Raw genomic sequence first — 144,179 nt, forward strand, 5'->3', positions numbered from 1 at the left:
GCGAGCAGGCCAGAGGTGGATGAACGCAGTGCCCTTGTTTGGGTGTAGGGCCTGATCAGAGCCTGGAGGTACTGAGGTGCCGTTCCCCTCACAGCTCCGTAGGCAAGCACCATGGTCTTGTAGCGGATGCGAGCTTCAACTGGAAGCCAGTGGAGAGAGCGGAGGAGCGGGGTGACGTGAGAGAACTTGGGAAGGTTGAACACCAGACGGGCTGCGACGTTCTGGATGAGTTGTAGGGGTTTAATGGCACAGGCAGGGAGCCCAGCCAACAGCGAGTTGCAGTAATCCAGACAGGAGATGACAAGTGCCTGGATTAGGACCTGCGCCGCTTCCTGTGTGAGGCAGGGTCGTACTCTGCGGATGATGTAGAGCATGAACCTACAGGAACGGGCCACCGCCTTGATGTTAGTTGAGAACGACAGGGTGTTGTCCAGGATCACGCCAAGGTTCTTAGCGCTCTGGGAGGAGGACACAGTGGAGTTGTCAACCGTGATGGCGAGATCATGGAATGGGCAGTCCTTCCCCGGGAGGAAGAGCAGCTCCGTCTTGCCGAGGTTCAGCTTGAGGTGGTGATCCGTCATCCACACTGATATGTCTGCCAGACATGCAGAGATGCGGTTCGCCACCTGGTCATCAGAAGGGGGAAAGGAGAAGATTAATTGTGTGTCATCTGCATAGCAATGATAGGAGAGACCATGTGAGGTTATGACAGAGCCAAGTGACTTGGTGTATAGCGAGAATAGGAGAGGGCCTAGAACAGAGCCCTGGGGGACACCAGTGATGAGAGCGTGTGGTGAGGAGACAGATTCTCGCCACGCCACCTGGTAGGAGCGACCTGTCAGGTAGGACGCAATCCAAGCGTGGGACGCGCCGGAGATGCCCAACTCGGAGAGGGTGGAGAGGAGGATCTGATGGTTCACAGTATCGAAGGCAGCCGATAGGTCTAGAAGGATGAGAGCAGAGGAGAGAGAGTTAGCTTTAGCAGTGCGGAGTGCCTCCGTGATATAGAGAAGAGCAGTCTCAGTTGAATGACTAGTCTTGAAACCTGACTGATTTGGATCAAGAAGGTCATTCTGAGAGAGATAGCGGGAGAGCTGGCCAAGGACGGCACGTTCAAGAGTTTTGGAGAGAAAAGAAAGAAGGGATACTGGTCTGTAGTTGTTGACATCGGAGGGATCGAGTGTAGGTTTTTTCAGAAGGGGTGCAACTCTCGCTCTCTTGAGGACGGAAGGGACGTAGCCAGCGGTCAGGGATGAGTTGATGAGCGAGGTGAGGTAAGGGAGAAGGTCTCCGGAAATGGTCTGGAGAAGAGAGGAGGGGATAGGGTCAAGCGGGCAGGTTGTTGGGCGGCCGGCCGTCACAAGACGCAAGATTTCATCTGGAGAGAGAGGGGAGAAAGAGGTCAGAGCACAGGGTAGGGCAGTGTGAGCAGAACCAGCGGTGTCGTTTGACTTAGCAAACGAGGATCGGATGTTGTCGACCTTCTTTTCAAAATTTTTGACGAAGTCATCTGCAGAGAGGGAGGAGGGGGGGGATTCAGGAGGGAGGAGAAGGTGGCAAAGAGCTTCCTAGGGTTAGAGGCAGATGCTTGGAATGTAGAGTGGTAGAAAGTGGCTTTACCAGCAGAGACAGAGGAGGAAAATGTAGAGAGGAGGGAGTGAAAGGATGCCAGGTCCGCAGGGAGGCGAGTTTTCCTCCATTTCCGCTCGGCTGCCCGGAGCCCTGTTCTGTGAGCTCGCAATGAGTCGTCGAGCCACGGAGCGGGAGGGGAGGACCGAGCCGGCCTGGAGGATAGGGGACATAGAGAGTCAAAGGATGCAGAAAGGGAGGAGAGGAGGGTTGAGGAGGCAGAATCAGGAGATAGGTTGGAGAAGGTTTGAGCAGAGGGAAGAGATGATAGAATGGAAGAGGAGAGAGTAGCGGGGGAGAGAGAGCGAAGGTTGGGACGGCGCGATACCATCCGAGTAGGGGCAGTGTGGGAAGTGTTGGATGAGAGCGAGAGGGAAAAGGATACAAGGTAGTGGTCGGAGACTTGGAGGGGAGTTGCAATGAGGTTAGTGGAAGAACAGCATCTAGTAAAGATGAGGTCGAGCGTATTGCCTGCCTTGTGAGTAGGGGGGAAGGTGAGAGGGTGAGGTCAAAAGAGGAGAGGAGTGGAAAGAAGGAGGCAGAGAGGAATGAGTCAAAGGTAGACGTGGGGAGGTTAAAGTCACTCAGAACTGTGAGAGGTGAGCCGTCCTCAGGAAAGGAGCTTATCAAGGCATCAAGCTCATTGATGAACTCTCCGAGGGAACCTGGAGGGCGATAAATGATAAGGATGTTAAGCTTGAAAGGGCTGGTAACTGTGACAGCATGGAATTCAAAGGAGGCAATAGACAGATGGGTAAGGGGAGAAAGAGAGAATGACCACTTGGGAGAGATGAGGATCCCGGTGCCACCACCCCGCTGACCAGAAGCTCTCTTTTCTCCTCTCCTGCGCTGTCGGAGTCTCCCGCCTGTTTAGCACAGCCAGAGCCTTTCTCCTCTCCTGCGCTGCCGGAGTCTCCAGTCTGCCCAACGCCGCCAGTGCTCCCAGTCGGCCCAACGCCGCCAGTGCTCCCAGTCGGCCCAGCGCGGCCAGTGCTCCCAGTCTGCCCAGCGCGGCCAGTGCTCCCAGTCTGCCCAGCGCCGCCAGTGCTCCCAGTCTGCCCAGCGCCGCCAGTGCTCCCAGTCTGCCCAGCGCCGCCAGTGCTCCCAGTCTGCCCAGCGCCGCCAGTCTGCCCAGCGCCGCCAGTGCCGCCAGTCAGCCCAGCGCTGCCCGACAACCAGTCTCTTCCAGATCTGCCCGACAACCAGTCTCTTCCAGATCTGCTCGACAACCAGTCTCTTCCAGATCTGCCAGCCAGTATTTCCCGGAGCCTACTACCTGCCTGAGCTTCATCTCAGTACTGGGCTTCCTCTCAGTACTGGGCTTCCTCTCAGTACTGGGCTTCCCCTCAGTCCCGGGCTTCCCCTCAGTACCGGGCTTCCCCTCAGTCCCGGGCTGCTTCGGTCCCGAGCTGCCCCTCTGTCCCGAGCTGCCCCTCTGTCCCGGGCTGCCACTCTGTCCCGAGCTGCCCCTCTGTCCTGAGATGCCCCTCTGTCCTGAGATGCCCCTCTGTCCTGAGATGCCCCTCTGTCCTGAGATGCCCCTCTGTCCTTAGCTGCCCCTCTGTCCCGAGCTGCCCCTCTGTCCCGGGCTGCCCCTCTGTCCTGAGATGCCCCTTTGTCCTGAGATGCCCCTCTGTCCCGAGCTGCTCCTCAGTTATGTGGGGATCTGGGTGAGGACTATTAGGCCATGGTCGGCGGCGAAGGTGGATTATCCCAGGACGCGAAAGGGGAGGAAATAGGACATTAATGGAGTGGGGTCCACGTCCCGAGCCAGAACCGCCACCATGGACAGACGCCCACCCTGACCCTCCCTATGCTCTTGAGGTGCGTCCGGGAGTCCGCACCTTAGGGGGGGGGGGGGGTTCTGTCACGCCTTGGTCATTGTATTTTGTGTTTTTGTTATATGTTTGGGTAGGCCAGGGTGTGACATGGGTTTATATGTTGTATTCGTATTGGGGCTTGGCTGCCTGAGGCGATTCTCAATCAGAGTCAGGTGCTTGTTGTTGTCTCTGATTGGGAACCGTACTTAGGCAGCCTGACTTTCGCTTTGTATTTTGTGGGTGTTTGTTCCTGTCTCTGTGTAGTGTTCACCAGATAGGCTGTAATAGGTTTCACGTTCCGTTTGTTGTTTTTGTATTTATGAGTTTTTTCATGTATCGTTCCGTTTTCCTTCATTAAAGTCTTGAGTAACCACTACGCTGCATTTCGGTCCGACTCTCTTCCTTCAATAGACGAACGCCGTTACAGTTCTATCTGAAGTATCACTACTCTGTTCTATCTGAAGTATCACTACTCTGTTCTATCTGAAGTATTACTACTCTGTTGTATCTGAAATATCACTACTCTGTTCTATCTGAAGTATCACTACTCTGTTCTATCTGAAGTATCACTACTCTGTTCTATCTGAAGTATCACTACTCTGTTCTATCTGAAGTATCACTACTCTATCTGAAGTATCATTACTCTGTTCTATCTGAAGTACCACTACTCTGTTCTATCTGAAGTATCACTACTCTATCTGAAGTATCATTACTCTGTTCTATCTAGTGTCACTACTCTGTTCTATCTGAAGTATCACTACTCTGTTCTATCTGAAATATCACTACTCTGTTCTATCTGAAATATCACTACTGTGTTCTAACACAACAGCCATCCTGTTAGTACAAGTATATTTCAGTGAATTAGAATTGAGCTGAGCTTGACACCTCATCTTCTACTGCCTGACTGTGTAGTGTGTTCACCAAAAGCTGATGATGAATTGTAAATAAGTTGTTAAATCAATATTTGGTCATGTCCTTTTAATGGTTCATTAGAGATCTGAGTACTTAGAAATGACTGAGTGGTGGAGTTGGTGATGATACGCTTCCTCCAACCAAAAACAAATCATCTGTAGACACACCCCAGAGCTTGAACAACTGTAGGACATCTATAAGAATGCGTCCCAAATGGCACTCTGTTCCCTATATAGTGCACTACTTCTGACCAGAGCCCTAGGAGGTAGGGTGCTATTTGGGATTGATCCTACAACTTTGTGGTCCAGTGGTGAGTCCTGGCTGTGAAGCAGACTGTGTCCATAAAAAGACTAACACAAACTTTCTTCCCTCTTCTCCAATAACAGGCAATGAAACATGACAAGTAGTAAACCACAACTGAAGTTATATAACACTGAAGTTCAAACAAGTTAATGTCACCAGGTTTAAAGGTTTATTTGAACATCTTTGTACATATGCAGAACATACATAAAATTTGATGTCATACAATATATTATAAACCAGGTAAAATCATAAAAACCAGCATAAACAGATGGACAGCGCATCATCCATTAGTCATTAAAAGGCCCACTCCTTCATTTGAAAAAGAACTAAACGGCAGCCCCGTCACTTGGTTTGCTATAGAAGCTGAGGGATAGGGCTGGAGAAATGTAACCACTCAAACATGTCTGTGGCATAAATGGCTGTAAATATCACAGACTGGCCCTTTAAAGATTTATGAAACAATCTAAGATTCTGTAGAATGTTGATGAGTCTGTCCATTCATCACAGTTTAGATAAGAGTTTACTGTAATCAATATGTGCCCAAATGGCACCCTATACCCTACACCATACACGAGGACTCTGTTCACTATACACTGAATGTACAAAACATTCCTTATATTGAGTTGCCCGTCACCCTTTCGCTTTCAGAACAGCCTCAATTCGTCAGGCCATGGACTCTACAGGGTGTTGAAAGCGTTCCACAGGGATGCTGGCCCACGTCGATCCCAATGCTTCCAACAGTTGTGTCAAGTTGGCTGGATGTCCTTTGGGTGATGGACAATTCTTGATACACACGGGAAAATGTTAAGTGTGAAAAACCCAGCAGCATTGCAGTTCGTGACACAAGCCGGTGCCCTGGCACCTACTACCAAACCCCTTTCATAGGCACTTAAATCTTTTGTCTTGCCCGTTCATCCTCTGAATAGCAGACATACACAATCCATGTCTCAATTGTCTCAAGGCTTAAACATCTTTCTTTAACCTTCCCTTCATCTACACTGATTGAAGTGGATTTAACAGGTGACATCAATCAGGGATCACAGCTTTCACCTGGAGTCTTATTGTTATGTACACTCATTGTATAGGGAATAGGGAACAATTTTGGGCTGTATGCTACTTATCAGGAATATCGATAGTTACCTAGGGATTATTATAATTAATACATTACACAATGTCAATTACAGTAAAGGTAATCCTACCTCTGACAAACAGACAAACAGAACAATGGTAACACCTAAAGTTTGATCAGTCCCCTCCTTAGATACAGAATCAACTATCCCAGCATCATCAAGGTACTTCCTTGAGTGTAGTAGTTTAAAAGCAGGCACCTGGTGCCTCACGGTATCAGTAGGAACAGGAAGAGTACCTGTTCAGGTGGACCAGGACGACTCGTTAGAAGAACCATCATGGCACTCCAATGGGTGAAGCCGTGGATCGCTCTGCTCTTCGGACTATCTGCTGCACATTCTGAGACTGGTAAGAAAAGATATGACGAAATACAATTTATTCTCACTTTAGATTAAGTCATGTAGCCTAGTTGAGGAACTAAAGAGGAGCTGGGTTACAAACAAAATAACACTTGTTCCCTGTCTATTTCCAGTTATGATTCCAGACATGACTTCCATTGGGAGTCTATATGATTCCAAACTGCAAATCGTATCAGGTAATTTGTGTTGTTGAATATATGTCACCAAATACTCAAATATCTATATTCTACTCTACTGTTATATTATGCATCTTATATTCAGACATGAATGGTGCAACTATACTGTACATTTCCCCCCATGCAGCAGGAGTGAGTCCCACTCATAACGGGCAGGTCTGCAGCACATGGGGTAACTACCACTACAAAACCTACGATGGAGACCTCTTCCAGCTGCCCTACACCTGTAACTACGTGCTGTCGTCATTGTGTAAGAGCAGCAGCGGCTACGAGGCCTTTAACATTCAGCTGCAGCGCGGGGAGGTAGATGGGCTGCCCACCATCACCAAGGTATTCCTTTGTGATCAGTCCTTTGATTGTTGTACATTTCACTATTGATTAATTGTTTTTAAATTGCAGTATTGATTAATAGTTTGTATTGCTCTATGATCTTAATGTAAGGTGACCTTGAGGGTCCTGAAAGGCGTCTGTCAAATAAAACTACTATTATTATTACGAAGGTTTCTTTGAAGCTGGATGGAACCTTCGTGGAGCTGGCCAACGGTAACGTCAGCGTCAACGGATTACAGTGAGTTCCCAGTCTAGTCAACAATGGATCTCAGATGTGGAAAACCATTGGCTCTCAGATGTGTAAAATACATAGTAATACAGGAAGTATATGATACGGGGGTTTGTAATCACTTAACTACATCCAATGGGATTCATTTTATTCAGAGATCAATCTTTTTTTAGTTCAGTTTAAAAAAAGATTGGAACAAATTTTATTTTCACTTCACCTGCATTCAGTTGCTACTTTTGTGCAAAGACTTGAGGTAAAATACATAAGTTAAAAAAAATGCATCATCATTAATCTCATCTTGAGATAAATCTTTTGCAGTTTTAACATAATCTACATGATGTCAGTTTCAACGGGCAACAGTGAGTTCATCAGTGATCTAAAAGCATTCAGAGGTCAAACTCTTATTCTGAAGTTCAGTTGATGTGCATTTACAGATGAAAGTTACCAAGCTGAAATGCCATTTGATGAAATCCTATACAGACATTATTAACTGGTACAGTCTCAACAGGGGAGGAAGAAAAATACAAAGAAAATACTGTAAAGGACCATTTTGACCCTTGTTGGAATACAGACTCTCCTCTCTGATGAACACTATTGTTTTGTCCCTCTAGGGTCACCATACCGTTTGGTCAGTTTAACGTCTTCATTGAGAGGACCGTTTCCTATGTGAAGATCACAGCTAAGCTGGGGTTAGTCATCATGTGGAATGAAGATGATTCCCTCTGGGTATGTGTTTAGTTTGCTTACTCATTCCATATGTCTTCTGTTACACTACAGTGATATGTGGTTGTTTCACCTACTTTGGCTCAATACACTGATTGTAAATCACCCTGGGGAAATAGGGGAACTGTTGGGATAAGAGAGGGACAGTGTTAGGGGAACTGTTGGGATAAGAGTGGGAACATCAGTGTTAGGGGAACTGTTGGGATAAGAGTGGGAACATCAGTGTTAGGGGAACTGTTGGGATAAGAGTGGGAACATCAGTGTTTGGGGAACTGTTGGGATAAGAGTGGGAACATCAGTGTTAGGGGAACTGTTGGGATAAGAGTGGGAACAGAGTGTTAGGGGAACTGTTGGGATAAGAGTGGGAACATCAGTGTTAGGGGAACTGTTGGGATAAGAGTGGGAACTGTTGGGATAAGAGTGGGAACTGTTGGGATAAGAGTGGGAACATCAGTCTTAGGGGAACTGTTGGGATAAGAGAGGGAACATCAGTGTTAGGGGAACTGTTGGGATAAGAGAGGGAACATCAGTGTTAGGGGAACTGTTGGGATGAGAGTGGGAACAGTTTAATCAGTTCACATTGGTTTTGTAGGTGGAGCTGGACTCAAAGTTCCAGAGTGTGGTTAGATCAGAAGACACAATATTGTCTCAATACATATTGACATTGTAGAGAGTAAATACTGTATGTATCATCATTCCCCTTCGTGTGTACATAAATAATCCCAGTTTACTCAAATATCATAATCTCAGACTGAAACTAACTTGCAAAGCAGACAAACCAGTTTTCAGGCAACTCACATTCAATTTAATGACGAAAACATAATAAATATGATGTTTAATTTAATTAAAACATTTTAAATGCATGCGAGAAAATAGAAAACAACATGGTGAGAGTTTAAAAGCTTTAAACAACATGGTGAGAGTTTAAAAGGTTTTTACAACACGATGAGAGTTTAAAAGGTTTTAAAGGGAAGAGTGCATGTGCAGGAGAGGTAAAAAACAGAGGGAATTGTAAGACACCTCCCCTGTCAGATGTTTATAGAACACAAACCAACAAAAAATAGAATCCTGATTATTAAAACAGAGAAACAATTGTTTTGTGTTAACCTCCCACTCCTTGTACACAGTGACATGTACTGGACATAGGTATATCAAATCAAATTATATTGGTGTGTGAAATGTACATATATATGAACTGCTGAAGGCAGCTAGCTTGCAATGCATTAACCCTCAGTCATCTTCCATTGGTTTTATAGGTGGAGCTGGACTCAAAGTTCCAGAATCAGACATGTGGGCTGTGTGGAGACTTCAACGGAGTCCAGAACGAGTTCAATAGGAATGGTAAACAAAATCACCAAATGTCTTAGAGGGGCGGATTACGCTCCTGTTCTGTTTATGAATGTGTGGGTTCAATCTATGGGTTAGGAAGGGGTTATAAAGTATTTTTTAGGTACCATTTTAAGAAAGGGTTACCAAAAACACAAAACACATGATGACAGAGACTGTTTGTAAGGGGAAATAAACAGGTTAGATAAAACTATGTTTCTTTTCCCACAGATGATGATCTGAAGATAATCGACTATGCTGATATTTGGAAGATGAATGGCCCAACAGAAACCTGTACAGAAATCCCTGTTCACACTGAGCAGTGTGAAGACCAGGTATTTACAAGTCTAGAGTTGAGCTGTATTTTTTTTATATATTTTTTTATTTCACCTCTTTTAACCAGGAAGGCTAGTTGAGAACAAGTTCTCATTTGCAACTGCGACCAACAAGTAATCTAACTAACAATTCCAAAACTACAGTATTATACACAGTGTAAGGGGATATAGAATATGTACATAAATATATATGAATGAGTGATGGTACAGAGCGGCATAGGCAAGATACAGTAGATGGTATCGAGTACAGTATATACATATGAGATGAGTATGTAAACAAAGTGGCATAGTTAAAGTGGCTAGTGATACATGTATTACATAAAGATGCAGTAGATGATATAGAGTACGGTATATACGTATACATATGAGATTAATAATGTAGGGTATGTAAACATTATATTAGGTAACATTGTTTAAAGTGGCTAGTGATATATTTTACATCATTTCCCATCAATTCCCATTATTAAAGTGGCTGGAGTTGAGTCAGTGTGTTGGCAGCAGCCACTCAATGTTAGTGGTGGCTGTTTAACAGTCTGATGGCCTTGAGATAGAAGCTGTTTTGTAAATGACATCGCCGAAGTCAAGGATTGGTAGGATAGTCAGTTTTACGAAGGTATGTTTGGCAGAATGAGTAAATGATGCTTTGTTGCGAAATAGGAAGCCGATTCTAGATTTAATTTTGAATTGGAGATGCTTAATGTGAGTCTGGAAGGAGAGTTTAGAGTCTAGCGAGACACCTAGGTATTTGTAGTCGTCCACATATTCTAAGTCAAAACCGTCCAGAGTAGTGATGCTGGACGGGCGGGGAGGTGCGGGCAGCGATCAGTTGAAGAGCATGCATTTAGTTTTACTTGCATTTAATAGCAGTTGGAGGCCAAGGAAGGAGAGTTGTATGGCATTGAAGCTCATCTGGAGTTTAGTTAACACAGTGTCCAAAGAAGGGCCAGAAGTATACAGAATGGTGTCGTCTGTGTAGAGGTGGATCAGAGAATCAAACCGTCTGTTGCCTCTAGTAATTCTTCTTCTTCTTCATCCTTTCAGACCAAACTTTGTGAACAGCTTCTCACCAGTCTTGCCTTCAGTAGCTGTAAGGACCTGATTGCCACAGACTCCTTCATCAAGGCCTGTGCAGAAGACATGTGTCACTGTGGCAACAGCAGCAGCAGTGTCACCTGCGCCTGTCCCACCATGTCAGAGTACTCCCGCCAGTGTGCTCACGCAGGGGGGAAACCCCAGGAGTGGAAGACCGACCAGTTCTGCTGTAAGGGAACATTATTTGCATTACACATCCTTTTAGTTTTGATACTGGATTGTTTGTTTGTATTGCTCTGTTGGTAGTTTGGATGCGGGTAAAAGAAAACTCAGTTATATTGTAACTCAAAGTAAACACTTTTGATATGCAATAATGCTTCCTTAGGTAATCTATAGTCTTCTTCTTCGACATGCTTGTATTTACATTTATGTGACTGAAAACTGAGGAGCAAATCCCAATTTTCACTTCCAATGATGTCAATAGAAGATGTGAAAATGTGAAGTAATGAAGCCTCAGAAACAGATTTGTGACTCTGGTTATTTGTGTTGAGCAGTGGAGACGTGTCCTGTAAGCATGCAGTACCAGGAGTGTGGTAGTCCCTGCACTGATACCTGCTCCAACCCAATGAGGAACCAGCATTGTGAGGAACACTGCACCGACGGATGCTTCTGCCCTGCTGGTACATGCACTCATTACTGAATACAACATCATATATCAGCTATGTAACTATTTTAAAGTAGCTGAGTACAACATCATATATCAGCTATGTAACTATTTTAAAGTAGCTGAGTACAACATCATATATCAGCTATGTAACTATTTTAAAGTAGCTGAGTACAACATCATATATCAGCTAAGTAACTATTTTAAAGTAGCTGAATACAACATCATATATCAGCTATGTAACTATTTTAAAGTAGCTGAGTACAACATCATATATCAGCTATGTAACTATTTTAAAGTAGCTGAGTACAACATCATATATCAGCTATGTAACTATTTTAAAGTAGCTGAATACAACCGATGATGCCCTGATGCAGAGGTGCACCACAGGTCCCAGAGTGGTGGGGAAAATTGTTTTTCCCGGGGCCCGGAGCTTTTCCTAATCTGGTAACCTAACCCAGGTATACATCACAACCCTATAGGATCTGAATGTGATTAATTAGTAGTTGTGAAAAGGTATTTTATGGGCAATGATGGGAGTGGGACCAGATTTACATATTTAGCAGATGCTCTTATCCAGAGCGATTTACAGGAACAGTTAGGGTAAGTGCCTTGCTCAAAGGCACACTGACAGAATTTTCACCTAGTCAGGCCAGGGATTCAAACCATTGACCTTTCAGTTACTAGCCCAATGCTCTTAACCAATAGGCTACCTGCCGCCTAGGTATACAGATATATATTTTCTAAACAGGTCACAGGGTTTAAAAGAAATTCTGGAAAATCTCCTTGCTATTTAAACCAGGAAGACTGTATTAAAACTCATATCAGTTATGTGGCTATTTAAACCAGGAAGACATAGATTGGAAGAGTAGCCTTATTGTGGGATTGGAAGAGTAGCCTTATTGTGGGATTGGAAGAGTAGCCTTATTGTGGGACTGGAAGAGTAGCCTTATTGTGGGATTGGAAGAGTAGCCTTATTGTGGGACTGGAAGAGTAGCCTTATTGTGGGACTGGAAGAGTAGCCTTATTGTGGGACTGGAAGAGTAGCCTTATTGTGGGACTGGAAGAGTAGCCTTATTGTGGGACTGGAAGAGTAGCCTTATTGTGGGACTGGAAGAGTAGCCTTATTGTGGGACTGGAGATTTCATTATTTGATCAAAGTTCTGCAACAGATGTACCGTAGTAATGAAGATACTGATCTACATGGATCAATGTATTTTATGAGATAAGGAAGGACTAAATTCATTAATTGAATGTCATTCATGGGATCAGGTGACTAAATATATTTAATGTCATTATGGAACCAGGTGACTAAATGTAATGTATTGAATGTCATTATGGAACCAGGTGACTAAATGTTTTGAATGTCTTTCTCATAGGAACCGTGTTTGATGACATCACTCAGACTGGCTGTGTAGCTGTGAACCAGTGCTCTTGTCTCCACAACGGACAATCTTACCAGCCTGGACAATCATTCTCAAGAACATGCCACAAATGGTAAGAGCTGCATTGCGTTTATATTCACTGAATTGTTGTGTGTGTTGATCCGGGTGTGATGAGTCGGATGTGTTGAGGCTAAACTGACTGTCTCTCTCCGTTAGTACCTGTATCCAAGGCCTGTGGAGCCGGATGTGTTGAGGCTAAACTGACTGTCTCTCTCCGTTAGTACCTGTATCCAAGGCTAGTGGAGTCAGATGTGTTGAGGCTAAACTGACTGTCTCTCTCCGTTAGTACCTGTATCCAAGGCCTGTGGAGTCAGATGTGTTGAGGCTAAACTGACTGTCTCTCTCCATTAGTACCTGTATCCAAGGCCTGTGGAGTCAGATGTGTTGAGGCTAAACTGACTGTCTCTCTCCATTAGTACCTGTATCCAAGGCTAGTGGAGTCGGATGTGTTGAGGCTAAACTGACTGTCTCTCTCCGTTAGTACCTGTATCCAAGACTAGTGGAGTCAGATGTGTTGAGGCTAAACTGACTGTCTCTCTCCGTTAGTACCTGTATCCAAGGCCAGTGGAGTTGTATGGATCTAGATTGCCCTGCTACCTGCTCCATAGTGGGAGGTTCCCACATCACCACCTACGATGGGAATGCCTACACCTTCCATGGAGACTGCTCATATGTCCTGTCCAAGGTAGGGATCTAACCTACTGTATGGAGACTGCTCATATGTCCTGTCCAAGGGAGGGATCTAACCTACTGTATGGAGTGATATTAGTGCCAACAGAAAATATTGAATAAAAATGTGATTTCTTCATACAAATTCAAAGTGATTCAATTCAGATTCCATGTCAGGTGGCACTAATATGACTCCATGCTGACACATACTGTATGTTTAGTAGATTTAACTCCTAACTCGCTAGCGAACATATACTGGCCCACGAACCGGCCACATCCGGCATAGATTGCTGCCGACAGCTGGCAGCCACTTGCATTGGAAGTGTTTATACATACCATTAGCATCACTATCCATATTAATCTCATAAATACTTTTCAATCAAGTTGAACCATAATATGCAGTGCCTTCAAAAGGTATTCACACCCAATAATGGCTGTGATAGGAGAAAACTGAGGATGGATTAACAACATTGTAGTTACTCCACAATACTAACCTAATTGACAAGTGAAAAGAAGGAATCCTGTACAGAAGAAAAACATTCCAAAACACACATCCTGTTTGCAACAAGGCACTAAAGTCATACTGCAAAAAATGTTGCAAGGCAATTCACTTTTTGTCATCAATAGAAAGTGTTATGTTTGGGGAAAATACAATACAACACATTACTGAGTACCACTCTTCATATTTTCAAGCATAGTGGTGACTGCACCATGTTATGCCTGCATCATGTTATGGGTATGCTTGTAATCGTTAAGGACTGGGGAGTTGTTCAGTATAAAAGATAAATGGAATGGAGTTAAGCACAGGAACAATCCTAGAGGAAAACCGGGTTCAGTCTGCTTTCCACCAGACACTGGGAGACAAATTCACCATTCAGCTGGATGATGACCTAAAACACAAGGCCAAGTATACACTGGAGTTGCTTACCAAGATGACATTGAATGTTCCTGAGTGGCCTAATTACAGTTTTGACTAAATCGGTTTTAAAATCTATGGCAAGACTTGAAAATGGCTGTCTATCAATGATCAACATCCAACTTGACAGAGCTTGAAGAATGTACAAAAAATAAATAATTGCAAATATTGTACAATCCAGGTGTGCAAAGCTCTTTGCAACTTACCCAGAAACACTCACAGCTGTAATCGCTGCCAAAGTTGATTCTAAATCAAATCAAATCAAATCAAATTTTATTTGTCACATACACATGGTTAGCAGATGTTAATGCGAGTGTAGCGAAATGCTTGTGCTTCTAGTTCCGACAATGCAGTGATAACCAACAAGTAATCTAACTAACAATTCCAAAAAAAACTACTGTATTATACACAGTGTAAGGGGATAAGGAACATGTACATAAGGATATATGAATGAGTGATGGTACAGAGCAGCATACAGTAGATGGTATCGAGTACAGTATATACATATGAGATGAGTGTGTAGACAAAGTAAACAAAGTGGCATAGTTAAAGTGGCTAGTGATACATGTGTTACATAAGGATGCAGTCGATGTTGTAGAGTACAGTATATACATATGCATATGAGATGAATAATGTAGGGTAAGTAACATTATATAAGGTAGCATTGTTTAAAGTGGCTAGTGATATATATATATATATATATTTACATCATTTCCATCAATTCCCATTATTAAAATGGCTGGAGTTGGGTCAGTGTCAATGACAGTGTGTTGGCAGCAGCCACTCAATGTTAGTGGTGGCTATTTAACAGTCTGATGGCCTTGAGATAGAAGCTGTTTTTCAGTCTCTCGGTCCCAGCTTTGATGCACCTGTACTGACCTCGCCTTCTGGATGATAGCGGGGTGAACAGGCAGTGGTTCGGGTGGTTGATGTCCTTGATGATCTTTATGGCCTTCCTGTAACAACGGGTGGTGTAGGTGTCCTGGAGGGCAGGTAGTTTGCCCCGGTGATGCGTTGTGCAGTCCTCACTACCCTCTGGAGAGCCTTACGGTTGAGGGCAGAGCAGTTGCCGTACCAGGCGGTGATACAGCCCGCCAGGATGCTCTCGATTGTGCATCTGTAGAAGTTTGTGAGTGCTTTTGGTGACAAGCCGAATTTTTTCAGCCTCCTGAGGTTGAATAGGCGCTGCTGCGCCTTCTTCACGACGCTGTCAGTGTGAGTGGACCAATTCAGTTTGTCTGTGATGTGTATGCCGAGGAACTTAAAACTAGCTACCCTCTCCACTACTGTTCCATCGATGTGGATAGGGGGTGTTCCCTCTGCTGTTTCCTGAAGTCCACAATCATCTCCTTAGTTTTGTTGACGTTGAGTGTGAGGTTATTTTCCTGACACCACACTCCAAGGGCCCTCACCTCCTCCCTGTAGGCCGTCTCGTCGTTGTTGGTAATCAAGCCTACCACTGTTGTGTCGTCCGCAAACTTGATGATTGAGTTGGAGGCGTGCGTGGCCACGCAGTCGTGGGTGAACAGGGAGTACAGGAGAGGGCTCAGAACGCACCCTTGTGGGGCCCCGTGTTGAGGATCAGCGGGGAGGAGATGTTGTTGCCTACCCTCACCACCTGGGGGCGGCCCGTCAGGAAGTCCAGTACCCAGTTGCACAGGGCGGGGTCGAGACCCAGGGTCTCGAGCTTGATGACGAGCTTGGAGGGTACTATGGTGTTGAATACCGAGCTGTAGTCGATGAACAGCATTCTCACATAGGTATTCCTCTTGTCCAGGTGGGTTAGGGCAGTGTGCAGTGTGGTTGAGATTGCATCGTCTGTGGACCTATTTGGGCGGTAAGCAAATTGGAGTGGGTCTAGGGTGTCAGGTAGGGTGGAGGTGATATGGTCCTTGACTAGTCTCTCAAAGCACTTCATGATGACGGAAGTGAGTGCTACGGGGCGGTAGTCGTTTAGCTCAGTTACCTTAGCTTTCTTGGGAACAGGAACAATGGTGGCCCTCTTGAAGCATGTGGGAACAGCAGACTGGTATAGGGATTGATTGAATATGTCCGTAAACACACCGGCCAGCTGGTCTGCGCATGCTCGGAGGGCGCGGCTGGGGATGCCGTCTGGGCCTGCAGCCTTGCGAGGGTTAACACGTTTAAATGTCTTACTCACCTCGGCTGCAGTGAAGGAGAGACTGCATGTTTCCGTTGCAGGCCGTGTCAGTGGCACTGTATTGTCCTCAAAGCGGGCAAAAAGTTATTTAGTCTGCCTGGGAGCAAGACATCCTGGTCCGTGACTGGGCTGGATTTCATCTTGTAGTCCGTGATTGACTGTAGACCCTGCCACATGCCTCTTGTGTCTGAGCCATTGAATTGAGATTCCACTTTGTCTCTGTACTGACGCTTAGCTTGTTTGATAGCCTTACGGAGGGAATAGCTGCACTGTTTGTATTCAGTCATGTTGCCAGACACCTTGCCCTGATTAAAAGCAGTGGTTCGCGCTTTCAGTTTCACGCGAATGCTGCCATCAATCCACGGTTTCTGGTTAGGGAATGTTTTTATCGTTGCTATGGGAACGACATCTTCGACGCACGTTCTAATGAACTCGCACACCGAATCAGCGTATTCGTCAATATTCCCATCTGACGCAATACGAAACATGTCCCAGTCCACGTGATGGAAGCAGTCTTGGAGTGTAGAGTCAGCTTGTTCTGACCAGCGTTGGACAGACCTCAGCGTGGGAGCCTCTTGTTTTAATTTCTGTCTGTAGGCAGGGATCAGCAAAATGGAGTCGTGGTCAGCTTTTCCGAAAGGGGGGCGGGGCAGGGCCTTATATGCGTCGCGGAAGTTAGAGTAACAATGATCCAAGGTTTTACCACCCCTGGTTGCGCAATCGATATGCTGATAAAATTTAGGGAGTCTTGTTTTCAGATTGGCTTTGTTAAAATCCCCAGCTACAATGAATGCAGCCTCAGGGGTGTGAATACTAATGTAAATAAGATATTTCTGTATATCATTTTCAATATATTAGCAAACATTTCTAAAAACATGTTTTCACGTTGTCATTATTGCGTGAAAAAAAAACATATTTAATCCATTTTAAATTCAGGCTGTAACACAGCAACATGTGGAATAAGTCAAGGGGAGTGAATACTTCCTGAAGGAAATGTAATTCCCTAGGACAAAAAATAGGCAAGAAGTAAGTAGTGTGTTACAAAAAATGTGTTCCCTTAACCTTACTGTCATACCTAAACTTTACTATCATACAATAACCTGTCTAGGACGCCGTTCCGCTAGTGGAACCCCTCGCCGACAGCCAATGAAATTGCAGGGCGCCAAATTCAATCAACAGAAATCTCATAATTAAATTTTCTCAAACATACAAGTATTAGACACCATTTTAAAGATAACAGTTTCGTTAATACGACCACAGTGTCCGATTTCAATAAAGCTTGTCGGCGAAAGCAGAATATATCATTATGTTAGGTCAGCAACTAGTCGCAGAAAGTATACAGCGATTTTCCAAACAAAGAGAGGAGTCACAAAAAGCAGAAATAGAAATAAAATGAATAACTGACCTTTGATATTCTTCATCAGATGACACTCCCGGGACAACATGTTACACAATACATCTATGTTTTGTTCGATCAAGTTCATATTTATATCCAAAAACCTCAGTTTACATTTGGCTTTGCCTCCAAAACATCCCGTGAATTTGCACAGAGCCACATCAATTTACAGAAATACTCATAATAAACTTTGATAAAAGATACAAGTGTTATTCACAGATTTAAATATATACTTCTCCTTAATGCAACCACTGTAACAGATTTCAAACCATGCAATAATCTGAGTACGGCGCTCAGAGACCAACACAACCCAAGAAGATATCCACCATGTTGGAGTCAACATAAGTCAGAAATAGCATTATAAATATTCACTTACCTTTGATGATCTTCATCAGAATGCACTCCAAGGAAGCCCAGTTCCACAATAAATGTTTGATTTGTTCCATAAAGTCCATCATTTATGTCCAAATAACTCCTTTTGGTTCACGCGTTCAGTACACAATCTAAATTCACGAGGCGCGGGCAGGTCCAGGCAAAAGTTCAGAAGAAAAGTCATATTACAGTCCGTAGAAACATGTCAAACGAAGTATAGAATCAATCTTTAGGATGTTTTTAACATAAATCATGTTCCAACCGGAGAAATCCTTTGTCTTCAGAAAAGCAATGGAACAGAGCTCGCTCTCACTTGAACGTGCATGGTCAACGCATGTTCAGCTCATGGCACTCTGGGAGAGACCTTACTCAAACCCCTCTCATTCAGCACCACTTCACAGCTGAAGCATCATATAAGGTTCTAATGTCTGTTGACATCTAGTGGAAGCCTTAGGAAGTGCAACATGACCAATATTCCACTGTGTCTTCAATAGGAAATGAGTTGAAACATGACCAACCTCAGATTTCCCACTTCCTGGTTGGATTTTTCTCAGGTTTTTGCCTGCCATATGAGTTCTGTTATACACACAGACATCATTCAAACAGTTTTAGAAACTTCAGAGTGTTTCCTATCAGAATCGACTAATAATATGCATATATTATCAACTGGGACTGAGTGGCAGGCAGTTTACTCTGGGTACGCTTTTCATCCAAACGTGAAAATGCTGCCCCCTATCCATAAAAAGATAACTTAACTGTCATACCTTGTACCAATTGTCCCCAGCAAACCAACGAGACTGCTTTCACAGTCCTGGGTGACATAGTGAAATGTGGGAAGACGGACATTGAGACCTGCCTAAGATCTGTAACCCTGGTGACTCCAGAGTCCACGGTAAGTTAGCCAGTCAGTGACTCGTATCACCACTTCAGGGTTGGAGTAAATTACATTTCATTTCCAGTCAATTCAGGCAGTCCACTGAATTCCAATTCCAATGCTCTTCATTGTTTTTCAGTGAGGAACATTTGGAATTAGAATTAGGTTTTCTTTCTGAATTGACTGGAATTGACTCCAACCCTGTTCCACACTCCTTATCACCAGGGGAGTTGCTTTAACTCAAGTTGTAATTTGTCACTTGCAGATGATCGTCATCGATGCCAGTGGAAGGGTCTTTGTCAACAAGATGTTTTCTCAGATGCCGCTTTTCATGGGTGAGTGACTGATTGATGGCTGCTTGAGAAAAGGGATACAGAGATGTGATATCTGTCTATTTTTGTAGTCATTGATCAGTATAAACGTATGTTTGAAACCCTTCCCATGCGGTACATTCTGTACCAGAAGTTGTCTCTTTCTTTCATCTTTCTTTCCTTGTCTAGCAGCATGTAACACCATAAGCATCCCACAATAGGGAAGTGGGAGCTAAAAGTTCATGGTAAACCAGATTGTAACTAGAACTTGTGTATATTTTCCACAGCTGATGTAAGGGTCTTTCAGCCCTCTACGTTCTACATCGTTGTGCATACCTCTTATGGGCTCCGTCTAGAGGTCCAACTAACACCTATAATGCAGGTCTACATCGTAGCTAGCAGTTCACAAAAAGAAAAAACCCAGGGTATGTTTCTCTCTGCTCTTTTAAAGTCTTTGTGAAAAGATAAGCGATTTTGGGTTGTTGAGAAGCGCTATATAAATCTCATGCATTATTATTATAAAAGATGATTGGTTATCAAACTACTGTTAATGTAACATGTGTCATTATACCACTTGTTTGAGGGGTTCGGTCAAACCTCACCTGAAACAATTATTCATAAACTAATGATACTTGATGCATTGCATCTTCAGTCAATGTTAGTTCAAACCAGCTGTTATAATGTTTTGTACCTCTTATCCAGGTCTTTGTGGAGACTTTAACGGTGTCCAAGCTGACGACTTCAGAACCATCAATGGACTCGTGGAAGGAACCGCTGTGACGTTCGCCAACACTTGGAAGACCAAAGCAAGCTGTCCTGATGTGGCACAGAACTTTGAGATCCCATGCAGTCTGAGTGTAGAGAACGGTACTCCTTCAACCTCTTTAAAAACACTAACATATGTCTAATGCAGTGGTTCTCAAACTAGGGGTCACGACCCCATGTGGGGTCACTTTCTATGAAAATGGGGTCACGGAAGAATTTCCAAAATACCAAATAATATATATACAAATTTGTTTACATCCCTGTTAGTTAGCATTTAGTCTTTGCCAAGATAATCCATCCACCTGACAGGTGTGGCAGATCAAGAAGCTGATTAAACAGCATGACAATTACACAGGTGCACCATGTGCTAGGGTAAAAAAAAAAGGCCACTCTAAAATGTGAGGTTTTTGTCACACAACTCAATGCCACAGATGTCTTACGTTTTGACGGTGCATGCAATTGGCATGCTGACTGCAGGATCCACCAGATCTGTAGCCAGATAATTCAATGTTCATTTCTCTACCATAAGCCGCCTTCAACGTCATTTTAGAGAATTTGGCAGTACATCCATCCGGCCTCACAACCACAGCTGATATTGTGAACAAAATGCCCCATGGTGGAGGTGGGGTTATGGTACGGGGCTGGCATAAGCTACAGACAATGAACACTCTTGCATTTTATCAATGGCAATTTGAATACACAGAGATACCGTGACAAGATCCTGAGGCCTATTGTCATGCCATTCATACACCGCCATCACCTCATGTTTCAACATGATAATGCACGGCCCCATGTCGCAAGGATCTGTACACAATTCCGGGACGTTGAAATTGTCCCAGTTATTCCATGGCCGCACTTGACCTTTGCATTTGAATCATTCCCACGTTGAACGGCTAGTTCCACTACGGAATGAAACCACACACTATTGCAGAGACTTTGATATTACCGGCCTGCAATCGATGTGAGGGGATAGAGGCACATGTTAAACAAAGAATTTATGCTATTTCTCGCAATCAAGAGGAAACTATGACTGAACGACTCACAAACTCCCCAGTTTATGCTCTCCAAATGGACATTAGTTGTGGAGGCCAAGATGCCCCATGCATTGAATTTTGTTCTCTATACATATCGGGGGGATGCTATTCATGAGAACATATTGTTCTGTCTCACGATTTCTGAGCATGACATGGCACAGGGGACAAAAACAGATTCCATGTGATTGAAAGGTGGACTCTTGCACAAATGGTGCAAATCTATTGTGGGACAGCGGGCAGGCCTCTTCACTAAATGGGGCTGTGGGCCAATAAGGTTTGGGAATCCCTGGTCTAATGAAACAATACCCAAATGCGCTTCAGCCCAGCTTGAACAAAAAAGGGAGTTCAGGTGTTCGACAGGTGTTCGACTGAGGGACTTAATAATACCAAAACTATTCCTTACTAGTAGTAGAAAAAGGATCACTCTGTGCATAGATCTGAGTTTATTTTCCAGCTAACCATTTAAACTCTTTCATTATGTTTCGGCGTAGAGAGCCTTTATCAGAGCCTTTGAATACTTTTTGGAGATTACATTTACATATGTCTACTGAGATGCACAGTAAAGCCTAGATTAAAACTCTTTGTACTTTGTGAAATGTTGCTAATATCTCATATGTTTTACAGAGAGATATGCCAAGCACTGGTGCTCAATGCTGTCAGATAGTAAAGGAATATTTTCCCAATGCCACACTGAGATCAACCCAAATTACTACAAGGAAGTAAGTATGATGATTTTAACTTCTCAAATGCTCTTTAATTGCAGAGTTATCCCAAAGCTCTATGAATACATTTATTTTTAAACGATCATTTAAGACGTTCTATATCAAAATTATCTATTTATCTAATCAGATTTTTGTAGTACTATTGTCCTGTGCTCGTGTGTGATTTCAGAAAACAGTAGTTTTAACACATCTCATAACTGAACGTTCTTCTTCTACTGTTTCTTCTTCTCTCCCTGTAGATCTGTGTATTTGACAGTTGTAACTGTGAGAGGAGTGAGGAGTGCATGTGTGCTGCGGTCTCCTCATACGTCCATGCATGTGCTGCTGCAGGCGTCCTGCTCAGTGGATGGAGAAACACCACCTGTGGTAAGATAAACATCAGAGATACTGAATGTATTTATTTATTAATTAATGAAGGGTTCCCCTCCTATTAACCCACGTTGTCCAGGGTTTACCCTCCTATTAACCCACGTTGTCCAGGGTTTACCCTCCTATTTACCCACGGTGTCCAGGGTTTACCCTCCTATTAACCCACAGTGTCCAGGGTCAACCCTCCTATTAACCCACGGTGTTCAGGGTTTGCCCTCCTATTAACCCACAGTGTCCAGGGTTTACCCTCCTATTAACCCACAGTGTCCAGTGTTTCCCCTCCAATAACCCACGGTGTCCAGGGTTTACCCTCATATTTACCCACGGTGTCCAGGGTTTGCCCTCCTATTAACCCACAGTGTCCAGGGTTTGCCCTCCTATTAACCCACAGTGTCCAGGGTTTGCCCTCCTATTTACCCACAGTGTCCAGAGTTTGCCCTCCTATTTACCCACGGTGTCCAGGGTTTACCCTCCTATTAACCCACGTTGTCCAGGGTTTACCCTCCTATTTACCCACGGTGTCCAGGGTTTACCCTCCTATTAACCCACAGTGTCCAGGGTCAACCCTCCTATTAACCCACAGTGTTCAGGGTTTGCCCTCCTATTAACCCACAGTGTCCAGGGTTTACCCTCCTATTAACCCACAGTGTCCAGTGTTTCCCCTCCAATAACCCACGGTGTCCAGTGTTTCCCCTCCATTAACCCACGGTGTCCAGGATTTACCCTCCTATTTACCCACGGTGTCCAGGGTTTGCCCTCCTAGTAACCCACGGTGTCCAGGGTTTACCCTCCTATGTACCCATAGTGTCCAGGGTTTACCCTCCTATTTACCCACGGTGTCCAGGGTTTGCCCTCCTATTTACCCACGGTGTCCAGGGTTTACCCTCCTGTTAACCCACGGTGTCCAGGGTTTGCCCTCCTATTAACCCACGGTGTCCAGGGTTTACCCTCCTATTTACCCATGCTGTTCAGGGTTTACCCTCATTTTAACCCACAGTGTCCAGGATGTACCTTCTTATTTAAAACAAAATACTCCAAAACATGTAATTAAATGTTTAATCACCATACGGTTTTCCACAGGGAAATACTCCTCCAGCTGCCCTGACACGATGGTCTATGACTACACCATGACCAGCTGTGACCGCACCTGTCGTTCACTGAGCCAGACAGACTTCACCTGCCAGGTACATAGATTTACATGGACATCTAATTTCTATTGTATGTGTTTGCTATTATTATTATTGTTCATTTTATTAATGTCTTGTTGTTGTTGTTGTCTTGTTGTTGTGGATGTTGTTGTTGCTGCAGACATGCCCAAAGTAATTTCCCCTCATGGATAAAACACTTTTAATTGAATTGAACAGTTAGACCATGTGTCTGTGGACGGCTGTGGCTGTGCCGAGGGAACCTACCTGAACGACCAGGGAGAGTGTGTCCCTGCCTCTCGCTGCTCCTGCTACAATGGAGGCACAGTAGTACCCCTGGAGAGGTCACCAGGATCTATGGGGCTACATGGTGAGGACTTGGTTGGCATGTGAAAGAAAATCTCTGAAAATCTGATGGTCTTCTCTTTTGTGGCTCTATTATCTATCTAATATTTAGAAATCGACTGTCTTCTTATGAAGTCTTGGTTTGCTTCAAGAGGCAAGCTAAACCATTCTTAACTCCCTCCTCTTGTACCCACCTTAACCACCCAGCTCTTGCAGACAAGGGAAATTAAGCTGTACTGGAGAACAACAACATTTATGTGAGTACTCTGAAATTCAGAACACATCGTTATTTGCCAAATATAGCAAATCACTTCACAACCAAGACTCTGTAGTTTAGTCCCTACTAATCTATAAAGCCTACTTTTGTTCCCTACAGCCTGTGAAGAACCAATGGGTTTCTTCAACTGTTCTAGTGCAGGGCCCGGAGCCAAGGGCTCAGAGTGCCAGAAGAGCTGTCAAACACTAGACAGTCACTGTGTAAGTCTACAATGGGACATGTCTTACAACACGTTAATAAAAACATGCCTTACAACACGTTAATAAAACACGCCTTAAAACACGTTAATAAAAACATGTCTTATAACACGTTAATAAACACATGCCTTACAACACGTTAATAAAAACATGCCTTACAACACGTTAATAAAAACATGCCTTACCACACGTTAATAAAAACATGTCTTACAACACGTTAATAAAAACATGTCTTACAACACGTTAATAAAAACATGCCTTACAACACGTTAATAAAAACATGCCTTACAACACGTTAATAAAAACATGCTTTACAACACGTTAATAAAAACATGCCTTACAACAAGTTAATAAAACATGCCTGACAACACATTAATAAAAACATGCCTTACAACACGTTAATAAAAACATGCCTGACAACACATTAATAAAAACAAGTCTTACAACACGTTAATAAAACATGCCTTACAACACGTTAATAAAAACATGCCTTACAACAAGTTAATAAAACATGCCTGACAACACATTAATAAAAACATGCCTTACAACACATTAATAAAAACATGTCTTACAACACGTTAATAAAAACAAGTCTTACAACACGTTAATAAAAACATGCCTTACAACACGTTAATAAAAACATGCTTTACAACACGTTAATAAAAACATGCCTTACAACAAGTTAATAAAACATGCCTTACAACACGTTAATAAAAACATGCCTTACAACACGTTAATAAAAACATGTCTTACAACACGTTAATAAAAACATGCCTTACAACACGTTAATAAAAACATGCCTTACAACACATTAATAAACACATGCCTTACAACACGTTAATAAACACATGTCTTACAACACGTTAATAAAAACATGCCTTACAACACGTTAATAAACACATGTCTTACAACACGTTAATAAAAACATGCCTTACAACACGTTAATAAAAACATGTCTTACAACACGTTAATAAAAACATGTCTTACAACACGTTAATAAAAACATGCCTTACAACACGTTAATAAAAACATGCCTTACAACACATTAATAAACACATGCCTTACAACATGTTAATAAACACATGTCTTACAACACGTTAATAAAAACATGCCTTACAACACGTTAATAAACACATGTCTTACAACACGTTAATAAAAACATGCCTTACAACACGTTAATAAAAACATGTCTTACAACAAGTTAATAAAACATTCCTGACAACACATTAATAAAAACATGCCTTACAACACATTAATAAAAACATGTCTTACAACACGTTAATAAAAACAAGTCTTACAACACGTTAATAAAAACATGCCTTACAACACGTTAATAAAAACATGCTTTACAACACGTTAATAAAAACATGCCTTACAACAAGTTAATAAAACATGCCTGACAACACATTAATAAAAACATGCCTTACAACACGTTAATAAAAACATGCCTGACAACACATTAATAAAAACAAGTCTTACAACACGTTAATAAAACATGCCTTACAACACGTTAATAAAAACATGCCTTACAACAAGTTAATAAAACATGCCTGACAACACATTAATAAAAACATGCCTTACAACACATTAATAAAAACATGTCTTACAACACGTTAATAAAAACAAGTCTTACAACACGTTAATAAAAACATGCCTTACAACACGTTAATAAAAACATGCTTTACAACACGTTAATAAAAACATGCCTTACAACAAGTTAATAAAACATGCCTTACAACACGTTAATAAAAACATGCCTTACAACACGTTAATAAAAACATGTCTTACAACACGTTAATAAAAACATGCCTTACAACACGTTAATAAAAACATGCCTTACAACACATTAATAAACACATGCCTTACAACACGTTAATAAACACATGTCTTACAACACGTTAATAAAAACATGCCTTACAACACGTTAATAAACACATGTCTTACAACACGTTAATAAAAACATGCCTTACAACACGTTAATAAAAACATGTCTTACAACACGTTAATAAAAACATGTCTTACAACACGTTAATAAAAACATGCCTTACAACACGTTAATAAAAACATGCCTTACAACACATTAATAAACACATGCCTTACAACATGTTAATAAACACATGTCTTACAACACGTTAATAAAAACATGCCTTACAACACGTTAATAAACACATGTCTTACAACACGTTAATAAAAACATGCCTTACAACACGTTAATAAAAACATGTCTTACAACACGTTAATAAAAACATGTCTTACAACACGTTAATAAAAACATGCCTTACAACACGTTAATAAAAACATGTCTTACAACACGTTAATAAAAACATGTCTTACAACACGTTAATGAAACATGCCTTACAACACATTAATAAAAACATGTCTTACAACACGTTAATAAAAACATGTCTTACAACACGTTAATAAAAACATGTCTTACGACACGTTAATAAAACATGCCTTACAACACGTTAATAAAACATGCCTTACAACACGTTAATAAAAACATGCCTTACAACACATTAATAAAAACATGCCTTACAACACGTTAATAAAAACATGCCTTACAACACGTTAATAAAAACATGTCTTACAACACGTTAATAAAAACATGCCTTACAACACGTTAATAAAAACATGCCTTACAACAAGTTAATAAAACATGCCTGACAACACATTAATAAAAACATGCCTTATGACACATTAATAAAAACATGTCTTACAACACGTTAATAAAAACAAGTCTTACAACACGTTAATAAAAACATGCCTTACAACACGTTAATAAAAACATGCTTTACAACACGTTAATAAAAACATGCCTTACAACAAGTTAATAAAACATGCCTGACAACACATTAATAAGAACATGCCTTACAACACGTTAATAAAAACATGCCTGACAACACATTAATAAAAACAAGTCTTACAACACGTTAATAAAACATGCCTTACAAAACGTTAATAAAAACATGCCTAACAACAAGTTAATAAAACATGCCTGACAACACATTAATAAAAACATGCCTTACAACACATTAATAAAAACATGTCTTACAACACGTTAATAAAAACAAGTCTTACAACACGTTAATAAAAACATGCCTTACAACACGATAATAAAAACATGCTTTACAACACGTTAATAAAAACATGCCTTACAACAAGTTAATAAAACATGCCTGACAACACATTAATAAGAACATGCCTTACAACACGTTAATAAAAACATGCCTGACAACACATTAATAAAAACAAGTCTTACAACACGTTAATAAAACATGCCTTACAACACGTTAATAAAAACATGCCTTACAGCAAGTTAATAAAACATGCCTGACAACACATTAATAAAAACATGCCTTACAACACATTAATAAAAACATGTCTTACAACACGTTAATAAAAACAAGTCTTACAACACGTTAATAAAAACATGCCTTACAACACGTTAATAAAAACATGCTTTACAACACGTTAATAAAAACATGCCTGACAACACATTAATAAAACATGCCTTACAACACGTTAATAAAAACATGCCTTACAACACGTTAATAAAAACATGTCTTACAACACGTTAATAAAAACATGCCTTACAACACGTTAATAAAAACATGCCTTACAACACATTAATAAACACATGCCTTACAACATGTTAATAAACACATGTCTTACAACACGTTAATAAAAACATGCCTTACAACACGTTAATAAACACATGTCTTACAACACGTTAATAAAAACATGCCTTACAACACGTTAATAAAAACATGTCTTACAACACGTTAATAAAAACATGTCTTACAACACGTTAATAAAAACATGCCTTACAACACGTTAATAAAAACATGCCTTACAACACATTAATAAACACATGCCTTACAACATGTTAATAAACACATGTCTTACAACACGTTAATAAAAACATGCCTTACAACACGTTAATAAACACATGTCTTACAACACGTTAATAAAAACATGCCTTACAACACGTTAATAAAAACATGTCTTACAACACGTTAATAAAAACATGTCTTACAACACGTTAATAAAAACATGCCTTACAACACGTTAATAAAAACATGTCTTACAACACGTTAATAAAAACATGTCTTACAACACGTTAATAAAACATGCCTTACAACACGTTAATAAAAACATGTCTTACAACACGTTAATGAAACATGCCTTACAACACATTAATAAAAACATGTCTTACGACACGTTAATAAAACATGCCTTACAACACGTTAATAAAAACATGTCTTACAACACGTTAATAAAAACATGTCTTACAACACGTTAATAAAACATGCCTTACAACACGTTAATAAAAACATGTCTTACAACACGTTAATAAAAACATTCCTTACAACACGTTAATAAAACATGCCTTACAACACGTTAATAAAAATATGTCTTACAACACGTTAATAAAAACATGTCTTACAACACGTTAATAAAAACATGTCTTACAACACGTTAATAAAACATGCCTTACAACACGTTAATAAAAACATGTCTTACAACACGTTAATAAAAACATGCTTTACAACACGTTAATAAAAACATGCCTTACAACAAGTTAATAAAACATGCCTGACAACACATTAATAAGAACATGCCTTACAACACGTTAATAAAAACATGCCTTACAACACGTTAATAAAAACATGCCTTACCACACGTTAATAAAAACATGTCTTACAACACGTTAATAAAAACATGTCTTACAACACGTTAATAAAAACATGCCTTACAACACGTTAATAAAAACATGCCTTACAACACGTTAATAAAAACATGCTTTACAACACGTTAATAAAAACATGCCTTACAACAAGTTAATAAAACATGCCTGACAACACATTAATAAAAACATGCCTTACAACACGTTAATAAAAACATGCCTGACAACACATTAATAAAAACAAGTCTTACAACACGTTAATAAAACATGCCTTACAACACGTTAATAAAAACATGCCTTACAACAAGTTAATAAAACATGCCTGACAACACATTAATAAAAACATGCCTTACAACACATTAATAAAAACATGTCTTACAACACGTTAATAAAAACAAGTCTTACAACACGTTAATAAAAACATGCCTTACAACACGTTAATAAAAACATGCTTTACAACACGTTAATAAAAACATGCCTTACAACAAGTTAATAAAACATGCCTTACAACACGTTAATAAAAACATGCCTTACAACACGTTAATAAAAACATGTCTTACAACACGTTAATAAAAACATGCCTTACAACACGTTAATAAAAACATGCCTTACAACACATTAATAAACACATGCCTTACAACACGTTAATAAACACATGTCTTACAACACGTTAATAAAAACATGCCTTACAACACGTTAATAAACACATGTCTTACAACACGTTAATAAAAACATGCCTTACAACACGTTAATAAAAACATGTCTTACAACACGTTAATAAAAACATGTCTTACAACACGTTAATAAAAACATGCCTTACAACACGTTAATAAAAACATGCCTTACAACACATTAATAAACACATGCCTTACAACATGTTAATAAACACATGTCTTACAACACGTTAATAAAAACATGCCTTACAACACGTTAATAAACACATGTCTTACAACACGTTAATAAAAACATGCCTTACAACACGTTAATAAAAACATGTCTTACAACAAGTTAATAAAACATTCCTGACAACACATTAATAAACATGCCTTACAACACATTAATAAAAACATGTCTTACAACACGTTAATAAAAACAAGTCTTACAACACGTTAATAAAAACATGCCTTACAACACGTTAATAAAAACATGCTTTACAACACGTTAATAAAAACATGCCTTACAACAAGTTAATAAAACATGCCTGACAACACATTAATAAAAACATGCCTTACAACACGTTAATAAAAACATGCCTGACAACACATTAATAAAAACAAGTCTTACAACACGTTAATAAAACATGCCTTACAACACGTTAATAAAAACATGCCTTACAACAAGTTAATAAAACATGCCTGACAACACATTAATAAAAACATGCCTTACAACACATTAATAAAAACATGTCTTACAACACGTTAATAAAAACAAGTCTTACAACACGTTAATAAAAACATGCCTTACAACACGTTAATAAAAACATGCTTTACAACACGTTAATAAAAACATGCCTTACAACAAGTTAATAAAACATGCCTTACAACACGTTAATAAAAACATGCCTTACAACACGTTAATAAAAACATGTCTTACAACACGTTAATAAAAACATGCCTTACAACACGTTAATAAAAACATGCCTTACAACACATTAATAAACACATGCCTTACAACACGTTAATAAACACATGTCTTACAACACGTTAATAAAAACATGCCTTACAACACGTTAATAAACACATGTCTTACAACACGTTAATAAAAACATGCCTTACAACACGTTAATAAAAACATGTCTTACAACACGTTAATAAAAACATGTCTTACAACACGTTAATAAAAACATGCCTTACAACACGTTAATAAAAACATGCCTTACAACACATTAATAAACACATGCCTTACAACATGTTAATAAACACATGTCTTACAACACGTTAATAAAAACATGCCTTACAACACGTTAATAAACACATGTCTTACAACACGTTAATAAAAACATGCCTTACAACACGTTAATAAAAACATGTCTTACAACACGTTAATAAAAACATGTCTTACAACACGTTAATAAAAACATGCCTTACAACACGTTAATAAAAACATGTCTTACAACACGTTAATAAAAACATGTCTTACAACACGTTTGAAACATACAAACATTAATAAAAACATGTCTTACAACACGTTAATAAAAACATGTCTTACAACACGTTAATAAAAACATGTCTTACAACACGTTAATAAAACATGCCTTACAACACGTTAATAAAACATGCCTTACAACACGTTAATAAAAACATGCCTTACAACACATTAATAAAAACATGCCTTACAACACGTTAATAAAAACATGCCTTACAACACGTTAATAAAAACATGCCTTACAACACGTTAATAAAAACATGCCTTACAACACGTTAATAAAAACATGTCTTACAACACGTTAATAAAACATGCCTGACAACACATTAATAAAAACATGCCTTACAACACATTAATAAAAACATGTCTTACAACACGTTAATAAAAACAAGTCTTACAACACGTTAATAAAAACATGCCTTACAACACGTTAATAAAAACATGCTTTACAACACGTTAATAAAAACATGCCTTACAACAAGTTAATAAAACATGCCTGACAACACATTAATAAGAACATGCCTTACAACACGTTAATAAAAACATGCCTGACAACACATTAATAAAAACAAGTCTTACAACACGTTAATAAAACATGCCTTACAAAACGTTAATAAAAACATGCCTAACAACAAGTTAATAAAACATGCCTGACAACACATTAATAAAAACATGCCTTACAACACATTAATAAAAACATGTCTTACAACACGTTAATAAAAACAAGTCTTACAACACGTTAATAAAAACATGCCTTACAACACGATAATAAAAACATGCTTTACAACACGTTAATAAAAACATGCCTTACAACAAGTTAATAAAACATGCCTGACAACACATTAATAAGAACATGCCTTACAACACGTTAATAAAAACATGCCTGACAACACATTAATAAAAACAAGTCTTACAACACGTTAATAAAACATGCCTTACAACACGTTAATAAAAACATGCCTTACAGCAAGTTAATAAAACATGCCTGACAACACATTAATAAAAACATGCCTTACAACACATTAATAAAAACATGTCTTACAACACGTTAATAAAAACAAGTCTTACAACACGTTAATAAAAACATGCCTTACAACACGTTAATAAAAACATGCTTTACAACACGTTAATAAAAACATGCCTGACAACACATTAATAAAACATGCCTTACAACACGTTAATAAAAACATGCCTTACAACACGTTAATAAAAACATGTCTTACAACACGTTAATAAAAACATGCCTTACAACACGTTAATAAAAACATGCCTTACAACACATTAATAAACACATGCCTTACAACATGTTAATAAACACATGTCTTACAACACGTTAATAAAAACATGCCTTACAACACGTTAATAAACACATGTCTTACAACACGTTAATAAAAACATGCCTTACAACACGTTAATAAAAACATGTCTTACAACACGTTAATAAAAACATGTCTTACAACACGTTAATAAAAACATGCCTTACAACACGTTAATAAAAACATGCCTTACAACACATTAATAAACACATGCCTTACAACATGTTAATAAACACATGTCTTACAACACGTTAATAAAAACATGCCTTACAACACGTTAATAAACACATGTCTTACAACACGTTAATAAAAACATGCCTTACAACACGTTAATAAAAACATGTCTTACAACACGTTAATAAAAACATGTCTTACAACACGTTAATAAAAACATGCCTTACAACACGTTAATAAAAACATGTCTTACAACACGTTAATAAAAACATGTCTTACAACACGTTAATAAAACATGCCTTACAACACGTTAATAAAAACATGTCTTACAACACGTTAATGAAACATGCCTTACAACACATTAATAAAAACATGTCTTACGACACGTTAATAAAACATGCCTTACAACACGTTAATAAAAACATGTCTTACAACACGTTAATAAAAACATGTCTTACAACACGTTAATAAAACATGCCTTACAACACGTTAATAAAAACATGTCTTACAACACGTTAATAAAAACATTCCTTACAACACGTTAATAAAACATGCCTTACAACACGTTAATAAAAATATGTCTTACAACACGTTAATAAAAACATGTCTTACAACACGTTAATAAAAACATGTCTTACAACACGTTAATAAAACATGCCTTACAACACGTTAATAAAAACATGTCTTACAACACGTTAATAAAAACATGCTTTACAACACGTTAATAAAAACATGCCTTACAACAAGTTAATAAAACATGCCTGACAACACATTAATAAGAACATGCCTTACAACACGTTAATAAAAACATGCCTGACAACACATTAATAAAAACAAGTCTTACAACACGTTAATAAAACATGCCTTACAAAACGTTAATAAAAACATGCCTAACAACAAGTTAATAAAACATGCCTGACAACACATTAATAAAAACATGCCTTACAACACATTAATAAAAACATGTCTTACAACACGTTAATAAAAACAAGTCTTACAACACGTTAATAAAAACATGCCTTACAACACGATAATAAAAACATGCTTTACAACACGTTAATAAAAACATGCCTTACAACAAGTTAATAAAACATGCCTGACAACACATTAATAAGAACATGCCTTACAACACGTTAATAAAAACATGCCTGACAACACATTAATAAAAACAAGTCTTACAACACGTTAATAAAACATGCCTTACAACACGTTAATAAAAACATGCCTTACAGCAAGTTAATAAAACATGCCTGACAACACATTAATAAAAACATGCCTTACAACACATTAATAAAAACATGTCTTACAACACGTTAATAAAAACAAGTCTTACAACACGTTAATAAAAACATGCCTTACAACACGTTAATAAAAACATGCTTTACAACACGTTAATAAAAACATGCCTGACAACACATTAATAAAACATGCCTTACAACACGTTAATAAAAACATGCCTTACAACACGTTAATAAAAACATGTCTTACAACACGTTAATAAAAACATGCCTTACAACACGTTAATAAAAACATGCCTTACAACACATTAATAAACACATGCCTTACAACATGTTAATAAACACATGTCTTACAACACGTTAATAAAAACATGCCTTACAACACGTTAATAAACACATGTCTTACAACACGTTAATAAAAACATGCCTTACAACACGTTAATAAAAACATGTCTTACAACACGTTAATAAAAACATGTCTTACAACACGTTAATAAAAACATGCCTTACAACACGTTAATAAAAACATGCCTTACAACACATTAATAAACACATGCCTTACAACATGTTAATAAACACATGTCTTACAACACGTTAATAAAAACATGCCTTACAACACGTTAATAAACACATGTCTTACAACACGTTAATAAAAACATGCCTTACAACACGTTAATAAAAACATGTCTTACAACACGTTAATAAAAACATGTCTTACAACACGTTAATAAAAACATGCCTTACAACACGTTAATAAAAACATGTCTTACAACACGTTAATAAAAACATGTCTTACAACACGTTAATAAAACATGCCTTACAACACGTTAATAAAAACATGTCTTACAACACGTTAATGAAACATACCTTACAACACATTAATAAAAACATGTCTTACGACACGTTAATAAAACATGCCTTACAACACGTTAATAAAAACATGTCTTACAACACGTTAATAAAAACATGTCTTACAACACGTTAATAAAACATGCCTTACAACACGTTAATAAAAACATGTCTTACAACACGTTAATAAAAACATTCCTTACAACACGTTAATAAAACATGCCTTACAACACGTTAATAAAAATATGTCTTACAACACGTTAATAAAAACATGTCTTACAACACGTTAATAAAAACATGTCTTACACGTTAATAAAACATGCCTTACAACACGTTAATAAAAACATGTCTTACAACACGTTAATAAAAACATGCCTTACAACACGTTAATAAAAACATGTCTTACAACACGTTAATAAAAACATGTCTTACAACAAGTTAATAAAACATGCCTGACAACACATTAATAAGAACATGCCTTACAACACGTTAATAAAAACATGCCTGACAACACATTAATAAAAACAAGTCTTACAACACGTTAATAAAACATGCCTTACAACACGTTAATAAAAACATGCCTTACAGCAAGTTAATAAAACATGCCTGACAACACATTAATAAAAACATGCCTTACAACACATTAATAAAAACATGTCTTACAACACGTTAATAAAAACAAGTCTTACAACACGTTAATAAAAACATGCCTTACAACACGTTAATAAAAACATGCTTTACAACACGTTAATAAAAACATGCCTTACAACAAGTTAATAAAACATGCCTTACAACACGTTAATAAAAACATGCCTTACAACACGTTAATAAAAACATGTCTTACAACACGTTAATAAAAACATGCCTTACAACACATTAATAAACACATGCCTTACAACATGTTAATAAACACATGTCTTACAACACGTTAATAAAAAATGCCTTACAACACGTTAATAAAACATGTCTTACAACACGTTAATAAAAACATGCCTTACAACACGTTAATAAAAACATGTCTTACAACACGTTAATAAAAACATGTCTTACAACACGTTAATAAAAACATGCCTTACAACACGTTAATAAAAACATGCCTTACAACACGTTAATAAAAACATGCGTTAATAAAACATTACAACACATTAATAAAAACATGCCTTACAACACATTAATAAAAACATGTCTTACAACACGTTAATAAAAACAAGTCTTACAACACGTTAATAAAAACATGCCTTACAACACGTTAATAAAAACATGCTTTACAACACGTTAATAAAAACATGCCTTACAACAAGTTAATAAAACATGCCTTACAACACGTTAATAAAAACATGCCTTACAACACGTTAATAAAAACATGTCTTACAACACGTTAATAAAAACATGCCTTACAACACATTAATAAACACATGCCTTACAACATGTTAATAAACACATGTCTTACAACACGTTAATAAAAAAATGCCTTACAACACGTTAATAAACACATGTCTTACAACACGTTAATAAAAACATGCCTTACAACACGTTAATAAAAACATGTCTTACAACACGTTAATAAAAACATGTCTTACAACACGTTAATAAAAACATGCCTTACAACACGTTAATAAAAACATGCCTTACAACACGTTAATAAAAACATGTCTTACAACACGTTAATAAAACATGCCTTACAACACGTTAATAAAAACATGTCTTACAACACGTTAATAAAAACATTCCTTACAACACGTTAATAAAACATGCCTTACAACACGTTAATAAAAATATGTCTTACAACGTTAATAAAAACATGTCTTACAACACGTTAATAAAAACATGTCTTACAACACGTTAATAAAACATGCCTTACAACACGTTAATAAAAACATGTCTTACAACACGTTAATAAAAACATGTCTTACAACACGTTAATAAAACATGCCTTACAACACGTTAATAAAAACATGCCTTACAACACGTTAATAAAAACATGCCTGACAACACATTAATAAAAACAAGTCTTACAACACGTTAATAAAACATGCCTTACAACACGTTAATAAAAACATGCCTTACAGCAAGTTAATAAAACATGCCTGACAACACATTAATAAAAACATGCCTTACAACACATTAATAAAAACATGTCTTACAACACGTTAATAAAAACAAGTCTTACAACACGTTAATAAAAACATGCCTTACAACACGTTAATAAAAACATGCTTTACAACACGTTAATAAAAACATGCCTTACAACAAGTTAATAAAACATGCCTTACAACACGTTAATAAAAACATGTCTTACAACACGTTAATAAAAACATGTCTTACAACAAGTTAATAAAACATGCCTGACAACACATTAATAAGAACATGCCTTACAACACGTTAATAAAAACATGCCTGACAACACATTAATAAAAACAAGTCTTACAACACGTTAATAAAACATGCCTTACAACACGTTAATAAAAACATGCCTTACAGCAAGTTAATAAAACATGCCTGACAACACATTAATAAAAACATGCCTTACAACACATTAATAAAAACATGTCTTACAACACGTTAATAAAAACAAGTCTTACAACACGTTAATAAAAACATGCCTTACAACACGTTAATAAAAACATGCTTTACAACACGTTAATAAAAACATGCCTTACAACAAGTTAATAAAACATGCCTTACAACACGTTAATAAAAACATGCCTTACAACACGTTAATAAAAACATGTCTTACAACACGTTAATAAAAACATGCCTTACAACACGTTAATAAAAACATGCCTTACAACACATTAATAAACACATGCCTTACAACATGTTAATAAACACATGTCTTACAACACGTTAATAAAAAATGCCTTACAACACGTTAATAAACACATGTCTTACAACACGTTAATAAAAACATGCCTTACAACACGTTAATAAAAACATGTCTTACAACACGTTAATAAAAACATGTCTTACAACACGTTAATAAAAACATGCCTTACAACACGTTAATAAAAACATGCCTTACAACACGTTAATAAAAACATGTCTTACAACACGTTAATAAAACATGCCTTACAACACGTTAATAAAAACATGTCTTACAACACGTTAATAAAAACATTCCTTACAACACGTTAATAAAACATGCCTTACAACACGTTAATAAAAATATGTCTTACAACACGTTAATAAAAACATGTCTTACAACACGTTAATAAAAACATGTCTTACAACACGTTAATAAAACATGCCTTACAACACGTTAATAAAAACATGTCTTACAACACGTTAATAAAAACATGTCTTACAACACGTTAATAAAACATGCCTTACAACACGTTAATAAAAACATGCCTTACAACACGTTAATAAAAACATGCCTGACAACACATTAATAAAAACAAGTCTTACAACACGTTAATAAAACATGCCTTACAACACGTTAATAAAAACATGCCTTACAGCAAGTTAATAAAACATGCCTGACAACACATTAATAAAAACATGCCTTACAACACATTAATAAAAACATGTCTTACAACACGTTAATAAAAACAAGTCTTACAACACGTTAATAAAAACATGCCTTACAACACGTTAATAAAAACATGCTTTACAACACGTTAATAAAAACATGCCTTACAACAAGTTAATAAAACATGCCTTACAACACGTTAATAAAAACATGCCTTACAACACGTTAATAAAAACATGTCTTACAACACGTTAATAAAAACATGCCTTACAACACGTTAATAAAAACATGCCTTACAACACATTAATAAACACATGCCTTACAACATGTTAATAAACACATGTCTTACAACACGTTAATAAAAAATGCCTTACAACACGTTAATAAACACATGTCTTACAACACGTTAATAAAAACATGCCTTACAACACGTTAATAAAAACATGTCTTACAACACGTTAATAAAAACATGTCTTACAACACGTTAATAAAAACATGCCTTACAACACGTTAATAAAAACATGCCTTACAACACGTTAATAAAAACATGTCTTACAACACGTTAATAAAACATGCCTTACAACACGTTAATAAAAACATGTCTTACAACACGTTAATAAAAACATGTCTTACAACACGTTAATAAAAACATGTCTTACAACACGTTAATAAAAACATGCCTTACAACACGTTAATAAAAACATGTCTTACAACACGTTAATAAAAACATGCCTTACAACACGTTAATAAAAACATGTCTTACAACACGTTAATAAAAACATGTCTTACAACACGTTAATAAACACATGTATTACAACACGTTAATAAAAACATGCCTTACAACACGTTAATAAAAACATGTCTTACAACACGTTAATAAAAACATGTCTTACAACACGTTAATAAAAACATGTCTTACAACACGTTAATAAAAACATGCCTTACAACACGTTAATAAACACATGTCTTACAACACGTTAATAAAAACATGCCTTACAACACGTTAATAAAAACATGTCTTACAACACGTTAATAAAAACATGTCTTACAACACGTTAATAAAAACATGCCTTACAACACGTTAATAAAAACATGCCTTACAACACATTAATAAACACATGCCTTACAACATGTTAATAAACACATGTCTTACAACACGTTAATAAAAACATGCCTTACAACACGTTAATAAACACATGTCTTACAACACGTTAATAAAAACATGCCTTACAACACGTTAATAAAAACATGCCTTACAACACGTTAATAAAAACATGTCTTACAACACGTTAATAAAAACATGTCTTACAACACGTTAATAAAACATGCCTTACAACACGTTAATAAAAACATGTCTTACAACACGTTAATGAAACATGCCTTACAACACATTAATAAAAACATGTCTTACAACACGTTAATAAAAACATGTCTTACAACACGTTAATAAAAACATGTCTTACGACACGTTAATAAAACATGCCTTACAACACGTTAATAAAAACATGTCTTACAACACGTTAATAAAAACATGTCTTACAACACGTTAATAAAACATGCCTTACAACACGTTAATAAAAACATGTCTTACAACACGTTAATAAAAACATTCCTTACAACACGTTAATAAAACATGCCTTACAACACGTTAATAAAAATATGTCTTACAACACGTTAATAAAAACATGTCTTACAACACGTTAATAAAAACATGTCTTACAACACGTTAATAAAAACATGTCTTACAACACGTTAATAAAAACATGTCTTACAACACGTTAATAAAAACATGTCTTACAACACGTTAATAAAAACATGTCTTACAACACGTTAATAAAAACATGTCTTACAACACGTTAATAAAAACATATATTGCAACACATTTTAATAAAAAGGACAATGTTATGTTAACACAGTGACAGATTAATCAAAGGATTTCTTACCTTGGACAAAGCTAGGCCCAGGATCCAAACGATATCCTCCGATGAGATTGACTTTTTATAGGGTTTCTGTTTGAGCAGACTGTAATGTTTATTGAGAACCTGATCTCCATGAACATCAAGGAGATCATCTTTAAAAGTCATCCTTGTGTCTTTTCAAACACTTGATCAATTGATCCATTTGACAAATAATGTCCCCATCTTATATCCTGGAGGGTGGAGGGACAAACAGGCACATAATGTCCGCATCTTATACCCTGGAGGGTGGAGGGACAAACAGGCACATAATGTCCACATCTTATACCCTGGAGGGTGGAGGGACATTCAGGCACATAATGTCCACATCTTATATTCTGGAGGGTGGAGGGACAAACAGGCACATAATGTCCACATCTTATACCCTGGTGGGAGGAGGGACATTCAGGCACATAAAGTCCAAGTTAAATTCATGTCAGTCCTTCCCTGATTCATTGTGTTATAGATCAGTGCAGAGTGTGTGTCAGGCTGTGTATGTCCTGATGGTCTGCTGTCTGATGGAAATGGAGGATGCATCAAGGAAGACCTATGTCCCTGTTCTCACAATGGAGTCTACTACCAACCTGGACATGTGCTCAAAGTAGACTGCAATACCTGGTAAAATCAACTTCTATCCCTCTTCTTCTTCTTCTTCCTTGGATATGTCAAATCCTTCCCTCTAAAATCTTCCCCTGTGATTATGTTTGCATCATTGTAGCACTTGCGAAGGCAGAAAATGGCAGTGTACCGATAAGCAGTGTGATGGGATGTGTGCCATATATGGAGATGGGCATTTCATCACTTTTGATGAGAAAAGGTTCACTTTCAATGGAGATTGTGAATACATACTTACTCAGGTAGGGCAATAATCATTTGCATTCATGAATTTCTTTGTATTTTTATTAAATCCCCTACTTTATGTATGATGCATATATTTTCTCATTATGATTAAGATGAGGTAATGATAATAACTAAGAGGTTTTCTGATTGTGAATTTGAAAACATCCTGCAGGACTACTGCAGCAACAATCCAAAAGGTACCTTTAGAGTGATCACAGAGAACATTCCCTGTGGAACCACCGGCACCACCTGTTCCAAGGCCATCAAGCTCTTCTTGGGGGTAGGAACTACTGTTCATAAACGGCTTCAGACATGCATTAAAGGTACGATAGACAAGTCTGGACATTTGACTCAATGTCGACACCGGTGGCTGTGAGTGTAATTGCATGCTGAACTCTGGATGCACTTACCTCGTCGCCTCCATGTGTTTTGTTAGCACACTAGATTGACAAGGCTGTCTGACGGAGTGTCTGCTTACAATTATTGTCTGTCAGATTTGATAGCAGCACAAAAATCTGCCAGCAGCATACATCCCTGCATACCACTGTTGGCTTGCTTCTGAAGCTAAGCAGGGTTGGTCCTGGTCAGTTCCTGGATAGGAGACTAAATGCTGCTGGAAGTGGTGATGGAGGGCCAGTAGGAGGCACTCTTCCCTCTGGTCTAAAAAAGAAATCCCAATCCCAATGGACACTGCCCTGTGTAGGGTGCTGTCTTTCGGATGGGACGTTAAACGGGTGTCCTGACTCTCTGAGGTCATTAAAGATCCCATGGAATTTATCGTAAGAGTAGGGGTGTTAACCCTGGTGTCCTGGCTAAATTCCCAATCTGGCCCTCATTCCATCACGGTCACCTAATAATCCCCAGTTTACAATTGGCTCATTCATTCCCCTCCTCTCCCCTGTAACTATTCCCCAGGTTGTTGATGCAAATGAGAACGTGTTCTCAGTCAACTTACATTGTAAAATAACAGTTAAATAAAATGTAAATAAAAAATCACCCCTATGTATTTGGGTTAGGGTTAGCTATGTATTAGCTTTAGGGTTAGTTATGTATTTTGGTTAAGATTAGCTATGTATTAGCGTTAGGATTAGCTATGTATTTGGGTTAGGTTTAGCTATGTATTAGGGTTAGGTTTAGATATGTATTTGGGTTAGTGTTTGCTATGTATTTGGGTTAGGTTTAGCTATGTATTAGGGTTAGGTTTAGATATGTATTAGGGTTAGGTTTAGCTATGTATTAGCGTTAGGATTAGCTATGTATTTGGGTTAGGTTTAGCTATGTATTAGGGTTAGGTTTAGATATGTATTTGGGTTAGTGTTTGCTATGTATTTGGGTTAGGTTTAGCTATGTATTAGGGTTAGGTTTAGATATGTATTAGGGTTAGGTTTAGCTATGTATTAGCGTTAGGATTAGCTATGTATTTGGGTTAGGTTTAGCTATGTATTAGCGTTAGGATTAGCTATGTATTTGGGTTAGTGTTAGCTATGTATTTGTGTTAGTGTTAGATATGTATTTGGGTTAGTGTTAGCTATGTATTTGGGTTAGTGTTAGCTATGGATTTGGGTTACTGTTAGCTATGTATTTGGGTTAGTGTTAGCTATGTATTTGGGTTAGTGTTAGCTATGTATTTGGGTTAGTGTTAGCTATGTATTTGGGTTAGTGTTAGCTATGGATTTGGGTTAGTGTTAGCTATGTATTTGGGTTAGTGTTAGCTATGTATTTGGGTTAGTGTTAGCTATGTATTTGGGTTAGTGTTAGCTATGTATTTGGGTTAGTGTTAGCTATGGATTTGGGTTAGTGTTAGCTATGTATTTGGGTTAGTGTTAGCTATGGATTTGGGTTAGGGTTAGCTATGTATTTGGGTTAGTGTTAGCTATGTATTTGGGTTAGTGTTAGCTATGTATTTGGGTTAGTGTTAGCTATGTATTTGGGTTAGTGTTAGCTATGGATTTGGGTTAGTGTTAGCTATGTATTTGGGTTAGTGTTAGCTATGGATTTGGGTTAGGGTTAGCTATGTATTTGGGTTAGTGTTAGCTATGTATTTGGGTTAGTGTTAGCTATGGATTTGGGTTAGTGTTAGCTATGGATTTGGGTTAGGGTTAGCTATGTATTTGGGTTAGTGTTAGCTATGTATTTGGGTTAGTGTTAGCTATGTATTTGGGTTAGTGTTAGCTATGGATTTGGGTTAGGGTTAGCTATGTATTTGGGTTAGTGTTAGCTATGTATTTGGGTTAGTGTTAGCTATGTATTTGGGTTAGTGTTAGCTATGTATTTGGGTTAGTGTTAGCTATGTATTTGGGTTAGGGTTCTCTATGTATTTGGTTTAGCTATGCATTTGGGTTAGTGTTAGCTATGTATTTGGTTTAGCTATGTATTTTGGTTAGTGTTAGACATGGATTTGGGTTAGGGTTAGCTATGTATTAGGGTTACGGGGCGGCAGGGTAGCCTCGTGGTTAGAGCGTTGGACTAGTAACTGGAAGGTTGCAAGTTCAAACCCCCGAGCTGACAAATCTATCGTTCTGCCCCTGAACAGGCAGTTAACCCACTGTTCCTAGGCCGTCATTGTAAATAAGAATTTGTTCTTAACTGACTTGCCTAGTTAAATAAAGGTAAAATAAAAAATAAAAAAATAAAAATTTATTAGGGTTAGTGTTAGCTATGTATTTGGGTTAGGTTAGTTATGTATTAGGGTTCGGATTAGCTATTTATTAGGGTTAGTGTTAGCTATGTATTTGTACAGTAGAATTTCAAATCATGTTTTATCTGTGTACAAACTGGATTGTGTAAAACCCAACACCACCACAGTGTAACCCTGGGTAGTGTAAAACCCAGCACCACCACAGTGTAAAACCCAGCACCACCACAGTGTAAAACCCTGGATAGTGTAAAACCCAGCACCACCACAGTGTTACCCTGGGTAGTGTAAAACCCAGCACCACCACAGTGTAAAACCCAGCACCACCACAGTGTTACCCTGGGTAGTGTAAAACCCAGCACCACCACAGTGTAAAACCCAGCACCACCACAGTGTTACCTTGGGTAGTGTTCAATCCAGCACCACTACAGTGTAAAACCCAGCACCACCACATTGTTACCCTGGGTAGTGTTCAATCCAGCACCACCACAGTGTAAAACCCAGCACCACCACAGTGTTACCCTGGGTAGTGTTCAATCCAGCACCACCACAGTGTAAAACCCAGCACCACCACAGTGTAAACCTCTCTGCTAGTATTACATAAGCAATGAACACTTTCTGTTTCTGTCTTTCAGAGCAATGAGATCATACTTGCAGATGAATCTGTAAAAGTGATCAAACAAGAGAACGTGGTTGACGTACCATACCAGGTCCACTCTATCGGTCTCTATGTTGTTGTTGAGGCTGAAAATGGCCTGATCCTCATGTGGGACAAGAAGAATAGCCTGTTCATCAAACTCAGCTCTACCTTCCAGGTGAGTGACTAGAATAGGACATTTTGAACCAGTGATGGCACTGTGTCTTTGTTTAGCAATTGCATTGGCTTACAAAACAATGTGATGTTTTATTATCTACTTCAAGTTATTATTTTTAAATGTTTAATTTCCTTCCAGGGCCAAGTGTGTGGTCTGTGTGGTAACTATGATGGTAATGGAAAGAACGACTTCACGTCCAGAAACCAGGAAGTGGTTGTTGAAGCTCTGGAGTTTGGGAACAGCTGGAAAGTGTCACCCAGTTGCCCCAACGCTGATGTCATAAAAAATCCATGCACTTTAAGATCATACAGGCAGTCCTGGTCTCTGAAACGCTGCAGCATCATCACCAGTAACGTTTTCTCAGCCTGCCACTCACAGGTACAGTACACAGCAGATACTATTCAATGTAGATTCAATCCCAAAGTTGTTAGGAAGTCGACGTAGTTGATATAAACGAAGATAAAAAGAAACACATATACAGTAAATACTTCAATAGAGAGTACAGTAAATACTTCAATAGAGAGTACAGTAAATACTTCAATAGAGAGTACAGTAAATACTTCAATAGAGAGTACAGCAGATACTTCAATAGAGAGTACAGTAAATACTTCAATAGAGAGTACAGCAGATACTTCAATAGAGAGTACAGTAAATACTTCAATAGAGAGTACAGTAAATACTTCAATAGAGAGTACAGTAAATACTTCAATAGAGACTATTCATCATGTCAGGTAGTCCTGGGGCACGGTCCTAGGGCTCAGGTCCTCCGAGAGAGAGAAAGAAAGAGAGAATTAGAGAGAGCATATGTGGGGTGGCCCGTCCTCTTCTGGCTGTGCCGGGTGGAGATTATAACAGAACATGGCCAAGATGTTCAAATGTTCATAAATGACCAGCATGGTCGAATAATAGTAAGGCAGAACAGTTGAAACTGGAGCAGCAGCATGGCCAGGTGGACTGGGGACAGCAAGGAGTCATCATGTCAGGTAGTCCTGGGGCATGGTCCTAGGGCTCAGGTCCTCCGAGAGAGAGAAAGAAAGAAGGAGAGAATTAGAGAACGCACACTTAGATTCACACAGGACACCGAATAGGACAGGAGAAGTACTCCAGATATAACAAACTGACCCTAGCCCCCCAACACAAACTACTGCAGCATAAATACTGGAGGCTGAGACAGGAGGGGACAGGAGACACTGTGGCCCCATCCGAGGACACCCCCGGACAGGGCCAAACAGGAAGGATATAAACCCACCCACTTTGCCAAAGCACAGCCCCCACACCACTAGAGGGATATCTTCAACCACCAACATTCAATAGACAGTACAGCAGATACATTCAATGGACAGTACAGCAGATACATTCAATGGACAGTACAGCAGATACATTCAATGGACAGTACAGCAGATACATTCAATAGACAGTACAGCAGATACATTCAATAGAGACTACAGCAGATACATTCAATAGACAGTACAGCAGATACATTAAGTCGGCAGGTTAAAACAAGCTGTCTGTACAAAGGATATGACTTGTGTATCTTGGCTTCATTGGTATTTACATTTGGTGAAAATTGTAATTTTCTGTTAAAAGTCTACACCGTTGGGGGGGGGGGTTACATATGGAATTGTTTTAAAATAGTAATAGATATTTCATTTTGAATTGTAGGACCCCTTTATGTTTAAAAAATATATATTTCGAAAGAAAACATTTAAAATATGGAATTTGGCCTTTACTACTACAGACCTTAACAACACATTCATAAATGGCAAAAAGACAGTCAAAAATAAATCATAAGGAATAAGATGTTGAAGTGTCTGTCGTATATCTAGGAGATTTAAGAAAGCTCAGGAATAAAAAAAAATTGGGGGGGGGGAATTTTTTAACCCATTTACATTTACATTTAAGTCATTTAGCAGACGCTCTTATCCAGAGCGACTTACCCCTTATTTTTAGTTAGTTTTAGTTACCACAAAAACAACCTCCATACTTCCATTCGTTTGTGTGGCTTACCATCACCATCTTGTTCACAGGAGTCTCCCCTTTCCATAGAGTCGTTTCTTTGGCATCATTAAAACTGAAGACTTATTTATCAAATATCTCTCTGTAATTATTATTACGCGATTAAACTGATTAATCATGTAACTGTAATTAACTAGGAAGTCGGGGCACCAAGGAAAATATTCAGATTACAAAGTTATAATTTTCCTAATATAACTTTCAGATATTTTTATATCTGATCAGTCTTCAAATTAATTAATTATTCTTTACCTCATGTTAGTCTCATTCCAAACATTGTAAATTGTTGGTTATCTGCAGGAACCCAGTCTTCTCTATGAGTCATCATTACACCAATTGTCTTAAATAATTTATTTACAAACTAAGTAATTCACAGAAATGCACAAACAAACAGTAGATATGGTTACAAGGAAACGACAGTGTAATGTGCCCTAGTGGGCTAAACCGGCATCGCGGCTTGGTGGACAAAAGGGAAGTGGGGGTCGACTGAGATGAGACACTACAAGGTTGATAATTATAACAATTGAAATGCTAATCCTTTGCACCTGAACTCTCACTCATTCAGGAATGATTGCAATCAATATATATATATATTTACGCTCAGTATGTTGTCAGGATCTCTGTTGAAAAGTTTGTTTCTGTGGAGAGTTTGTCCGCCCTCTCTCTCGCTCTGCAGTGGTTAGAAAGGATAGTTCAGAGTAACATTCATTCGTTATAGATTAGATGTGTCGGCAGTTGTCGGTCTTCGTATTCAATGATACCGAATTCCTAGCTGCAGACTAGTAATTAGTATCAAAGAGTTGTTCTTATTCTGTCAGTATCGATAGTCTTAGAGTTTCAACAACCATTACAACCTTAGCTTATACTCTGGAAAAATATTTCCAATAAAATTGGTTTGTCAATAATCGTGTGAATGTCCACACAGTCACCATAATAGACAACAACAAAAGTAGTACTAAACAGATAACAAAAACATGAAGTCGACCATCCAACCCAATAAATATCATCGTCAATAGTTAATCTGTAGTCTCTTCAACAAGCTGAGCAATGCATGAATAAATAAATTATGGCTTAATGCATCTTCCTAAAAGGTGGACCCCACGCCATTCCATGATGCCTGTGTGAGGGACTCGTGTGCCTGTGACACTGGGGGAGACTGCGAATGTTTCTGTACAGCTGTAGCAGCCTACGCCCAGGCCTGTAACGAGGCAGGGGCTTGTATCAAGTGGAGAACACCAGATATCTGCCGTGAGTCATTTGCTTTGAGTGGGACAATTGATTGATGGATAGGTGGGATTGTTTAGCTATCAGGACAAAATACACATTTATGATTTCAATGTGTAACTTTTCAATCAATCCTCTTTTAGAACCCTGGTTCAGTTAAAATGTGACATGTTTTTATTTCACCAGCTCTGTTCTGTGATTTCTACAACCCTATTGGTGAGTGTGAGTGGCATTATAATCCGTGTGGATACCCCTGTATGAAGACCTGCAAGAATCCCTCAGGAACATGCTCCAGTCAGATCCCTGCACTGGAAGGTAACTAAGAGCCCTTCATAACAGCTTGGCCGTTTGATTTGGACAATTTACATTCCAAGTTGTTAAACAAATGTACAGTATAAAATATGTAATAACTCCTCCCTTGTTCATCTATACTGAAAACTAAATACCAATATTGAAATATCATATCCATTACAGCTTTGGTGTTAGAACTAGATACCATGAGGATGATCTAATCTGTGCAGGTGTCCTGGATTAAATTGACTGTTTATATCTTAAAGGTTGCTATCCAAAATGTCCTTTGGCCCAGCCTTATTTGGAAGAAAGTACCATGAAGTGTGTCAGTAAGAAGGACTGTGGTTGCTACGATGGAGATGGAACTCATTACAACGAGGGAGAGGTTATACCTTCCAAGGAGAACTGTCATACATGGTATGTTTTCAGATCAACATTTTGATAAATACATAGATACTGTATTTACATTACATAGGATTTAATACAGTTGGTATAAGCCTTAATGTAACCTGTATCTCTGGTCAGATAAGGCAAGGTCAATAGTCCACCTACTATTTAATTGATTATGATTTTCAAAGATTGTGATTTGACCTGTTAATACCTTATTGTGATTTTACCTGTTAATATCTTATTGTGATTTGACCTGTTAATACTTATTGTGAATATAACATGTAACATTGTTTTGTACTTCATAATAAATAGCTCTTCATATTTTATTTGACTTTGAAAGGTACTGTAACCTCCCTCTTTCTTTTTCAAGTCGTTGCTCATCAACTGAGGTCAGATGCAGCTATGTGGTCCAAGGTAAGGAAAACCACTACAGACTGAAACATCAGCCTACATTATTACCAAGAAGTAACATGACAAGATGATTACATGATAATAACTGAAACATTAGCCTACATTATTACCAAGAAGTAACATGACAAGATGATTACATGATAATAAATGAAACATTAGCCTACATTATTACCAAGAAGTAACATGACAAGATGATTACATGATAATAACTGAAACATTAGCCTACATTATTACCAAGAAGTAACATGACAAGATGATTACATGATAATAACTGAAACATTAGCCTACATTATTACCAAGAAGTAACATGACAAGATGATTACATGATAATAACTGAAACATCAGCCTACATTATTACCAAGAAGTAACATGACAAGATGATTACATGATAATAACTGAAACATTAGCCTACATTATTACCAAGAAGTAACATGACAAGATGATTACATGATAATAAATGAAACATCAGCCTACATTATTACCAAGAAGTAACATGACAAGATGATTACATGATAATAAATGAAACATTAGCCTACATTATTACCAAGAAGTAACATGACAAGATGATTACATGATAATAAATGAAACATTAGCCTACATTATTACCAAGAAGTAACATGACAAGATGATTACATGATAATAACTGAAACATTAGCCTACATTATTACCAAGAAGTAACATGACAAGATGATTACATGATAATAACTGAAACATAAGCCTACATTATTACCAAGAAGTAACATGACAAGATGATTACATGATAATAACTGATGATTACATGATAATAACTGAAACATTAGCCTACATTATTACCAAGAAGTAACATGACAAGATGATTACATGATAATAAATGAAACATTAGCCTACATTATTACCAAGAAGTAACATGACAAGATGATTACATGATAATAACTGAAACATTAGCCTACATTATTACCAAGAAGTAACATGACAAGATGATTACATGATAATAACTGAAACATTAGCCTACATTATTACCAAGAAGTAACATGACAAGATGATTACATGATAATAACTGAAACATAAGCCTACATTATTACCAAGAAGTAACATGACAAGATGATTACATGATAATAAATGAAACATTAGCCTACATTATTACCAAGAAGTAACATGACAAGATGATTACATGATAATAACTGAAACATTAGCCTACATTATTACCAAGAAGTAACATGACAAGATGATTACATAATAATAACTGAAACATTAGCCTACATTATTACCAAGAAGTAACATGACAAGATGATTACATGATAATAACTGAAACATTAGCCTACATTATTACCAAGAAGTAACATGACAAGATGATTACATAATAATAACTGAAACATTAGCCTACATTATTACCAAGAAGTAACATGACAAGATGATTACATGATAATAAATGAAACATTAGCCTACATTATTACCAAGAAGTAACATGACAAGATGATTACATGATAATAACTGAAACATAAGCCTACATTATTACCAAGAAGTAACATGACAAGATGATTACATGATAATAAATGAAACATTAGCCTACATTATTACCAAGAAGTAACATGACAAGATGATTACATGATAATAACTGAAACATTAGCCTACATTATTACCAAGAAGTAACATGACAAGATGATTACATAATAATAACTGAAACATTAGCCTACATTATTACCAAGAAGTAACATGACAAGATGATTACATGATAATAACTGAAACATTAGCCTACATTATTACCAAGAAGTAACATGACAAGATGATTACATGATAATAACTGAAACATTAGCCCTACATTATTACCAAGAAGTAACATGACAAGATGATTACATAATAATAACTGAAACATTAGCCTACATTATTACCAAGAAGTAACATGACAAGATGATTACATGATAATAACTGAAACATTAGCCTACATTATTACCAAGAAGTAACATGACAAGATGATTACATGATAATAACTGAAACATTAGCCTACATTATTACCAAGAAGTAACATGACAAGATGATTACATGATAATAACTGAAACATTAGCCTACATTATTACCAAGAAGTAACATGACAAGATGATTACATAATAATAACTGAAACATTAGCCTACATTATTACCAAGAAGTAACATGACAAGATGATTACATGATAATAACTGAAACATTAGCCTACATTATTACCAAGAAGTAACATGACAAGATGATTACATGATAATAACTGAAACATTAGCCTACATTATTACCAAGAAGTAACATGACAAGATGATTACATAATAATAACTGAAACATTAGCCTACATATTACCAAGAAGTAACATGACAAGATGATTACATAATAATAACTGAAACATTAGCCTACATTATTACCAAGAAGTAACATGACAAGATGATTACATGATAATAACTGAAACATTAGCCTACATTATTACCAAGAAGTAACATGACAAGATGATTACATGATAATAACTGAAACATCAGCCTACATTATTACCAAGAAGTAACATGACAAGATGATTACATAATAATAACTGAAACATTAGCCTACATTATTATCAAGATCATAACATGACAAGATGATTACATGATAATAACTGAAACATAAGCCTACATTATTATCAAGAAGGTAACATGACAAGGTGATTACATGATAATAACTTGTGTTCCTTGTGATGATCCTATTGCAGCTTGTTATTGTTTCTACAACGGCAGAACATACCCTTATGGAGCGACCATATATCACACATCTGACGGTGACGGGACCTGTATTACTGCCACCTGCAAAGAGAATGGAACAATTGTCCGGATTATGAACCCCTGTCCCAGCACCCCAACTCCAACAACTACACCAAGTGTTACAACAACACAGATATCCACTCAAGCACCGACCACATTTGTTTTCTCAACTCCTGCCACTACCCCAACAACAACAACAACCCCTACCGCTACCCCCACAACAACCCTTACCACTACCCCTACAGCAACCCCTACCACCTCCACAAGCCCTTCCACTACGCCCTCAACAACCCCTATTTCACCAACAACCACTTCACCCACTACTACTCCACACTGCCTGACCAAGACTGTCTGTGAATGGTCAGACTGGATTAGCAAATACTATCCCTCTGTTGGGCCAGAAGGAGGAGATTTTGAAACCATAGAAAATATAAGGAAATCTGGAATTAATATTTGTAGCAAACCTAAGGAAGTAGAATGCAGAGCCAAAGACAACATCTATGTTCCTTTGGCCGAACTAGGTCAAAATGTTGAATGCAATCCCTCAGTTGGACTGATATGCCGTTACAACTCCAGGGCACCTACTACCTCTACACACAAGGATCAAGGCATCCCACCAATATGCAAGGCAACCAATATGCTACAACTACGAGATCAGAGTCAGATGTTGTGTTGATGTTTGTAGCAATGAGACAACTACCACCTTAGAAAGGCCCACAACAACCATTACAACATCAACAACTACCCCAACAACAACAACAACAGAAAGTCCAATACCAACAACTACCCCTACAAAAATAACACCAACAGAAAGTCCAACATCAACAACAACAACTTTGTCAACAAAATATTCCACAACAAGTAAAACAACAGAGGAAATTACAACTGGTCCAGAACCAACAACAACCACAACAACTATTACTCTGACAACAACCCCTTCTACTACCCCCACAACAACCCCGACATCACCAACACCCACTTCACCCACTCCTACTCCACACTGCCTGACCAAGACTGTCTGTGAATGGTCAGACTGGATTAGCAAATACTATCCCTCTGTTGGGCCAGAAGGAGGAGATTTTGAAACCATAGAAAATATAAGGAAATCTGGTATTGATATTTGTAGCAAACCGAAGGATGTAGAATGCAGAGCCAAAGACAACATCTTTGTTCCTTTGGCCGAACTTGGTCAAAATGTTGAATGCAATCCCTCAGTTGGACTGATATGCCACAACAAGGATCAAGGCATCCCACCAATATGCTACAACTATGAGATCAGAGTCAGATGTTGTGTTGATGTTTGTAGCAATGAGACAACTACCACCCCAGAAAGGCCCACAACAACCATTACAATACCAACAACTACCCCAACAACAACAACAACAACAGAAAGTACAACAACAACAACTACCCCAACAACAAGAACAACAACAGAAAGTCAAACAACAACAGAACGTCCAACAACAACAACAGAAATTCCAACAACCACAACTAAGTCAACAACTCCATCCATAACAACAATAGTAACAGAGGAAGTTACAACTGGTCCAGAATCAACAGCACCTACCACCACAACAACAACAACATCTAAGACAACAACATATTCCACAACAAGTGAAACAACAGAGGAAATTACAACTGGTCCAGAATCAACAACTCCCACAACAACCACTCCACCAATAACAACAACAACAACAACAACCACCACAGAAAACCCATCAACCACAGCAACAACTAAGTCAACGACTTCATCCATAACAACAATAGTAACAGAGGAAGTTACAACTGGTCCAGGATCAACAGCACCTACTACCTCTACCACAACAACAACAACCACCACAGAAAGTCCATCAACCACAACTACCCCAACAACAAGAACAATAACAGAAAGTCAAACAACAACAGAACGTCCAACAACAACAACAGAAAGTCCAACATCAACAACAACAACTATGTCAACAAAATATACCACAACAAGTGAAACAACAAAGGAAATTACAACTGGTCCAGAACCAACAACAACCACAACAACCACTACACCACCACCAACAACAACCACAACAACCATTACTCTGACAACAACCCCTTCCACTACGCCCTCAACAACCCCTACTTCACCAACACCCACTTCACCCACTACTACTCCACACTGCCTGACCAAGACTGTCTGTGAATGGTCAGACTGGATTAGTAAATACTATCCCTCTGTTGGACCAGAAGGAGGAGATTTTGAAACCATAGAAAATATAAGGAAATCTGGAATTAATATTTGTAGCAAACCTAAGGAAGTAGAATGCAGAGCCAAAGACAACATCTATGTTCCTTTGGCCGAACTAGGTCAAAATGTTGAATGCAATCCCTCAGTTGGACTGATATGCCGCAACAAGGATCAAGGCATCCCACCAATATGCTACAACTACGAGATCAGAGTCAGATGTTGTGTTGATGTTTGTAGCAATGAGACAACTACCACCTTAGAAAGGCCCACAACAACCATTACAAGATCAACAACTACCCCAACAACAAGAACAACAACAGAAAGTCAAACAACAACTACCCCAACAACAACAGAAAGTCAAACAACAACAGAACGTCCAATAACAACAACAGAAAGTCCAACAACCACAACTAAGTCAACAACTCCATCCATAACAACAATAGTAACAGAGGAAGTTATAACTGGTCGAGAATCAACAACACCTACCACCACCACCACAACAACAACAACAACAGAAAGTCAAACAACAACTACCACAGAAAGTCCATCAACCACAACAACATCAAAGACAACAATATATTCCACAACAAGTGAAACAACAGAGGGAATTACAACTGGTCCAGAATCAACAACTCCCACAACAACCACTCAACCTACAACAACAACCACCACAGAAAGTCCATCAACCACAACTACCCCAACAACAAGAACAACAGAAAGTCAAACAACAACAGAACGTCCAACAACAACAACAGAAAGTCCAACAACAACAAGTATGTCAACAAAATATACCACAACAAGTGAAACAACAAAGGAAATTACAACTGGTCCAGAACCAACAACAACCACAACAACCACTACACCACCACCAACAACAACCACAACAACCATTACTCTGACAACAACCCCTTCAACTGCGCCCTCAACAACCCCTACTTCACCAACACCCACTTCACCCACTACTACTCCACACTGCCTGACCAAGACTGTCTGTGAATGGTCAGACTGGATTAGTAAATACTATCCCTCTGTTGGACCAGAAGGAGGAGATTTTGAAACCATAGAAAATATAAGGAAATCTGGAATTAATATTTGTAGCAAACCTAAGGAAGTAGAATGCAGAGCCAAAGACAACATCTATGTTCCTTTGGCCGAACTAGGTCAAAATGTTGAATGCAATCCCTCAGTTGGACTGATATGCCGCAACAAGGATCAAGGCATCCCACCAATATGCTACAACTACGAGATCAGAGTCAGATGTTGTGTTGATGTTTGTAGCAATGAGACAACTACCACCTTAGAAAGGCCCACAACAACCATTACAACATCAACAACTACCCCAACAACAAGAACAACAACAGAAAGTCCAACAACAACAACTACCCCAACAACAACAACAACAACAGAAAGTCAAACAACAACAACAACAACAGAAAGTCCAACAACAACAAGAACAACAGAAAGTCCAACAACAACAACTACCCCAACAACAAGAACAACAACAGAAAGTCCAATACCAACAACTACCCCAACAACAACAACAACAACAGAAAGTCAAACAACAACAACAACAACAGAAAGTCCAACAACAACAACAACAACAGAAAGTCCAACAACAACAACTACCCCAACAACAAGAACAACAACAGAAAGTCAAACAACAACAGAACGTCCAACAACAACAACAGAAATTCCAACAACCACAACTAAGTCAACGACTCCATCCATAACAACAATAGTAACAGAGGAAGTTACAACTGGTCCAGAATCAACAACACCTACCACCACCACCACAACAACAACAACAACCACCACAGAAAGTCCATCAACCACAACAACATCTAAGACAACAACATATTCCACAACAAGTGAAACAACAGAGGAAGTTACAACTGGTCCAGAATCAACAACTACCCCAACAACAACAACAACAGAAAGTCAAACAACAACAGAACGTCCAACAACAACAACAGAAATTCCAACAACCACAACTAAGTCAACAACTCCATCCATAACAACAATAGTAACAGAGGAAGTTACAACTGGTCCAGAATCAACAACACCTACCACCACCACCACAACAACAACAACCACCACAGAAAGTCCATCAACCACAACAACATCTAAGACAACAACATATTCCACAACAAGTGAAACAACAGAGGAAGTTACAACTGGTCCAGAATCAACAACTACCCCAACAACAACAACAACAGAAAGTCAAACAACAACAGAACGTCCAACAACAACAACAGAACGTCCAACAACAACAACAGAAATTCCAACAACCACAACTAAGTCAACAACTCCATCAATAACAACAATAGTAACAGAGGAAGTTACAACTGGTCCAGAATCAACAACACCTACCACCACCACAGAAAGTCCATCAACCACCACAGAAAGTCCATCAACCACAACAACATCTAAGACAACAACATATTCCACAACAAGTGAAACATCAGAGGAAGTTACAACTGGTCCAGAATCAACAACTACCCCAACAACAAGAACAACAACAGAAAGTCCAACAACTACAACTAAGTCAACAACTCCATCCATAACAACAATAGTAACAGAGGAAGTTACAACTGGTCCAGAATCAACAACACCTACCACCACCACCACAACAACAACAACAACCACCACAGAAAGTCCATCAACCACAACAACATCTAAGACAACAACATATTCCACAACAAGTGAAACAACAGAGGAAGTTACAACTGGTCCAGAATCAACAACTACCCCAACAACAACAACAACAGAAAGTCAAACAACAACAGAACGTCCAACAACAACAACAGAACGTCCAACAACAACAACAGAAATTCCAACAACCACAACTAAGTCAACAACTCCATCCATAACAACAATAGTAACAGAGGAAGTTACAACTGGTCCAGAATCAACAACACCTACCACCACCACCACAGAAAGTCCATCAACCACCACAGAAAGTCCATCAACCACAACAACATCTAAGACAACAACATATTCCACAACAAGTGAATCAACAGAGGAAGTTACAACTGGTCCAGAATCAACAACTACCCCAACAAAAACAACAACAGAAAGTCAAACAACAACAGAACGTCCAACAACAACAACAGAAATTCCAACAACCACAACTAAGTCAACAACTCCATCCATAACAACAATAGTAACAGAGGAAGTTACAACTGGTCCAGAATCAACAACACCTACCACCACCACCACAACAACAACAAAAACAACCACAGAAAGTCCATCAACCACAACAACATCTAAGACAACAACATATTCCACAACAAGTGAAACAACAGAGGAAGTTACAACTGGTCCAGAATCAACAACTACCCCAACAACAACAACAACAGAAAGTCAAACAACAACAGAACGTCCAACAACAACAATAACAGAACGTCCAACAACAACAACAGAAATTCCAACAACCACAACTAAGTCAACAACTCCATCCATAACAACAATAGTAACAGAGGAAGTTACAACTGGTCCAGAATCAACAACTACCCCAACAACAAGAACAACAACAGAAAGTCCAACAACCACAACTAAGGCAACAACTCCATCCATAACAACAATAGTAACAGAGGAAGTTACAACTGGTCCAGAATCAACAACACCTACCACCACCACCACAACAACAACAACAACCACCACAGAAAGTCCATCAACCACAACAACATCTAAGACAACAACATATTCCACAACAAGTGAATCAACAGAGGAAGTTACAACTGGTCCAGAATCAACAACTACCCCAACAACAACAACAACAGAAAGTCAAACAACAACAGAACGTCCAACAACAACAACAGAACGTCCAACAACAACAACAGAAATTCCAACAACCACAACTAAGTCAACAACTCCATCCATAACAACAATAGTAACAGAGGAAGTTACAACTGGTCCAGAATCAACAACACCTACCACCACCACCACAACACCACCACCACAACATCTAAACAACAACAACCACAAGTGAATCACAGAAAGTCCATCAACCACAACAACATCAATTCCACAACAAGTGAAACAACAATAGTAACAGAAAGTTACAACTGGTCCAGAATCAACAACACCTACCACCACCACCACAACAACAACAACAACAACCACCACAGAAAGTCCATCAACCACAACAACATCTAAGACAACAACATATTCCACAACAAGTGAATCAACAGAGGAAGTTACAACTGGTCCAGAATCAACAACTACCCCAACAACAACAACAACAACAGAAAGTCAAACAACAACAGAACGTCCAACAACAACAACAGAACGTCCAACAACAACAACAGAAATTCCAACAACCACAACTAAGTCAACAACTCCATCCATAACAACAATAGTAACAGAGGAAGTTACAACTGGTCCAGAATCAACAACACCTACCACCACCACCACAACAACAACAAAAACAACTACAGAAAGTCCATCAACCACAACAACATCTAAGACAACAACATATTCCACAACAAGTGAAACAACAGAGGAAGTTACAACTGGTCCAGAATCAACAACTACCCCAACAACAACAACAACAGAAAGTCAAACAACAACAGAACGTCCAACAACAACAACAGAACGTCCAACAACAACAACAGAAATTCCAACAACCACAACTAAGTCAACAACTCCATCCATAACAACAATAGTAACAGAGGAAGTTACAACTGGTCCAGAATCAACAACTACCCCAACAACAAGAACAACAACAGAAAGTCCAACAACCACAACTAAGTCAACAACTCCATCCATAACAACAATAGTAACAGAGGAAGTTACAACTGGTCCAGAATCAACAACACCTACCACCACCACCACAACAACAACAACAACCACCACAGAAAGTCCATCAACCACAACAACATCTAAGACAACAACATATTCCACAACAAGTGAATCAACAGAGGAAGTTACAACTGGTCCAGAATCAACAACTACCCCAACAACAACAACAACAGAAAGTCAAACAACAACAGAACGTCCAACAACAACAACAGAACGTCCAACAACAACAACAGAAATTCCAACAACCACAACTAAGTCAACAACTCCATCCATAACAACAATAGTAACAGAGGAAGTTACAACTGGTCCAGAATCAACAACACCTACCACCACCACCACAACAACAACAACAACAACCACCACAGAAAGTCCATCAACCACAACAACATCTAAGACAACAACATATTCCACAACAAGTGAATCAACAGAGGAAGTTACAACTGGTCCAGAATCAACAACTACCCCAACAACAACAACAACAGAAAGTCAAACAACAACAGAACGTCCAACAACAACAACAGAACGTCCAACAACAACAACAGAAATTCCAACAACAACAACTAAGTCAACAACTCCATCCATAACAACAATAGTAACAGAGGAAGTTACAACTGGTCCAGAATCAACAACACCTACCACCACCACCACAACAACAACAACAACAACCACCACAGAAAGTCCATCAACCACAACAACATCTAAGACAACAACATATTCCACAACAAGTGAATCAACAGAGGAAGTTACAACTGGTCCAGAATCAACAACTACCCCAACAACAACAACAACAACAGAAAGTCAAACAACAACAGAACGTCCAACAACAACAACAGAACGTCCAACAACAACAACAGAAATTCCAACAACCACAACTAAGTCAACAACTCCATCCATAACAACAATAGTAACAGAGGAAGTTACAACTGGTCCAGAATCAACAACACCTACCACCACCACAGAAAGTCCATCAACCACCACAGAAAGTCCATCAACCACAACAACATCTAAGACAACAACATATTCCACAACAAGTGAAACATCAGAGGAAGTTACAACTGGTCCAGAATCAACAACTACCCCAACAACAAGAACAACAACAGAAAGTCCAACAACCACAACTAAGTCAACAACTCCATCCATAACAACAATAGTAACAGAGGAAGTTACAACTGGTCCAGAATCAACAACACCTACTACCACCACAACAACAACAACAACAACAGAAAGTCAAACAACAACTACCACAGAAAGTCCATCAACCACAACAACATCTAAGACAACAATATATTCCACAACAAGTGAAACAACAGAGGAAATTACAACTGGTCCAGAATCAACAACTACCCCAACAACAACCCCCACTACTACCCAAATAACAACCCCTACCATTACCCCAACAACAACCCCTACCATTACCCCAACAACAACCCCTACCATTACCCCAACTACTACCACAACAACAACTCAGACGAGGACTACCTCTGAGGTTATAACAACAGCCACCACCAAAGCATCTACCACAACAACAGACTTCACTGTAGTCACAAATCCACCATACACAAAACCAACAGAAAAGCAAATCTCAAACTTGACAAGACAGACAGAAGAAACTACTATATCAAACCCAACCACAACCCCTACCATTACCCCAACAACAACCCCTACAATTACCCCAACAACAACTCATATCACAACCCCTACTACTCCCCCTACCATTACCCCAACAACAACCCCTATCATTACCCCAACGACAGCCCATACCACGACCACAAGCCCTACCACGTTATGTTTTTGCACGTACAAAAATCTACATTTCCCGGCTGGTAAGTGATACGTTTCCTTCATTAAAATTATCAATTCTGACTACATATTGCATTCATACACTTCATTTAATATCTATTCATTACTAATATTATGTTTATGTTTAGGTTCCTTGATATATAATGAGACTGATGGGGCAGGCTGGTGTTTCACATCCTACTGTAACTCAAGTTGTGTTGTTGAGAAACAAGCCAGACCATGTCCCTCTACGACCCCGGCTACAGTCAGCACTGTCTCAGCTACAGTCAGCACTGTCTCAACTACAGTCAGCACTGTCGCAACAACAACAGAAGCTACACATTCTACAACATCTACATTGTCCCCGACTACACCTTACAAGGGCTGTGAATATGTCATTCCACCAAGAAAGGTAATGAAATAAAATAAACAGAATTATTGTGTTTCTTAGTTCATAGTGCTGTGTCGTTCATAGTGTTGTGTACTTCATAGTGTTGTCTAGTTCATAGTGTTGTGTAGTTCATAGTGCTGTGTAGTTCATAGTGTTGTGTACTTCACAGTGTTGTGTAGTTCATAGTGTTGTGTAGTTTGTTGTGTAGTTCATACTGTTGTGTAGCTCATACTGTTGTGTAGCTCATAGTGTTGTGTAGCTCATAATGTTGTGTAGCTCATAGTGTTGTGCAGTTCATAGTGTTGTGTAGTTCATAGTGCTGTGTACTTCATAGTGTTGTGTAGTTCATAGGGTTGTGTAGCTCATAGTGTTGTGTAGTTCATAGTGTTGTGTAGTTCATTGTGTAGTTTATAGTGTTGTGTAGTTCATAGTGTTGTGTAGCTCATAGTGTTGTGTAGTTCATAGTGTTGTGTAGTTCATTGTGTAGTTTATAGTGTTGTGTAGTTCATAGTGTTGTGTAGTTCATAGTGTTGTGTAGTTCATAGTGTTGTGTAGTTCATAGTGCTGTGTACTTCATAGTGTTGTGTAGTTCATAGGGTTGTGTACCTCATAGTGTTGTGTAGTTCATAGTGTTGTGTAGCTCATAGTGTTGTGTAGTTCATAGTGTTGTGTAGTTCATTGTGTAGTTTATAGTGTTGTGTAGTTCATAGTGTTGTGTAGTTCATAGTGTTGTGTAGTTCATAGTGTTGTGTAGTTCATAGTGCTGTGTACTTCATAGTGTTGTGTAGTTCATAGGGTTGTGTAGCTCATAGTGTTGTGTAGTTCATAGTGTTGTGTACTTCATAGTGTTTTCTAGTTCATAGTGTTGTGTACTTCATAGTGTTGTGTAGTTCATAGTGTTGTGTAGCTCATAGTGTTGTGTAGTTCATAGTGTTGTGTAGCTCATAGTGTTGTCTAGTTCATAGTGTTGTCTAGTTCATAGTGTTGTGTAGCTCATAGTGTTGTGTAGTTCATAGTGTTGTGTAGTTCATAGTGTTGTGTAGTTCGTAGTGCTCTGTAGTTCATAGTGTTGTGTAGTTTATAGTGTTGTGTAGTTCATAGTGTTGTGTAGTTCATAGTTTTGTGTAGTTCATAGTGTTGTGTAGTTCATTGTGTAGTTTATAGTGTTGTGTAGCTCATAGTGTTGTGTAGTTCATAGTGCTGTGTAGTTTATAGTGTTTTGTAGTACGTAGTGTGTTTACTTTCAGGACTAAAACATACATTTTCAACTTTAGGATGGTGAGACTTGGAAGACAGACAACTGCACTACTCAGACTTGCCACAGGGGTGTAATTACCACCACGCCTGTGGACTGTAAGTCTGTAGAAAAGCCTGTGTGTGAAAATGGATACCCACCAGTGAAAGTCTATGAAGAATCAGGTTGCTGCTATCACTACGAATGTGAATGTAAGTTCAAAACGTAATGTTTTTAATTATCTTCTGTTCTCACCTTCTAAAAATACGTATTACTCCAAGTGTACTTGTTTTAAAGACGTCCTCCAGTGATTTTTTAACATTTCCTGTTGGAAAGTGATATCCCAAGTATAAAACTTCAAGGAGTTGGTCTGATCCCGTGGCGCAACTTTGGTTTTAGAATTGGGGGAGGGGGGGGTATAATCATTATCATTATTATTTGTCTCCAGTTACCTTCCTTACAGGTCAAAAGAAAACCAGCATAGGACAGCATAATGACTGACATTTCATGATTGACAAGTCCTTTGGACCACTCAGAGGCGTCTGCATGGTCCTAAAGCGCAGCGTTGCCTGTTTCGTATCACATTACAATGATTAAACTGGGGGGGAACAAAAATGAAATTTCAGAAAGTGGGGAGACATGCCCCGTCCACCCCCGTCCCCAGTGAAAGTTGCACCCTTGGTCTGATCTGATAGTTACATTGTGATGTTATCAGCTGGTGCCATTTCATGAGGATACCTCGACCAGCTGTTGTGTTCAGCAAATCAGGTGTTAAATGAGGTGAAAAGGAGACTGGAGTAGGACTTTAAACTCTTGTATTGATGAGAGATCTATCTATTTGTTACCTTCTTCTGTTCTATCTCTCAGGTATATGCTATGGATGGGGAGACCCTCATTACGTCACATTTGATGGCCAATATTACAGTTTCCAGGAAAACTGCACCTACGTTTTGATTAAAGAAATAGTTCCTCGACAGAACTTCAGTGTCATCATCGACAACTATAACTGCGATCCGTCTGGACATGCGACCTGCCCTCAGTCTCTGATTGTCAATTACAAGTCCTATAAAATCGTTCTTACTCCGAAGAGATTAAACGTGACAACAAATATGGTAATTATAATTGTGCTATTGTAAACATTTATACACTTTAAAAAGTGCACTTTGAGATAGAAATGATTTGATACAGACATTATTTGATACAGGCATTCTGTGATACAGACATTATTTCATATAGACATTCTTTGATACAGACATTCTTTGAGATAGACATTCTCATACCACTTTAAGACTTAAAATATTCTAGCTTCATATTTTGAAATCTATTATTTACTTATTTACTTTTTGTAACGTGGGGGTATTGATTAATAGGGATATCTGATATTGCCCACTACGACAAATGTAATTTGCAGTACTACACTACAGTAGTTACAAATAGTTATTTAGCAACATTACATATTGGTTAACCACTTTGATGATGCCATCACATTAACTCAAAACCATCATCAAGGTATCTGAAACATTCCCATGACATTTCAAAGAATTTCATTATATTGACAAATTATTAACAGACAACCAACTCTCCTTGTGACTTAATTTAGTTCAGGAAACCGTTCATATCTTATCTACATTATTGTAATGTTATTCTGTTCTCTATTCTCATTCGTAATGTAATGTTTTCCTAATCATTCACAAGGTTTACATCAATGGAAATCAGATCTTCCCAACCTTTTCTAATGAAGACCTCATGATCACCAGCACTGGGGTAGAGTTACTGTTGAAAATCCCTGCCATTAAAGCAACAGTGATGTTTAAGTCCCTTATGTTCAGTGTAACCCTGCCAGACTCCCTATTCCACAACAACACAGAGGGGCAGTGTGGTAAGTATTTAGGCTTTACTGCATCCCAAATGGCACACTGTTCCAAATGTAGTGCAATCCTTTTAACCAGGGGGGATAGGGTCCCATTGTAGTGCACTCCGTTTAACCAGGGGGAATATGGTCCCATTGTAGTGCACTCCTTTTAACCAACTTTTAACCAGGGGGAATAGGGTCCCATTGTAGTGCACTCCTTTTAACCAGGGGGAATAGGGTCCAATTGTAGTTCACTCCTTTTAACCAGGGGGAATATGGTCCCATTGTAGTGCACTCCTTTTAACCAGGGGGAATAGGGTCCCATTGTAGTACACCTCTTTTAACCAGGGGGAATAGGGTCCCATTGTAGTGCACTCCTTTTAACCAGGGGGAATAGGGTCCCATTGTAGTGCACTCCTTTTAACCAGGGGGAATAGGGTCCCATTGTAGTACACTCCTTTTAACCAGGGGGAATAGGGTCCCATTGTAGTGCACTCCTTTTAACCAGGGGGAATAGGGTCCCATTGTAGTACACTCCTTTTAACCAGGGGGAATAGGGTCCCATTGTAGTGCACTCCTTTTAACCAGGGGGAATAGGGTCCCATTGTAGTACACTTCTTTTAACCAGGGGGAATAGGGTCCCATTGTAGTGCACTCCTTTTAACCAGGGGGAATAGGGTCCCATTGTAGTGCACTCCTTTTAACCAGGGGGAATAGGGTCCCATTGTAGTACACTCCTTTTAACCAGGGGGAATAGGGTCCCATTGTAGTGCACTCCTTTTAACCAGGGGGAATAGGGTCCCATTGTAGTACACTCCTTTTAACCAGGGGGAATAGGGTCCCATTGTAGTGCACTCCTTTTAACCAGGGGGAATAGGGTCCCATTGTAGTGCACTCCTTTTAACCAGGGAGAATAGGGTCCCATTTGGGATGCATCCATTGTGTAGACCAAAAACACTTTAAGTATGAATCAGATGAACAGCTTGTAGTACTCTGTGAGTAAACTGAACATTTGTTGCAATGATTTAATGTTATTTTGTTGCGTGTTTTTGCATTTCCATGGCATTAAAGTTCACTGTACAGTTACAATGATAGAAAAACCAATTAAAAGATACTGTAGGTAGGCTTAAAGTTAGGAGCAGCTGTTTCTGACATAAAATAACTTGTGTTTTCTCTCATTCCCATATTTATTGTACCTTTATAAAGGTACCTGTGACAATATCAGGAAAAACGATTGCAGATTACCGAATGGAAAGATTGACCCATCATGTCCTGGGATGGCTCATGAATGGAAGATTCCTGATGTTAAAAAACCCTACTGTGAACGGCAACCCGTTATCCTACCTACCCCCACGCCTCTAACCTGCCCGTCAAGAAAGACATCAATTTGTGACATCATACTTAGCCCGTAAGACGTGTAACCTTGTAATAACACAAAGAGACAGCTATATTACAAAGACAAGGGAATCTGATTGAGGTTGCTATGACACTGTTTACATACAAGTCTGTAAACTCTCCAGTAAAGGCAAGGGTTGTTGTTCCAAAACTTAGAACCAAACTTAACTTACAGACTGTTTATGCCGTCTAAAATATGTCATATTCATAGGAACTTCATAGATGCTTCACAAATAATGAAGCGTGTTAGGCATACAGTAATCAATATTTGTAAGTGATCTGTTGTGACATGTTAAATGCCCCATTTGGGTTAGGCCGATATAATAACTTAAATGGGTTCTTTATTTTGGAAGGGTCTTTAAGCAATGCCATGATGTTATCCCACAACAACCCTTCTTCGAGGCCTGTAAGTTTGATGTCTGCAACATGCCAAATATCTCAATCGGCTGCTCCAGCCTGGAAACCTACGCTGTGAGGTGTGCAGCAGCTGGAGTCTGTATCGACTGGAGGAAATCAACTAATGGAACATGTGGTAGGGAAGGACTTTCATATCCAATAAGACCTGTGTCCCCAATGGGATCCTATTCCCTACATAGTGCACTGCTTTTGACCAGGCTCCGGCCATAAGTAGTGATCTAAGTAGGGAATAGTTTCCAATTTCGAATGCAGGATAGATGTTAATACGATTTTAAATAATTCTAATAACTTTACGATTTACATTAATTATTTGTATTTTGACAACCTGCATTTACAAATTGTGTACATGCTGTTTTGTCTTTCATTCCATCTTGACCATGATATAGATCTGACATGCCCTAAGACCAAAGTGTATAAGGCATGTGGCTCTACTATCCAGCCAACATGCAATTCAAGGTATCCATCTCATTCCCATCTCATCTCATTCTCAATCTCATCTCATTCCCATCTAATCTGATACTCATTACATTCTCATTCCCATCTCATTCCATCTCATCTCATTCCCATCTTATCTCATTCCCATTTCATTCCCATCTCATTCCCATCTTGTTCTCATCTCATGACCATCTCATCTCATTCCCATCTCACTCTCAACTCATTTCAATCTCATTCCCATCTCATTCCCATCTCATTTCATTCTCATCTCATTCTCATTTCATTCTCAACTCATTCCCATCTTATCTCATTCTCATTTCATTCTCAACTCATTTCAATCTCATTCTCATCTCATTCTCATCTCATTCTCATCTCATTCTCATTCTCATTCTCATTCTCATCTCATTCTCATCTCATCTGATTCTCATCTCATTCTCATCTCCTCTCATTCTCATCTCATTCTCATCTCATTCTCATCTCATCTGATTCTCATTACATCCTAATTCCCATCTCCTGTCATTGCCAACACATTTCATTCCCATCTCATTCCCATTCTCATCTCATTCCCATCTCATCTCATTCCAATCTCATCTCATTCTCATCTAATTTCCATCTCATTCTCATTCCCATTTCATTCCCATCTTGTCTCATCATTCCCATCTCATTATCTTATACCTCTACCTAATGGACATGCATTCTTAAAGGTTTCCATTCTATACCAAGGTTTCTAGTCTGTAAAAAAATGTTTTTTCTTGTCTTAGATACAATGACAAATATGTGCATCCATGTCAAGGAGCACAAATGAGCCGTGACGTTGTATGTGACTCATTCATGGAGGGCTGTTTCTGCCCTGAGGGTACCATCTTGTTCAACACATTCTCTGACACCTGTGTTCGTGACTGTGGTAAGGATGTGTCAGTTTGAGGAATACATTGTTTAATTGTGTCTCAAAGTACCACCATTTATGACCTAACATCTTATTTTCCCTTCAAGGATGCACAGGACCTGATGGAAAACCCAAACAGGTAATAATGTGGATGTATACCACAATGAATCTGTCAGAAGAAATGGTTCAACTGCTCACTTCACATGATGGCCCACAAAAAGGTTCTGTAAAGAACCCCCATTATTTTAATCAGTTTACTAGTTTCATTGGGGATTGTAAGTTGTCCAGCCCTGAAGAGGCTGGAGCCCTAATGTTATTATCAATCAATCAAATGTATTTGATAAAGCCCTTTTTTCATCAGCAGCAGCAACAAAGCCTTTACACATACCCAGCCTAAAACTCAAAGAGCAAGCAATGCAGAGGCAGAAAGACAGTGGCTAGGAAAAACTCCCTAGAAGGCAGAAACCTAGGAATAAACCAAGAGAGGAACCAAGCTCTGACGGGTGGGTGGCCAGTCCTCGTCTTAATAAATTTGAAGTCTCTGCTAACAGTGTTTACTTTTTGTCCCAACAGTTTGGTGAGACTTGGTACAGTAACTGCCAGAAGTGCACGTGTAATGCTGACACAATGAGTGTCCAGTGTGAACCAGTGAAATGTCCGCCCCAAGAAATTGTTACCTGTAAGAAGTACGGTGAGGTGTTGGTCAACGAGACGGTGGACTGCTGTCAGAAAAATACATGTGGTGAGTAGAGACAGGATAGAGAGGCACCTTAACGTGCTACCAGGTAACTCGGGTACAAGTCTGCTTGTGCTAAATGTTTGGCATATGACAAGGAGTGGAATGTTAGCACCAAACAGCTCTTCATTCTAGCTACTTCATAAAGCCTTCATAAGCACTACATAAATGTGTTACAAAGCATCTATAACGTGCTTTATAAAGGGTTCATAAATGTGCCATAACTCTTTGACATAATCACGGGACTGTGATTAGTATCTCTTGTCCCTGAGCTGGAGGACCAATGGTTTCTTACCTCTCTTTCCGCTGGAGGTTCTGCATGTTGATTCCAACCTTAAAAGTAACAACAAAGAAAACTCATAGAAGACCATGTTAATGGACCCTATCAATGGACCCTGTTATTGGACCCTGTTATTGGACCCTGTCATTGGACCATGTCATTGGACCATGTTATTGGACCATGTCATTGGACCCTGTCATTGGACCCTGTCATTGGACCCTGTCATTGGACCATGTCATTGGACCATGTTATTGGACCATGTCATTGGACCCTGTCATTGGACCCTGTCATTGGACCCTGTCATTGAACCATGTCATTGGACCATGTCAGTGGACCATGTTATTGGACCATGTCATTGGACCCTGTTATTGGACCCTGTTATTGGACCCTGTCATTGGACCATGTCATTGGACCATGTTATTGGACCATGTCATTGGACCCTGTCATTGGACCCTGTCATTGGACCCTGTCATTGAACCATGTTATTGGACCATGTTATTGGACCATGTCATTGGACCCTGTTATTGGACCCTGTCATTGGACCATGTCATTGGACCATGTTATTGGACCATGTCATTGGACCCTGTCATTGGACCCTGTCATTGGACCCTGTCATTGAACCATGTCATTGGACCATGTCAGTGGACCATGTTATTGGACCATGTCATTGGACCCTGTTATTGGACCCTGTTATTGGACCCTGTCATTGGACCATGTCATTGGACCATGTTATTGGACCATGTCATTGGACCCTGTCATTGGACCCTGTCATTGGACCCTGTCATTGAACCATGTCATTGGACCATGTCAGTGGACCATGTCATTGGACCATGTTATTGGACCATGTCATTGGACCCTGTCATTGGACCCTGTCATTGGACCCTGTCATTGAACCATGTCATTGGACCATGTTATTGGACCATGTCATTGGACCCTGTCATTGGACCCTGTCATTGGACCATGTCATTGGACCATGTCAGTGGACCATCATTCACCAGGATGAATTTAAAAACTTTGAACAAGTGATAAAACAGTGACTTCATGATTTCTATTCCAGGTGAATGATGGAAAGGCAGGTGTCGTAACTCACTGATGGTAACAAACAGGTGTATCATGGTAACATTAGGTGTCTTTAATGGTGCTTCAACCTGGTGCAGCTAATGGTAACATTAGGTGCCCAGGATGGTAAATGGTGCAGGTGTCATTATCATGAACATGGTGCAGGTGTCATGATGGTAACATGGTGCAACTGACATGATGGTAACATGGTGCAGGTGTCATGATGGTAACATGGTGCAGGTGTCATGATGGTAACATGGTGCAGGTGTCATGATGGTAACATGGTGCAGGTGTCATGATGGTAACATGGTGCAGGTGTCATGATGGTAACATGGTGCAGGTGTCATGATGGTAACATGGTGCAGGTGTCATGATGGTAACATGGAGCAGGTGTCATGATGGTAACATGGTGCAGGTGTCATGATGGTAACATGGTGCAGGAATTGTGACTAACTTAACCGTTCAACAACTGTTATGTCTCAACCATTGTCTGACCCTTTTATTGTGTGTTCTTTCAGTTCCCAAACCTGTTTGTGTCCACAACAATACTGAATACACGGTGAGAAGTGACACTTCTTTGATATCACTCAGAGCCGTATGACAATAAATCATTTGTACATTTTGTATAAAATAAACCTAAATATTGATGTTCCAATTATAGATTGCCCCTTTAAGTAATCCTGAGAGCCACTGTGGCCCCAGGCTGAATTGTTGCTTCAGTGCATGACACTAACTCTCATTCTCCAGCTTGGTGAAAATGTTCCCAACGGCACCTGTGAGGAGTGCAAGTGCGGTCCTAAAAAGGATCCAGTCTCCAAGCTATATGTTGTTGAGTGTGCCCAAATCAACTGTTACACCACCTGCCCAACGGTACTGTACTCGGGATAATTTGCGAACTCGGTTTAACAGAAGTGAACCATTTTACATGGTTGGCTATACAGTATAATATTCCAGGTTTATAGGAAAGAAATCCCCTAATGATGTCACCATGTTGATTCTCCTCCAGGGTTATGAGTATGAAGTCGTACCTGAGAAATGTTGTGGAACGTGTGTACAGAAGGACTGTGTTGTCGGTCTCCCAGATACCACGTCTCACATCATTCAGGTGACATTGATGAGATAATGCACCCAAATTAGATGATTTTTAATATCAGATATCTTTGTGAAATGTCAAAGGGACGAATGACATCAATAATGAGAACATATAATTGCTTAGAAATCCTCATACATAATAATATAATAATAATATATGCCATTTAGCAGACGCTTTTATCCAAAGCGACTTACAGTCATGTGTGCATACATTCTACGTATGGGTGGTCCCGGGGATCGAACCCACTACCCTGGCGTTACAAGCGCCATGCTCTACCAACTGAGCTACAGAAGGACCACACATGTTAAAGGTGTAAATGCTTAAGAATGTAATGTTTGTTTACATTTTCAAATAATGATGTAGATATTTCTCAAAAGTTTATAAATAATTGATCAACTCTTATTCATTTCAGTTTTTATAACGTACAGTATTAAATTACCAACATTTATTTTCTTGCTACTTGACAGCTTGGGGAGTTTTGGTCGCCCCCTAGTGACCGCTGTGTGAAGTATGAATGCACGAAGACAAACAACCAGCTCATCGTTGTGGAATCCAAATTTAAATGCCCAGTGTTCCGTCCAGAGGACTGTGTCCCTGTAAGTAGATGAGGAAACTGGTTGAATGTGTTTGTTTGAAGTAAAGTAACTATTCCTAAATATACTGCTTGCTTCATTTGATAGTAACTTGGAGGTTAAATTGAATTTACACCTGAGTAACATATTCATAGATGATCATAGTTTTCCATTATAACATCTATACTGTGTTCTCTAGCTCATTAGACTGTAACTAGTCATATCCAAATTGAGCTGTACACTATTCTTTTTTCACAGGGAACTGAGAAAACTGATGCAAATGGATGTTGCACAACCTGTAAGTTAAAACAATATAATGATTCATTTCTAAATATTCATGATTTGTGTTCTATTTTTCGTTTATATGTCAGATCTACGAGTCAAACATGTGAACCTGAACTCTTATGAACCTGACCACTTATGAACCTGACCACTTATGAACCTAACCTCTTATGAACATAACCTTTTATGAACCTAACCTCTTATGAACCTGACCACTTATGAACATAACCTCTTATGAACATAACCTCTTATGAACATAACCTCTTATGAGCCTGACCACTTATGAACATAACCTCTTATGAACCTGACCACTTATGAACTTAACCTCTTATGAAAATAACCTCTTTTGAATATAACCTCTTTTGAATATAACCTCTTATGAATATAAATCCTCTTATGAACATAACCTCTTATGAGCCTGACCTCTTATGACGCAATAAATCAACGTTGAGTTACTGTAGATGAAAGTGAATTCAGATGTGATGTACTGTTTCAAGTTGCTCATCTTTAGTCCATCTTTACATAGGAAGGGGGAAACTCATCACTTTAAAATGTCCTCCTTAACTCTGTCTACCTCCACAGGCACTTTAATCAGTCACTGTGATGTGAAGAACACCACCACCTACCTTGAGGTGAATAACTGCAGGTCCTCTGTGCCGGTGGAAATCTCAGCCTGCGGGGGATCCTGTGGAACATCTTCTATGTGAGTACAAACTCTAAATAAGAACACAAACACACGCCAAAAAGCACACAGAAACAAACGCAACATGCATTTGGGTTTTGCAGAAATGTGTACGGGGGGAATTGGATTGAAGGGTGAGAATTCAATGGGAGTTGACCTATAGCAGAATAAATGTGGTACTGTTTCTAACAGTGTTGTTTGTGTGTCCTGTTTGCTAGGTACTCTGCAGAGAAAAACACCCTGATGCACTCCTGCTCCTGCTGTCAAGAGATGTCTACCAGTGAGAGGAAGGTGGAGATGGTCTGCCCTGGTGGGAAGAAGATCATGCAGTCCTACATTTACATTGATAAGTGTGGCTGCCATGACTCTGAGTGTGACAAGAAGAACCACTTAGATTAGGCCTTGACGAATGAAGTCTTTTGAAGTGTTCTTATTTACCTGCATGGAATATTCAATAGTTTTATCTAAAGGGAACCAATAGGGTCTGTCTCATTATCATATAGGCTACTTTCATGAACTGCATGTCCTTTCTCTCTACCTACACTATCATAGACATAATGCAAACCTATTAAACTGATGACGAAGCATGAAGTCATTATCTTTCTTGTTTTATTTCATATTGTCAAGTGTGTCATTGTGTGACTAGTGTCGTGGAGAATCGTTACAAACTATAACACTTACAAGAACTTGTGAATTCAATATAGGCTTTTAATACAAACATATCAGAAGCCTAGATGGTCCGCGGAACACACACTTTCCCAGAGCATTGGCTCTGTATTTATACACACAGCATATGAGTCCATTCCATACCTTAAGGGAACATTTTGACATTTGCCGTATGGTTAGTGAGAAAGTCCATATTGCAAATGTACGGTCCCTTACTAGACGTCCAAAAAAGTTTCTAAAATTTGCGGACGGCGTCGGGCTAATCATCCAAAAGGGACTCATTAATGATATGTTAACACAAGATATAATAGAACATTCCTCCTCTCCCTGGGCTGCTCCTGTTGCCCTCATCCCAAAAAAGACTGGTGGTCTTAGATTTTGTGTGGACTATATGTTATGCAGGTGAATGAGGACCCAAAAGCAACTTGGCGAAAACAGAGTCTTTAATCCAGTAAAGTAAATCTACAATCATAAAGCATAATTCCACTCGTAATGACGAGAACAGACTGGAGACTCGATCATGAACTGCAGGTTGCCTCGGGAAGGCACTTGAACGTAGCAGACTCAGACACCTGCTCACCACGCAGCATCTGAGGGAAACACGACACGGCGATAGACAGACACAGCACGGTGAACAATAGACAATGATCCGACAGGGCAGAAACGGAAAACAAGGGGAGAAATAGGGACTCTAATCAGGGGGAAAGATAGGGAACAGGTGTGGGAAGACTAAATGATTGATTAGGGGAATAGGAACAGCTGGGAGCAGGAACGGAGCGATAGAGAGAAGAGAGAGAGGGAGGAAGAGAGAAAGAGGGGAACGAACCTAAAAAGACCAGCAGGGGGAAAACGAACAGAGGGAAAAGCAAAATGACAAGACAAAATAAGACAAAACATGACAGTACCCCCCCACTCACCGAGCGCCTCCTGGCGCTCTCGAGGAGGAACACTGGCGGCAACGGAGGAAATCATAGATCACAAACGGTCCAGCACGTCCCGAGAAAGAACCCAACTCCTCTCCTCAGGACCGTAACGAAAAACGATAAAAAGGGAAACTAGGGTACTACTCTAAAAAAAAACTCGGGTAGAGAACTGAAAGCTTTAGAGCAAACAGGACCAAACAGGCCAGGAGAGTAACAACTAGGGACAGACTGAGACACAGCAAGGGCAGGAACAAGAACAGGAGAGATGCGATGGTAGGGAACAGACTGAAACCCAGCAAGACCAGGAGCAGAAGCAGAAAAAAAATAACCAGACTTCTTCTGCGCGCAGTCTGAACACGCAGCCACGAAACGGCGCGTGTCACGCTCCTGAGTAGGCCACCAAAACCGCTGGCGAATAGAAGCAAGCGTACCCCGAACGCCGGGATGGCCAGCTAACTTGGCAGAGTGAGCCCACTGAAGAACAGCCAGACGAGTAGAAACAGGAACGAAAAGAAGGTTACTAGGACAAGCGCGCGGCGACGCAGTGTGCGTGAGTGCTTGCTTAACCTGTCTCTCAATTCCCCAGACAGTCAACCCGACAACACGCCCAACAGGAAGGATCCCCTCGGGATGGGTAGAAGCCACAGAAGAACTAAAGAGACGGGATAAAGCATGAGGCTTGGTGTTCTTAGTACCCGGGCAATAAGAAATAACGAACTCGAAACGAGCGAAAAACAACGCCCAACGAGCATGACGCGCATTCAGTCGTTTGGCATAACGGATGTACTCAAGGTTCTTTTGGTCAGTCCAAACGACAAAAGGAACGGTCGCCCCCTCCAACCACTGTCGCCATTTGCCTAGGGCTAAACGGATGGCGAGCAGTTCGCGGTTAGCCACATCATAGTTACGTTCCGACGGTGACAGGCGATGAGAAAAATACGCACAAGGGTGGACCCCATCGTCAGTATCGGAGCGCTGGGACAGAATGGCTCCCACGCCCACCCCCGACGCGTCAACCTCAACAATAAACTGTTTAGTGACGTCAGGTGCAACAAGGATAGAAGCAGATGCAAAACGCTTCTTGAAGAGATCAGAACAACAATCATACGACCGGTGAGGAGGAAGGGAGTTGGTTCTGGACCGACTGAAGACCGTGCGCAGACCATGATATTCCTCCGGCACTCCTGTCAAATCACCAGGTTCCTCCTGAGAAGAGGGGACAGAACAAACAGGAGAAATAGCAGACATTAAACACGTCACATGACAAGAAACGTTCCAGGAAAGGATAGAATTACTAGACCAATCAAAAGAAGGATTATGACACACTAGCCAGGGATGACCCAAAACAACAGGTGTAAAAGGTGAACAAAAAATCAAAAAGAAATGGTCTCACTATGGTTACCAGATACAGTGAGGGTTAAAGGTAGTGTTTCATATAATATACTGGGGAGAGGACTACCATCCAAGGCAAACATGACCGTGGGCTCCCTAACTGTCTGAGAGGAATGTCATGTTCCCGCGCCCAGGCTTCGTCCATAAAACAGCCCTCTGCCCCAGAGTCTATTAATGCACTGCAGGAAGCTGCCGATCCGGTCCAGCGTAGATGGACCGGTAAGGTAGTACATGTACTTGACGGAGAGGACCGTCTAGTAGCGCTTATCAGTCGCCCTCCGCTTACTGATGAGCTCTGGCCTTTAACTGGACATGAAATGACAAAATGACCAGCGGAACCGCAATAGAGACAGAGGCGGTTGGTGATTCTCCGTTCCCTCTCCTTAGTCGAGATGCGAATACCCCCAGCTGCATGGGCTCAACACCTGAGTCAGTGGGGAAAGACGGTAGTGTCGGAGAGAGGGAGACACAGTTAACGCGAGCTCTCTTCTATGAGCTCGGTGACGAAGATCTACCCGTCGTTCAATGCGAATAGCGAGTTCAATCAAAGAATCCACGCTGGATGGAACCTCCCAAGAGAGAATCTCATCCTTAACCTTAGCGTGGAGTCCCTCCAGAAAACGAGCGAGCAACGCCTGCTCGTTCCAGTTACTGGAGGCAGCAAGAGTGCGAAACTCTATAGAGTAATCCGCTATGGATCGATTACCTTGACATAGGGAAGACAGGGACCAGGAAGCTTCTTTCCCAAAAACTGAGCGATCAAAAACCCTTATCATCTCCTCTTTAAAGTTCAGATAATTGTTAGTACACTCAGCGCTTGCCTCCCAGATAGCTGTGCCCCACTGCCGAGCCCGACCAGTAAGGAGTGATATGACGTAGGCAATCCGAGCTCTCTCTCTTGAGTATGTGTTGGGTTGGAGAGAGAACACTATATCACACTGGGTGAGAAAGGAGCGGCACTCAGTGGGCTGCCCAGAATAACATGGTGGGTTATTAACCCTAGGTTCCGGAGGCTCGGAAGAACCGGAAGTAGCTGGTGACACGAGACGAAGACTCTGATACTGTCCTGAGAGGTCGGAGACCTGAGCGGCCAGGGTCTCAACGGCATGCCGAGCAGCAGACAATTCCTGCTCGTGTCTGCCGAGCATCGCTCCCTGGAACTCGAGAGTAGAGTAGAGAGAATCCATAGTCGCTGGGTCCATTCTTGGTCGGATCATTCTGTTATGCAGGTGAATGAGGACCCAAAAGCAACTTGGCGAAAACAGAGTCTTTAATCCAGTAAAGTAAATCTACAATCATAAAGCATAATTCCACTCGTAATGACGAGAACAGACTGGAGACTCGATCATGAACTGCAGGTTGCCTCGGGAAGGCACTTGAACGTAGCAGACTCAGACACCTGCTCACCACGCAGCATCTGAGGGAAACACGACACGGCGATACACAGACACAGCACGGTGAACAATAGACAATGATCCGACAGGGCAGAAACGGAAAACAAGGGGAGAAATAGGGACTCTAATCAGGGGGAAAGATAGGGAACAGGTGTGGGAAGACTAAATGATTGATTAGGGGAATAGGAACAGCTGGGAGCAGGAACGGAGCGATAGAGAGAAGAGAGAGAGGGAGGAAGAGAGAAAGAGGGGAACGAACCTAAAAAGACCAGCAGGGGGAAAACGAACAGAGGGAAAAGCAAAATGACAAGACAAAATAAGACAAAACATGACACTATAGGAAGACCAACAATGTTTCCCAGACTGATGCCAATCCTCTTCCCACCATCCATGAGATCCTGGAGTCATTGTCTGGCGCTGTTGTGTTCACTACCCTTGACCTCAATAGTGGTTATTGGCAGGTTGAGATGGACCAGGAAAGCAAGGACAAGACTGCTTTTGTCTGTGCCGAGGGCTTGTTTTCCTTTAAGGTGATGCCTTTTGGATTAAAGAAGGCACCTGCCACTTTCCAAAGACTCATGGAGATTGCGTTAGGTGAGCTCAAAGGGAAGATCTGTTTCGTCTACCTGGACGATATAATTATCTACTCTCAGAACAGAGAAAGACACTTTCAAGATCTTCAAGCAGTGTTGGACAAGCTAAGAGAAGCTGGTCTGACCTTAAATATGAAGAAGAGCAACTTCTGCCAAACCTCCCTGAAGTTCCTTGGCCATATTGTGTCTTTTGACGGCATTCATGTGGATCCTGAAAAGACAAAGGCTGTACAAGACTTCCCTGTGCCAACCACACTCAAGGCCCTTCAACGGTTCCTTGGTATGGCTGGATGGTACCATCGGTTTGTGTCGAACTTCTCCCAGGTGGCAGAACCCCTCAATGCGTTGAAGCGAAAAGGAGCAAAATTCCAATGGACGGCAGAGTGTGGGTGTTCAAGACCAACAAACCAAGTACCAGACTCATAAGATGGGCTCTACGGTTGCAAGAGTTCACCTTTGCAGTAGAATACAGGAAAGGAAAATACAACACTGTTCCAAATGCCTTGTCCAGAGCTCCTGCTTGTGATAACGGTGGCCCTCATCTTACATGTGCTACTGTCGTGTCAAGCAGTCGTGACTCACCCAAAACTGACTTTCCCATCTCTGATGAGGCCATATGGAAAGCCCAACAGGATGATCCAGAAGTACAGGCTTTGTACCAGACTATCCTGGAAGATGGAGAAAAGATGGTCAATCCTACCACAAAGCTGACCATCATGGAAGACAAAGTCTACCGAGTTGTACAACTACCTCACAGAACCCTCTACCAAATGTACATACCTGAAACTCTACGCCTTCAACTGCTTCAACATTTCCATGAAGACCCATTAGCTGGTAATTTGGGCAGGTTCAAAACCTACAAGCGGTTGCAAGCGTTACTGTACTGGCCACATCTGAGCATGGATGTGAAGTCACACATCCGAAACTGTCAGGTTTGTCAAATGTACAAACCAGAAGGTAGAAAGCCTGCTGGCAAGTTACAGCAAACGATGGTTACCTGACCTTGGAAATGTTAGGAGTGGATTTGATGGGTCTATTTCCTAGAAGCACCAATCAGAATGTGTACATGCTTGTTTTTGTTGATTACTATTCAAAGTGGGTGGAGCTCTTTTCCCTGCGTCAGGCCACAGCAAGGACCGTCTCTAACATCCTTACGAAAGAGATCCTAACTCGCTGGGGAGTGCCTGATTACATCCTGTCTGATTGAGGTTCCCAATTTGTCTCTTTGAGGAGACCTGCCAAAGATGGAACCTGAGACAGAAGTTGACCACAGCCTATCACCCACAGACCAATCTCACTGAGAGAGTAAATCGAACCTTGAAGACAATGATTGCTTCCTATGTAGGGACCCAGCACAAACACTGGGAAAAGCACCTTCACGAGTTTCGATTTGCCCTGAATTCTGCTGTGCAAGAGTCCACTGGAGTCACACCTGCAGAGCTGAACCTAAGTCGTCCTCTTCGAGGACCCTTGGACATGGTGCTACAGCCCCAGCAGTTTACTCTAGACGCTGCTTGCTATGACCAGGTAGTCCATCTCCATGACTTGAGAGCTCTTGTCTCAAAGAACATGATCCAGGCTCGACTCAAGCAGAAGAGAAATTATGATGAGAACAGACGAGCCATGCAGTTCCAGCTTCGTGATCGGGTGTGGCTTCACTCTCATCCTTACTCGAAAGCTGAACAATTCTTCTCGGCCAAGCTCGCTCCTAAATGGCAAGGACCATATAGGATTGTGGAGCAGATGGGCCCTTTGAACTGCCGAGTGGTGAAAGAGGACACAGGTGAAGATATGCGCGTTGTCCATGTCTCACGCCTTAAGGCCTGTTACCCCTCGGCTGAGGAATTGGAGGCGATTGAGCGCCGCAAGGTCCTGGATATCTTTGAAGAGGAAAGTGAGGAGACTTTTCTCGGATTCCCAGACCCAGAAGTCTCACACCTTAACGCCTGTGACCGCTCAGCTGAGGAGCGTGAGCTCCAAAAAGTCATGAATATTTTTGTAGAGGAAAGTGATGAGGAGACCTTTCTGGGTTTCCCCGACCAAAATGTGCCTTCCAGGGCAATGGTCGGCTTTTTCCAGGGGAAGGGGTGTGTGACGGCCCTGAATTTTTCTGAACCGTTTCAGTGCTTCTCCTTCCAATAGGACGCTTTCCCTTTAATTCCCAATTAAATAGCCAGCATCAGCTGCGCAAAAGTGGGGTTGTGATGGAGACGTGAATGAGGATGTGATCAACCCTCAGTTCCGAAGCTTCTCTATTCGGTTTGTTTTTTTGCCGTTAAACGTTTGTTTTGTAGCCTAAGAGAGTTTACCCAGGATCGGATCCACTCTTTGCGTCCCTGGACTACACCTCTCCGTTCTTCGTGGCCTTTCTCCGCTGGAGATCTAGTGGGGGATTGGATTGTCTGACTGACCGACTGACTACAACCTTTTTGTATACGGTATTTCATTTGTTTTGATGTGAGGTATACTGTGATGATTTATGTAGTTAGTTGTAGTTGAGGACTTAGTAAGAGTTGATACGCTTTAAAGTTCTGTGGTAAAATTATTGTTATATTGATTGTATGCTTAAGACTGGGTTTACGCTACACTGAATGAACGGACAAACATTGCGTGACAAAACTCACTTGAGTTCACTGAACTCCTTTACCGGGCTGGACTCTTTTTAGGCCCGAGGTACAGGACATTTCTGGAGGAACCAGAACTCATTGTGATATTATTATATGTGTGTGTGTAATCATTGGTGTTGCTAATACAACCCACGCAAAAGAATATAGTTGTTTTTGAAGTTCCAATGTTTTAAGGGTTTATGAAAAGTTTATTTCCATCCTGACTTTTAAATAAGTCCTTTGTATTGGTGTAGACTTGACGGACCAGATGGGACTCATTCCCTCCCAAACCAAAAGGAGAAACCAATTTTTTCTCTGGTAGGCACAACCTACCTGGCACTCCTATAAATAAGAACCTCAAGTCAAAACCGTTACAAGATGTCAAAGAAAAGCTCTCTCTCACACACACACACACATAGACACACACACACAGCAAGGATGGAGTGACAAAGTGCGGTGCTTAAAGACACACAGAGCCTGCAATGGCATTTCCATATTCTCTAGGCCGTGCCGAGTTCAACGAGATGCCCCGCTTGACCGTAGCTCGCTCTGATGGACACTGACTTGCTAGTTGACTTTTGTACATTTGCAATATGTTTAAACGGAGAGGGACCATCACCAAAATGTCAGTCCGAAATCAACACAAAAAATGGCATCACCATAGTCTCCAGACTGTGCCGAGTTCAACGAGACGCCCTGCTTGACCGTAGCTCGCTCAGAGTGCAGCAACCGTGAAAAAAAGTAGGCCCAAAATGAAGCCTGGCCCTAAATGTCATTTGCTTTTGGGTGACAGTGAGAGAACCGTTAGGGTGAGAAGCACAATTTGACCTCAGGTACGTTCCTAAGGTCCCCCCGATCCGTGCAAGCCTAACCTTGACCGTGTGGCATTAACCCTTAACAGTTAAAAGAAGGTGTTTACTTCAAACAGTTTGCATTGACTTCTCTCCCCATAGGAATTACCTGCACCTCTAAATTCAACCTGAAGCCTATGTGGGATATGAATGCCTTATGAACCTGTCTTCTATGACAGTCCATAAGACCACTATGAGGTCTACCTGTGTCAATTCTAAGCTTCCTGAAGCAACCGGAAGTGGTTAAAATCACCCTAAAAGTGTTTTGAAACACATAACCTGTCATTATGAAAATCACTGTATTCAAACCTGTGTAGATCAGTCAATTCTTAACTTAAATACTTAAAACTCAGGATTCTGTAAGTGGCTATCTCAATCAAGACATGTGTTTACTTAAAGCTTCCTGTGCCAACCGGAAGTGCCCTTAATTGGGTCACACTGTCTGTTTTGAAGGGTTAAAAAACTCACATATTTTTTAAACTTCATATGTGTGACTAGGTAACCCTCCTGAACTGTAAATCGGTAATTTCTCCCAACAGATCTCAAAGAAAAGCTCCCTCACACACACAGGAAGGATGGAGTGACAAAGTGCGGTGCGTAAAGACACAGAGAGCAGGCAATTGCATTACCATAATCCCCAGGCCGTGCCGAGTTCAACGAGATATCCCGCTTGACGGTAGCTCGCTCGGTCTAAGCGCAGCGACCATTAGAATAGTAGGCCCAAAATGAAGCCTGCCCCACAACGTCATTTGCTTTTGGGTGACAGTGAGAGAACCGTTAGGGTGAGAAGCACAATTGGACCTCAGGTACGTTCCTAAGGTCCTCCCGATCCGTGCAAGCCTAACCTTGACTGTGTGGCATTAACCCTTAACAGTTAAAAGAAGGTGTTTACATCAAACAGTTTGCATTGACTTCTCTCCCCATAGGAATACATTGCCTGCACCCCTAAATTCAACCTGAAGCCTATGTGGGTTATGAATGTCGTATTGATCTGTCTACGGTGAGAGTCCATCAGGCCACTACGAGGTCTACCTGTGTTGATTCTAAGCTTCCTGGACCAACCGGAAGTGGTTAAAATCACCCTAAAAGTGTATATCCATACCCTGCCTGCAGTTTGATAGATATAGTGTATTTAACCCTGTGTAAATCAGTCAGTTCTTAACGTAAAGACTTAAAACTCAGGATTCTGTAAAAGCATACCCCAATGAGGATATGTGTTTGCTTATAGCTTCCTGTGCCAACCGGAAGTGCCATAATTGGTGTCTCAGGGGCTGTTTCGAGGGGTTAAAAAAGTCAGATCAGTCCAAAACATCATATATGTGATTAGGCAACCCCCATGAACTGTAAATCAGTCATTCTTCCCATAAATTTTCAAAGGAAAACTAAATCACACACACAGCTTGGAAGGAGGGACCCATTGGTGTGCGTAGAGACATACAGTGCCTGCATTAGTTAACCTTGTTGGAACTTTTAAAGAACCATCAGACCTAGAGTTCCGAAACTTTAGAAACCTATTCTAGACCTCAGGCCGATAGTGCGTGGTGAGTTAGGTGGCTCTAGAAGGTTCTTGGACCGAGAAACAGCCTCGTACATTTGCAATGACTTCAATTCATTTTTGCATCACGAAAATGACGACATTTAGAAATGTCCCAGAGTCGCAAGACTACGTGCATTGCGACCGTCTCTGCCCATATAGACGGACCCCAACATTCCTGTCCGATAGCTCATTCAAGGACCCCGTAGCAAGTCATGGAAAAAAGTGGATTTTCAGCACCAATTGGGGTCTAGCTCGGACACCAAATTACCTATCAAGCCGAAACTTTGGATTCGGGGTCGCCTCAGCTAGGCCTAAACATGACATCAGAAATGGACCCGCAGCTACAATGTTATTACGTTTTTAATGTTTTTTTTAATGGTTTGAACCGAAGGCGTTGTGAATTTTGGGCCAGCTCTGAAGTATGTGATAGTTGGCTACTAAACGAGTTGGAAAAAGTGGGTTTTGTGTCAGTTTGTATCAGTTTGGTGTCAGAATGATCTGTAATTGACTGATGGACGGTGAATTGCTAGTGACTCTTGTCCATTAGCAATATGTTTAAACAGTGAGGTACCATCACCAAATTGACATTCTGAAATCAACCCTAACGAGCGATTGAGAGGAACCAGAATCACTGCCTAGCCATCCCGAGTTCATCGGGCCAGTCAATTTCGCATTCCTGCAGGGTTTTTATAGCATGACAAATTTGTGATGGTAAATGCCCATTGAACCATATTGCAAATGCACAGTGACTTTGAAAAAGTGAGAAAACATAAACAAATGGACATAATGAAATCAACACAATGAGCGATGGAGAAGACCCACTATCAATGCCCGGCCATCCCGTGTTCATCAGGCCAGTCAATGTTGCATTTCTGCAGGATTTTTGAGCATGACAAATTCGTGATGGTAAATGCCCATTGAACCATTTTGCAAGTGCACATGCATTTGCAATATGGTTCAATGGGCATTTACCATCACAAATTTGTCATGCTATAAAATATATGATTCAACAGTGAAAAAACATCACAAAATGGACGTGATGAAGTCAACACAACGAGTGATGGAAAGGAGCAACTATCACTGCCCGGCCATCCCGAGTTCATCAGGCCAGTCAATTTTGCATTTCTAAAGGATTTTTGAGCATGTCAAATTTCTTACGGCATTTGGCCCCAAAAAAGTGACTTTTGACTTTGACTTTTGACTTCCTATGAAATCATATTGCAAATGGACAAATCATATTCCTTATGCACAAGTAAAAAAAAAAATAATTATGATAATAACAATTTACAAAAGTATATTCATACAGTTCTTACACATGATTAATTGACATAAAATCAAAACAATTTCGAAAAATGGTCCAGAAAGCACTTTTTTTCGAGGGGGATACGTTTTTTTTTAAAGTTCATATTTTCGACATTTGACTTCCTATGAAATCATATTGCAAATGGACAAAACATATTTCTTATGCGCAAGTAAAAAAAAATGATGATAATAAAATTGGACAAAAGTATATTCATACAGTTCTTACACATGTTAAATTCACAAAAAAATCGAAAGAATTTTGAAAAACGGTCCAGAAATTCACTTTTTCAAAATATTGCTTTTGGATGTTGACTTGTGTTGCATTTCCAATATGAAAAACCAAGGTGGAGTGCACTCGCCACCTATTGGATTTTTGAAGTGTTACAACTGGCATTTGCCATATGGCCTTTGCAATCAACTTTACACAAATCAACGCCGAATTGGGTGGTTTTGGACACCGTGTATATGGTTTGTCCAATGCCAATGACTTCCCATTCATTTTTGTCCATTTCAGGGGGGTATTCCCTTACATACCTTCATGAAGTTACTTCCCTCAGGACATTCATTCATTCATTTCATTTAAGTCATTTAGCAGACACTCTTATCCAGAGCGACTTACATCTGCCACCATTATCTTTCAGTTTAGGCGTACTGCTTGTTCATGCCTAATAACGCCTATATCCGCTCTTGATTAGATTATAATAGTGGCAGGACCCTTTCGTGTCCTATGAATGATATATTTACTATGTCTATAGTCCATCTGTTGGTCATTTGGCTGACACCCTCCTTTGTGTGTCCCTCTGACCTCGGTATGTCCAGCTGTCCTATGCTCTCATGGCCTTGCTTTGGTTTCCTGTCCTATACAATAGACAATGCATTTTACCCTAAACATTTATGCATTTTATGGCTTTGGCCATTTACTGTCGCTATTTCAATGTTTTTGTCTTGAGCTATATCATTAGAGTTTGCCAAAAAGTTACCATTGTCAGTAAAGAACCCTTCACAGCAGCTGCCACCATTGTTGTTGTTGTCACAGGTTCTTCCTGTTCAGGCGCAGGATCAATCTTAATGACCGTGGTGCTACTCCCTTCGGTCAGTGTTGTTCTTGTTATTTCAACTATATGTTCCTCAGCATCCACTGGTTCAATCTTGTTCATGATGAGCACCCACTCGTCTTCTTCTTTGATTAATGTCAGGTCACATCCTTTCTGGTCCCAAATTACTTCTCCCTTTGTTTGGTGATGTGTCCATCCACAGAGTGCAATCTCCAGTAAGGGTTTGATTCTTATGATTGAGATAGACTTATGTTCTCCTGCTCCCGTTATGAGTTGAGGTGGAACAGAGATTCTAACCCTGTCATTCTTTTTAGATTGTTCGGCTGGTTCCTCTCTCCTCTTCCTGTTTACACCATACATCTTGATTGTGCGTGAGTCTGTTGTTCCTATACTAGCGTTCACGGTTACTTCTGTTATGTCAATGTCATTGTTCTTCTGTGGATCTAACTTCAAGTGTCTGTTAAGGAGACCATTCAAGAGCTGAAAAGTCAATTGTGGGGAAATCCCCATTTTCTTCATCTTGCGGGACTTTTCCTCCTCTTTGTGGGGTCTCTCCTTCTGTTCCTTGTGAGGCCTCTCCTCCTCTTTCTTCCCCCGAGGCTACCTCCTCAAGCCGGACTGGGCTTCCATCTGGAAGGGTGTCAATTTTAGGGAAGAGATGTTCCCATTCTGTAGGTGGTACTTCGGGGTCCCTCTGTGGAGGGCTTCCGTCAGGGAGGTCTGCCACACCAGGCATGTCACTCTCCCCCAACCCCGGAGTTTCTGGATATTCAGGAGAGAATCCTGGTTGTTTTGCAGGTTCTCTCTCCAGTGTTGTCTCTCCTTCATCTTCTTCTTAGTGCAGTAGGTGATGCACCTGTCGTATTTTGGCTTTCACTTGGTCTGCTATTCTCTTGGCTCCTCCCTGGCGTCTCGATTGCTTTCACTGTTCCTGCTCGCTCCGGGCTCCCTCCTGATGAATCAGCATCCTCTGTGTCCTCATCTTTATATGGTTGTGTCCTTCTTTCTGTTGGGACTCAGGTGCAGTGGTTCAGATGGTACCACATCTTGCTTCCTTTCACTTGGACGGCCGTGTTTGTTGTTGCGGCCACCTCGTGTGGTCCTTCTCTCCTCGGTTGATCCCACTTCCTCCGGAACACTCCAACATAGACTAGATCTGGTCCCCTTGGATCATCAGATGTGGAACCTCTCGTCCTGTTTCAGGTTTCTGCCTTCTTTCTGTGAGGCATTCAGACTTAGAGACTTATGGCCTCTGTTCTATGGTTACACCATACATCCTCTTACTTCCATCACTCAACAAACTGACATTCCAGTTGAAGCTGGAAAACCTTTCTCCTTCTTGTTTCCTAAACAAAAGACTTGGAAAGCAAAAGACAAAACATAACAGTATTGACGATATTATGTGTTATGCATGAATATATTCATGAAAACTTAAATCTGACACCATGACAATTCCCACTCTCTTCACCTGACTCTATGCTTCCAGGATACTTTTCTGCTGGACTCCACAAAAATAAAAGCCCTAAAAAGCTTCCTCATGCTTCCACCCAGTCTTCCCCTTTCGGCCCCAGGTTCTGAGAGGAGTTCCCAAATCATGTGATTTTTTACTTAGTTTCCCATCTGCTCTATTTCAACTGAGAAGCATGTGCATAACCTTAATCAACATTATCTCTTCTCGAAATTATTCAACACTGTATATGCTTTCACATCAGGCCTTCAACATGTTGTTTAGAGTACAATTACATCTATACTTTTTCACATGATGCATTAACAAATAAAACAAGTAGCCCCCAAACTCAACCCAGTATGTCTACAGTGGAATCTAGTCTTTCTCTCTCTCTCTCTCTCTGGTTCCACGTCCTCTGTCAAGGTGTTTTCAAGCTCACCCATGATTCAGCTGGACCTTACTTCTTGTGAGACTTATGCACCCACCAAAGAGAGACATGATGATCTTTACCATCTTTACCACTGCAGGTGCTGTAAGAAGTATACCCCCAGCCTGGTGTCTCTTGATGTACACTCAGTCTTCAGAATTCAGCCAATGCCCTTCCATCTGGCCTCTTATGTGCTGTTATTTCCTGAGGACATACACACTAACACATGGGTTATTTCCTGACAACAGACCTTCTTCTTATAGCAAGATCACTAAATCTTCATTTTTAAATAACAGCCCTATGTAAACATTCTGTCTCAAATACCTGGCCTCTTGCCACAGTAATATTCATAATGATAGCCAAATTATGGTCCCTACAGCAACTTGTCAGGACCCGGTTACAAACCCTGGTCTCCGGAGTGAGAAACAGTCACTTAACCAACTGAGCCACGAATAGTCGACAGAACCCAGAAGATGAGGCAGACACAGCAGTACTTGAGACGGTGTATTTAATGAAGTAAAAAGTGAAGTTCTTCAGGAAAACATGTAACTCCACAACCTCAAAAGGAATCCTACAAGAACAAAGGTAATCCTCCAAGACAAAAAGGTAAATCCACAAGGTGGAAGGTAAAGCACAAAAAGCCTCAAAAGATACTCAAAAAACAAACAAACAAGAACAAAAAACAGAATTCCACAAGGATCAACAAGAGTTCTCAGAGTACTAGGGCTGGGTGCTAACATACAAACACAGAGCCAAAAACAGAGGGAAAAAAAGGTTTAAATACAATCAGGGGAAACGAGGCACAGGTGCAAATAATAATGGGGATCAAGGGAAAACAAAAGGTCAAAAGGCACAATGGGGGCATCTAGTGACCAAAAACCGGAACAACCCTGGCCAAATCCTGACACAACTGCTGTAAGAATAACATGTAATCAGTCAAGTGTCTTCCAGTTGGAAGAATATACAATCCTAACACAACTAACTCATAAGTTTCTTAAACTTTTGCTCTAGTGTTCAAAATCAGGGAGGTTTGGGAGGTCTGAATTAACTTTCTTATGTTCAAAATGCCACCACTTATTACTTTTACCATAATCAAGGTATGTGTAATGTTCTATTTACTTTAGAATTGTCCCTATATTTTATATCCCTATATTTTTACAAGGCCAACTGTCCTTCCTTTTCTGTGAGTTATCTCCTCTAATAATATACATCATTTCTAGAAATAACACCCCTTCACTCCCATAACCTTCATTTATGAGCTCCCTCATATCCCTAATATAGTCACAGTTTTTCTAACCCATAACACATAAGTCACTACTCCTAAATTCCTTCCATAGTTTGATACATACTTAAACAGACTGGTGTTTCTTAACTTCTCATGACTCTCAAACCCGCATGCGGGAGCGTAACCATAGCCTCAAACTAATTAGCATAAATCTTCCTATTCATGAAAATCACAAATGAAATATATTGAGACACAGCTTAGCCTTTTGTTAATCACACTGTCATCTCAGATTTTCAAAATATGCTTTACAGCCAACGCTAGACAAGAATTTGTGTAAGTTTATCATGGCATAATGCTATGGCTAGGCTCTGCTACCAGCAGGCAACATTTTCACGAAAATAAGAAAAGCAATCAAATTAAATAATTTACCTTTGAAGAACTTCGGATATTTTCACTCAGGAGACTCCCAGTTAGATAGCAAATGTTCCTTTTTTCCCAAAATATTATTTTTGTAGGCGAAATAGCTCCATTTGTTCTTCACGTTTGGCTGAGAAATCGACCGGAAAATGCAGTCACTACAACGCCAAACCTTTTTCCAAATTTGCTCCATAATATCGACAGAAACATGGAAAACGTGGTTTAGAATCAATCCTCAAGGTATTTTTCACGTAACAATTCGATAATAGATCCGTCGGGACAATTGGTTTCTCACAAGAAGCGATTGGAAAAATGGCTACTTGTGTACTTTACGCAAGATTTTCTGCAGGAGCCATCATGTGACCACTTGCTAAATGTGGTCCCTTATGGCTATTCTTTAACATAAATGAGTAAAAAGACGTCACAATACTGTAGACACCTTGGGGAATACGTAGAAAACGTAAGCTCATTCGTAGCTCATTCACAGCCATATAAGGAGTCATTGGCATGAGGCGGTTTCAAAAAATGCGGCACTTCCTGATTGGATTTTTATCTGGGTTTCGCCTGTAACGTCAGTTCTGTTGCACTCACAGACAATATCTTTGCACCTGCCCTCCCTCGTCACTCGCATCAGCGTTATTGGACTCACCTCGACTCACTTATCACATGTTAGGTCCTCCCCTATATTTGTCAGTTCCCCAGCTCTGTTCCAACGCTGCTGCATTGTTTTTGTCTCTTTGAATTTGTTTGACGCTGTTCCTGTCTCGCCTCTGTCCATTATAATTATATGTTTCACTCCCCGTACCTGCTTCTTCTCAACAGCGTCATTCCGCGTTACACAATCAATCCATAATAGTAATGGAGTCCTGTGTGTAGCTGTTGTAGACAGTCAGGTGGAGGACAGCAGAGATGAGTAATCTACGTACTTTACTCAAAATACAAAAATACAAGGCAAATATACGAGCCCACAATAACAAACCGATTTACAAAGAACAATCACTCACAAACAAACATGGGGAACAGAGGGTTAAATACTAAACAGATCATTGGGTGAGTGAAACCAAGTGTGTAAGACTAAGACACAACAAATGGACCGCCGAACGCCGCCCGAACAAGGAGAGGGACCGACTTCGGCGGAAGTCGTGACAATAATGCATGAATTGCTTCACTCAAAAGAGTTATTAGCATACTAAACTCAAATCAATCCATCAGTTTTCAAAATCATTCCGATTCGAAATCATAATCATAACCCTATTAATTATCCAACCAAAATGTAGAATGACATTGCTCAGTGATTCAAATTGGTAATATCACTCAAAACCCTCAATTTAACCCACTTTGACATTGGTAGAATGTACATTTATAATAACATATTAACATACAGTATAATTATCCTATAATTCTAGTATTAACTTTCTTATCGTGATTATAATTACAGATCAGTATCCTAAGGCATTCTTAATCTAAATTATTATAATTGTATGTGGTGTGTAGACCTCTACAATCAACCTGATGCCACAAAGTAAACAATTTTAGACAAGTCTAAGGAAATTTTGGGCACAGTTGACCAAACCCCTTCAGGCACTCAATCTTCTGGACTCTTCTTCACTTGTCTTTTTCAGATAGCTTTACAGTTCAAAGTGGATGACCCATGATAATGTCCCAATTTCAATGTCTCACCCGACCCGCCACCACCTTTTACCACCCATTATGTCTTGTCCACTTATCCACTAGTATACCAGCAACATAAGAGAAGTTTGGAACAGATTTCTCCCCATGCTCACTTCACGTGGACTCCTGTCACACTCTTGAAAGAAAAGACGTGAGGGAAAAGCAGTCGGTAGCTCTGATTGGACGCTGCATACAGGCTGCTGTCTCAGGACTCAGGTCTCTCGGTAGAAGTGGTGCCGTATTGAATGCATTTGTTGCTCTTTCTCAGCCAGTTAGAGGAGGTTTTGAGGTACACACACTGTTCGGTCCAATGACCTATTCCATGCATTAATAAACAGACTTGTTGGAAAAGTGGCATGTGATGACGGTGTCACGTTAAAAGTCACTGAGCTTTTCAGTAAGGCCGTTTAACTGCCAATGTTTGTCTATGGAGATTGCATGGCTGTGTGCTCGATTTTATACACCTGTCAGCAACGGGTGTGGCTGAAATAGCTGAATCCACAAATTTGAAGGGGTGTCCACATACTTTGTATATTGTCTAGGTAGGGATAAAGTGACTAGGCAACAGGATAGATATTCAACAGTAACAGCAATGTATATGATGAGTCAAAATAATTTGTTCATTAAGGGTAAATGAAGATAATCCAGGTAGCTATTTAACAAACTATTTATCAGTCTTATGGCTTGGGGCTTGTTGCATCGGTACCGCTTGCCAGACGGTAGCAGAGAGAACAGTCTATGACTAGTGTGGCTGGAGTCTTTGACCATTTCTAAGGCCTTCCTCTGACACCACCAACACCACCTGGTACAGAGGTCCTGGATGGCAGGCAGCTCGACACCAGCGATGGACTGGGCCGTACGCTCTACCCTCTGTAGCGCCTTGCAGTCAGATGCCAAGCAGTTGCCATACCAAGCGGTGATGCAGCCAGTCAAGATGCTCTCAACAGTGCAGCTGTAGGACTTTTGGAGGATCTGAGGCAAATGAACACCTCCCAATATCCATCTGTACCTGAGAGTAAATATCATTGATCATGATTAAAAACTAAAGAAGGCCAATCACACTCCCCTGCAGTGTATCCACCAGGTAGCTGCCTGGTATAGACTTCCCCACCCTCACCTGGATAGACCTTCCAAACAGGAAGTCCTTTATCCAGTTGTACGTTCTACCAACTACCCCCATAAAACCAAGCTTGATTAGCAACCCCTCCTTCCACATCATATCGTACGCTTTCTCCACATCAAAACAGACAGCCACAACCGTCTCCTTGTTCACCTGGGCCTTACTAACCTCTAATTCTAAGCACAGTCTTATGAGATGCAGGAGACCTGGTTCGAACCCAGTCAGTCACAAGAACAAGATAGATCAGAAAGGCTATCCTTAGAAGAGCTATGACAGGGCTAATTGTGACACTCCCTTCTAACGCAATATCTACCATATTGAAAATGAATTTTAAGTATTGAATTTGAATATTGAATTATATTGAAAGTAAATTTGAAAACTAAATCCAATTTTCACTAAATTCAGTTTCAAATCATGAAATACAAGTTAAATTTATGACTTCAATTAGTGCGTTACAAATGCAATTTTTTAAAATTCAAATTCAATATCCCAATAGAAAAGCAAAATTGGCCTCCTGAGTGGCGCAGCAGTCTAAGGCACTGCATCGCAAGAGACGTCACTACAGATCCTAGTTCGATCCCAGGCGGTGTCGTATCCGGCTGCGACCGGTAGACCATTGAGGCGCCGCACAATTGGCCAAGTGTCATCTGGGTTAGAGGAGGGTTTGGCCGGCCGGGATGTCCTTGTCCCATCGCGGTCTAGCGAATCTTTTTGGTGGGCCGGGAGCATGCATGCTGATTTTGGTACTGTGTTTCCTCCGACACATTGGTGCCGCTGGCCTCTGTGTTAAGCAAACACCTTACACCTCCCCATTTTCTTGGCTTTATCTCTCTGCTCCATGTCCTTACATAACACCAACAAGCTCCCATCTCTCTGGACCATGTCCTTATAGAACACCAACAAGCTCCCATCTCTCTGGACCATGTCCTTACAGAACACCGACAAGCTCCCATCTCTCTGCACCATGTCCTTATAGAACACCAACACACTCCCATCTCTCTGCTCCATGTCCTTACAGAACACCAACAAGCTCCCATCTCTCTGCTCCATGTCCTTACAGAACACCAACAAGCTCCCATCTCTCTGAATCATGTCCTTATAGAACACCAACAAGCTCCCATCTCTCTGCTCCATGTCCTTACAGAACACCAAAAAGCTCCCATCTCTCTGCTCCATGTCCTTACAGAACACCAAAAAGCTCCCATCTCTCTGCTCCATGTCCTTACAGAATACCAAAAAGCTCCCATCTCTCTGCTCCATGTCCTTACAGAACACCAACAAGCTCCCATCTCTCTGCTACATGTCCTAATATAACACCAACAAGCTCCCATCTCTCTGCTCCATGTCCTTTTGACTTCTAAATTGATGATACCCATTGTTTTTTGAAGAATATAACTTATGAATGACTAATCAACTGAGTTCAACTGTCGTAGCCCATCAGAACCCAGAATATAAGATTGTTTTATTACATTGTTGGTAAACAACATAATTGTTAACAAAAACTCCTCAAAACATGATTAAAACTATCATTTTGATATCATGGATGGTCAGTTCTTACATCCATGGCCTGTCAATGAACTTGAGAGTGGTTACATTTCTCCATCCCCATTCTTCAGCTTTTTTCCAAAACACTGGCAGGGTGGACACCTTGTTATTGTTTGAATTGCAGATTGCCCCTTTTAATAGTAACCGTTATGTAATGAATATGTTCTTTATTAAATACTATGTGTACTGTTTCCCTAGTTACACAATGACGCACTTGACAATATGAAATAAAACAGGAAAGACAATGACTTCATGCTTCTTCATCAGTTTAATAGGTTTGCATTATGTCTATGATAGTGTAGGTAGAGAGAAAGGACATGCAGTTCATGAAAGTAGCCTATATGATAATGAGACAGACCCTATTGGTTCCCTTTAGATAAAACTATTGAATATTCCATGCAGGTAAATAAGAACACTTCAAAAGACTTCATTCGTCAAGGCCTAATCTAAGTGGTTCTTCTTGTCACACTCAGAGTCATGGCAGCCACACTTATCAATGTAAATGTAGGACTGCGTGATCTTCTTCCCATCAGGGCAGACCATCTCCACCTTCCTCTCACTGGTAGACATCTCTTGACAGCAGGAGCAGGAGTGCATCAGGGTGTTTTTCTCTGCAGAGTACCTAGCAAACAGGACACACAAACAACACTGTTAGAAACAGTACCACATTTATTCTGCTATAGGTCAACTTCCATTGAATTCTCACCCTTCAATCCAATTCCCCCCGTACACATTTCTGCAAAACCCAAATGCATGTTGCGTTTGTTTCTGTGTGCTTTTTGGCGTGTGTTTGTGTTCTTATTTAGAGTTTGTACTCACATAGAAGATGTTCCACAGGATCCCCCGCAGGCTGAGATTTCCACCGGCACAGAGGACCTGCAGTTATTCACCTCAAGGTAGGTGGTGGTGTTCTTCACATCACAGTGACTGATTAAAGTGCCTGTGGAGGTAGACAGAGTTAAGGAGGACATTTTAAAGTGATGAGTTTCCCCCTTCCTATGTAAAGATGGACTAAAGATGAGCAACTTGAAACAGTACATCACATCTGTATTCACTTTCATCTACAGTAACTCAACGTTGATTTATTGCGTCATAAGAGGTCAGGCTCATAAGAGGTTATGTTCATAAGAGGATTTATATTCATAAGAGGTTATATTCATAAGAGGTTATATTCAAAAGAGGTTATTTTCATAAGAGGTCAGGCTCATAAGAGGTCAGGCTCATAAGAGGTTATGTTCATAAGAGGTTATGTTCATAAGTGGTCAGGTTCATAAGAGGTTAGGTTCATAAAAGGTTATGTTCATAAGAGGTTAGGTTCATAAGTGGTCAGGTTCATAAGTGGTCAGGCTCATAAGAGGTCAGGCTCATAAGAGGTCAGGCTCATAAGAGGTCAGGCTCATAAGAGGATTTATATTCATAAGAGGTTATATTCATAAGAGGTTATGTTCATAAGTGGTCAGGTTCATAAGAGGTTAGGTTCATAAAAGGTTATGTTCATAAGAGGTTAGGTTCATAAGTGGTCAGGTTCATAAGTGGTTATGTTCATAAGTGGTCAGGTTCATAAGTGGTCAGGTTCATAAGAGTTCAGGTTCATAAGTGGTCAGGTTCATAAGTGGTCAGGTTCATAAGTGGTCAGGTTCATAAGTCGTTATGTTCATAAGTCGTTATGTTCATAAGATGTTAGGTTCATAAGAGTTCAGGTTCATATGTTTGACTCGTAGATCTGACATATAAACGAAAAATACAACACAAATCATGAATATTTAGAAATGAATCATTATATTGTTTTAACTTACAGGTTGTGCAACATCCATTTGCATCAGTTTTCTCAGTTCCCTGTGAAAAAGAATAGTGTACAGCTCAATTTGGATATGACTAGTTACAGTCTAATGAGCTAGAGAACACAGTATAGATGTTATAATGGAAAACTATGATCATCTATGAATATGTTACTCAGGTGTAAATTCAATTTAACCTCCAAGTTACTATCAAATGAAGCAAGCAGTATATTTAGGAATAGTTACTTTACTTCAAACAAACACATTCAACCAGTTTCCTCATCTACTTACAGGGACACAGTCCTCTGGACGGAACACTGGGCATTTAAATTTGGATTCCACAACGATGAGCTGGTTGTTTTTTGTCTTTGTGCATTCATACTTCACACAGCGGTCACTAGGGGGCGACCAAAACTTCCCAAGCTGTCAAGTAGCAAAAAAATACATGTTGGTAATTTAATACTGTACGTTATAAAAACTTAAATGAATAAGAGTTGATAAATTATTTATAAACTTTTCAGAAATATCTACATCATTATTTGAAAATGTAAACAAACATTACATTCTTAAGCATTTACACCTTTAACATTTATGAGGATTTCTAAGCAATTATATGTTCTCATTATTGATGTCATTCGTCCCTTTGACATTTCACAAAGATATCTGATATTAAAAATCATCTAATTTGGGTGCATTATCTCATCAACGTCACCTGAATGATGTGAGACGTGGTATCTGGGAGACCGACAACACAGTCCTTCTGTACACACGTTCCACAACATTTCTCAGGTACGACTTCATACTCATAACCCTGGAGGAGAATCAACATGGTGACATCATTAGGGGATTTCTTTCCTATAAACCTGGAATATTATACTGTATAGCCAACCATGTAAAATGGTTCACTTCTGTTAAACCGAGTTCGCAAATTATCCCGAGTACAGTACCGTTGGGCAGGTGGTGTAACAGTTGATTTGGGCACACTCAACAACATATAGCTTGGAGACTGGATCCTTTTTAGGACCGCACTTGCACTCCTCACAGGTGCCGTTGGGAATATTTTCACCAAGCTGGAGAATGAGAGTTAGTGTCATGCACTGAAGCAACAATTCAGCCTGGGGCCACAGTGGCTCTCAGGATTACTTAAAGGGGCAATCTATAATTGGAACATCAATATTTAGGTTTATTTTATACAAAATGTACAAATGATTTATTGTCATACGGCTCTGAGTGATATCAAAGAAGTGTCACTTCTCACCGTGTATTCAGTATTGTTGTGGACACAAACAGGTTTGGGAACTGAAAGAACACACAATAAAAGGGTCAGACAATGGTTGAGACATAACAGTTGTTGAACGGTTAAGTTAGTCACAATTCCTGCACCATGTTACCATCATGACACCTGCACCATGTTACCATCATGACACCTGCACCATGTTACCATCATGACACCTGCACCATGTTACCATCATGACACCTGCACCATGTTACCATCATGACACCTGCACCATGTTACCATCATGACACCTGCACCATGTTACCATCATGACACCTGCTCCATGTTACCATTATGACACCTGCACCATGTTACCACACACCTGCACCATGTTACCATCATGACACCTGCACCATGTTACCATCATGACACCTGCACCATGTTACCATCATGACACCTGCACCATGTTACCATCATGACACCTGCACCATGTTACCATCATGACACCTGCACCATGTTACCATCATGACACCTGCACCATGTTACCATCATGTCAGTTGCACCATGTTACCATCATGACACCTGCACCATGTTCATGATAATATTTACATTCATCCTGGGCTTAATAATTAGCTCCAGGTTGAAGTTAAAGTCTAAGTACATGATATGTTTGAGTGAGCGCTGTGCCTTTCCACATTCTTGGAATAGAAATATGAAGTCACTGTTTTATCACTTTACAAAGTTTTTAAATTATGGTGCATGATGGTCCACTGACATGGTCCAATGACATGGTCCACTGACATGGTTCAATGACAGGGTCCAATGACAGGGTCCAATGACATGGTCCAATAACATGGTCCAATGACATGGTTCAATGACAGGGTCCAATGTCATGGTCCAATGACATGGTCCAATGACATGGTTCAATGACATGGTCGACTGACATGGTCCAATGACATGGTCCAATGACATGGTCCAATGACATGGTCCAATGACATGGTTCAATGACAGGGTCCAATGACAGGGTCCAATGACATGGTCCAATAACATGGTCCAATGACATGGTCCAATGACAGGGTCCAATAACAGGGTCCAATAACAGGGTCCAATGACATGGTCAAATAACATGGTCCAATGACATGGTCCAATGACATGGTCCAGTGACAGGGTCCGGTGACATGGTCCATTGATAGGGTCCATTAACATGGTCTTCTATGAGTTTTCTTTGTTGTTACTTTTAAGGTTGGAATCAACATGCAGAACCTCCAGCGGAAAGAGAGGTAAGAAACCATTGGTCCTCCAGCTCAGGGACAAGAGATACTAATCACAGTCCCGTGATTATGTCAAAGAGTTATGGCACATTTAGGAACCCTTTATAAAGCACGTTATAGATGCTTTGTAACACATTTATGTAGTGCTTATGAAGGCTTTATGAAGTAGCTAGAATGAAGAGCTGTTTGGTGCTAACATTCCACTCCTTGTCATATGCCAAACATTTAGCACAAGCAGACTTGTACCCGAGTTACCTGGTAGCACGTTAAGGTGCCTCTCTATCCTGTCTCTACTCACCACATGTATTTTTCTGACAGCAGTCCACCGTCTCGTTGACCAACACCTCACCGTACTTCTTACAGGTAACAATTTCTTGGGGCGGACATTTCACTGGTTCACACTGGACACTCATTGTGTCAGCATTACACGTGCACTTCTGGCAGTTACTGTACCAAGTCTCACCAAACTGTTGGGACAAAACAAACACTGTTAGCAGAGACTTCAAATTTATTAAGACGAGGACTGGCCACCCGTCAGAGCTTGGTTCCTCTCTTGGTTTATTCCTAGGTTTCTGCCTTCTAGGGAGTTTTTCCTAGCCACTGTCTTTCTGCCTCTGCATTGCTTGCTCTTTGAGTTTTAGGCTGGGTATGTGTAAAGGCTTTGTTGCTGCTGCTGATGAAAAAAGGGCTTTATCAAATACATTTGATTGATTGATAATAACATTAGGGCTCCAGCCTCTTCAGGGCTGGACAACTTACAATCCCCAATGAAACTAGTAAACTGATTAAAATAATGGGGTTCTATACAGAACCTTTTTGTGGGCCATCATGTGAAGTGAGCAGTTGAACCATTTCTTCTGACAGATTCATTGTGGTATACATCCACATTATTACCTGTTTGGGTTTTCCATCAGGTCCTGTGCATCCTTGAAGGGAAAATAAGATGTTAGGTCATAAATGGTGGTACTTTGAGACACAATTAAACAATGTATTCCTCAAACTGACACATCCTTACCACAGTCACGAACACAGGTGTCAGAGAATGTGTTGAACAAGATGGTACCCTCAGGGCAGAAACAGCCCTCCATGAATGAGTCACATACAACGTCACGGCTCATTTGTGCTCCTTGACATGGATGCACATATTTGTCATTGTATCTAAGACAAGAAAAAACATTTTTTTACAGACTAGAAACCTTGGTATAGAATGGAAACCTTTAAGAATGCATGTCCATTAGGTAGAGGTATAAGATAATGAGATGGGAATGAGATGCGATGGGAATGAGACAAGATGGGAATGAAATGGGAATGAGAATGAGATGGAAATTAGATGAGAATGAGATGAGATTGGAATGAGATGAGATGGGAATGAGATGAGAATGGGAATGATATGGGAATGAAATGTGTTGGCAATGACAGGAGATGGGAATTAGGATGTAATGAGAATCAGATGAGATGAGAATGAGATGAGAATGAAATGAGATGGGAATGAGATGAGATGAGATGAGGATGAGATGGGAATGAGATGAGAATGAGATGAGAATGAGATGAGAATGAGATGAGATGGGAATGAGATGAGATGAGAATGAGATGGGAATGAGATGAGATGAGATGAGAATGAGATGGGAATGAGATGAGATGAGATGAGAATGAGATGGGAATGAGATGAGAATGAGATGAGATGAGATGAGATTGAGATGAGAATGAGATGAGAATGAGATGAGATGAGATGAGAATGAGATGGGAATGAGATGAGATGAGAATGAGATGAGAATGAAATGAGATGAGATGAGAATGAGATGAGAATGAGAATGAGATGAGATGAGAATGAGATGGGAATGAGATGAGATGAGATGAGAATGAGATGAGAATGAGAATGAGATGAGATGAGAATGAGATGGGAATGAGATGAGAATGAGATGAGAATGAGATGAGAATGAGATGAGAATGAGATGAGAATGAGATGGGAATGAGATGAGATGAGATGAGATGAGAATGAAATGAGATGGGAATGAGATGAGAATGAGAATGAGATGAGATGAGAATGAGATGAGAATGAGATGAGAATGAGAATGAGATGAGATGAGAATGAGATGGGAATGAGATGAGATGAGATGAGAATGAGGTGGGAATGAGATGAGATGAGAATGAGATGAGAATGAGATGAGAATGAGATGAGAATGAGATGAGATGAGATGAGATGAGAATGAAATGAGATGGGAATGAGATGAGATGAGATGGGAATGAGATGAGATGAGAATGAGATGGGAATGAGATGAGATGAGAATGAGATGAGAATGAAATGAGATGGGAATGATATGGGAATGATATGAGAATGAGATGAGAATGAAATGAGATGGGAATGAGATTGAAATGAGTTGAGAGTGAGATGGGAATGAGATTAGATGGTAATGAGATGAGATGGGAATGAGATGAGAACAAGATGGGCATGAGATGGGAATGAAATGGGAATGAGATAAGATGGGAATGAGATGGGAATGAAATGGGAATGAGATAAGATGGGAATGAGATGAGATGGGAATGAGATGGGAATGAGAATGTAATGAGTATCAGATTAGATGGGAATGAGATAAGATGGGAATGAAATGGGAATGAGATAAGATGGGAATGAGATGAGATGGGAATGAGATGGGAATGAGAATGTAATGAGTATCAGATTAGATGGGAATGAGATGAGATTGAGAATGAGATGAGATGGGAATGAGATGGATACCTTGAATTGCATGTTGGCTGGATAGTAGAGCCACATGCCTTATACACTTTGGTCTTAGGGCATGTCAGATCTATATCATGGTCAAGATGGAATGAAAGACAAAACAGCATGTACACAATTTGTAAATGCAGGTTGTCAAAATACAAATAATTAATGTAAATCGTAAAGTTATTAGAATTATTTAAAATCGTATTAACATCTATCCTGCATTCGAAATTGGAAACTATTCCCTACTTAGATCACTACTTATGGCCGGAGCCTGGTCAAAAGCAGTGCACTATGTAGGGAATAGGATCCCATTGGGGACACAGGTCTTATTGGATATGAAAGTCCTTCCCTACCACATGTTCCATTAGTTGATTTCCTCCAGTCGATACAGACTCCAGCTGCTGCACACCTCACAGCGTAGGTTTCCAGGCTGGAGCAGCCGATTGAGATATTTGGCATGTTGCAGACATCAAACTTACAGGCCTCGAAGAAGGGTTGTTGTGGGATAACATCATGGCATTGCTTAAAGACCCTTCCAAAATAAAGAACCCATTTAAGTTATTATATCGGCCTAACCCAAATGGGGCATTTAACATGTCACAACAGATCACTTACAAATATTGATTACTGTATGCCTAACACGCTTCATTATTTGTGAAGCATCTATGAAGTTCCTATGAATATGACATATTTTATACGGCATAAACAGTCTGTAAGTTACGTTTGGTTCTAAGTTTTGGAACAACAACCCTTGACTTTACTGGAGAGTTTACAGACTTGTATGTAAACAGTGTCATAGCAACCTCAATCAGATTCCCTTGTCTTTGTAATATAGCTGTCTCTTTGTGTTATTACAAGGTTACACGTCTTACGGGCTAAGTATGATGTCACAGATTGATGTCTTTCCTGACGGGCAGGTTAGAGGTGTGGGGGTAGGTAGGATAACGGGTTGCCGTTCACAGTAGGGTTTTTTAACATCAGGAATCTTCCATTCATGAGCCATCCCAGGACATGATGGGTCAATCTTTCCATTCGGTAATCTGCAATCGTTTTTCCTGATATTGTCACAGGTACCTTTATAAAGGTACAATAAATATGGGAATGAGAGAAAACACAAGTTATTTTATGTCAGAAACAGCTGCTCCTAACTTTAAGCCTACCTACAGTATCTTTTAATTGGTTTTTCTATCATTGTAACTGTACAGTGAACTTTAATGCCATGGAAATGCAAAAACACACAACAAAATAACATTAAATCATTGCAACAAATGTTCAGTTTACTCACAGAGTACTACAAGCTGTTCATCTGATTCATACTTAAAGTGTTTTTGGTCTACACAATGGATGCATCCCAAATGGGACCCTATTCTCCCTGGTTAAAAGGAGTGCACTACAATGGGACCCTATTCCCCCTGGTTAAAAGGAGTGCACTACAATGGGACCCTATTCCCCCTGGTTAAAAGGATTGCACTACAATGGGACCCTATTCCCCCTGGTTAAAAGGATTGCACTACAATGGGACCCTATTCCCCCTGGTTAAAAGGAGTGCACTACAATGGGACCATATTCCCCCTGGTTAAAAGGAGTGCACTACAATGGGACCCTATTCCCCCTGGTTAAAAGGAGTGCACTACAATGGGACCCTATTCCCCCTGGTTAAAAGGAGTGTACTACAATGGGACCCTATTCCCCCTGGTTAAAAGGAGTGCACTACAATGGGACCCTATTCCCCCTGGTTAAAAGGAGTGTACTACAATGGGACCCTATTCCCCCTGGTTAAAAGGAGTGCACTACAATGGGACCCTATTCCCCCTGGTTAATAGGAGTGTACTACAATGGGACCCTATTCCCCCTGGTTAAAAGGAGTGCACTACAATGGGACCCTATTCTCCCTGGTTAAAAGGAGTGCACTACAATGGGACCCTATTCCCCCTGGTTAAAAGGAGTGCACTACAATGGGACCCTATTCCCCCTGGTTAAAAGGAGTGCACTACAATGGGACCCTATTCCCCCTGGTTAAAAGGAGTGCACTACAATGGGACCATATTCCCCCTGGTTAAAAGGAGTGAACTACAATGGGACCCTATTCCCCCTGGTTAAGAGGAGTGCACTACAATGGGACCCTATTCCCCCTGGTTAAAAGAGGTGTACTACAATGGGACCCTATTCCCCCTGGTTAAAAGGAGTGCACTACAATGGGACCATATTCCCCCTGGTTAAAAGGAGTGAACTACAATGGGACCCTATTCCCCCTGGTTAAAAGGAGTGCACTACAATGGGACCCTATTCTCCCTGGTTAAAAGTTGGTTAAAAGGAGTGCACTACAATGGGACCATATTCCCCCTGGTTAAACGGAGTGCACTACAATGGGACCCTATCCCCCCTGGTTAAAAGGATTGCACTACATTTGGAACAGTGTGCCATTTGGGATGCAGTAAAGCCTAAATACTTACCACACTGCCCCTCTGTGTTGTTGTGGAATAGGGAGTCTGGCAGGGTTACACTGAACATAAGGGACTTAAACATCACTGTTGCTTTAATGGCAGGGATCTTCAACAGTAACTCTACCCCAGTGCTGGTGATCATGAGGTCTTCATTAGAAAAGGTTGGGAAGATCTGATTTCCATTGATGTAAACCTTGTGAATGATTAGGAAAACATTACATTACGAATGAGAATAGAGAACAGAATAACATTACAATAATGTAGATAAGATATGAACGGTTTCCTGAACTAAATTAAGTCACAAGGAGAGTTGGTTGTCTGTTAATAATTTGTCAATATAATGAAATTCTTTAAAATGTCATGGGAATGTTTCAGATACCTTGATGATGGTTTTGAGTTAATGTGATGGCATCATCAAAGTGGTTAACCAATATGTAATGTTGCTAAATAACTATTTGTAACTACTGTAGTGTAGTACTGCAAATTACATTTGTCGTAGTGGGCAATATCAGATATCCCTATTAATCAATACCCCCACGTTACAAAAAGTAAATAAGTAAATAATAGATTTCAAAATATGAAGCTAGAATATTTTAAGTCTTAAAGTGGTATGAGAATGTCTATCTCAAAGAATGTCTGTATCAAAGAATGTCTATATGAAATAATGTCTGTATCACAGAATGCCTGTATCAAATAATGTCTGTATCAAATCATTTCTATCTCAAAGTGCACTTTTTAAAGTGTATAAATGTGAACAATAGCACAATTATAATTACCATATTTGTTGTCACGTTTAATCTCTTCGGAGTAAGAACGATTTTATAGGACTTGTAATTGACAATCAGAGACTGAGGGCAGGTCGCATGTCCAGACGGATCGCAGTTATAGTTGTCGATGATGACACTGAAGTTCTGTCGAGGAACTATTTCTTTAATCAAAACGTAGGTGCAGTTTTCCTGGAAACTGTAATATTGGCCATCAAATGTGACGTAATGAGGGTCTCCCCATCCATAGCATATACCTGAGAGATAGAACAGAAGAAGGTAACAAATAGATAGATCTCTCATCAATACAAGAGTTTAAAGTCCTACTCCAGTCTCCTTTTCACCTCATTTAACACCTGATTTGCTGAACACAACAGCTGGTCGAGGTATCCTCATGAAATGGCACCAGCTGATAACATCACAATGTAACTATCAGATCAGACCAAGGGTGCAACTTTCACTGGGGACGGGGGGGTGGACGGGGGCATGTCTCCCCACTTTCTGAAATTTCATTTTTGTTCCCCCCCAGTTTAATCATTGTAATGTGATACGAAACAGGCAACGCTGCGCTTTAGGACCATGCAGACGCCTCTGAGTGGTCCAAAGGACTTGTCAATCATGAAATGTCAGTCATTATGCTGTCCTATGCTGGTTTTCTTTTGACCTGTAAGGAAGGTAACTGGAGACAAATAATAATGATAATGATTATACCCCCCCCCTCCCCCAATTCTAAAACCAAAGTTGCGCCACGGGATCAGACCAACTCCTTGAAGTTTTATACTTGGGATATCACTTTCCAACAGGAAATGTTAAAAAATCACTGGAGGACGTCTTTAAAACAAGTACACTTGGAGTAATACGTATTTTTAGAAGGTGAGAACAGAAGATAATTAAAAACATTACGTTTTGAACTTACATTCACATTCGTAGTGATAGCAGCAACCTGATTCTTCATAGACTTTCACTGGTGGGTATCCATTTTCACACACAGGCTTTTCTACAGACTTACAGTCCACAGGCGTGGTGGTAATTACACCCCTGTGGCAAATCTGAGTAGTGCAGTTGTCTGTCTTCCAAGTCTCACCATCCTAAAGTTGAAAATGTATGTTTTAGTCCTGAAAGTAAACACACTACGTACTACAAAACACTATAAACTACACAGCACTATGAACTACACAACACTATGAGCTACACAACACTATAAACTACACAATGAACTACACAACACTATGAACTACACAAAACTATGAACTACACAACACTATGAACTACACAACACTATAAACTACACAACACTATGAACTACAGAGCACTACGAACTACACAACACTATGAACTACACAACACTATGAGCTACACAACACTATGAACTAGACAACACTATGAGCTACACAACACTATGAACTACACAACACTATGAGCTACACAACACTATGAACTACACAACACTATGAAGTACACAACACTATGAACTAGAAAACACTATGAAGTACACAACACTATGAACTACACAACACTATGAGCTACACAACCCTATGAACTACACAACACTATGAAGTACACAGCACTATGAACTACACAACACTATGAACTACACAACACTATGAACTACACAACACTATGAACTACACAACACTATAAACTACACAATGAACTACACAACACTATGAACTACACAACACTATGAACTACACAACACTATGAACTACACAACACTATAAACTACACAACACTATGAACTACAGAGCACTACGAACTACACAACACTATGAACTACACAACACTATGAGCTACACAACACTATGAACTAGACAACACTATGAGCTACACAACACTATGAACTACACAACACTATGAGCTACACAACACTATGAACTACACAACACTATGAAGTACACAACACTATGAACTAGAAAACACTATGAAGTACACAACACTATGAACTACACAACACTATGAGCTACACAACACTATGAACTACACAACACTATGAAGTACACAGCACTATGAACTACACAACACTATGAACTACACAACACTATGAACTACACAACACTATGAACTACACAACACTATAAACTACACAATGAACTACACAACACTATGAACTACACAACACTATGAGCTACACAACACTATGAACTACACAACACTATGAGGTACACAACCCTATGAACTACACAACACTATGAAGTACACAGCACTATGAACTACACAACACTATGAACCACACAACACTATGAACTACACAACACTATGAACTACACAACACTATAAACTACACAATGAACTACACAACACTATGAACTACACAACACTATGAGCTACACAACACTATGAACTACACAACACTATAAACTACACAATGAACTACACAACACTATGAACTACACAACACTATGAGCTACACAACCCTATGAACTACACAACACTATGAAGTACACAGCACTATGAACTACACAACACTATGAACTACACAACACTATGAACTACACAACACTATGAACTACACAACACTATAAACTACACAATGAACTACACAACACTATGAACTACACAACACTATGAGCTACACAACACTATGAACTGCACAACACTATGTGCTACACAACACTATAAACTACACAACATTATGAGCTACACAACACTATGAGCTACACAACAGTATGAACTACACAACAAACTACACAACACTATGAACTACACAACACTGTGAAGTACACAACACTATGAACTACACAGCACTATGAACTACACAACACTATGAACTAGACAACACTATGAAGTACACAACACTATGAACGACACAGCACTATGAACTAAGAAACACAATAATTCTGTTTATTTTATTTCATTACCTTTCTTGGTGGAATGACATATTCACAGCCCTTGTAAGGTGTAGTCGGGGACAATGTAGATGTTGTAGAATGTGTAGCTTCTGTTGTTGTTGCGACAGTGCTGACTGTAGTTGAGACAGTGCTGACTGTAGCCGGGGTCGTAGAGGGACATGGTCTGGCTTGTTTGTCAACAACACAACTTGAGTTACAGTAAGAGGTGAAACACCAGCCTGCCCCATCAGTCTCATTATATATCAAGGAACCTAAACATAAACATAATATTAGTAATGAATAGATATTAAATGAAGTGTATGAATGCAATATGTAGTCAGAATTAATCATTTTAATGAAGGAAACGTATCACTTACCAGCCGGGAAATGTAGATTTTTGTACGTGCAAAAACATAACGTGGTAGGGCTTGTGGTCGTGGTATGGGCTGTCGTTGGGGTAATGATAGGGGTTGTTGTTGGGGTAATGGTAGGGGGAGTAGTAGGGGTTGTGATATGAGTTGTTGTTGGGGTAATTGTAGGGGTTGTTGTTGGGGTAATGGTAGGGGTTGTGGTTGGGTTTGATATAGTAGTTTCTTCTGTCTGTCTTGTCAAGTTTGAGATTTGCTTTTCTGTTGGTTTTGTGTATGGTGGATTTGTGACTACAGTGAAGTCTGTTGTTGTGGTAGATGCTTTGGTGGTGGCTGTTGTTATAACCTCAGAGGTAGTCCTCGTCTGAGTTGTTGTTGTGGTAGTAGTTGGGATAATGGTAGGGGTTGTTGTTGGGGTAATGGTAGGGGTTGTAGTTGGGGTAATGGTAGGTGTTGTTGTTGGGGTAATGGTAGGGGTTGTTATTTGGGTAGTAGTGGGGGTTGTTGTTGGGGTAGTTGTTGATTCTGGACCAGTTGTAACTTCCTCTGTTGTTTCACTTGTTGTGGAATATGTTGTTGTCTTAGATGTTGTTGTTGTTGTTGGACTTTCTGTGGTGGTTGTTGTTGTTGTGGTAGAGGTAGTAGGTGTTGTTGATTCTGGACCAGTTGTAATTTCCTCTGTTGTTTCACTTGTTGTGGAATATATTGTTGTCTTTGATGTTGTTGTGGTTGATGGACTTTCTGTGGTAGTTGTTGTTTGACTTTCTGTTGTTGTTGTTGTTGTTGTTGTGGTGGTAGGTGTTGTTGATTCTGGACCAGTTGTAATTTCCTCTGTTGTTTCACTTGTTGTGGAATATGTTGTTGTCTTAGATGTTGTTGTGGTTGATGGACTTTCTGTGGTGGTTGTTGTTGTTGTGGTGGTGGTGGTAGGTGTTGTTGATTCTGGACCAGTTGTAACTTCCTCTGTTACTATTGTTGTTATGGATGGAGTCGTTGACTTAGTTGTGGTTGTTGGACTTTCTGTTGTTGTTCTTGTTGTTGGGGTAGTTGTTGATTCTGGACCAGTTGTAACTTCCTCTGATGTTTCACTTGTTGTGGAATATGTTGTTGTCTTAGATGTTGTTGTGGTTGATGGACTTTCTGTGGTGGTTGATGGACTTTCTGTGGTGGTGGTAGGTGTTGTTGATTCTGGACCAGTTGAAACTTCCTCTGTTACTATTGTTGTTATGGATGGAGTTGTTGACTTAGTTGTGGTTGTTGGAATTTCTGTTGTTGTTGTTGGACGTTCTGTTGTTGTTGTTGGACGTTCTGTTGTTGTTTGACTTTCTGTTGTTGTTGTTATTGGGGTAGTTGTTGATTCTGGACCAGTTGTAACTTCCTCTGTTGCTTCACTTGTTGTGGAATATGTTGTTGTCTTAGATGTTGTTGTGGTTGATGGACTTTCTGTGGTGGTTGTTGTTGTTGTTGTGGTGGTGGTGGTAGGTGTTGTTGATTCTGGACCAGTTGTAACTTCCTCTGTTACTATTGTTGTTATGGCTGGAGTTGTTGACTTAGTTGTGGTTGTTGGAATTTCTGTTGTTGTTGTTGGACGTTCTCTTGTTGTTGTTGGACGTTCTGTTGTTGTTTGACTTTCTGTTGTTGTTGTTGTTGGGGTAGTTGTTGATTCTGGACCAGTTGTAACTTCCTCTGTTGTTTCACTTGTTGTGGAATATGTTGTTGTCTTAGATGTTGTTGTGGTTGATGGACTTTCTGTGGTGGTTGTTGTTGTTGTTGTGGTGGTGGTGGAAGGTGTTGTTGATTCTGGACCAGTTGTAACTTCCTCTGTTACTATTGTTGTTATGGATGGAGTTGTTGACTTAGTTGTGGTTGTTGGACTTTCTGTTGTTGTTCTTGTTGTTGGGGTAGTTGTTGATTCTGGACCAGTTGTAACTTCCTCTGATGTTTCACTTGTTGTGGAATATGGTGTTGTCTTAGATGTTGTTGTGGTTGATGGACTTTCTGTGGTGGTTGATGGACTTTCTGTGGTGGTGGTAGGTGTTGTTGATTCTGGACCAGTTGTAACTTCCTCTGTTACTATTGTTGTTATGGATGGAGTTGTTGACTTAGTTGTGGTTGTTGGAATTTCTGTTGTTGTTGTTGGAAGTTCTGTTGTTGTTGTTGGACGTTCTGTTGTTGTTTGACTTTCTGTTGTTGTTGTTGTTGGGGTAGTTGTTGATTCTGGACCAGTTGTAACTTCCTTTGTTGATTCACTTGTTGTGGAATATGTTGTTGTCCTAGATGTTGTTGTGGTTGATGGACTTTCTGTGGTGGTTGTTGTTGTTGTTGTGGTGGTGGTGGTAGGTGTTGTTGATTCTGGACCAGTTGTAACTTCCTCTGTTACTATTGTTGTTATGGATGGAGTCATTGACTTAGTTGTGGTTGTTGGACTTTCTGTTGTTGTTCTTGTTGTTGGGGTAGTTGTTGATTCTGGACCAGTTGTAACTTCCTCTGTTACTATTGTTGTTATGGATGGAGTTGTTGACTTAGTTGTGGTTGATGGACTTTCTGTGGTGGTTGATGGACTTTCTGTGGTGGTGGTAGGTGTTGTTGATTCTGGACCAGTTGAAACTTCCTCTGTTACTATTGTTGTTATGGATGGAGTTGTTGACTTAGTTGTGGTTGTTGGAATTTCTGTTGTTGTTGTTGGACGTTCTGTTGTTGTTGTTGGACGTTCTGTTGTTGTTTGACTTTCTGTTGTTGTTGTTATTGGGGTAGTTGTTGATTCTGGACCAGTTGTAACTTCCTCTGTTGATTCACTTGTTGTGGAATATGTTGTTGTCTTAGATGTTGTTGTGGTTGATGGACTTTCTGTGGTGGTGGTTGTTGTTGTTGTGGTGGTGGTGGTAGGTGTTGTTGATTCTGGACCAGTTGTAACTTCCTCTGTTACTATTGTTGTTATGGATGGAGTTGTTGACTTAGTTGTGGTTGTTGGAATTTCTGTTGTTGTTGTTGGACGTTCTCTTGTTGTTGTTGGACGTTCTGTTGTTGTTTGACTTTCTGTTGTTGTTGTTGTTGGGGTAGTTGTTGATTCTGGACCAGTTGTAACTTCCTCTGTTGTTTCACTTGTTGTGGAATATGTTGTTGTCTTAGATGTTGTTGTGGTTGATGGACTTTCTGTGGTGGTTGTTGTTGTTGTTGTGGTGGTGGTGGTAGGTGTTGTTGATTCTGGACCAGTTGTAACTTCCTCTGTTACTATTGTTGTTATGGATGGAGTCGTTGACTTAGTTGTGGTTGTTGGACTTTCTGTTGTTGTTCTTGTTGTTGGGGTAGTTGTTGATTCTGGACCAGTTGTAACTTCCTCTGATGTTTCACTTGTTGTGGAATATGGTGTTGTCTTAGATGTTGTTGTGGTTGATGGACTTTCTGTGGTGGTTGATGGACTTTCTGTGGTGGTGGTAGGTGTTATTGATTCTGGACCAGTTGTAACTTCCTCTGTTACTATTGTTGTTATGGATGGAGTTGTTGACTTAGTTGTGGTTGTTGGAATTTCTGTTGTTGTTGTTGGAAGTTCTGTTGTTGTTGTTGGACGTTCTGTTGTTGTTTGACTTTCTGTTGTTGTTGTTGTTGGGGTAGTTGTTGATTCTGGACCAGTTGTAACTTCCTTTGTTGATTCACTTGTTGTGGAATATGTTGTTGTCTTAGATGTTGTTGTGGTTGATGGACTTTCTGTGGTGGTTGTTGTTGTTGTTGTGGTGGTGGTGGTAGGTGTTGTTGATTCTGGACCAGTTGTAACTTCCTCTGTTACTATTGTTGTTATGGATGGAGTTGTTGACTTAGTTGTGGTTGTTGGAATTTCTGTTGTTGTTGTTGGACGTTCTCTTGTTGTTGTTGGACGTTCTGTTGTTGTTTGACTTTCTGTTGTTGTTGTTGTTGGGGTAGTTGTTGATTCTGGACCAGTTGTAACTTCCTCTGTTGTTTCACTTGTTGTGGAATATGTTGTTGTCTTAGATGTTGTTGTGGTTGATGGACTTTCTGTGGTGGTTGTTGTTGTTGTTGTGGTGGTGGTGGTAGGTGTTGTTGATTCTGGACCAGTTGTAACTTCCTCTGTTACTATTGTTGTTATGGATGGAGTCGTTGACTTAGTTGTGGTTGTTGGACTTTCTGTTGTTGTTCTTGTTGTTGGGGTAGTTGTTGATTCTGGACCAGTTGTAACTTCCTCTGATGTTTCACTTGTTGTGGAATATGGTGTTGTCTTAGATGTTGTTGTGGTTGATGGACTTTCTGTGGTGGTTGATGGACTTTCTGTGGTGGTGGTAGGTGTTGTTGATTCTGGACCAGTTGTAACTTCCTCTGTTACTATTGTTGTTATGGATGGAGTTGTTGACTTAGTTGTGGTTGTTGGAATTTCTGTTGTTGTTGTTGGAAGTTCTGTTGTTGTTGTTGGACGTTCTGTTGTTGTTTGACTTTCTGTTGTTGTTGTTGTTGGGGTAGTTGTTGATTCTGGACCAGTTGTAACTTCCTTTGTTGATTCACTTGTTGTGGAATATGTTGTTGTCTTAGATGTTGTTGTGGTTGATGGACTTTCTGTGGTGGTTGTTGTTGTTGTTGTGGTGGTGGTGGTAGGTGTTGTTGATTCTGGACCAGTTGTAACTTCCTCTGTTACTATTGTTGTTATGGATGGAGTTGTTGACTTAGTTGTGGTTGATGGACTTTCTGTGGTGGTTGATGGACTTTCTGTGGTGGTGGTAGGTGTTGTTGATTCTGGACCAGTTGTAACTTCCTCTGATGTTTCACTTGTTGTGGAATATGTTGTTGTCTTAGATGTTGTTGTGGTTGATGGACTTTCTGTGGTGGTTGTTGTTGTTGTTGTGGTGGTGGTGGTAGGTGTTGTTGATTCTGGACCAGTTGTAACTTCCTCTGTTACTATTGTTGTTATGGATGGAGTTGTTGACTTAGTTGTGGTTGTTGGAATTTCTGTTGTTGTTGTTGGACGTTCTGTTGTTGTTGTTGGACGTTCTATTGTTGTTTGACTTTCTGTTGTTGTTGTTGTTGGGGTAGTTGTTGATTCTGGACCAGTTGTAACTTCCTCTGTTGTTTCACTTGTTGTGGAATATGTTGTTGTCTTAGATGTTGTTGTGGTTGATGGACTTTCTGTGGTGGTTGATGTTGTTGTGGTAGAGGTAGTAGGTGTTGTTGATTCTGGACCAGTTGTAACTTCCTCTGTTGTTTCACTTGTTGTGGAATATGTTGTTGTCTTAGATGTTGTTGTGGTTGTTGGACTTTCTGTTGTTGTTGTTGTTGTTGGGGTAGTTGTTGATTTTGGACCAGTTGTAACTTCCTCTGATGTTTCACTTGTTGTGGAATATGTTGTTGTCTTAGATGTTGTTGTGGTTGATGGACTTTCTGTGGTGGTTGTTGTTGTTGTTGTGGTGGTGGTGGTAGGTGTTGTTGATTCTGGACCAGTTGTAACTTCCTCTGTTACTATTGTTGTTATGGATGGAGTTGTTGACTTAGTTGTGGTTGTTGGAATTTCTGTTGTTGTTGTTGGACGTTCTGTTGTTGTTGTTGGACGTTCTGTTGTTGTTTGACTTTCTGTTGTTGTTGTTGTTGGGGTAGTTGTTGATTCTGGACCAGTTGTAACTTCCTCTGTTGATTCACTTGTTGTGGAATATGTTGTTGTCTTAGATGTTGTTGTGGTTGATGGACTTTCTGTGGTGGTTGTTGTTGTTGTTGTGGTGGTGGTGGTAGGTGTTGTTGATTCTGGACCAGTTGTAACTTCCTCTGTTACTATTGTTGTTATGGATGGAGTTGTTGACTTAGTTGTGGTTGTTGGAATTTCTGTTGTTGTTGTTGGACGTTCTGTTGTTGTTTGACTTTCTGTTGTTGTTGTTGTTGGGGTAGTTGTTGATTCTGGACCAGTTGTAACTTCCTCTGTTGTTTCACTTGTTGTGGAATATGTTGTTGTCTTAGATGTTGTTGTGGTTGATGGACTTTCTGTGGTGGTTGTTGTTGTTGTTGTGGTGGTGGTGGTAGGTGTTGTTGATTCTGGACCAGTTGTAACTTCCTCTGTTACTATTGTTGTTATGGATGGAGTCGTTGACTTAGTTGTGGTTGTTGGAATTTCTGTTGTTGTTGTTTGACTTTCTGTTGTTGTTCTTGTTGTTGGGGTAGTTGTTGATGTTGTAATGGTTGTTGTGGGCCTTTCTAAGGTGGTAGTTGTCTCATTGCTACAAACATCAACACAACATCTGACTCTGATCTCGTAGTTGTAGCATATTGGTGGGATGCCTTGATCCGTGTTGCGGCATATCAGTCCAACTGAGGGATTGCATTCAACATTTTGACCTAGTTCGGCCAAAGGAACATAGATGTTGTCTTTGGCTCTGCATTCTACTTCCTTAGGTTTGCTACAAATATTAATTCCAGATTTCCTTATATTTTCTATGGTTTCAAAATCTCCTCCTTCTGGTCCAACAGAGGGATAGTATTTGCTAATCCAGTCTGACCATTCACAGACAGTCTTGGTCAGGCAGTGTGGAGTAGTAGTGGGTGAAGTGGGTGTTGGTGAAGTAGGGGTTGTTGAGGGCGTAGTGGAAGGGGTTGTTGTCAGAGTAATGGTTGTTGTGGTTGTTGTTGGTGGTGTAGTGGTTGTTGTGGTTGTTGTTGGTTCTGGACCAGTTGTAATTTCCTTTGTTGTTTCACTTGTTGTGGTATATTTTGTTGACATAGTTGTTGTTGTTGATGTTGGACTTTCTGTTGTTGTTGTTGGACGTTCTGTTGTTGTTTGACTTTCTGTTGTTGTTCTTGTTGTTGGGGTAGTTGTTGATTCTGGACCAGTTGTAACTTCCTCTGATGTTTCACTTGTTGTGGAATATGTTGTTGTCTTAGATGTTGTTGTGGTTGATGGACTTTCTGTGGTGGTTGATGGACTTTCTGTGGTGGTGGTAGGTGTTGTTGATTCTGGACCAGTTGTAACTTCCTCTGTTACTATTGTTGTTATGGATGGAGTTGTTGACTTAGTTGTGGTTGTTGGAATTTCTGTTGTTGTTGTTGGACGTTCTGTTGTTGTTTGACTTTCTGTTGTTGTTCTTGTTGTTGGGGTAGTTGTTGTTGTTGGACTTTCTGTTGTTGTTGTTGTCGTTGGACTTTCTGTTGTTGTTGTTGTTGTTGGGGTAGTTGTTGTTTGACTTTCTGTTGTTGTTCTTGTTGTTGGGGTAGTTGTTGATCTTGTAATGGTTGTTGTGGGCCTTTCTAAGGTGGTAGTTGTCTCATTGCTACAAACATCAACACAACATCTGACTCTGATCTCGTAGTTGTAGCATATTGGTGGGATGCCTTGATCCTTGTTGCGGCATATCAGTCCAACTGAGGGATTGCATTCAACATTTTGACCTAGTTCGGCCAAAGGAACATAGATGTTGTCTTTGGCTCTGCATTCTAATTCCTTAGGTTTGCTACAAATATTAATTCCAGATTTCCTTATATTTTCTATGGTTTCAAAATCTCCTCCTTCTGGTCCAACAGAGGGATAGTATTTGCTAATCCAGTCTGACCATTCACAGACAGTCTTGGTCAGGCAGTGTGGAGTAGTAGTGGGTGAAGTGGGTGTTGGTGAAGTAGGGGTTGTTGAGGGCGTAGTGGAAGGGGTTGTTGTCAGAGTAATGGTTGTTGTGGTTGTTGTTGGTGGTGGTGTAGTGGTTGTTGTGGTTGTCATTGGTTCTGGACCAGTTGTAATTTCCTTTGTTGTTTCACTTGTTGTGGTATATTTTGTTGACATAGTTGTTGTTGTTGATGTTGGACTTTCTGTTGTTGTTGTTGGACGTTCTGTTGTTGTTTGACTTTCTGTTGTTGTTCTTGTTGTTGGGGTGGTTGTGGTTGATGGACTTTCTGTGGTGGTTGTTGTTGTTGTGGTAGAGGTAGTAGGTGCTGTTGATCCTGGACCAGTTGTAACTTCCTCTGTTACTATTGTTGTTATGGATGAAGTCGTTGACTTAGTTGTTGCTGTGGTTGATGGGTTTTCTGTGGTGGTTGTTGTTGTTGTTGTTATTGGTGGAGTGGTTGTTGTGGGAGTTGTTGATTCTGGACCAGTTGTAATTTCCTCTGTTGTTTCACTTGTTGTGGAATATGTTGTTGTCTTAGATGTTGTTGTTGTTGTGGTGGTAGGTGCTGTTGATTCTGGACCAGTTGTAACTTCCTCTGTTACTATTGTTGTTATGGATGGAGTTGTTGACTTAGTTGTGGTTGTTGGAATTTCTGTTGTTGTTGGTGGACGTTCTGTTGTTGTTTGACTTTCTGTTGTTGTTCTTGTTGTTGGGGTAGTTGTTGTTGTTGGACTTTCTGTTGTTGTTGTTGTTGTTGGACTTTCTGTTGTTGTTGTTGTTGTTGGTGTAGTTGTTGTTTGACTTTCTGTTGTTGTTGTTGTTGTTGGGGTAGTTGTTGATGTTGTAATGGTTGTTGTGGGCCTTTCTAAGGTGGTAGTTGTCTCATTGCTACAAACATCAACACAACATCTGACTCTGATCTCGTAGTTGTAGCATATTGGTGGGATGCCTTGATCCTTGTTGCGGCATATCAGTCCAACTGAGGGATTGCATTCAACATTTTGACCTAGTTCGGCCAAAGGAACATAGATGTTGTCTTTGGCTCTGCATTCTACTTCCTTAGGTTTGCTACAAATATCAATACCAGATTTCCTTATATTTTCTATGGTTTCAAAATCTCCTCCTTCTGGCCCAACAGAGGGATAGTATTTGCTAATCCAGTCTGACCATTCACAGACAGTCTTGGTCAGGCAGTGTGGAGTAGTAGTGGGTGAAGTGGGTGTTGGTGATGTCGGGGTTGTTGTGGGGGTAGTAGAAGGGGTTGTTGTCAGAGTAATAGTTGTTGTGGTTGTTGTTGGTTCTGGACCAGTTGTAATTTCCTCTGTTGTTTCACTTGTTGTGGAATATTTTGTTGACAAAGTTGTTGTTGTTGATGTTGGATTTTCTGTTGTTGTTGTTGTTGTTGGGGTAGTTGTTGTTTGACTTTCTGTTGTTGTTGTTGTTGTTGGGGTAGTTGTTGATGTTGTAATGGTTGTTGTGGGCCTTTCTAAGGTGGTAGTTGTCTCATTGCTACAAACATCAACACAACATCTGACTCTGATCTCGTAGTTGTAGCATATTGGTGGGATGCCTTGATCCTTGTTGTGGCATATCAGTCCAACTGAGGGATTGCATTCAACATTTTGACCTAGTTCGGCCAAAGGAACATAGATGTTGTCTTTGGCTCTGCATTCTACTTCCTTAGGTTTGCTACAAATATTAATTCCAGATTTCCTTATATTTTCTATGGTTTCAAAATCTCCTCCTTCTGGTCCAACAGAGGGATAGTATTTGCTAATCCAGTCTGACCATTCACAGACAGTCTTGGTCAGGCAGTGTGGAGTAGTAGTGGGTGAAGTGGGTGTTGGTGAAGTAGGGGTTGTTGAGGGCGTAGTGGAAGGGCTTGTGGAGGTGGTAGGGGTTGCTGTAGGGGTAGTGGTAGGGGTTGTTGTGGGGGTAGTGGTAAGGGTTGTTGTGGGGGTAGCGGTAGGGGTTCTTGTTGTTGTTGGGGTAGTGGCAGGAGTTGAGAAAACAAATGTGGTCGGTGCTTGAGTGGATATCTGTGTTGTTGTAACACTTGGTGTAGTTGTTGGAGTTGGGGTGCTGGGACAGGGGTTCATAATCCGGACAATAGTTCCATTCTCTTTGCAGGTGGCAGTAATACAGGTCCCGTCACCGTCAGATGTGTGATATATGGTCGCTCCATAAGGGTATGTTCTGCCGTTGTAGAAACAATAACAAGCTGCAATAGGATCATCACAAGGAACACAAGTTATTATCATGTAATCACCTTGTCATGTTACCTTCTTGATAATAATGTAGGCTTATGTTTCAGTTATTATCATGTAATCATCTTGTCATGTTACTTCTTGATAATAATATAGGCTAATGTTTCAGTTATTATCATGTAATCATCTTGTCATGTTACTTCTTGGTAATAATGTAGGCTGATGTTTCATTTATTATCATGTAATCATCTTGTCATGTTACTTCTTGGTAATAATGTAGGCTGATGTTTCATTTATTATCATGTAATCATCTTGTCATGTTACTTCTTGGTAATAATGTAGGCTGATGTTTCATTTATTATCATGTAATCATCTTGTCATGTTACTTCTTGGTAATAATGTAGGCTGATGTTTCATTTATTATCATGTAATCATCTTGTCATGTTACTTCTTGGTAATAATGTAGGCTGATGTTTCATTTATTATCATGTAATCATCTTGTCATGTTACTTCTTGGTAATAATGTAGGCTGATGTTTCAGTTATTATCATGTAATCATCTTGTCATGTTACTTCTTGGTAATAATGTAGGCTAATGTTTCATTTATTATCATGTAATCATCTTGTCATGTTACTTCTTGGTAATAATGTAGGCTTATGTTTCAGTTATTATCATGTAATCATCTTGTCATGTTACTTCTTGGTAATAATGTAGGCTAATGTTTCAGTTATTATCATGTAATCATCTTGTCATGTTACTTCTTGGTAATAATGTAGGCTAATGTTTCAGTTATTATCATGTAATCATCTTGTCATGTTACTTCTTGGTAATAATATAGGCTGATGTTTCAGTCTGTAGTGGTTTTCCTTACCTTGGACCACATAGCTGCATCTGACCTCAGTTGATGAGCAACGACTTGAAAAAGAAAGAGGGAGGTTACAGTACCTTTCAAAGTCAAATAAAATATGAAGAGCTATTTATTATGAAGTACAAAACAATGTTACATGTTATATTCACAATAAGTAATTAACAGGTCAAATCACAATAAGATATTAACAGGTAAAATCACAATAAGGTATTAACAGGTCAAATCACAATCTTTGAAAATCATAATCAATTAAATAGTAGGTGGACTATTGACCTTGCCTTATCTGACCAGAGATACAGGTTACATTAAGGCTTATACCAACTGTATTAAATCCTATGTAATGTAAATACAGTATCTATGTATTTATCAAAATGTTGATCTGAAAACATACCATGTCTGACAGTTCTCCTTGGAAGGTATAACCTCTCCCTCGTTGTAATGAGTTCCATCTCCATCGTAGCAACCACAGTCCTTCTTACTGACACACTTCATGGTACTTTCTTCCAAATAAGGCTGGGCCGAAGGACATTTTGGATAGCAACCTTTAAGATATAAACAGTCAATTTAATCCAGGACACCTGCACAGATTAGATCATCCTCATGGTATCTAGTTCTAACACCAAAGCTGTAATGGATATGATATTTCAATATTGGTATTTAGTTTTCAGTATAGATGAACAAGGGAGGAGTTATTACATATTTTATACTGTACATTTGTTTAACAACTTGGAATGTAAATTGTCCAAATCAAACGGCCAAGCTGTTATGAAGGGCTCTTAGTTACCTTCCAGTGCAGGGATCTGACTGGAGCATGTTCCTGAGGGATTCTTGCAGGTCTTCATACAGGGGTATCCACACGGATTATAATGCCACTCACACTCACCAATAGGGTTGTAGAAATCACAGAACAGAGCTGGTGAAATAAAAACATGTCACATTTTAACTGAACCAGGGTTCTAAAAGAGGATTGATTGAAAAGTTACACATTGAAATCATAAATGTGTATTTTGTCCTGATAGCTAAACAATCCCACCTATCCATCAATCAATTGTCCCACTCAAAGCAAATGACTCACGGCAGATATCTGGTGTTCTCCACTTGATACAAGCCCCTGCCTCGTTACAGGCCTGGGCGTAGGCTGCTACAGCTGTACAGAAACATTCGCAGTCTCCCCCAGTGTCACAGGCACACGAGTCCCTCACACAGGCATCATGGAATGGCGTGGGGTCCACCTTTTAGGAAGATGCATTAAGCCATAATTTATTTATTCATGCATTGCTCAGCTTGTTGAAGAGACTACAGATTAACTATTGACGATGATATTTATTGGGTTGGATGGTCGACTTCATGTTTTTGTTATCTGTTTAGTACTACTTTTGTTGTTGTCTATTATGGTGACTGTGTGGACATTCACACGATTATTGACAAACCAATTTTATTGGAAATATTTTTCCAGAGTATAAGCTAAGGTTGTAATGGTTGTTGAAACTCTAAGACTATCGATACTGACAGAATAAGAACAACTCTTTGATACTAATTACTAGTCTGCAGCTAGGAATTCGGTATCATTGAATACGAAGACCGACAACTGCCGACACATCTAATCTATAACGAATGAATGTTACTCTGAACTATCCTTTCTAACCACTGCAGAGCGAGAGAGAGGGCGGACAAACTCTCCACAGAAACAAACTTTTCAACAGAGATCCTGACAACATACTGAGCGTAAATATATATATTGATTGCAATCATTCCTGAATGAGTGAGAGTTCAGGTGCAAAGGATTAGCATTTCAATTGTTATAATTATCAACCTTGTAGTGTCTCATCTCAGTCGACCCCCACTTCCCTTTTGTCCACCAAGCCGCGATGCCGGTTTAGCCCACTAGGGCACATTACACTGTCGTTTCCTTGTAACCATATCTACTGTTTGTTTGTGCATTTCTGTGAATTACTTAGTTTGTAAATAAATTATTTAAGACAATTGGTGTAATGATGACTCATAGAGAAGACTGGGTTCCTGCAGATAACCAACAATTTACAATGTTTGGAATGAGACTAACATGAGGTAAAGAATAATTAATTAATTTGAAGACTGATCAGATATAAAAATATCTGAAAGTTATATTAGGAAAATTATAACTTTGTAATCTGAATATTTTCCTTGGTGCCCCGACTTCCTAGTTAATTACAGTTACATGATTAATCAGTTTAATCGCGTAATAATAATTACAGAGAGATATTTGATAAATAAGTCTTCAGTTTTAATGATGCCAAAGAAACGACTCTATGGAAAGGGGAGACTCCTGTGAACAAGATGGTGATGGTAAGCCACACAAACGAATGGAAGTATGGAGGTTGTTTTTGTGGTAACTAAAACTAACTAAAAATAAGGGGTAAGTCGCTCTGGATAAGAGCGTCTGCTAAATGACTTAAATGTAAATGTAAATGGGTTAAAAAATTCCCCCCCCCCAATTTTTTTTTATTCCTGAGCTTTCTTAAATCTCCTAGATATACGACAGACACTTCAACATCTTATTCCTTATGATTTATTTTTGACTGTCTTTTTTGCCATTTATGAATGTGTTGTTAAGGTCTGTAGTAGTAAAGGCCAAATTCCATATTTTAAATGTTTTCTTTCGAAATATATATTTTTTAAACATAAAGGGGTCCTACAATTCAAAATGAAATATCTATTACTATTTTAAAACAATTCCATATGTAACCCCCCCTTCCCCCAACGGTGTAGACTTTTAACAGAAAATTACAATTTTCACCAAATGTAAATACCAATGAAGCCAAGATACACAAGTCATATCCTTTGTACAGACAGCTTGTTTTAACCTGCCGACTTAATGTATCTGCTGTACTGTCTATTGAATGTATCTGCTGTAGTCTCTATTGAATGTATCTGCTGTACTGTCTATTGAATGTATCTGCTGTACTGTCCATTGAATGTATCTGCTGTACTGTCCATTGAATGTATCTGCTGTACTGTCCATTGAATGTATCTGCTGTACTGTCTATTGAATGTTGGTGGTTGAAGATATCCCTCTAGTGGTGTGGGGGCTGTGCTTTGGCAAAGTGGGTGGGTTTATATCCTTCCTGTTTGGCCCTGTCCGGGGGTGTCCTCGGATGGGGCCACAGTGTCTCCTGTCCCCTCCTGTCTCAGCCTCCAGTATTTATGCTGCAGTAGTTTGTGTTGGGGGGCTAGGGTCAGTTTGTTATATCTGGAGTACTTCTCCTGTCCTATTCGGTGTCCTGTGTGAATCTAAGTGTGCGTTCTCTAATTCTCTCCTTCTTTCTTTCTCTCTCTCGGAGGACCTGAGCCCTAGGACCATGCCCCAGGACTACCTGACATGATGACTCCTTGCTGTCCCCAGTCCACCTGGCCATGCTGCTGCTCCAGTTTCAACTGTTCTGCCTTACTATTATTCGACCATGCTGGTCATTTATGAACATTTGAACATCTTGGCCATGTTCTGTTATAATCTCCACCCGGCACAGCCAGAAGAGGACGGGCCACCCCACATATGCTCTCTCTAATTCTCTCTTTCTTTCTCTCTCTCGGAGGACCTGAGCCCTAGGACCGTGCCCCAGGACTACCTGACATGATGAATAGTCTCTATTGAAGTATTTACTGTACTCTCTATTGAAGTATTTACTGTACTCTCTATTGAAGTATTTACTGTACTCTCTATTGAAGTATCTGCTGTACTCTCTATTGAAGTATTTACTGTACTCTCTATTGAAGTATCTGCTGTACTCTCTATTGAAGTATTTACTGTACTCTCTATTGAAGTATTTACTGTACTCTCTATTGAAGTATTTACTGTACTCTCTATTGAAGTATTTACTGTACTCTCTATTGAAGTATTTACTGTATATGTGTTTCTTTTTATCTTCGTTTATATCAACTACGTCGACTTCCTAACAACTTTGGGATTGAATCTACATTGAATAGTATCTGCTGTGTACTGTACCTGTGAGTGGCAGGCTGAGAAAACGTTACTGGTGATGATGCTGCAGCGTTTCAGAGACCAGGACTGCCTGTATGATCTTAAAGTGCATGGATTTTTTATGACATCAGCGTTGGGGCAACTGGGTGACACTTTCCAGCTGTTCCCAAACTCCAGAGCTTCAACAACCACTTCCTGGTTTCTGGACGTGAAGTCGTTCTTTCCATTACCATCATAGTTACCACACAGACCACACACTTGGCCCTGGAAGGAAATTAAACATTTAAAAATAATAACTTGAAGTAGATAATAAAACATCACATTGTTTTGTAAGCCAATGCAATTGCTAAACAAAGACACAGTGCCATCACTGGTTCAAAATGTCCTATTCTAGTCACTCACCTGGAAGGTAGAGCTGAGTTTGATGAACAGGCTATTCTTCTTGTCCCACATGAGGATCAGGCCATTTTCAGCCTCAACAACAACATAGAGACCGATAGAGTGGACCTGGTATGGTACGTCAACCACGTTCTCTTGTTTGATCACTTTTACAGATTCATCTGCAAGTATGATCTCATTGCTCTGAAAGACAGAAACAGAAAGTGTTCATTGCTTATGTAATACTAGCAGAGAGGTTTACACTGTGGTGGTGCTGGGTTTTACACTGTGGTGGTGCTGGATTGAACACTACCCAGGGTAACACTGTGGTGGTGCTGGGTTTTACACTGTGGTGGCGCTGGATTGAACACTACCCAGGGTAACAATGTGGTGGTGCTGGGTTTTACACTGTAGTGGTGCTGGATTGAACACTACCCAAGGTAACACTGTGGTGGTGCTGGGTTTTACACTGTGGTGGTGCTGGGTTTTACACTACCCAGGGTAACACTGTGGTGGTGCTGGGTTTTACACTGTGGTGGTGCTGGGTTTTACACTACCCAGGGTAACACTGTGGTGGTGCTGGGTTTTACACTATCCAGGGTTTTACACTGTGGTGGTGCTGGGTTTTACACTGTGGTGGTGCTGGGTTTTACACTACCCAGGGTTACACTGTGGTGGTGTTGGGTTTTACACAATCCAGTTTGTACACAGATAAAACATGATTTGAAATTCTACTGTACAAATACATAGCTAACACTAACCCTAATAAATAGCTAATCCGAACCCTAATACATAACTAACCTAACCCAAATACATAGCTAACACTAACCCTAATAAATTTTTATTTTTTTATTTTTTATTTTACCTTTATTTAACTAGGCAAGTCAGTTAAGAACAAATTCTTATTTACAATGACGGCCTAGGAACAGTGGGTTAACTGCCTGTTCAGGGGCAGAACGATAGATTTGTCAGCTCGGGGGTTTGAACTTGCAACCTTCCAGTTACTAGTCCAACGCTCTAACCACGAGGCTACCCTGCCGCCCCGTAACCCTAATACATAGCTAACCCTAACCCAAATCCATGTCTAACACTAACCAAAATACATAGCTAAACCAAATACATAGCTAACACTAACCCAAATGCATAGCTAAACCAAATACATAGAGAACCCTAACCCAAATACATAGCTAACACTAACCCAAATACATAGCTAACACTAACCCAAATACATAGCTAACACTAACCCAAATACATAGCTAACACTAACCCAAATACATAGCTAACCCTAACCCAAATCCATAGCTAACACTAACCCAAATACATAGCTAACACTAACCCAAATACATAGCTAACACTAACCCAAATACATAGCTAACCCTAACCCAAATCCATAGCTAACACTAACCCAAATCCATAGCTAACACTAACCCAAATACATAGCTAACACTAACCCAAATACATAGCTAACCCTAACCCAAATCCATAGCTAACACTAACCCAAATACATAGCTAACACTAACCCAAATCCATAGCTAACACTAACCCAAATACATAGCTAACACTAACCCAAATACATAGCTAACACTAACCCAAATACATAGCTAACACTAACCCAAATACATAGCTAAGCCTAACCCAAATCCATAGCTAACACTAACCCAAATACATAGCTAACACTAACCCAAATCCATAGCTAACACTAACCCAAATACATAGCTAACACTAACCCAAATACATAGCTAACACTAACCCAAATACATAGCTAACACTAACCCAAATACATAGCTAACACTAACCCAAATCCATAGCTAACACTAACCCAAATACATAGCTAACACTAACCCAAATACATAGCTAACACTAACCCAAATACATAGCTAACACTAACCCAAATACATAGCTAACAGTAACCCAAATCCATAGCTAACACTAACCCAAATACATAGCTAACACTAACCCAAATACATATCTAACACTAACACAAATACATAGCTAACACTAACCCAAATACATAGCTAATCCTAACGCTAATACATAGCTAAACCTAACCCAAATACATAGCTAATCCTAACGCTAATACATAGCTAAACCTAACCCTAATACATATCTAAACCTAACCCTAATACATAGCTAAACCTAACCCAAATACATAGCAAACACTAACCCAAATACATATCTAAACCTAACCCTAATACATAGCTAAACCTAACCCAAATACATAGCTAATCCTAACGCTAATACATAGCTAAACCTAACCCTAATACATATCTAAACCTAACCCTAATACATAGCTAAACCTAACCCAAATACATAGCAAACACTAACCCAAATACATATCTAAACCTAACCCTAATACATAGCTAAACCTAACCCAAATACATAGCTAATCCTAACGCTAATACATAGCTAATCTTAACCAAAATACATAACTAACCCTAAAGCTAATACATAGCTAACCCTAACCCAAATACATAGGGGTGATTTTTTATTTACATTTTATTTAACTGTTATTTTACAATGTAAGTTGACTGAGAACACGTTCTCATTTGCATCAACAACCTGGGGAATAGTTACAGGGGAGAGGAGTGGAATGAATGAGCCAATTGTAAACTGGGGATTATTAGGTGACCGTGATGGAATGAGGGCCAGATTGGGAATTTAGCCAGGACACCAGGGTTAACACCCCTACTCTTACGATAAATTCCATGGGATCTTTAATGACCTCAGAGAGTCAGGACACCCGTTTAACGTCCCATCCGAAAGACAGCACCCTACACAGGGCAGTGTCCATTGGGATTGGGATTTCTTTTTTTAGACCAGAGGGAAGAGTGCCTCCTACTGGCCCTCCATCACCACTTCCAGCAGCATTTAGTCTCCTATCCAGGAACTGACCAGGACCAACCCTGCTTAGCTTCAGAAGCAAGCCAACAGTGGTATGCAGGGATGTATGCTGCTGGCAGATTTTTGTGCTGCTATCAAATCTGACAGACAATAATTGTAAGCAGACACTCCGTCAGACAGCCTTGTCAATCTAGTGTGCTAACAAAACACATGGAGGCGACGAGGTAAGTGCATCCAGAGTTCAGCATGCAATTACACTCACAGCCACCGGTGTCGACATTGAGTCAAATGTCCAGACTTGTCTATCGTACCTTTAATGCATGTCTGAAGCCGTTTATGAACAGTAGTTCCTACCCCCAAGAAGAGCTTGATGGCCTTGGAACAGGTGGTGCCGGTGGTTCCACAGGGAATGTTCTCTGTGATCACTCTAAAGGTACCTTTTGGATTGTTGCTGCAGTAGTCCTGCAGGATGTTTTCAAATTCACAATCAGAAAACCTCTTAGTTATTATCATTACCTCATCTTAATCATAATGAGAAAATATATGCATCATACATAAAGTAGGGGATTTAATAAAAATACAAAGAAATTCATGAATGCAAATGATTATTGCCCTACCTGAGTAAGTATGTATTCACAATCTCCATTGAAAGTGAACCTTTTCTCATCAAAAGTGATGAAATGCCCATCTCCATATATGGCACACATCCCATCACACTGCTTATCGGTACACTGCCATTTTCTGCCTTCGCAAGTGCTACAATGATGCAAACATAATCACAGGGGAAGATTTTGGATGGATGTCATAAGGTGAATGCACCAATTTGTAAGTCGCTCTGGATAAGAGCGTCTGCTAAATGACTTAAATGTAATGTAAATGTAATTTTAGAGGGAAGGATTTGACATATCCAAGGAAGAAGAAGAAGAAGAAGAGGGATAGAAGTTGATTTTACCAGGTATTGCAGTCTACTTTGAGCACATGTCCAGGTTGGTAGTAGACTCCATTGTGAGAACAGGGACATAGGTCTTCCTTGATGCATCCTCCATTTCCATCAGACAGCAGACCATCAGGACATACACAGCCTGACACACACTCTGCACTGATCTATAACACAATGAATCAGGGAAGGACTGACATGAATTTAACTTGGACTTTATGTGCCTGAATGTCCCTCCTCCCACCAGGGTATAAGATGTGGACATTATGTGCCTGTTTGTCCCTCCACCCTCCAGAATATAAGATGTGGACATTATGTGCCTGAATGTCCCTCCACCCTCCAGGGTATAAGATGTGGACATTATGTGCCTGTTTGTCCCTCCACCCTCCAGGGTATAAGATGCGGACATTATGTGCCTGTTTGTCCCTCCACCCTCCAGGATATAAGATGGGGACATTATTTGTCAAATGGATCAATTGATCAAGTGTTTGAAAAGACACAAGGATGACTTTTAAAGATGATCTCCTTGATGTTCATGGAGATCAGGTTCTCAATAAACATTACAGTCTGCTCAAACAGAAACCCTATAAAAAGTCAATCTCATCGGAGGATATCGTTTGGATCCTGGGCCTAGCTTTGTCCAAGGTAAGAAATCCTTTGATTAATCTGTCACTGTGTTAACATAACATTGTCCTTTTTATTAAAATGTGTTGCAATATATGTTTTTATTAACGTGTTGTAAGACATGTTTTTATTAACGTGTTGTAAGACATGTTTTTATTAACGTGTTGTAAGACATGTTTTTATTAACGTGTTGTAAGACATGTTTTTATTAACGTGTTGTAAGACATGTTTTTATTAACGTGTTGTAAGACATGTTTTTATTAACGTGTTGTAAGACATGTTTTTATTAACGTGTTGTAAGACATATTTTTATTAACGTGTTGTAAGGCATGTTTTATTAACGTGTTGTAAGGAATGTTTTTATTAACGTGTTGTAAGACATGTTTTTATTAACGTGTTGTAAGGCATGTTTTATTAACGTGTTGTAAGACATGTTTTTATTAACGTGTTGTAAGACATGTTTTTATTAACGTGTTGTAAGGCATGTTTTATTAACGTGTCGTAAGACATGTTTTTATTAACGTGTTGTAAGACATGTTTTTATTAACGTGTTGTAAGACATGTTTTTATTAATGTGTTGTAAGGCATGTTTCATTAACGTGTTGTAAGACATGTTTTTATTAACGTGTTGTAAGGCATGTTTTATTAACGTGTTGTAAGACATGTTTTTATTAACGTGTTGTAAGACATGTTTTTATTAACGTGTTGTAAGGCATGTTTTTATTAACGTGTTGTAAGGCATGTTTTTATTAACGTGTTGTAAGACATGTGTTTATTAACGTGTTGTAAGGCATGTTTTTATTAACGTGTTGTAAGACATGTGTTTATTAACATGTTGTAAGGCATGTGTTTATTAATGTGTTGTAAGGCATGTTTTTATTAACGTGTTGTAAGGCATGTTTTTATTAACGTGTTGTAAGACATGTTTTTATTAACGTGTTGTAAGACATGTTTTTATTAACGTGTTGTAAGGCATGTTTTTATTAACGTGTTGTAAGACATGTGTTTATTAACGTGTTGTAAGGCATGTTTTTATTAACGTGTTGTAAGACATGTTTTTATTAACGTGTTGTAAGACATGTTTTTATTAACGTGTTGTAAGACATGTTTTTATTAACGTGTTGTAAGGCATGTTTTTATTAACGTGTTGTAATACATGTGTTTATTAACGTGTTGTAAGACATGTTTTTATTAACGTGTTGTAAGACATGTTTTTATTAACGTGTTGTAAGGCATGTTTTTATTAACGTGTTGTAAGACATGTTTTTATTAACGTGTTGTAAGGCATGTTTTTATTAACGTGTTGTAAGACATGTTTTTATTAACGTGTTGTAAGACATGTTTTTATTAACGTGTTGTAAGACATGTTTTTATTAACGTGTTGTAAGGCATGTTTTATTAACGTGTTGTAAGACATGTTTTTATTAACGTGTTGTAAGGCATGTTTTTATTAACGTGTTGTAAGGCATGTTTTTATTAACGTGTTGTAAGACATGTTTTTATTAACGTGTTGTAAGACATGTTTTTATTAACGTGTTGTAAGGCATGTTTTTATTAACGTGTTGTAAGACATGTGTTTATTAACGTGTTGTAAGGCATTTTTTTATTAACGTGTTGTAAGACATGTGTTTATTAACATGTTGTAAGGCATGTGTTTATTAATGTGTTGTAAGGCATGTTTTTATTAACGTGTTGTAAGGCATGTTTTTATTAACGTGTTGTAAGACATGTTTTTATTAACGTGTTGTAAGGCATGTTTTTATTAACGTGTTGTAAGGCATGTTTTATTAACTTGTTGTAAGGCATGTTTTTATTAACGTGTTGTAAAGCATGTTTTTATTAACGTGTTGTAAGGCATGTTTTTATTAACGTGTTGTAAGACTTGTTTTTATTAACGTGTTGTAAGACATGTTTTTATTAATGTGTTGTAAGGCATGTTTTTATTAATGTGTTGTCAGGCATGTTTTATTAACTTGCTGTAAGGCATGTTTTTATTAACGTGTTGTAAGGCATGTTTTATTAACGTGTTGTAAGACTTGTTTTTATTAATGTGTTGTCAGGCATGTTTTTATTAACGTGTTGTAAGGCATGTTTTTATTAACGTGTTGTAAGGCATGTTTTATTAACGTGTTGTAAGACATGTTTTTATTAACGTGTTGTAAGACATGTTTTTAATAACGTGTTGTAAGGCATGTTTTATTAACGTGTTGTAAGACATGTTTTTATTAACGTGTTGTAAGACATGTTTTTATTAACGTGTTGTAAGACATATTTTTATTAACGTGTTGTAAGGCATGTTTTATTAACGTGTTGTAAGGAATGTTTTTATTAACGTGTTGTAAGACATGTTTTTATTAACGTGTTGTAAGGCATGTTTTATTAACGTGTTGTAAGACATGTTTTTATTAACGTGTTGTAAGGCATGTTTTTATTAACGTGTTGTAAGGCATGTTTTTATTAACGTGTTGTAAGGCATGTTTTATTAACGTGTTGTAAGACATGTTTTTATTAACGTGTTGTAAGGCATGTTTTTATTAACGTGTTGTAAGACATGTGTTTATTAACGTGTTGTAAGGCATTTTTTTATTAACGTGTTGTAAGACATGTGTTTATTAACATGTTGTAAGGCATGTGTTTATTAATGTGTTGTAAGGCATGTTTTTATTAACGTGTTGTAAGGCATGTTTTTATTAACGTGTTGTAAGACATGTTTTTATTAACGTGTTGTAAGGCATGTTTTTATTAACGTGTTGTAAGGCATGTTTTATTAACTTGTTGTAAGGCATGTTTTTATTAACGTGTTGTAAAGCATGTTTTTATTAACGTGTTGTAAGGCATGTTTTTATTAACGTGTTGTAAGACTTGTTTTTATTAACGTGTTGTAAGACATGTTTTTATTAATGTGTTGTAAGGCATGTTTTTATTAATGTGTTGTCAGGCATGTTTTATTAACTTGCTGTAAGGCATGTTTTTATTAACGTGTTGTAAGGCATGTTTTATTAACGTGTTGTAAGACTTGTTTTTATTAATGTGTTGTCAGGCATGTTTTTATTAACGTGTTGTAAGGCATGTTCTTATTAATGTGTTGTCAGGCATGTTTTATTAACTTGTTGTAAGACATGTTTTTATTAACGTGTTGTAAGACATGTTTTTATTAACGTGTTGTAAGGCATGTTTTTATTAACGTGTTGTAAGACATGTTTTTATTAACGTGTTGTAAGGCATGTTTTATTAACGTGTTGTAAGACATGTTTTTATTAACGTGTTGTAAGACATGTTTTTATTAACGTGTTGTAAGACATATTTTTATTAACGTGTTGTAAGGCATGTTTTATTAACGTGTTGTAAGGAATGTTTTTATTAACGTGTTGTAAGACATGTTTTTATTAACGTGTTGTAAGGCATGTTTTATTAACGTGTTGTAAGACATGTTTTTATTAACGTGTTGTAAGACATGTTTTTATTAACGTGTTGTAAGGCATGTTTTATTAACGTGTCGTAAGACATGTTTTTATTAATGTGTTGTAAGGCATGTTTCATTAACGTGTTGTAAGACATGTTTTTATTAACGTGTTGTAAGGCATGTTTTATTAACGTGTTGTAAGACATGTTTTTATTAACGTGTTGTAAGACATGTTTTTATTAACGTGTTGTAAGGCATGTTTTTATTAACGTGTTGTAAGACATGTTTTTATTAACGTGTTGTAAGACATGTTTTTATTAACGTGTTGTAAGGCATGTTTTTATTAACGTGTTGTAAGACATGTGTTTATTAACGTGTTGTAAGGCATGTTTTTATTAACGTGTTGTAAGACATGTGTTTATTAACATGTTGTAAGGCATGTGTTTATTAATGTGTTGTAAGGCATGTTTTTATTAACGTGTTGTAAGGCATGTTTTTATTAACGTGTTGTAAGACATGTTTTTATTAACGTGTTGTAAGACATGTTTTTATTAACGTGTTGTAAGGCATGTTTTTATTAACGTGTTGTAAGACATGTGTTTATTAACGTGTTGTAAGGCATGTTTTTATTAACGTGTTGTAAGACATGTGTTTATTAACATGTTGTAAGGCATGTGTTTATTAATGTGTTGTAAGGCATGTTTTTATTAACGTGTTGTAAGGCATGTTTTTATTAACGTGTTGTAAGACATGTTTTTATTAACGTGTTGTAAGGCATGTTTTTATTAACGTGTTGTAAGGCATGTTTTATTAATGTGTTGTCAGGCATGTTTTTATTAACGTGTTGTAAAGCATGTTTTTATTAACGTGTTGTAAGGCATGTTTTTATTAACGTGTTGTAAGACTTGTTTTATTAACGTGTTGTAAGACATGTTTTTATTAATGTGTTGTAAGGCATGTTTTTATTAATGTGTTGTCAGGCATGTTTTATTAACTTGCTGTAAGGCATGTTTTTATTAACGTGTTGTAAGGCATGTTTTATTAACGTGTTGTAAGACTTGTTTTTATTAATGTGTTGTCAGGCATGTTTTTATTAACGTGTTGTAAGGCATGTTCTTATTAATGTGTTGTCAGGCATGTTTTATTAACTTGTTGTAAGGCATGTTTTTATTAACGTGTTGTAAAGCATGTTTTTATTATCGTGTTGTAAGGCATGTTTTTATTAACGTGTTGTAAGACTTGTTTTTATTAACGTGTTGTAAGACATGTTTTTATTAATGTGTTGTAAGGCATGTTTTTATTAATGTGTTGTCAGGCATGTTTTATTAACTTGTTGTTAGGCATGTTTTTATTAACGTTTTGTAAGGCATGTTTTATTAACGTGTTGTAAGACTTGTTTTTATTAATGTGTTGTCAGGCATGTTTTTATTAACGTGTTGTAAGGCATGTTCTTATTAATGTGTTGTCAGGCATGTTTTATTAACTTGTTGTAAGGCATGTTTTTATTAACGTGTTGTAAAGCATGTTTTTATTAACGTGTTGTAAGACATGTTTTTATTAACGTGTTGTAAGGCATGTTTTATTAACGTGTTGTAAGGAATGTTTTTATTAACGTGTTGTAAGACATGTTTTTATTAACGTGTTGTAAGGCATGTTTTATTAACGTGTTGTAAGACATGTTTTTATTAACGTGTTGTAAGACATGTTTTTATTAACGTGTTGTAAGGCATGTTTTTATTAACGTGTTGTAAGACATGTTTTTATTAACGTGTTGTAAGACATGTTTTTATTAACGTGTTGTAAGGCATGTTTTTATTAACGTGTTGTAAGACATGTGTTTATTAACGTGTTGTAAGGCATGTTTTTATTAACGTGTTGTAAGACATGTGTTTATTAACATGTTGTAAGGCATGTGTTTATTAATGTGTTGTAAGGCATGTTTTTATTAACGTGTTGTAAGGCATGTTTTTATTAACGTGTTGTAAGACATGTTTTTATTAACGTGTTGTAAGACATGTTTTTATTAACGTGTTGTAAGGCATGTTTTTATTAACGTGTTGTAAGACATGTGTTTATTAACGTGTTGTAAGGCATGTTTTTATTAACGTGTTGTAAGACATGTGTTTATTAACATGTTGTAAGGCATGTGTTTATTAATGTGTTGTAAGGCATGTTTTTATTAACGTGTTGTAAGGCATGTTTTTATTAACGTGTTGTAAGACATGTTTTTATTAACGTGTTGTAAGGCATGTTTTTATTAACGTGTTGTAAGGCATGTTTTATTAATGTGTTGTCAGGCATGTTTTTATTAACGTGTTGTAAAGCATGTTTTTATTAACGTGTTGTAAGGCATGTTTTTATTAACGTGTTGTAAGACTTGTTTTATTAACGTGTTGTAAGACATGTTTTTATTAATGTGTTGTAAGGCATGTTTTTATTAATGTGTTGTCAGGCATGTTTTATTAACTTGCTGTAAGGCATGTTTTTATTAACGTGTTGTAAGGCATGTTTTATTAACGTGTTGTAAGACTTGTTTTTATTAATGTGTTGTCAGGCATGTTTTTATTAACGTGTTGTAAGGCATGTTCTTATTAATGTGTTGTCAGGCATGTTTTATTAACTTGTTGTAAGGCATGTTTTTATTAACGTGTTGTAAAGCATGTTTTTATTATCGTGTTGTAAGGCATGTTTTTATTAACGTGTTGTAAGACTTGTTTTTATTAACGTGTTGTAAGACATGTTTTTATTAATGTGTTGTAAGGCATGTTTTTATTAATGTGTTGTCAGGCATGTTTTATTAACTTGTTGTTAGGCATGTTTTTATTAACGTTTTGTAAGGCATGTTTTATTAACGTGTTGTAAGACTTGTTTTTATTAATGTGTTGTCAGGCATGTTTTTATTAACGTGTTGTAAGGCATGTTCTTATTAATGTGTTGTCAGGCATGTTTTATTAACTTGTTGTAAGGCATGTTTTTATTAACGTGTTGTAAAGCATGTTTTTATTAACGTGTTGTAAGACATGTTTTTATTAACGTGTTGTAAGGCATGTTTTATTAACGTGTTGTAAGACATGTTTTTATTAACGTGTTGTAAGACATGTTTTTATTAACGTGTTGTAAGACATATTTTTATTAACGTGTTGTAAGGCATGTTTTATTAACGTGTTGTAAGGAATGTTTTTATTAACGTGTTGTAAGACATGTTTTTATTAACGTGTTGTAAGGCATGTTTTATTAACGTGTTGTAAGACATGTTTTTATTAACGTGTTGTAAGACATGTTTTTATTAACGTGTTGTAAGGCATGTTTTATTAACGTGTCGTAAGACATGTTTTTATTAATGTGTTGTAAGGCATGTTTCATTAACGTGTTGTAAGACATGTTTTTATTAACGTGTTGTAAGGCATGTTTTATTAACGTGTTGTAAGACATGTTTTTATTAACGTGTTGTAAGACATGTTTTTATTAACGTGTTGTAAGGCATGTTTTTATTAACGTGTTGTAAGACATGTTTTTATTAACGTGTTGTAAGACATGTTTTTATTAACGTGTTGTAAGGCATGTTTTTATTAACGTGTTGTAAAGCATGTTTTTATTATCGTGTTGTAAGGCATGTTTTTATTAACGTGTTGTAAGACTTGTTTTTATTAACGTGTTGTAAGACATGTTTTTATTAATGTGTTGTAAGGCATGTTTTTATTAATGTGTTGTCAGGCATGTGTTTATTAATGTGTTGTAAGGCATGTTTTTATTAACGTGTTGTAAGGCATGTTTTTATTAACGTGTTGTAAGACATGTTTTTATTAACGTGTTGTAAGACATGTTTTTATTAACGTGTTGTAAGGCATGTTTTTATTAACGTGTTGTAAGACATGTGTTTATTAACGTGTTGTAAGGCATGTTTTTATTAACGTGTTGTAAGACATGTGTTTATTAACGTGTTGTAAGGCATGTGTTTATTAATGTGTTGTAAGGCATGTTTTTATTAACGTGTTGTAAGGCATGTTTTTATTAACGTGTTGTAAGACATGTTTTTATTAACGTGTTGTAAGGCATGTTTTTATTAACGTGTTGTAAGGCATGTTTTATTAACTTGTTGTAAGGCATGTTTTTATTAACGTGTTGTAAAGCATGTTTTTATTAACGTGTTGTAAGGCATGTTTTTATTAACGTGTTGTAAGACTTGTTTTTATTAACGTGTTGTAAGACATGTTTTTATTAATGTGTTGTAAGGCATGTTTTTATTAATGTGTTGTCAGGCATGTTTTATTAACTTGTTGTAAGGCATGTTTTTATTAACGTGTTGTAAGGCATGTTTTATTAACGTGTTGTAAGACTTGTTTTTATTAATGTGTTGTCAGGCATGTTTTTATTAACGTGTTGTAAGGCATGTTTTTATTAATGTGTTGTCAGGCATGTTTTATTAACTTGTTGTAAGGCATGTTTTTATTAACGTGTTGTAAAGCATGTTTTTATTAACGTGTTGTAAGGCATGTTTTTATTAACGTGTTGTAAGACTTGTTTTTATTAACGTGTTGTAAGACATGTTTTTATTAATGTGTTGTAAGGCATGTTTTTATTAATGTGTTGTCAGGAATGTTTTATTAACTTGTTGTAAGACATGTTTTTATTAACGTGTTGTAAGGCATGTTTTTATTAACGTGTTGTAAGACATGTGTTTATTAACGTGTTGTAAGGCATGTTTTTATTAACGTGTTGTAAGACATGTGTTTATTAACATGTTGTAAGGCATGTGTTTATTAATGTGTTGTAAGGCATGTTTTTATTAACGTGTTGTAAGGCATGTTTTTATTAACGTGTTGTAAGACATGTTTTTATTAACGTGTTGTAAGACATGTTTTTATTAACGTGTTGTAAGGCATGTTTTTATTAACGTGTTGTAAGACATGTGTTTATTAACGTGTTGTAAGGCATGTTTTTATTAACGTGTTGTAAGACATGTGTTTATTAACGTGTTGTAAGGCATGTGTTTATTAATGTGTTGTAAGGCATGTTTTTATTAACGTGTTGTAAGGCATGTTTTTATTAACGTGTTGTAAGACATGTTTTTATTAACGTGTTGTAAGGCATGTTTTTATTAACGTGTTGTAAGGCATGTTTTATTAACTTGTTGTAAGGCATGTTTTTATTAACGTGTTGTAAAGCATGTTTTTATTAACGTGTTGTAAGGCATGTTTTTATTAACGTGTTGTAAGACTTGTTTTTATTAACGTGTTGTAAGACATGTTTTTATTAATGTGTTGTAAGGCATGTTTTTATTAATGTGTTGTCAGGCATGTTTCATTAACTTGTTGTAAGGCATGTTTTTATTAACGTGTTGTAAGGCATGTTTTATTAACGTGTTGTAAGACTTGTTTTTATTAATGTGTTGTCAGGCATGTTTTTATTAACGTGTTGTAAGGCATGTTTTTATTAATGTGTTGTCAGGCATGTTTTATTAACTTGTTGTAAGGCATGTTTTTATTAACGTGTTGTAAAGCATGTTTTTATTAACGTGTTGTAAAGCATGTTTTTATTAACGTGTTGTAAGGCATGTTTTTATTAACGTGTTGTAAGGCATGTTTTTATTAACGTGTTGTAAGACATGTTTTTATTAACGTGTTGTAAGACATGTTTTTATTAACGTGTGGTAAGGCATGTTTTTATTAACGTGTTGTAAGGCATGTTTTTATTAACGTGTTGTAAGGCATGTGTTTATTAACGTGTTATAAGACATGTTTTTATTAACGTGTTTTAAGGCGTGTTTTATTAACGTGTTGTAAGGCATGTTTTTATTAACGTGTTGTAAGACATGTCCCATTGTAGACTTACACAGTGACTGTCTAGTGTTTGACAGCTCTTCTGGCACTCTGAGCCCTTGGCTCCGGGCCCTGCACTAGAACAGTTGAAGAAACCCATTGGTTCTTCACAGGCTGTAGGGAACAAAAGTAGGCTTTATAGATTAGTAGGGACTAAACTACAGAGTCTTGGTTGTGAAGTGATTTGCTATATTTGGCAAATAACGATGTGTTCTGAATTTCAGAGTACTCACATAAATGTTGTTGTTCTCCAGTACAGCTTAATTTCCCTTGTCTGCAAGAGCTGGGTGGTTAAGGTGGGTACAAGAGGAGGGAGTTAAGAATGGTTTAGCTTGCCTCTTGAAGCAAACCAAGACTTCATAAGAAGACAGTCGATTTCTAAATATTAGATAGATAATAGAGCCACAAAAGAGAAGACCATCAGATTTTCAGAGATTTTCTTTCACATGCCAACCAAGTCCTCACCATGTAGCCCCATAGATCCTGGTGACCTCTCCAGGGGGTACTACTGTGCCTCCATTGTAGCAGGAGCAGCGAGAGGCAGGGACACACTCTCCCTGGTCGTTCAGGTAGGTTCCCTCGGCACAGCCACAGCCGTCCACAGACACATGGTCTAACTGTTCAATTCAATTAAAAGTGTTTTATCCATGAGGGGAAATTACTTTGGGCATGTCTGCAGCAACAACAACATCCACAACAACAAGACAACAACAACAACAAGACATTAATAAAATGAACAATAATAATAATAGCAAACACATACAATAGAAATTAGATGTCCATGTAAATGTACCTGGCAGGTGAAGTCTGTCTGGCTCAGTGAACGACAGGTGCGGTCACAGCTGGTCATGGTGTAGTCATAGACCATCGTGTCAGGGCAGCTGGAGGAGTATTTCCCTGTGGAAAACCGTATGGTGATTAAACATTTAATTACATGTTTTGGAGTATTTTGTTTTAAATAAGAAGGTACATCCTGGACACTGTGGGTTAAAATGAGGGTAAACCCTGAACAGCATGGGTAAATAGGAGGGTAAACCCTGGACACCGTGGGTTAATAGGAGGGCAAACCCTGGACACCGTGGGTTAACAGGAGGGTAAACCCTGGACACCGTGGGTAAATAGGAGGGCAAACCCTGGACACCGTGGGTAAATAGGAGGGTAAACCCTGGACACTATGGGTACATAGGAGGGTAAACCCTGGACACCGTGGGTTAATAGGAGGGCAAACCCTGGACACCGTGGGTAAATAGGAGGGTAAACCCTGGACACCGTGGGTTAATGGAGGGGAAACACTGGACACCGTGGGTTATTGGAGGGGAAACACTGGACACTGTGGGTTAATAGGAGGGTAAACCCTGGACACTGTGGGTTAATAGGAGGGCAAACCCTGAACACTGTGGGTTAATAGGAGGGTTGACCCTGGACACTGTGGGTTAATAGGAGGGTAAACCCTGGACACCGTGGGTAAATAGGAGGGTAAACCCTGGACAACGTGGGTTAATAGGAGGGTAAACCCTGGACACCGTGGGTAAATAGGAGGGCAAACTCTGGACACTGTGGGTAAATAGGAGGGCAAACCCTGGACACTGTGGGTTAATAGGAGGGCAAACCCTGGACACTGTGGGTTAATAGGAGGGCAAACCCTGGACACCGTGGGTAAATATGAGGGTAAACCCTGGACACCGTGGGTTATTGGAGGGGAAACACTGGACACTGTGGGTTAATAGGAGGGTAAACCCTGGACACTGTGGGTTAATAGGAGGGCAAACCCTGAACACCGTGGGTTAATAGGAGGGTTGACCCTGGACACTGTGGGTTAATAGGAGGGTAAACCCTGGACACCGTGGGTAAATAGGAGGGTAAACCCTGGACAACGTGGGTTAATAGGAGGGTAAACCCTGGACAACGTGGGTTAATAGGAGGGGAACCCTTCATTAATTAATAAATAAATACATTCAGTATCTCTGATGTTTATCTTACCACAGGTGGTGTTTCTCCATCCACTGAGCAGGACGCCTGCAGCAGCACATGCATGGACGTATGAGGAGACCGCAGCACACATGCACTCCTCACTCCTCTCACAGTTACAACTGTCAAATACACAGATCTACAGGGAGAGAAGAAGAAACAGTAGAAGAAGAACGTTCAGTTATGAGATGTGTTAAAACTACTGTTTTCTGAAATCACACACGAGCACAGGACAATAGTACTACAAAAATCTGATTAGATAAATAGATAATTTTGATATAGAACGTCTTAAATGATCGTTTAAAAATAAATGTATTCATAGAGCTTTGGGATAACTCTGCAATTAAAGAGCATTTGAGAAGTTAAAATCATCATACTTACTTCCTTGTAGTAATTTGGGTTGATCTCAGTGTGGCATTGGGAAAATATTCCTTTACTATCTGACAGCATTGAGCACCAGTGCTTGGCATATCTCTCTGTAAAACATATGAGATATTAGCAACATTTCACAAAGTACAAAGAGTTTTAATCTAGGCTTTACTGTGCATCTCAGTAGACATATGTAAATGTAATCTCCAAAAAGTATTCAAAGGCTCTGATAAAGGCTCTCTACGCCGAAACATAATGAAAGAGTTTAAATGGTTAGCTGGAAAATAAACTCAGATCTATGCACAGAGTGATCCTTTTTCTACTACTAGTAAGGAATAGTTTTGGTATTATTAAGTCCCTCAGTCGAACACCTGTCGAACACCTGAACTCCCTTTTTGTTCAAGCTGGGCTGAAGCGCATTTGGGTATTGTTTCATTAGACCAGGGATTCCCAAACCTTATTGGCCCACAGCCCCATTTAGTGAAGAGGCCTGCCCGCTGTCCCACAATAGATTTGCACCATTTGTGCAAGAGTCCACCTTTCAATCACATGGAATCTGTTTTTGTCCCCTGTGCCATGTCATGCTCAGAAATCGTGAGACAGAACAATATGTTCTCATGAATAGCATCCCCCGATATGTATAGAGAACAAAATTCAATGCATGGGGCATCTTGGCCTCCACAACTAATGTCCATTTGGAGAGCATAAACTGGGGAGTTTGTGAGTCGTTCAGTCATAGTTTCCTCTTGATTGCGAGAAATAGCATAAATTCTTTGTTTAACATGTGCCTCTATCCCCTCACATCGATTGCAGGCCGGTAATATCAAAGTCTCTGCAATAGTGTGTGGTTTCATTCCGTAGTGGAACTAGCCGTTCAACGTGGGAATGATTCAAATGCAAAGGTCAAGTGCGGCCATGGAATAACTGGGACAATTTCAACGTCCCGGAATTGTGTACAGATCCTTGCGACATGGGGCCGTGCATTATCATGTTGAAACATGAGGTGATGGCGGTGTATGAATGGCATGACAATAGGCCTCAGGATCTTGTCACGGTATCTCTGTGTATTCAAATTGCCATTGATAAAATGCAAGAGTGTTCATTGTCTGTAGCTTATGCCAGCCCCGTACCATAACCCCACCTCCACCATGGGGCATTTTGTTCACAATATCAGCTGTGGTTGTGAGGCCGGATGGATGTACTGCCAAATTCTCTAAAATGACGTTGAAGGCGGCTTATGGTAGAGAAATGAACATTGAATTATCTGGCTACAGATCTGGTGGATCCTGCAGTCAGCATGCCAATTGCATGCACCGTCAAAACGTAAGACATCTGTGGCATTGAGTTGTGTGACAAAAACCTCACATTTTAGAGTGGCCTTTTTTTTTACCCTAGCACATGGTGCACCTGTGTAATTGTCATGCTGTTTAATCAGCTTCTTGATCTGCCACACCTGTCAGGTGGATGGATTATCTTGGCAAAGACTAAATGCTAACTAACAGGGATGTAAACAAATTTGTATATATATTATTTGGTATTTTGGAAATTCTTCCGTGACCCCATTTTCATAGAAAGTGACCCCACATGGGGTCGTGACCCCTAGTTTGAGAACCACTGCATTAGACATATGTTAGTGTTTTTAAAGAGGTTGAAGGAGTACCGTTCTCTACACTCAGACTGCATGGGATCTCAAAGTTCTGTGCCACATCAGGACAGCTTGCTTTGGTCTTCCAAGTGTTGGCGAACGTCACAGCGGTTCCTTCCACGAGTCCATTGATGGTTCTGAAGTCGTCAGCTTGGACACCGTTAAAGTCTCCACAAAGACCTGGATAAGAGGTACAAAACATTATAACAGCTGGTTTGAACTAACATTGACTGAAGATGCAATGCATCAAGTATCATTAGTTTATGAATAATTGTTTCAGGTGAGGTTTGACCGAACCCCTCAAACAAGTGGTATAATGACACATGTTACATTAACAGTAGTTTGATAACCAATCATCTTTTATAATAATAATGCATGAGATTTATATAGCGCTTCTCAACAACCCAAAATCGCTTATCTTTTCACAAAGACTTTAAAAGAGCAGAGAGAAACATACCCTGGGTTTTTTCTTTTTGTGAACTGCTAGCTACGATGTAGACCTGCATTATAGGTGTTAGTTGGACCTCTAGACGGAGCCCATAAGAGGTATGCACAACGATGTAGAACGTAGAGGGCTGAAAGACCCTTACATCAGCTGTGGAAAATATACACAAGTTCTAGTTACAATCTGGTTTACCATGAACTTTTAGCTCCCACTTCCCTATTGTGGGATGCTTATGGTGTTACATGCTGCTAGACAAGGAAAGAAAGATGAAAGAAAGAGACAACTTCTGGTACAGAATGTACCGCATGGGAAGGGTTTCAAACATACGTTTATACTGATCAATGACTACAAAAATAGACAGATATCACATCTCTGTATCCCTTTTCTCAAGCAGCCATCAATCAGTCACTCACCCATGAAAAGCGGCATCTGAGAAAACATCTTGTTGACAAAGACCCTTCCACTGGCATCGATGACGATCATCTGCAAGTGACAAATTACAACTTGAGTTAAAGCAACTCCCCTGGTGATAAGGAGTGTGGAACAGGGTTGGAGTCAATTCCAGTCAATTCAGAAAGAAAACCTAATTCTAATTCCAAATGTTCCTCACTGAAAAACAATGAAGAGCATTGGAATTGGAATTCAGTGGACTGCCTGAATTGACTGGAAATGAAATGTAATTTACTCCAACCCTGAAGTGGTGATACGAGTCACTGACTGGCTAACTTACCGTGGACTCTGGAGTCACCAGGGTTACAGATCTTAGGCAGGTCTCAATGTCCGTCTTCCCACATTTCACTATGTCACCCAGGACTGTGAAAGCAGTCTCGTTGGTTTGCTGGGGACAATTGGTACAAGGTATGACAGTTAAGTTATCTTTTTATGGATAGGGGGCAGCATTTTCACGTTTGGATGAAAAGCGTACCCAGAGTAAACTGCCTGCCACTCAGTCCCAGTTGATAATATATGCATATTATTAGTCGATTCTGATAGGAAACACTCTGAAGTTTCTAAAACTGTTTGAATGATGTCTGTGTGTATAACAGAACTCATATGGCAGGCAAAAACCTGAGAAAAAATCCAACCAGGAAGTGGGAAATCTGAGGTTGGTCATGTTTCAACTCATTTCCTATTGAAGACACAGTGGAATATTGGTCATGTTGCACTTCCTAAGGCTTCCACTAGATGTCAACAGACATTAGAACCTTATATGATGCTTCAGCTGTGAAGTGGTGCTGAATGAGAGGGGTTTGAGTAAGGTCTCTCCCAGAGTGCCATGAGCTGAACATGCGTTGACCATGCACGTTCAAGTGAGAGCGAGCTCTGTTCCATTGCTTTTCTGAAGACAAAGGATTTCTCCGGTTGGAACATGATTTATGTTAAAAACATCCTAAAGATTGATTCTATACTTCGTTTGACATGTTTCTACGGACTGTAATATGACTTTTCTTCTGAACTTTTGCCTGGACCTGCCCGCGCCTCGTGAATTTAGATTGTGTACTGAACGCGTGAACCAAAAGGAGTTATTTGGACATAAATGATGGACTTTATGGAACAAATCAAACATTTATTGTGGAACTGGGCTTCCTTGGAGTGCATTCTGATGAAGATCATCAAAGGTAAGTGAATATTTATAATGCTATTTCTGACTTATGTTGACTCCAACATGGTGGATATCTTCTTGGGTTGTGTTGGTCTCTGAGCGCCGTACTCAGATTATTGCATGGTTTGAAATCTGTTACAGTGGTTGCATTAAGGAGAAGTATATATTTAAATCTGTGAATAACACTTGTATCTTTTATCAAAGTTTATTATGAGTATTTCTGTAAATTGATGTGGCTCTGTGCAAATTCACGGGATGTTTTGGAGGCAAAGCCAAATGTAAACTGAGGTTTTTGGATATAAATATGAACTTGATCGAACAAAACATAGATGTATTGTGTAACATGTTGTCCCGGGAGTGTCATCTGATGAAGAATATCAAAGGTCAGTTATTCATTTTATTTCTATTTCTGCTTTTTGTGACTCCTCTCTTTGTTTGGAAAATCGCTGTATACTTTCTGCGACTAGTTGCTGACCTAACATAATGATATATTCTGCTTTCGCCGACAAGCTTTATTGAAATCGGACACTGTGGTCGTATTAACGAAACTGTTATCTTTAAAATGGTGTCTAATACTTGTATGTTTGAGAAAATTTAATTATGAGATTTCTGTTGATTGAATTTGGCGCCCTGCAATTTCATTGGCTGTCGGCGAGGGGTTCCACTAGCGGAACGGCGTCCTAGACAGGTTATTGTATGATAGTAAAGTTTAGGTATGACAGTAAGGTTAAGGGAACACATTTTTTGTAACACACTACTTACTTCTTGCCTATTTTTTGTCCTAGGGAATTACATTTCCTTCAGGAAGTATTCACTCCCCTTGACTTATTCCACATGTTGCTGTGTTACAGCCTGAATTTAAAATGGATTAAATATGTTTTTTTTTCACGCAATAATGACAACGTGAAAACATGTTTTTAGAAATGTTTGCTAATATATTGAAAATGATATACAGAAATATCTTATTTACATTAGTATTCACACCCCTGAATCAATACATGTTAGAATCAACTTTGGCAGCGATTACAGCTGTGAGTGTTTCTGGGTAAGTTGCAAAGAGCTTTGCACACCTGGATTGTACAATATTTGCAATTATTTATTTTTTGTACATTCTTCAAGCTCTGTCAAGTTGGATGTTGATCATTGATAGACAGCCATTTTCAAGTCTTGCCATAGATTTTAAAACCGATTTAGTCAAAACTGTAATTAGGCCACTCAGGAACATTCAATGTCATCTTGGTAAGCAACTCCAGTGTATACTTGGCCTTGTGTTTTAGGTCATCATCCAGCTGAATGGTGAATTTGTCTCCCAGTGTCTGGTGGAAAGCAGACTGAACCCGGTTTTCCTCTAGGATTGTTCCTGTGCTTAACTCCATTCCATTTATCTTTTATACTGAACAACTCCCCAGTCCTTAACGATTACAAGCATACCCATAACATGATGCAGGCATAACATGGTGCAGTCACCACTATGCTTGAAAATATGAAGAGTGGTACTCAGTAATGTGTTGTATTGTATTTTCCCCAAACATAACACTTTCTATTGATGACAAAAAGTGAATTGCCTTGCAACATTTTTTGCAGTATGACTTTAGTGCCTTGTTGCAAACAGGATGTGTGTTTTGGAATGTTTTTCTTCTGTACAGGATTCCTTCTTTTCACTTGTCAATTAGGTTAGTATTGTGGAGTAACTACAATGTTGTTAATCCATCCTCAGTTTTCTCCTATCACAGCCATTATTGGGTGTGAATACCTTTGAAGGCACTGCATATTATGGTTCAACTTGATTGAAAAGTATTTATGAGATTAATATGGATAGTGATGCTAATGGTATGTATAAACACTTCCAATGCAAGTGGCTGCCAGCTGTCGGCAGCAATCTATGCCGGATGTGGCCGGTTCGTGGGCCAGTATATGTTCGCTAGCGAGTTAGGAGTTAAATCTACTAAACATACAGTATGTGTCAGCATGGAGTCATATTAGTGCCACCTGACATGGAATCTGAATTGAATCACTTTGAATTTGTATGAAGAAATCACATTTTTATTCAATATTTTCTGTTGGCACTAATATCACTCCATACAGTAGGTTAGATCCCTCCCTTGGACAGGACATATGAGCAGTCTCCATACAGTAGGTTAGTTCCCTAACCTTGGACAGGACATATGAGCAGTCTCCATGGAAGGTGTAGGCATTCCCATCGTAGGTGGTGATGTGGGAACCTCCCACTATGGAGCAGGTAGCAGGGCAATCTAGATCCATACAACTCCACTGGCCTTGGATACAGGTACTAACGGAGAGAGACAGTCAGTTTAGCCTCAACACATCTGACTCCACTAGTCTTGGATACAGGTACTAACGGAGAGAGACAGTCAGTTTAGCCTCAACACATCCGACTCCACTAGCCTTGGATACAGGTACTAACGGAGAGAGACAGTCAGTTTAGCCTCAACACATCTGACTCCACAGGCCTTGGATACAGGTACTAATGGAGAGAGACAGTCAGTTTAGCCTCAACACATCTGACTCCACAGGCCTTGGATACAGGTACTAACGGAGAGAGACAGTCAGTTTAGCCTCAACACATCTGACTCCACTAGCCTTGGATACAGGTACTAACGGAGAGAGACAGTCAGTTTAGCCTCAACACATCCGGCTCCACAGGCCTTGGATACAGGTACTAACGGAGAGAGACAGTCAGTTTAGCCTCAACACATCCGACTCATCACACCCGGATCAACACACACAACAATTCAGTGAATATAAACGCAATGCAGCTCTTACCATTTGTGGCATGTTCTTGAGAATGATTGTCCAGGCTGGTAAGATTGTCCGTTGTGGAGACAAGAGCACTGGTTCACAGCTACACAGCCAGTCTGAGTGATGTCATCAAACACGGTTCCTATGAGAAAGACATTCAAAACATTTAGTCACCTGGTTCCATAATGACATTCAATACATTACATTTAGTCACCTGGTTCCATAATGACATTAAATATATTTAGTCACCTGATCCCATGAATGACATTCAATTAATGAATTTAGTCCTTCCTTATCTCATAAAATACATTGATCCATGTAGATCAGTATCTTCATTACTACGGTACATCTGTTGCAGAACTTTGATCAAATAATGAAATCTCCAGTCCCACAATAAGGCTACTCTTCCAGTCCCACAATAAGGCTACTCTTCCAGTCCCACAATAAGGCTACTCTTCCAGTCCCACAATAAGGCTACTCTTCCAGTCCCACAATAAGGCTACTCTTCCAGTCCCACAATAAGGCTACTCTTCCAGTCCCACAATAAGGCTACTCTTCCAATCCCACAATAAGGCTACTCTTCCAGTCCCACAATAAGGCTACTCTTCCAATCCCACAATAAGGCTACTCTTCCAATCCCACAATAAGGCTACTCTTCCAATCTATGTCTTCCTGGTTTAAATAGCCACATAACTGATATGAGTTTTAATACAGTCTTCCTGGTTTAAATAGCAAGGAGATTTTCCAGAATTTCTTTTAAACCCTGTGACCTGTTTAGAAAATATATATCTGTATACCTAGGCGGCAGGTAGCCTATTGGTTAAGAGCATTGGGCTAGTAACTGAAAGGTCAATGGTTTGAATCCCTGGCCTGACTAGGTGAAAATTCTGTCAGTGTGCCTTTGAGCAAGGCACTTACCCTAACTGTTCCTGTAAATCGCTCTGGATAAGAGCATCTGCTAAATATGTAAATCTGGTCCCACTCCCATCATTGCCCATAAAATACCTTTTCACAACTACTAATTAATCACATTCAGATCCTATAGGGTTGTGATGTATACCTGGGTTAGGTTACCAGATTAGGAAAAGCTCCGGGCCCCGGGAAAAACAATTTTCCCCACCACTCTGGGACCTGTGGTGCACCTCTGCATCAGGGCATCATCGGTTGTATTCAGCTACTTTAAAATAGTTACATAGCTGATATATGATGTTGTACTCAGCTACTTTAAAATAGTTACATAGCTGATATATGATGTTGTACTCAGCTACTTTAAAATAGTTACATAGCTGATATATGATGTTGTATTCAGCTACTTTAAAATAGTTACTTAGCTGATATATGATGTTGTACTCAGCTACTTTAAAATAGTTACATAGCTGATATATGATGTTGTACTCAGCTACTTTAAAATAGTTACATAGCTGATATATGATGTTGTACTCAGCTACTTTAAAATAGTTACATAGCTGATATATGATGTTGTATTCAGTAATGAGTGCATGTACCAGCAGGGCAGAAGCATCCGTCGGTGCAGTGTTCCTCACAATGCTGGTTCCTCATTGGGTTGGAGCAGGTATCAGTGCAGGGACTACCACACTCCTGGTACTGCATGCTTACAGGACACGTCTCCACTGCTCAACACAAATAACCAGAGTCACAAATCTGTTTCTGAGGCTTCATTACTTCACATTTTCACATCTTCTATTGACATCATTGGAAGTGAAAATTGGGATTTGCTCCTCAGTTTTCAGTCACATAAATGTAAATACAAGCATGTCGAAGAAGAAGACTATAGATTACCTAAGGAAGCATTATTGCATATCAAAAGTGTTTACTTTGAGTTACAATATAACTGAGTTTTCTTTTACCCGCATCCAAACTACCAACAGAGCAATACAAACAAACAATCCAGTATCAAAACTAAAAGGATGTGTAATGCAAATAATG

At 39.4% G+C, this 144,179-nt stretch overlaps 3 protein-coding genes across 7 annotated transcripts in view; 1 reads left to right on the forward strand and 2 right to left on the reverse strand.

The window, feature by feature from the left end:
* The first annotated feature begins 6,021 nt into the window (after positions 1-6,021).
* LOC124038204 (mucin-5AC-like) lies at positions 6,022-71,856 on the forward strand. Its single transcript, XM_046353811.1, is given in 52 exon segments — positions 6,022-6,140; positions 6,265-6,327; positions 6,455-6,657; positions 6,828-6,895; positions 7,498-7,612; positions 8,866-8,950; positions 9,167-9,270; positions 10,312-10,531; positions 10,857-10,982; positions 12,346-12,463; positions 12,958-13,096; positions 18,710-18,817; positions 19,065-19,134; positions 19,398-19,535; positions 19,813-19,977; positions 21,534-21,628; positions 21,871-21,997; positions 23,081-23,184; positions 23,365-23,476; positions 23,479-23,515; positions 23,698-23,747; positions 23,867-23,967; positions 40,270-40,421; positions 40,522-40,660; positions 40,816-40,923; positions 43,914-44,093; positions 44,232-44,471; positions 47,198-47,354; positions 47,517-47,645; positions 47,888-48,038; positions 48,382-48,425; positions 51,103-51,810; positions 52,841-53,712; positions 54,355-54,729; positions 58,009-59,995; positions 60,101-60,363; positions 61,617-61,788; positions 62,444-62,688; positions 63,272-63,455; positions 64,635-64,836; positions 65,177-65,355; positions 65,627-65,696; positions 66,437-66,579; positions 66,669-66,700; positions 67,135-67,303; positions 69,155-69,195; positions 69,384-69,506; positions 69,643-69,741; positions 70,197-70,325; positions 70,560-70,599; positions 71,166-71,286; positions 71,484-71,856. Coding segments are annotated over 52 exon segments (10,053 nt in total). The 5' UTR covers positions 6,022-6,070; the 3' UTR covers positions 71,665-71,856.
* A 19,829-nt stretch (positions 71,857-91,685) lies between these two features.
* LOC124031568 (mucin-2-like) lies at positions 91,686-112,535 on the reverse strand. 5 transcript variants are annotated; one of them, XM_046342993.1, is made up of 20 exons: positions 110,132-112,535; positions 109,448-109,573; positions 104,837-109,009; positions 104,490-104,731; positions 102,548-102,719; positions 101,644-101,888; positions 100,877-101,060; positions 99,296-99,497; positions 98,777-98,955; positions 98,436-98,505; positions 96,717-96,859; positions 96,596-96,627; positions 96,000-96,168; positions 94,473-94,513; positions 94,162-94,284; positions 93,927-94,025; positions 93,506-93,637; positions 93,233-93,272; positions 92,256-92,376; positions 91,686-92,058 (listed from the first exon to the last, which is right to left on the reverse strand). In XM_046342993.1, the coding sequence occupies exons 1-20, from the start codon at positions 112,518-112,520 to the stop codon at positions 91,878-91,880; spliced, it is 9,063 nt and encodes a 3,020-aa protein (XP_046198949.1). In that variant the 5' UTR covers positions 112,521-112,535; the 3' UTR covers positions 91,686-91,877. The 5 variants fall into 5 exon arrangements, with proteins under 5 accessions (XP_046198949.1, XP_046198956.1, XP_046198930.1 ...); XM_046343000.1 differs by having other exon boundaries at positions 104,837-106,573; positions 107,369-109,573; XM_046342974.1 differs by having other exon boundaries at positions 104,837-107,185; positions 107,300-109,573.
* Positions 112,536-113,141: 606 nt separating this feature from the next.
* The window catches only part of LOC124038261 (mucin-5AC-like), a gene marked incomplete at its 3' end in the record, with an annotated part of 81,826 nt that continues 50,788 nt past the window's right edge, over positions 113,142-144,179 (reverse strand). Inside the window, 23 exon segments of the mRNA XM_046353940.1 lie at positions 113,142-114,628; positions 115,486-115,529; positions 115,874-116,024; positions 116,267-116,395; positions 116,558-116,714; positions 119,465-119,704; positions 119,843-120,022; positions 123,014-123,121; positions 123,277-123,415; positions 123,612-123,763; positions 133,456-133,556; positions 133,676-133,725; positions 133,908-134,059; positions 134,236-134,339; positions 135,423-135,549; positions 135,792-135,886; positions 137,440-137,604; positions 137,882-138,019; positions 138,283-138,352; positions 138,600-138,707; positions 141,624-141,762; positions 142,257-142,374; positions 143,738-143,863. Of these exon segments, the coding sequence (XP_046209896.1) occupies positions 113,142-114,628; positions 115,486-115,529; positions 115,874-116,024; positions 116,267-116,395; positions 116,558-116,714; positions 119,465-119,704; positions 119,843-120,022; positions 123,014-123,121; positions 123,277-123,415; positions 123,612-123,763; positions 133,456-133,556; positions 133,676-133,725; positions 133,908-134,059; positions 134,236-134,339; positions 135,423-135,549; positions 135,792-135,886; positions 137,440-137,604; positions 137,882-138,019; positions 138,283-138,352; positions 138,600-138,707; positions 141,624-141,762; positions 142,257-142,374; positions 143,738-143,863 (4,280 nt within the window).

This window comes from Oncorhynchus gorbuscha, linkage group LG01 (genome assembly GCF_021184085.1).
Source record: "Oncorhynchus gorbuscha isolate QuinsamMale2020 ecotype Even-year linkage group LG01, OgorEven_v1.0, whole genome shotgun sequence".
Taxonomy (NCBI): domain Eukaryota; kingdom Metazoa; phylum Chordata; class Actinopteri; order Salmoniformes; family Salmonidae; genus Oncorhynchus; species Oncorhynchus gorbuscha.

Coding starts and splice junctions, on each gene's coding strand:
- LOC124031568 (XM_046342974.1), bottom strand. CDS start 112,520: ATGACAACCACAACAACCACTACACCACCACCAACAACAACCACAACA. Junction 104,732..104,836: donor AAATCTACATTTCCCGGCTG/GTAAGTGATACG, acceptor GTTTATGTTTAG/GTTCCTTGATATATAATGAG. Junction 96,860..98,435: donor CAGCCAACATGCAATTCAAG/GTATCCATCTCA, acceptor TTCTTGTCTTAG/ATACAATGACAAATATGTGC.